Consider the following 144,179-nt stretch of genomic DNA (forward strand, 5'->3'; position numbering starts at 1 on the left):
TGAGGATTATTTATAAACTCCCAGGCCTCAATCATCAGTCCTGACAATGCAGTGGTTGCACTCTCAAGAGCTCTGAGGTCTTTCATTTCCCAGTCCGGGGGCTCTTTCATATGTCTCAGTGGAAGTGAAAAGAGGTGTTCTTTCCCTTTCATCCATCAGATGGGTGGGGTGATACAAGTGCTCCCAGGATCTGTGTATCCCATGATGCTATATTTTCGTAATCCCCAGTGGCACTCCCAAGTCTGAAAGTGCTGGGAAAATGTGTGTCAGTGTAATGTTTGGAATGACTGGATGTATGTGTACACACACACACACACTCACACACACAGAACAGTTTCAAGAGCAACGCTTAAAATGGATAGTCTCAGCATATGGTTAGTGTACGTTGCTGTCCTTAGACTGGTTCGGGTTGGTGAATTTTTACACACTTTTTCTTTTCCCCCGTCCAGTTTGGTCCACAGGAGCTAGATCACCTTCAACGAGATATATGTGCATATATAGATATAGCTAGATAGATATATGTTTTTAAAAAAAATAGCTGCAGCAAGGTTCTCTGGAAATAGATTCTGTCTGATGTTGCTAGTCTGTCTTTTCCGTTTTGCCCTCTTTCACTGCTGCCTCTGACGTTTTCCTCAGTGGGCCTTTCTCCGAGTTGCTGTGTCCTTGGCCAGATTCTGCTGCTCCGCCATTTTTGTGTGCTGTGTGTTTTTCCAAGTAGTTCAGCATTTCACTGAGAACAGTTTGGAAAGTGCTTAGGGCAGCACAAATCGCAGGAGTTCCAAAGCCATGAGTAATCAAACTGTAAAGCAGGCAGAAAAAAGAGAGAAATATTAAAGAGTTTACTGTATGTATGTACGTGTGTGTGTGTGTATTTCATTTTTCTGAAATGGAAGCTTTGCCACCAAAATATTTATTACTTTTGGTGGAAAGAAGATTGCCACCCCACCCCACCCCCAAACAAACAACAAACAAATCCAGGCAGATATGATGTCAAAGATGTATGGAGGTGGTGTGAACTCCAATGGATGCAAGTCTGCATAAATGCATGCTTTCCAAGAAATTTATCCCAAATTGCCCTGCTGTGAGGTGCTGCCATTCAATCCCCAAAAGCAAGACCATGTGACTACCAGTGGACTTGCCTACTGAGATGATGAGGGATACATTTCCATGAAATAAATAATCCCCACCCCCACCCTCAAAGTTGGAACTGGAACACCAGTAGTAGTAACATCAGCCCTTTGCATATTTGTAAGTAGAATTCATGGTCTAGTAACAGTCTTTTCCCCAGGACTCATAATGACCTTAGTGCCAGATTACAGTCTTGCTCCTTAGGCGGTTGTTCTGAGAAGAATATGGCGGTGTATGGAATCTCATACAATATCAAGAATCTTAAAGTAAAGGCAACTAATAAACACCCATAATTCATTTTGTATTTGTTTAATGCATTTATTTTGACTTTATTTTCTGTGTCACTAACAGCTGTACCTACTTTCCACAAACACCACAAGATAGGCCTCTGAGTGCTTCAAAAACAGTTCAGGTTCTTACCCAAGCACAGCCCTTCTCTGCTATTCTTTAAAGAAGCCCATCTTTTTTTTTTCCATGCTTCTGTGCCACCCTGGAAAAAGGATGTTGCTGCTTTAAAGCATCAACTCATGAAGGTTAATGTGCTTCTCAAAGGAATCACATATGTGAGAATGGATTTTATCATTAATTTTTAACCCTACCTGTCAGGATAGGGTTTATTTATTAAACAAATTTATATGGTCACCGATCTACCAGAAGGAACTATGGATGGCAAATGAGTAAAAAATACATTATTGTAATTATGATTACAACTATTTATATGTTGAGGTCCTGAGAGAGCTCACATCCATAAATCCACCATGTCATGCCAGCTCCATCAACATCCTGGCCCCAATGCCTGGGGGAAAGCCAGGTTTTCACTACTTTCCTGAAGGCCAACAGGGTAGGGAAGCTGTTCCATAAGGCAGGTGCCATGAAAAAAAAAGACACATTTGAGATCTTTCTGCTTCAAGTATGACTATAACTGGCACACCAGCTAAAGCTGTCAAAATCCTACTTGGCCATAGCCTCTACCTGTCTATCCAGTAGTAGCTGTGATTCCAAGAGGACCCAAAGTCATTGTCCTAATCCCTCAGTGCTTCCCCCTTGAGAGCTGACTCAGAATCTTGATGAAGTACCTCCATCTTACTTGGGTTCAATTTTAGTCTATTTTGTCCTTACAGCCTCCAGGCAAAATTTCCATAGCATCATCCATAAAGCCCAAGGTGGTGATATACAACTAGCATCAGTACACTGATGATATTGAACTGCTAGGTGACTCCCCCACCCCCAGTGGTTTTATGTAGATGTTAAATAATACCATGAAAAGACTAAATGCTTTGGCACCTATCATTGAGGGGCCACTGACTTTTTCTTCCCTGGAACTATCTGCTAAGGAAAAGAAGACTATAGAACCATGTCTTTAACCCCCAACCTTTGAAGGCAGTCCAGAAGGAGAACCTGGTCAATGGTATTTTCCACTTAAAATTCTAATAGGAGCAGAGAGATGCATTATCCAGATCCAAATCCTGACCAAGGTCATCCAATAGCATGACCATACCATTCCTTTCCCATGCCCAGACCTGAAGCCTGATGGAAAAGGGTCCAGATAATCTTCTCCTAGAGAACTCTGTAATTGGATTCCCAACACCGTCTCAACAACCTTTCCCAAAAGTGGGCAACTGTCATCAAAGATAGGTAGTCCTCGCTTAACAACCATTCATTTACTGACCGTTCGAAGTTACAATGGTGTGGTGGATTTATAGATGTGATTGCAGCAGAGAGCAAGGCTATCGGGAAGGAGAGGATGCATTCCAGGAAGGGAAAGGAGACAAAAGACAACACAGTCTGAAGGTGGAGTGTGGGAAGCATAAGAGGTTCAGGATAGCCACTCCCTAGAATCTCCCAGGCGTATCCACTAGTTGCAGTAGTATAGATTTAGTCTGGCAAGATTCTGTCTATTTGGTGTAAGCAAATAAAGGAACTTAACTCAACTGGACTGTTTTACTGTTGTTCTTGGGCTGGGCCTGACATCAATCCTCTTATGCTTCCCATTCCCAGAAGTCATTCTAGAGAACAATCTTTCTACTTCATCAGAGTTTACAGGCCCAACAGAATCCCAGATGACATAGCAAGATGTTGCCCCAGTCATCACACCACAGCCTGCCCCTGAACATCCAGGACTGTGCCTAATCTGCGCGACAAATGCACAAAATAGCCACAATGGCCAGGTGAGACACCAACCTGTTTACTTCTCCCTTAAAAGGAGCTGATAGCCCTAAGGAAGGCCATTGGCTGGCACCCCAGCCTAGATGTCTGCACTGTCACCTACAGGGAATGGACTGAAGGTATCCCAAATGTTGCGGTTTCCTGAGAGTCTTTTCAATTGTGGTGGACTAGAAATACGTCAAATAAATAAATCCTATCCTGCTTAAATGTGGCTTCATTGTATGATGCATATCTGCAGAATGTATGACACATTTCTGCAGTATCCAAGGGGTATTTCCTTAAAGATTTGTGGCCTCTTTTCCAGGCAACCACATGACAAGCCAGACGAGAAGTACCTGGTGGTCAGCAATACAGACATCTGCACTGCAGCCAGCCTTTCATGGATGAATCTAGGAAAAGCTTCCTAACCTGTCTCTCTTAGGACTACTAGGTTAGGGCTACAAACTGCCAGGTGACCATTCACTGTTAGTAAAGAGTTTGTGTTTTCCATAACTCTAGTGGTCATCCAGATTTGTGCAACCCAAATCTAGGAGCCCCAGGCTTTCTCCATGCAGAATAGTCTTGGAAATTGCTGCCAGCATTTCTTGAAACTGTCTGTGTTGACGGGCCATATTGGCTGGTATAGATTCAAATGAATGAGCCATTCTGGGCCACTATCATTCCTTTTATAGAAATAGCAAACTGATCACCACCTGATTCAGTTCTCCTGGGCAGAGAAGGCCTCGGATCCTCAAACACTGCCATTAGATATTATTTTAAAGAAAGCATTTCAAATGTTTGGTTACACTCAAAGGGTTCAATGAGCCAAGCAAGTTCTCAACCTAGCTTAAACGTCTACTCTTCTTGGATAAAACTATGATTAAATATAGATAAAGGTTTGAATGTAATGAACTCGGTTTGTTCATATTTGCCAAGAGTCTTCAGAGATCTTAAAAGGGAAAGGGAGGGGTGGTCAGGTCTACTGCCAGTCTTTTCTACTCATTATGCAGCTTATCAGACCTTGATGGGAGGGAAGCCTCTGTTATGTTTTAATAATATCCTTTCATTGTATGTCAAAGCAGCCAAACTGGCCTCAAGACTTGGACTCTTCCTTGACAGCATCCGCAAGGTATCTCACATCCTACCCCACCCTTCCACCCCCATCCCTCAAGGCTGGCACAGTTTTGTCTTACTGCAAAGGAAATACTTTCATTCTCCATGGAGAAGGGGGAGAAGAAGAGGAGGATGCCATCTGTCCACCTCCAGCTTCCAACAATGGCTAAGTCTGGATATCGCTAGCAGCAGAAGTTGCTATCAAATATTTACAACATACTGTGGCTGATGGATGATACTCAAAGATAGTCACATTTTTTCTGCTCTGCCCTGCTCATATGAAAAGCATCTGGCCCCAGGGATGGGCCATGTAATTTCCATGGAGTCTACCTGCACACCATAGAATATCTCAAAAGATAATTGCTGTGTTTCATCTCAGTCCTCAACTTTTGAGAAACAACTAGTATTCCATGGAGTTGATAAAATGGTGATCTACACTAAGCCATTCCGTTCTTTACAATAATGCATATGGGGTGACACCTTCGGATTTTTTTTTTTAATTGCAAATGCTTAAACAGCCATGCTTTCCTAACTTATGCATGGCCATTATTGTTTTCACTCATCACAGAGTAGTCCTCAGTTTACTCCTGAGGATTAATTACAATTAAACCAGCACTACATTTACTGTATCCATTGGAGCAGCATAGACACAAGAAAGGCCAACCTAAATGATGAGGAGGCTAGAACAGCTCCTTCTCGCCCTTGTACTTTTTAGCTTAGAGCAATGATGGGCAAAGAGAGAGACGATAAATTACCCAGGGCTAAATAACAAAAATGATGCGACATGGATGGAATTAAGTTTTTCTCCCTCTCTCACAAAATTTAGGATTTTCTACTGAAATTAGAGGCAGGGAATTTAAAGATTGATAAAAGGAAGTAGGAATGTGAACAATATGTATTAGAACTGTGAAATCTACTGCCAATCCCAGGTGATGGCTACTCATTAGGATGGCTTCAGAAGGGGGACTAGAAAAAATAATGGAAGACAGGGATCGCAAAAGCTAGTAGTGTGATGGAATGTATCTACAAAGAGGAGGGTGATGTGGGGGATAGAAGCAGAGAGCAAGGCTATCAGGAAGGAGGGGGTGCATTCCAGGAAGGGAGAGAAGACAAAAGACAACACAGTCCACAGGGGAAGCGTGAGAAGAGTAAGAGGTTCAGGATTGCCACTCCCTAGAATCTCCCAGGTTGTATCCACTAGTTGCAGTAGCATAGATTGGGTCTGGCAAGATTCTGTCTATAAGGTGTAAGCAAATAAAGGAATTTAACTCAACTGGACTGTTTCACAGTTGTTCTTTGGCTGGGCCTGACAAGTAGTCTTCTTTCAGAATCACAGACAGCATTCCTTAAATACTAGCTGCTAGGAAACCAAAATGGAGAAGGACTATCATCCCTCTTGTCCATACTTATCAGCTCCCTGAAAACATCTGATGAGCCATGCTGTGATGCAGCATGCAGACCAGATAGGCCAATGGCTTGATCCAGTAGGGCTCTTCTTTGGTTTTTAGGTTAGATAGTCTCCTGTTCATAGTGGGCAGCATAGACCTTTGCAAATGAGTGTGCAAGAATTTAGTTACTGTGAAAGCCTATGTGTTTAGAGAACAAAGTGTAGGTATCTTTTTTCAGGCATTTATCCTGACATTGGAGATAAAGTCACAGGGAACTGTGCAACCTTTCTTCTTGACATTCTCTTTGACAGAAGTAATACACAATTATTCAGTTAATTGTTTATTTAGCGCCTTTGAGTCAGTCTTGACTCCTGGCAATTACATGGACAAGTCCATGCAGCTTCTTGGCAGCATTTTTGGAAGAGATTTGCCAGTGCCTCTTTCCTAGGCTGAGAGACAGTGACTGGCCCAAAGTCATCCAGCAGACTTAGTACTGAAGGCAGAAATAGAACTCAAATGCCTTAATCACTAGACCAAACTCTGAATACACAATAGAACTAATCCCAAATGCAGTTCTGGGGGTTACATGGATGTTCACATGATACACATAATTTATGAACATTATGTATTTTAATAAGGCCATTATTACAAAGATGATATTAGGAGGATGAAGGGATTACTGGGGAGATTTGGCAACTGGAACCTATAATTATTCTTATAATATTCTACAGGCTCTTTGCTATTAGAGTAAACACATGAAATTCAATTAGATCAAGAAAAATTATATGTGTTCTACCGGTAGTGCTTATATTTCTATTTGTTTTGAAGACAACATTGTATATAATAATTGGGGGGAAACTTACATGCTATTATAAGATAAGGAGACCATATTCTATGTAGACTAAATTCAAAACTCTAGTACTTCTAGACTTTACAAAATAATGGCTAGGAAAATAAAGCCCATCTTTGCACTATAGATACTAGATCATGTTTCCAACCATGGTACTGTTCCACCATATTCATGTCACCGATATCTGGGAAAAGCTAAGCAACTTTCCCCAGGTGGTTCAACTTAGGCAAAACTGGAATGTATTTGACAGAGAATGCTCTTTAGTGACCTGCTTCCATAGGAAGTGACACCAGCTCTACTTCCTTTGTTCAAGAAGCTTTTAGTTCTGTTGAGGACCACTAGAGGGCACCTGACCGCTTATTTGCAGCAAAACTGCAGTCTGGGATTAAATAAATGATTTGGGCAATCTATTCCAATTAGCTTCTATTGCAGCTTTTCTCAGTCGTGTGATCTTCAGATGTGCCAGACTTAAAGTCCCATAATCCTTTTGGATGTTTCATCTCTTGAGTGCACCAACCTGGGGAAAGTTTCTCTACTGAATCCTATCCTATGTGAGTCTCAGGGCAAATTTCCATGCATGTGGGCTTTGTGTTCTCCAATAATCAAAACCCTCTGTATTCAACTAGACAATTTTTCATCAAAGCTCCATGCAAATTATGTAAAGAATACTGATTAATCAACTGATAAGATAAATGAAGAACCGATTTCTTTCACGGAACTTAAAATATAATAAAATTACTTCACACACAAATACAAACTTATTATTAAACCAATAAGGCATCTTCCGGCAGTAGAGGAAGCAGATAAGTAGAGGAACTTGAAAAGCATTCATGGTCCCAACCATTCTAAACAGGAAGACTTTAGTCATTTGGTGGAAGGTCCTGAACAATATTAGCTTCCCCCTGGATTGCTTCTCTCTGAAGTATTCTCTCGTTTTCTCATCTTTGTCTTGGAACAGGAAATGTGCAAGATGTCCCAAAGGTCTCCTTTGTCATATTCCAAAGAGCTATATCTGTTGTCAGCCTCTCAAAAAGGGTCCAGGTTTCCAGGAACCCACTGAACATTAGAAAGCAATGAAGAGTGCACTTCTGCGGTCTTCCATACTTAAACAATGAAAAGCTTACTCAGACAGCTTCATCCATATACCTGATCTAAGACCACCATACATATATTATTGATAATTGCTCAGTCTTATTAGATCTGTGACCTTCCTGGTGGCTTCTGCTGATTGGGGATTACAGATGTGGGCACATGCTGAGAACACAATGAAGATGCTAGAAGTTGGCACAACCTTTTTGCAGCACACCAGCTTACCACTCACTTTTATCAAAGGGCTTTTATAAAGTATAGTGGAAGCTAGTCAGTGATGGGGAAGATCTCCATATATACAACACATTGCATATTTCTGCACAGAGGAAGTACTCTTAACACTTCCAGAACTGATTTTTTTTTTTTAAGTGTCTCCACAAATAGATTTTGGAGGTCATACCTGAAATGTGTTAAATGTCTCTGAATATCCAGGTCTAATATTGGGGTAGGTCTTGAGGAGCCCAAAGGTGACCTGTCTTGGCTTAGCAGATCCTGGAATTCTTTACATATTTGCCTAGAATCAGAATGGATGCATACTCATTAAGGTTGCTTGCCATGTTCATTGAATAAATACTGTAAGTTTCATACTACATATGCTTCCCTCAGCACAATTATTCCACTATAAGGTATAACTAATACCATTTTATGTAAGCTTCTAGTACAAGAATGGATTACACTAGAGGCGGTTGCATGCTATATACTTAGCAGAGCAGCTGATTTCCTTCTTTTGTCAGTGATCAATAGAAAAAAAAACCTTAAATGTTAGGATCACTAACAAGGGTGTATCATTTGAAGCACCACCAAAGTATGCCCCTTCAAAAAATTAGGCAGATCCCCCTGAACCCTTCCAAAAGTGGCCACTGAACTGCCATTTTTTAATGTGCCAGAAGGCAGATTTTATTAAAAGAAGCGGGTAGGAGTCATATCAATCGTGCTGAACTAATCAGATTCAACCTGAAATAAATTTAAAGAAAAAGTTAGTTCTTGTCCTGGCCCTGCTCATTCATTGTCCTGGCTCCACTCACTTTTTGGTATGCATCCATCCGCCCCTGCTCTCCCCCCTCGCCACACCTGCTACTCAAAGGCCAGGTGGGACTTTTGGCTTGAAAAATATCATTCATAAATTGTAAGTCACTGGACGGAATACACCAGAACAGATTAACTGTCACTGTCCACACCCACTTCATGTGGAGGTATCAGAAACCACCAAGACTTCTCCTGCACACATTTGGATGACAATCTATATATTTCTGATGTGGCAAAGAACCTTCCTTGGCTTTTTAATATTTACCTCTTAAAGCTATATATTAAAGTGAAAAAAAAAAGCCTTTCAAATTAAATAGGCCCAGCACTACTTTAAAATGAAAGCAGAATATGCTTAGGTTTTATTATTCCCATTTTCCCTGTGACAAACTGTACATTCTGAAAAGCTGTAATGAACACCACTAGACTGAGTGAGCCTTCCTTCAGAGATAGCAGATTAGGCAAAGCTACCTCTCTCTTGGCAGAAAAGGCTCACTTTGAAATAATACACTGCCTCATATGCAGGTGCACAAATTGGCCAGCTTTGGTCTTAGTAAATGTTTTAAGATTCTGTTTGGTCATGGCAGTTTAATTGTTTTTTATGGCTCCTTTGGGAAGCTACAGAGCCCTTTATCACAAGGCCAGCTTGCCTCGGGTATGTTTATGCATTTTAGAACTTCTGATTGTAATGTCTGCGTGTGGCCTAATGAAAGGGGAGGCTTGTTTTCTGCCCCTTTAAGTCAGTTTGGTGATTTTTGGATCAGGGCATGCTGATATAGCCAAGGGGGATTCTTTGAAGAGGGGTTACACATCAAGTAGGAAAAAGGTTTCCCTTTCGAAGGACATAGAAAGCTTGCTACTTTCATGAAACCCTTTGATGCCATATGCATTCTTTGCAGTAACCTCCTTCTTGTCACTAGGCTTCAAGTCATGGCCATGGAGAAATACAAAGACATGCCTTAGTGGGCACGGCTGTTCTCTGTCCTTGGGTATAAGCACTTGCTTAGAACTGGTGCAATATACTGTAGGCAGCCTGATTCATAAACAAATTGGTCTGGGTATTTGTGTTTAAACCCTATACAGTCCCATAAGAATGCTTAAACCTAGTTTATGTCATATACCTTGAATGGTTTGTGGATCAGATTATACTCCTAACATTAGTTGTAAAGAAACTACTTTAAAGTCCCTGTTGCAAGCAGTGGAACTGCCTGAGTCATTTGTTCACATGCCAACAACATGACTTCAATCAATGCAACCCATATATTTCATCTACTGTACTGTGAAAAGGATGAATTGGAAGATCAAATACACCATACCATGTCCCATGATGTTGTACAAATATGAGAGATAAAATAATGATAAGAAGCCGTCTCGGGCATATTTATTTGAGTAAATTCTCACTGAACAATTTGATAATCTCTAGAACTGGGCTGAGAATTGTTAGTAAAATTTGCTTGTGCATCAGACAAGCTTAAGTTCAAATCCATGATTAATGTGATTTGATTTATTACTACATTATTACAGAAAGTATTATGAATGTTTTTTTTCTGAAGAATACCTTCTTAATTCCAGAATATCTGTGCACAGTTTATCAGTATTTCATAAACTGTTTGTCAAATGCTTAATTTACACAATAAGAATTCCACAGATACTAACCATCGATTTCCATGATAAATTACAAGAGCAAGTTGCTGCAGCAGCAGCTCAGCTCTCTGGTTTGTCCCTTAATGTCCTTGTTAACTGCAGAATCTAGAATTTGTTCACTTAACATGCTGGCATTAATGGTGTATCGTGTATCATTACAATTCAAAATGCTTTGTTCCAAGTTCAAAACAGCTGCTCCAATTTTACTAGAACTGTTTCAAATATTCCAGAGGTATTCCAAACACAAAGGAGGTTCAAACTCAAAACACTTTTGGAATGGTCAGAAGAGCATTGATGAGGGTAGGACAACCCATTCTGAACTTGAAACAACTTTTGTATTGGAAGTCTTTGAATCCCTAATTGACATATCTATGGTGAACTTTCTGAAGGTGTATTCTTACGTCATTCACACAGATTTTCTGGATAAATCTTCCCAAGAAAGAAAAAAATGGCTCTTTCTGATCCAGTTCTAATTAACTGTAACAGGATAATGATGATTTAAGAGCAAAGAGCCATCCATTCATCACTTGACTGTGATCCATCAGATGGTTGATGCTTCTAGGCATGATCTGCAAATATGTGAGGGAAAAAAAAGTCTAACTCTCTCTCAATTCTCCTTTGCCACCCAGTTAGCCTAGTGAAACAATAGAGGTATGACACTGGATGCAATTGTATTTTTTTCCATGAAAAGAAAAGCAAGAGAAAGAAAAGGAAGAGATTGATACATTTTACAGATAAGGAAAAGTACTCTCCCAGGTGATTCGGTATTTGACATTGTTGCATAGGCCTTCAACAAGATGTCTTTTGGCTGCCAATATGTTCTTAGAACTGAGCACAATCTTAGAATTCTTATTCTTGGAACTTAGAATTCTTATTCTTAGAACTTAGCACAGTCCTAGGAATATTTCTTTTTAAATAAATCTCAATCAGTTCAATGTGAATGGACTTATTAGTAACTGTGATCAGAATAGCCACCCCACAGATGCATACTTGCCTATATTAAGATAAATATCAAGCAATAAATGTTACTTTCTGTGTGCATCTATGTGGGCCTCAGGCCTGTACACAACACTTAAAAGAGCCAAAGTATGAATAGATTTTACCTTCTGCACTGCTATTTATTTATTTATTTATTTATTTATTTATTTATTTATTTGGTTTGTTGAGGCCACCCAACTCCATGAAGACTTGCCTTGGAGGCCCAGTATGGGGTTAAAAGGAATAGCTAGCTTTCAGACTAATGTGTGAGCAAAGCAGCATTTAAACAACTTACTTGGTTGCTAGGATCATTTTTTTCCTTGCTGTCTGTTCCTTCTGTTCCATGTGCTGCCTGGCAAGATGCTCCCCAACTGCCTTGGCTGGGAATTCGGTTTCACACGTGTAGCCAAAGTCCCTGGCCAAATGCAAAGCTTCTCCTGCAACCAAACCAAAGTAACTGTGATATATAAGTGGCTTTTTAAAAAGCTTGGTTAGTTAAAAAGGCTCTTGGTATTTGCCCAAGATGAATAATTCAAGAATGTCAGTGCCCATGAGAAGACAACCCACCTCCCCTTTCTAAAATTCATAAACAGAAAGAGGCAAGGAGGAAAACCAGCAGCAGTTCTGAACATTAGGAGGTTTCCCCTGAACAGAAAGAAATGGAGTTGATCTCTCAGCAGAATTATCTCTGCAGTTTCAGCTCTTCCAGTGCTACAGCTGGCTGGATTGAGAGCTGCTAGCCGAAACCTAAGAGAGGACTCTAATGGAAGTTGCCCACAGAGGAGGGTGAACCTCCCTCAATCCCCTCCCAGACAGAATATGATTTCTAATGTTCATTTAGTACCCCCCACCCCCAAGAATTAGCAACAATAATTCCGCCACAGGAGTCAAGCTTACAGTAGAAGTACAGTATTTTCCTATTACTTTCTATTACTTTTAAACACTTGTAAGTGCTTTGTGAGTCTGTGTGTTTTGTCATTGCTTTGTTTCCTTGGATCTTTCATGCATTATTCATGTGAAGGGTTTACACTGACCCAAGGGTCAACGGGACTGAGATGCTGGATGGTTTACTCAAGGTTGCTCCAGTGGCAATACCAAAAATAAATCCTCACCTCTGAAGCCAACTCTGAGCTACATGGCTTTCCTCATCCCATCATCCAAGTGTCAAGCATGCACCTCTATGCCTTGATAGTCTTCATGAAGAGTTGGAATCCTTTTGAAGGATTCTGGTTTTGAAGAAACCAATGCACATAGAGGTATACCAGTGTGAACATCAGGGAGTGGGTAAAGCAAATATATGTCACTGTTAGCTTGTCACCATTTCTTACTTATATAAATCTGATAAATTCAATTTTTCTCAATTTTTCATCTGTGTGATTTAAGTTCAGTTCACCATATTCAAGGTTTGTTTAAACATTTGTATTTGTTTTGGTGCATAGTTCCCCAAACAATGCGGTTTTCTTTGCATGTTTGCCTAATATGCCCAGTTCTTGTAAAATATTTTCTACCACAGTGTATGTGTTGATGTATTTGGACAGATTTCTATCTCACGTACATTTTTAATTGGCAGATTTCATGGGAAAATTCAGAAATGTGTGGATTTTTAAGGCTAGCGTAGCTCAAGAACTGAGTCATCAATGTGAAATTAGAGAAGTCTGTATCTGAATGCAAGACAAACACATTTTGATGTTATCTTGACACAGCAAGAGGTGTGTGGCCTTCTGATCCACTGACATATAAATAACATGTGAAAGAACTTTACTCAAGAAAAAAAAATTGACAGAACACTTAAACAACACACATTTGCTATTTTTAATGCTTGCTGAGATTGGGTTTATTTGATAAAACGGTGGTTATCTTGGGGAACTGCTGGTTCACAACCATCCCTCCTCCTCCTCCTCCTCCTCCTCCTCCTCCTCCTCCTCCTCCTCCTTCTCTTTTGGTTATGGGCCTGTGAGTACATGTGAGCTTTGTATGTACTGTACACATGAGCACATGGGTGAATGTAGTGGGGATATTTCCTTGTTTGATAACTTGACCTGGAACACTTCTGGTGTCTCATGTAACTTATGCCGTCTTCAACAAAGACTGTGATCCTATTTGAGAAAAGGATGATAGAGCATGCATTCCACCCAAAGTGCTAGAAGAATAAAATTTGGCTACAATGACTGGAAAGATGATTTATAATAACAAATAATTACAGTACAAGAACAGGAAAAAGAATGAGAAGCAGAATTGTTTTCTGATGTATTGCCATCCTAGCCAGAACTCATGGTTCCAGGGAAGCAGCCACATAAAGAAAGGACTGAGAGGTGAGCAGAAAAGACACAATGCCAGTCTTTAAAGCACAAATGGGAGGTAGACCTCTCCAAGAAAAAAGACTCTTCTTTGGTAAGGTGCAAGAGGGCAGTGGTTGACAATGGTGATGAGTGAATAGCACATCCTGATTTGTGCAGAAAAATGGCATTCTTTATAGAGTTAGGGGAGACCCCAGCTCTGGGGCAAAAAATAGAACAAATGGAAGTTCCACAGTTTCAGAAACTCTTCCATGAAAGCCCATTTTCAGGCCAGGTGGGGCAAGAAAAAATGCAGTGAGTTCAGAGGTGGATTCTTTTAGCCAGGAATGACAAAAAATGTGGAAACACGTTGTCTATCCTACCCACTGTCAAGTCCACGATGTCCAACTCTCAGTTATGAAGCATTCTCACGCAACCAGGCTTGGGTCAGATAAATACTTCTTTATTAAGAGGTACATGTAGCTTGTAAACAGAACATTGCTAAAACTAACACCTTGGGTAAACCTCCCTCTATTTATCCCCCCTCCCCTTATTGCCTGGTGTCCTGACTCCTCTTCACCTGTTGTTGACCTCTCTCCTTCCTCCCCGAGCTTCTTCCTGGTTCTTTGGGCCCCAGCTGCCTGGCGGCAATCAAGCCAGTCTAAATTACCCATATATGGTTAAGCTGCTTCCCAACTCCCCTTACAACCATTAACAGCCACCCCCCCCCCCCCATTTACAAGTGGCAGAAACAAATCAATCCAACTCCCAACGAATGCAATACAATGGAAAACAACAACAGTTGGGTGATGCAGGTTCTGACACCCACTCTGCCAATAGGTAAAACCCAAGGGGGGACAAACCAAGGCATCCATGGAAAGAATTCCTTTTGTCTCCCTTTCCATTTTCTAGAATTGCTATGGACATTGCCAGTCCCTTGCCAAAGTCAGCAAAAGGAAATCAGTCTAGCCTTGTAATTTCTGATTATGCTACGAGATACCCTGAGGCAATTCCCGTCTGCAGTTACTGCAAAAGTCATTGCCAATGAGTTGCTTAAACTGTTCAGTAGAGTGGGTGTACCTAATGAGATTTTCACAGATCAAGCCCCAAACTTCCAATTTGCTTTGCTAAAGCATTTATATATAGCACTGGGGATATCTGGCAGGAGAACCCACAGACAGATGGATTAACCAAATGATTAAATCAGACTCTGAAGAACATGTTAAAGAAATCTGCTCAGGATGACTCAAGCATTGGAATGTGTGCCTTCCCTGTATATATTTTTGTATATAGAGAAGAGGAAGAAGATTTCCACAGGAATCAGCCCTTTTGAGTTGCTGTATGGAAAACAACCAAGAACAGTCATAGATGTGGTGAAGGACAGTTGGACTAATAAAGTTCCTGGCTGACGATGTTCTCACTCAAAGGGAAAACTGCAGAAACACAGTGAGAAGACACAGAACATCCAAAACTAGGGCCAAATATGTGAAATGTAGGTATGATATAAAAGCCAGAAACAAATCACTAGAGGTGACAGATAAAGTGTTGCTTCTGTTGCCTACCAGGAATGCAAACTGCAATCCATAAAGTAGAACCCATCAACTGCAAAACAGACTTATAGGTGGAGAAACCATGGTCTGTCATGTCAGCCAGTGGGTTGAGAGAAAGCAGCCAAGTCTAGAATTGGGAGCTCACTGATTAGATTATTCAGCAGAGCAAGTATAGAGCTGTTTGTCACACACCCACACATACAGAATGCATTGAGACATATGTATACCTCAGCTTATGTTCACAACAAAAAAACACTTTTAGAAATCTTCAAAGAAATTTTTACAAACAAGCCAGGCACAACTACATTAGTAGAGCACAGAACCAGAGATAAACAGAAACCTTATCACATTCCAGAGACACACTGAAGAAAGAACAAAATATGTTCTTGAACCATCTCATAGTAAAATGGTTTTCACCTGCAGTGTTAGTTCCTAAGAAAAAGGAAGAGATTAGATTTTGGGTAGACCTAAGACTTCTTAATCAAGTAACCAAGATTGATAGTTACCCTGTCCCAAGAGTAGATGACCTACTAGATGAGTTAAGAGTGGAAAAAGACTTATTTACTTTGGATTTAAGTAAAGGAGGAGCTTCTGGTGTAGAAATGGTGAACTGACATCTCATGGACAGTGAGAGACATTATGATTGAAAATGGCAGCTGGATGCTAGATCCGGACTGCCAAAATTTCTCCAGAGAAAGGAGAGAATGAGATTGCCCATACATACTCTGGACAGCTGTTTTTTGTGAGCTGATGGCAGAAATTTGATGTTTTTGCAGTCAGCTTGCAAACAGCTGGGAGCCATGGAATTCCATTGAGCTCACAGCTGTCAGTGTAGCCTCTATGGACTCAAAGTTCGACCAAACCTTACTTCTTAATCACTTTGGATTTTACTTTTTTTCTATTGCTTTTTAAAGATTGAGAACCTTCAAAACTGCATATTGGATCGTATTCACTGGGTGAGTTTTTCTTCAAGCCTCTAAGAAGTTTGAATTACAATTTTAAGGTCTGGCAACACACACACACACACACACACACACACACACACACATACACACATACAGTATGCATGTGTGTGTGTGTGTGTGTGTATATATATATATATGTGTGTGTGTGTGTGTGTGTATATGTATATATATGTGTGTGTGTATGTATATATATATATATATAAAAAAAATATACAGATAAATGGTGATTACAGTGTTGATTTTAGACAGTTTTAAATGGATTAAGGGTCCAGATGGACTTGTATTAATACTTTGAAATTAACTATAAGAATCCTTCCTATAGGAAACTTTCTATGTTTACATCTGGGGGAAAAAACCCTGATCAGATGACTTTGAAGGTTGGTCACTAGAGGGCACCAGAGAGAAATAAATACATTAATGGATCCAATGAGAGAGATCTATGACTATTAGGCTCAGAAAATATTTTTAAAGTTATCCACTATGATACAAAACCTAGATGGTGTCATTGAAGAGGAACAAGTTGCATGGAATAAAACTGAAATCAATCTGAATGTGGATTTAAAAATGACAGCTTATAAGAAAGAGATGGAAAAACATGAAATAATGGATACACAGAAAGATGAAATTTTGGATATATAAATGAAACTGGCTGATGACCTAATAATTAAAAAAGGCATACAAATACTAAACCAGAAGAGTGATGTGGATAACCTCTTTATATTGGATTTACAAAAGAGACTTGTTGAAGTTGTCAACGAATTCTTGAAAAGAGACAGTGAGAATATGAACAGTGACATGGATAACCTTTTTATACTGAATTTACAAAATGAGTTTGTTAAAGGTGCCAACAATTTTGGGAGAAGAGACAAAGAGAGCATCAGCTTTATTAGGTAGACCACATAGGAAACATGAGCAGATAAGCTAATTCTACTTATTGTAAAGCTACATTAGCAGAATCTTGCAAATCTGAAACTACAATTATCCCACTGTCTCCTTTAAAGCCCAAGAAACTAGGGAAGGTCCCTTCTGAGCCTCTTGCCCCACCTACTATCCAGCTGTGGGTTATCCTATCTCTTATCTAACTGTTCCATAGGCAGCAGCATTTCACCCTATCTCCCAAGGCCTTTCCCACATACCATTACAGAGAGCATGGAAAGAAAGCAAATGTTAGGATATTATTTGAGGGGACTAAAGATTGTCAGAAGAAAGGGGAAAGAATGCAAAGCCAGTTTATTTGATCAAGGCTAAAATAAATGGGTTGCTATCTTTGGTAATGTTGAATGAAATTTTCTGACTAGGACTGGATGACGATAACTTTAAAGGTTTTGTTTATTTGAAGAGATGAGATAGGGAGGATTTGTTTAAATAGAAAATGAGATATAAATGTAAAAGGAAGGATTCAAAGTGGGATTATTGGATATAGTTTGTAATAGTTATGTTGTTATTTTTGATAACCCTTAATGGAGTTTTGCTGATTAAGATGGAGTGATGAGTTTTTAAAGATTTATTTATAGACAATGGGGTGAGATATGGGATGAAGAGATGGTTGGTTTTATTCTAAGAGACGGTGATAAGTTGTTAATGTTGATTATACTTGCTGGGGATGAAGGGAGAGGTTTCTTCTATTTTCTTTTTTTCTTTTTCTGCACTTTTTAATTTTCAATTTATTTTTTCTTTATTTTCTTTCTTTTTATATATTTTTATCCCATGTAGATTTTATTAGTTTTATTTGTATAATATAATCTTTAATAAAATTATTATAACAGATTTAAGTAAGGGCTACTGGCAAATTCCTCTCAAGGAAACTCCCAAAGTGAAAACAGCCTTTTCTGTATAGGTAGTCCTTGTTTAAAGATCACAACTGGGGCTCACAACTCGGTCATTAAGCAAAACAGTCACTAAGTGAAATTGCAACTGCACATGTGATCTCACTTCAGTTTCGTTTGCCTTACAGGCCTTCAAAGATCATAAATGCGAGGAATGGTTGCAAAGTTACATTTTCATCACTGTCATAACTGCAAACTGTTGCTGTATGAAGCAGTCACTAAACAAGGACTACCTGTACTTCAAGGACTGTCTGCAATAGAACTCCTACAACTTTCAGAGACCAAATACTTCTGGGCCAGGGAAAATACTATGAACCATATTTGGATGATATTGTTATTTACTGCAAAAGAACATGAGGAACAATTGAAGGATGTTATTTCTAATCTTAAAGCAGCCAATTTAACTATCAACCTAGCTAAATGTCATCTGGGGTTTTCACCATGCGGTCATCTGGTCTTACTTAGGAGTCCTTGGTGCTCTCTGAGTTTGGTTGTTTGCTTGCATACTTCATTACCCAACTCTGTAAGATCATCAATGTGAGTGAGTGTGAGGTTTGCTTCCTGTTTATATACAGTAGCTTGCCCTGCCAGTGTTGGTGGGGGTGTGGTTTTCTCCTTCATAGTTCCTTGATTAGAATACTGTTTTCTGCTTGATTGCTTGTCTAGTGTTAATCTCTGCTTATCTGGGTGTTGGCTGCTGGGGAGGTTGTGTTCTGGTCTTTTTGTTTCCTTCTTAGCTTTTTTATTGTCTCTTTTGAATGATGTGTAGATATCGTTTATTTCTATGTGTCTATTGATGGCTGCTGTCTTTCTTAGGTTACATCACTGGCTTGATATCTTACTTAAGTTATATCATTGATTAGGAAGAAGTTAAGATGGAAGAGCAGAAAGTGCAACCTGTTCAACAGAAATAACCTCCAACCTCTGGATGAGGTATTAATCCATCCAGAGATTTTGGGTTGTCTGGATGATTAATACCTCATTTTTTCTATCAAAGCAGGGATGTTTATGGTGTGTGTATGTAGAGTCAATGGCATCAAAACGGTGGATGCAACTAAGTGATCAAACCCCTGCCTCTTTTATGTTTGTGGGTGATGCATATGGCCCACCTTAAAAGGGGGAGGCTCATCAATTACCCAGTTGCACCCGCTATTTTGACATTGGATACCCTTGCCACAAAGCAAAATCTCTCAAGATTTAATCAGGAGGCAGGTCAATAAAGTTCACTGAACTCCTGATTGTGAAAAGGCATTTCGAGAGTTAAAAAGAATTTTGTGTAGGCATCCTGTGTTAAGAGGGAACCTTTCCTTTGTTTTGCACACTGATGCTTCTGATGTGAGGCTGACAGCAGTGTTAATGCAATAATTTTAAAATGAGGTACATTGAACACTTTATCTTTCAAAAAGCTCTTACCAAGGGAAAAGGGGTGTGTGGGATGAAAAATTCACAGCAGCCACAGACCGCCAACTTCAACTTTGGTTAGAAAGGATGAAATACTCTAACAGAGGAGTGGCAAACTGATATTTGGTACTGCAACCATATAAATTTGTTCTGTTGCATTATCCAGGAAAACAGCACCAAGTTGCTTATTTCCTGTCTAGATAGGGAACTGACCCAGAGATTGCTATCTGTAACACAGGTACAGTGGATGAAGGCCTCAGAAAAATGAATCTTCCCCAGAGCTTTTCTACAAAGGAGGAAGCTATATGATGTGCTTCCATGTGCTAAGGCTGCTTCCTGGCTCATCATGACTCATACTTTCAGGTAACACTTTGTGCTGGAATGGAGATAGTGGTCAGCAACTAGGATGGATTTAGGCATCTCTGACTATTGATTTATAGTTTTAATAAAAAAAATGTGTTGAAGGTTTGTTAAGTCGAGGGAAAATCTGGAGAAGTTTGCTGAAGATAGTTGTTGGGCATGATCTGGAAAAGAGTGCTGAAGTTCTAAAGAGGATGATGACGGCAGGATATGGTCTACTCTGTGCAGATGATCCCTCAGGGATTGTAAAGGAAGAAAATCTAACTATTTTACCACCACAGGAAAAGTCAGCTAATAACCCAACAAATGATTTTGCCTTGAAGGGTAAAATGCAAATGGCAAATCTGTATTATCAAAGGTTGGGAGAAGGGAGGAATTCATAATGGAATCCAGTGTAGTTAGTTAAGCTTACCAAGTGAGGTTAGGGGAACAAGACCGCTTTGTTGCCTATTTAATAACTTCCTTAATGAAACGATACAAAAATCTGAAGTCATGCATTAAATTTTCTATCAAATCCTGAGAGCCCACATCAGCCACAATCTGATTTGTGGAGAAGGCTGAAACATCAAGACACTTTCTCCTAAGCCATGGATTTATTCCATCCCCTTCTGTCCTCTGTTGTAATACCTAACCTCTGAGGTTATTCCTTCATCCTGAAGGAAGATGAAGAAGATGATGGAGAAACACAAGGCTCCCTTCTCTACACTCTATCCATCCTCCTGCACAACTAGAGCTGCAAAAGTGCTGAACACTATGCAAGGAAAATCTAGGAAGATTGGTGTAGGAACACACAAGGGGGCATTCTCTGAGGACCCTTGGCTTTGGTTTTCACTCCAGATTGAAGGAGCCTCCATCTTGAGAGGCCAAGGAGAATTTCCTGTGATTCCTTGGATCTGCCCAGAAGAGTCTCTCAAGGTAGACAACCTAGTGGGATATTATCTGCCTCAATTCATCATAGCAACTGTCATTTTCAATCATGCAAACACTTTCTGGTCAACAGTCAAACAATATGGGAAAGCACATTTATTCAGCCTTGGCTAGAGTTGTAAATAAGACAACTTGTGTCCCAGATTGTAACAAAAGTAAGGAACAAGAGCACTGTAGCTCTTTCAGGAATCTGAAGTATGTGAGAGATACTATGAGCAATTTCAATATGTCTGTTAGCTGAATGGAAGGTTTGTTCATCTACTGCTAGTTCTATTTTTGTCTAATCAGATTCACAAACAGCTGATCAAATCCTGAATCCAAGCATCTTTGGGAAGAATAAGCATGACTCAACATTATTTAAACTATTTTCTAACTGAACATTCAGGCTATTCTGGTGGCACATGGAGTTATGTGTCTGGCCTTACTGCCAGTCTCCCAGTTTGAACCTTGGCACTTTGCAAATCCCTGCTAGTTTTCTGCTTCCACAGATGGAGCCAAACATTAAGCTGGACCAAGTCACCAATGGGACTTTTCCTGCTTGAAGTGGAAAGTCATGCCTCACTGGAAGAATGCAGGCTTGCTAGCAGAAACTTTTCAATTCAGTCCTCAAATGCTGAGTTATATGGATAAATGGAATGATCCATGTGAGGCAGCTTTCTATCTTTCTAGCTTAAAATAGCTTAAAATAGCAGGTTGATGCCTTGGTGAGGGACTGAAAAAAATGCATGCTATCTTACTGAAACAAAAGCTATCCTTACTGCTAGGACGAAATATCATCTTTGAATTTTTCTTCTTCTACTGCTCTTATAAGAATAACACATTGGTATCTAAATAGTCTTTCTCATACATAAGTTAACTGATAACCCCACTAATAAAAAATGGATAATATTGTTTAACTTGCTAAAACATAATCTGATTGAGTGTTAATTTTTGTGTGTGTTTGAAGCCTTATTTTGCAGGCTGATCATTGGTTTATTCCTATTTATTGCTTTTCACTTGATACTGTAAATGTAGAAATGTGTCAACAATGTGTCACAACAACTCATTTTGTTCAATTAACTTTTGCAATTGAGTGCATCCTGCTAAGGATCTATAATGAATGCAGTGCGACTCCATTAGTTTTCAAATTTCTCTTTCTTTCTCCCTCTACTCCATTCTCTCTCCAATCATTTCTCTACCTTACATCAAAATTTAGAGGTGAGTTGCCATGGGAATCTTCAGGAATCATGCCACTTATATTAACATTCCTGTTTTTACAGTCATTGTCTATGTGATTTTTAAGAGCCTTCTCTTTTGTTTCAGGGTACTCAGAAGTATAGCCCAGGTGCAGAATGCAAAAAGTCTATATTTACATCACAGTTATAATAAATCCTACCTTCCACCAAGGATGTCAAGAGGGTGACATTGGCTGCTTTTCTCCTTCCTGCAGGCAGATTGAGGCCCAGTCTGTCCAATTTCTCTCTTAAACACCGCCCTCCATTCTTGGATTTTGCTCTGTCAGGAAAGAAGCGTGGAGGAGGATGAAGACATCACTTCCCTTTATCTTTGCCGGCGTTTGTTTTCAATTATTTGATTATTTACAAATATCCCCAAGCTCTGCTTAACAGCTGCATGTTCCCAGTTTGCAACTAAATAACTTGTCTTATACAAGAATAATTAAAATAAAACAATAGCAAAGGATGTGGATGCTCTTCTTCCCTTCTCTGATATATAGATCTTTATGCTCCCTGATGCACTTTGACTTTGCTTTTTCTTACCTTCTCAAAATCCCTCCCAAAAGAGAGGCATTGAGGCATTCTGGTGGAGACAAACGTCTTTTCACTTCTGCAATGGTCACTTTGTATTTGGAAGTGGAGCTGAGTAAGGATAAGCGACCAGGAACTGAGCAAAAGAGATCTGTGGGATTAACAACACATGTACCACCTGAAATGTAGACATAAAGTACATCAGAAGAGGTTCAGCCCAAGAGTTTGCCAGCTAAAATGTTACTGATCACACTGAAGTCTTTGGCAGTTTTATCCCTTTCAAAAGCACATCTCAAGAGCAGAACATTTGGGACATTTTTAAAGTACAGAAGTAATTCACGATTCATAAATAGACACACAATTTAAGCTTGTGGTGGGGAGCTTTATTTCTTTTATGGTGCGTCCCTACAAAGGGAAACCACACTTGTAGGCTTCTGTCTAGAATAGCTGCTGGTATCAGAGGAAGGGAAGAGGTGCGGGGTGGGAAGAGAGGCCTAGCATATTGCAATGTCCACAGCAAATTGCAATTATGCCCACATGTTGCTATATGCACAGTGATGCCATAATCCAAATGCTGCCATTATAATTCTTCTATCCTAATGGCTGGTGCAAGCCCCTAAACTGTGGGATGATGTCATCACACTGTGTTGTTATTTGCTTACTTCCACATCAGCCATGGAACTAAGTTTCCATATGGCTGTTTCAAGGCTAAGACACACAAATCCATGGTCCTTTAGATTAAAGAGGGCAGTCAGTACCTCAATCCATATATCCATTCCAGTCCTGTCTTAGCCAGCTAGGTGACCTTGACTCAGTCTCTTTCAGCCCTAGGAAGAAGGCAAAGGCAAACCACTTCCAAAAATCTTGTCCAGGCAGCTGCCAGGAGTCAAGACTGATTTAAAGGTCCATCATCTCCATCTCCATCCCTATCTGTGTCTCTGTCCCTATTGTGCATTTGCACTCAGGAATAGCCTCCTTCTGAACATTCAATCCATTTTGCTGACATTCTGTAAGCTCTTAAAAACTGAGCTATTTCAGAGAACCTTTGGGATATGAAGCGTCTCCACTGGGTTATTGGTTTGGATGTGTATGGTGTTGGTTGGATCAGTTTTATCTTGTTTGATTTTGTTTTGATGTATTATACATAGATATCTCATTGCTGCTGAGAGTCTTTTTTTACTGTGGTGGGTATAAATCTAATAAATAAAGAAATAAAACTTGTTATCATTGTTAAAAAAGATTAACTTCAGATAACGTTAGGATCTATAAATGGATCCTATCAATGGCCTAGATGATACCATCCACCCTTCTAGATTGAATACGTTACTTGCCCCAAGTCTTAGCTGTAAAGAACAGTTATATCCTAAAATACCAATATCATGAGAAAGATCACAGAAACACACAACTGATGGCTGCCTCCTCTCTTTGCATGACATCACTGACTTAAGAGAAGATAAGCAATTACATTATTATTTATCTGTTCACTTCATTTTGCATCCCATCCTCCATAAAAAAAGGTGACAAAAAAATTAAAAACTAAAATTAAAATACCATGAAGGATAGTAAAAATTAATAAAATGAACACCAGTGAAACCAAAATCACATTTGCTATCATAGTTTTTAACTAATCATGAAAGCTGAATCAAAGATTGGCTCATTGGATCAATGGAATTGATCACTTGCATATTTCTTCACAGAAAGAATTCCACATTTGGGGCATCACCATAGAAAAAGCCTTGTTATATATCACTCACTTTATGTATTTTGTTTATTTCATTACGTGTCCTTTAAAATATTTTAATATGTATTTTTCTTAATTCTTTTAACCAATTGTTTTAATTGTAGCCTGCTTCGAGATTTCTTTTAATAGGAAGTGGTATAGAACGGCTTCATATAATTCATAATTCCCATCATGCTATTCCCTTTTGGAGTAAGCAATATTATACAAAGCAGAGAAAAAGAATGACAAGTAATACGATAAAGAAGTTAAAGGCAAAAGAGAAGAGAAAATAAAATCTACCTAAATCCAATTTACACCAGCACCACTCATTATACCTCTCCATAGCTTTCTATCCTTGTAAGCCATCCTTGCTTCGCCATCTCCGTAAATCAATTCATACAGTGCCTTTTGTTTTCTAAACTTCTCATCTCTCTCTTTTTAATCCCTTCAACTTCATCTAACCATGGCTTTCTCAGTCTTCCCTTCCTCTTGACCAATTCAACTGGTGCAGCATGCAGCAGCACAGGTAGTAAATGACATTGGTTACTCAGGGCATGTAATGCCACTACTCCATGAGCTGCATTGTTTGCTGGTGTGCTTTCAGGTTCAATTCAAGATCACCCTTAAAGCCCTTCGTGTATTGGGACTGTCTCTCCCTGGTTGTTTCTACCCATCCAGTCCAGTCTGGCAGGATGGGCTTTGGGTCTTGTCAGCTGGCAGGGCCCAGAAGGCGTGCCTTGTCTGCCGTAGCATCTGCGCTATTGAACATTCTCCCTCCAGAGATCAGGATGGCCCCAACCCTACTGGCCTTTTGTAAGGCCCTGAAGATCTGGCCCTGTGTCTGGGCCTGGGGCCCTGAATGTATGCAGGGACCCATTTTTTGGTTGTGCTAGTGATTATGGGAAATGATATTTTCTTGGCTGCTATTTTACTTTTTGTATTGGTATAACTGTTTTTATTATATTTGATTTTATTCGCCACCTAGAGCCACTTGTTGAGATGGGCAGCTATATAAATTGAATACATAAATAAATTCACTCTTCCTTCATTATTTGTCTGTGATACAATCCTCATTTCTTTTTGCTACATGATCAAATCACTTGATCATACTTTATTCAGTTTTGCATCTGGACCACATTCTTTCACATACATTCATTTCTCAGCCTCTCTCTTCTTTTTGTACTATTCATCCTTCTTAAGTAACCCGTTCCCACTGCACTCAATGTACATTTAAGTTTCTCCTGCCATATCTAACTCTTCTGTCTATGTAGAAAAGTGAGCTGTGGAGTCCTTGGTGTTCTCTGAGCTTGGTTGTTTTCTTGCAGATGTTTCATTACCCAGCTAGGTAACATCTTCAGTGCTAGAAGGGAGTGGGGTTTGCTCTCTGTTTATATATAGTAGTTTGCCCTGTCAGTATTGATAAGGGTATTGTTTTCTCCTTGATAGTTCCTTGATTAGGCTATTGTTTGCTGCTTGGTTGTTTGTCTGGTGTTAATCCTGGTGTTAATCCCTGCTAATCTGGGTGTTGATTGCTGGCGAGGAGGTGTTCTGGTCTTTTTGTTTCCTTTTTATTGTCTCTCTTGAATAGTATGTAAATGTCGTTTATCTCTATGTGCTGTTAATGGCTGACTTCTCTGAATACCAAGCTTCCAGGAATTCCCTCACATTGAGGGTACATTGTGTGAGCAGATGCACAATTGTATAAACAACCATTTTTGCTTCTCTTGACAAACACTCATTTCTCACAGTAGGCTATCTACTGTCTGCCAATCACATATTCTTCAAATTTTTCCATCCATTTCCTCATCATCAATAAACCTTTTATCAAGGTATACCAATTTAGTTATTTTATCTATTTTTTACTCATTTTCTATAGCTTGCAATTGTTCACTCTGTTTTCCCTGTCAACACAACTACCTTGGGCTTCAATGTATTATTTTCCAGATCCATACTTCTTATTGCATCATACAATCTGTCTAACATTTGTTGCAAAGGGTTCTCAACCAGTAATAAAGCATCATCTCCATACAAAGTGACATGCACATTCACATCTCCAAACACACTTCTAATGTCACCACAAGCATTCCTTATACATTTATTCATAAATAGATTAAACAACCAAGGGGACATAGTACTTTCTTATCATATTTCTGATAAGATAAGAAAGATAAGATTCTGATAATCATATTTGCTAAGATTCCATTTATTCTCACACATGCTTTATTTCCATTATATACTGCTGTTTTTACATTCTGCAACCAACCTTCAACTCCATATTCAACTGGAATATTTTATAACTCAAGCTACTCATTTTTGTGGTGGGAAAAATGCCCACTTTAAAAAAGGAACCAAAGTGTTTGGAGATACATGGCATGTACAACTATAGTGATCGCTGGGCTCCTGGCCAAAAGAATGCAAACAGCCCCAAACTAAGCAAGGTTATGGGTTATATACCCCGGAACTGTTACATAGGAATGATAAAGAAAGCAATGTAAATCATGCTATGAACTTTATAGCCGGAATGCAACATCTAATAGTACTATGGGATGACCTTATTATGATCTGACCCAGTGCTTCTAAATTCCACACTCCTACAGGGCTCCAAACCCACGCCCTTCTACTGACATTGACACCTTCTAACATAAGCAATGTCCTTTATTGTACCCATATAATGTCTTTTTTCATACCAGGGAAAAGGCAACAATCTGGTTTCTGTTATCAATCTCCTTCCCCTCCAGGGTCATCAGGCTGTTTCAGTTCATCTGCTCTGTCTAATATACACTTCAGAACCCTAAGGAAAGGGTAGAATATTATTCATCCCTCTCCCTACTTTATCTAAAACAACCATAAGATTAACTTTCTCACATTCACACATTGTTCAGTAACTCAGTGAAGAGCAAAAATCTGCTCTGCATACTTAGGTTTGCTCATTGTCACCTTTCATGCCCTGTTAATCAGAATCAGCTCTGGAAACCATCAGCCTCTTGGACTTTTTCTTTTTTTGGTAATGCTTTGTATACTTTTTATGTTTTCTGTAATTTTATATATATTTATTGTTTTAATGGATCATGTGAGCTGCCCAGAGTCCCCCATTAGGGGGAGATGGGCGGAGATAAATCAAATAAATAAATAAATAAATAAATCTGCCAAAGTTTCCAGACACACTTCAGAACAACCAGCCTTAGAATTGACAGTGAAGATACTGAAGTGGTGGATAGCTTTCGCCTTTTAGGATCAGCCATCAACAGTAAAGAAACAAGCAGTCCAGAAATACACCACAGACTAGCACTCAATAGAGCAGCCATTAAAGCCTTGGAAAAGATATTCAGATACTGTGATGTGTCTATACCTACAAAGATCAGAATCATGCAAGGAATGATATTCCCTGTGATACTCTATGGAAGCAAAAGTTGGACTTTGAAGAAGCAGGACAGAAAGAATATTGACATTTTTGAACTTTGGTGTTGGAGAAAGCTCCTGAGAACATGGACAGCCAAGAAAACAAACAAATGGATCATCAAACAAATCAACCCACAGTTCTCAATCAAGGCACAAATGACCAGACTCAAATCATCCCACTTCGTACACATTAGGTGAAGACCCATTTCTCTGGAGAAGGCTGTAATGCTGGGAAAGTTGGAAGGAAAGAGAAGGACAACCAGCTGCAATGAACTCAGTTACAGTGGCAATGAGTGCACCCTTGGAAACCTGAAAGACCAGGTTAGGGACAGATCATCATGGAGAATAACTATGTGGTCACTAATAGGCAACACCAACTTGATAGCGCATAATCAATCAAAAAATCAATTTCTTCTGCCCTTTTAAATGTTAATCATTAATTCTTCTCTTTGAATATATTACTTACACAACTATTTTTTCTGTATGTACACTATGCGACATCTTTCTTTTGTCCTCATTTTTCTCAGGTATCCTTCAAATTATAGACACTTTTTATATTACAGAATGTTTAAAATCGTACAAAACTTAAACAAATCAATGAAATACATATGGGGCAATGAGAGATATTCCCTCCGCCCCAAATCCAAGAGCATAAGCTGAATGGTACAGAAAGAGAAGTGTTTTTCAATATCATAAATCCAAAGAATTAGTACTTTAGAAGGGAATACCAGCATCCTGGATTTGGATCAGAAGCAAGGAGGCAACCAAAACATCCATTTCAGGTTCAGGTGTATGATTCCAGGGAGCTGTGACTTTGTTAAAATTCTCCCATTCATATTTTACACACACTGCAGTTTCTGGGTAATTGAACTTGACCAGTCATCAGTATTTCTATCCCATCTCCCTTATTTTTTTTTATCCTATGCATAATTGTTTTGATCATTTGAAGGAGAGTTCATTGTAAGCATATTCTATGAATACACTCAGCGATCTACATATTTAATTCTGAAACATGGAACTAATATGGAGTAAAGGAACGAAATATGGAAGAAACCTGTAAAGACATGGCTTATTTTTCAGAAAGTAAGTCTCTATAGCAATGTCCTTCCTAAGAACACTCCATTGCTTTCTGCTAAACAACACAGGGGTATTGCTGATGATCATTACTGCTAAGGCAAAAAAGGGAGGGCTGCATTTGGCATCTGTAGAAGCAAAATTTGTCCTTTAGCCATCTAGAGAGTGGCTCAACCCTCTAGATGGCCACTCAGTCCTCCAGAGGGTGGCTCAACCCTCACTAAGAGGAATTCACCAAAGAAACAAGATATTCTTCTGCAAGTCCAGCAGAAAGGTCATTCTGATCATCACATACTTAGGCAAGTCAAGGAGATCCATATGATTTGTTCTTAAACTATCGTTCATTTTATTCTCCTTTCACCTGAATTGCATCTATTCTGTATTTCACCTGTTTATGACTCAACTATTTTCTATTTTTGGCATATGCTATTTTATACTCAGCAATCTCATTAATTTATTAAGGATAGTATTTTAACTACTGGAAGACAGCAACTCTCTGATTTCTCAGCTCTACCTGAAGATGCCCGGGATAGAACCAAGCATAACTTCGTACAGGGCGGGCATTCAAATGTTGCACTATAGCAGGCCAGTGCCATAGGAGTGGGGAATTTGTGGTCTCCAGATGTTGCTGAATCACAAGTCCCAGCACTCCTCACTTCTGGCTATGCTGGATAGGACTGCTCTAACACTTATGTTTAACTTATGTTTATATTTAACTTATGTGAGTTGCCACTGAAAAATTGCATGGACATTATTTGAGGCCAAACAATGGCTGAATGATCTGGGAGGACTGCAGGGTCTTTAGTGTATAGTTCTTGCCTAACTTACCTTATCATAATGATGGGGGTATAATCTCAAATACATTTAATAGTGTGAAGAAACTTAAAGAGCAGACTCCCAAGCACGTGCAATCTTTGGGGGCATCCTGTTCTCTGTGCTGTACTTGCCCATGACAAAGAGATGGGCCTTCCTTGCTCAGGAATGTCCTCCTCTCGGTGATATGCCAGGCCCCAGTATTGACAAGTTTCAGGAGTTTCACCTGAAGACTTCCCTTTTCATATTGGCCTTCCCAGCCTAATTCTCCCTAACATTTCCATTTAAGAGATTGTTTTTATCTTGCTTATTTTATTCCCACATAGTTTCTACTCAGTTTTTACCTTGCTTTATTCTAGAATCACTTGGTCATTCTAAGTGTTTCAGGATTTTCTATAATGAGAAGCAGTATAAGCACACTTCTTATATACATTACTTCCAAGAAACACACAAATGGAATGATCAAAATGATATTTCCTAAAATGTGAGACCTCTTGCATTATATGTTGAACAGAAACAATGGTTTCTGAAATCCAATTTTCTTAATAAATGTGAGAATTTACCAAAGGAAACAAAAAATTACTTCCAAACTAAGATAGTTGAACTTACATCCCATTGAAACCAGCAAGTTAGTAAAACATAAAACTCCAAAGACTTTAAAGCAGTGTAGATTCAACAAATATCTCCCCAATGTGCATTTGATTCATCTACAATAGAAGTTAGCAGTACAGAGAAAACCAGTTATTTAACTGTCATATCATGCACATGTTGACATTAGCCTGCTTATTCAGATTTCATTCAAACCAAAAGCATTTAACAAACTTAGTTGTAGTTGAAGGCACAATATGGTTCATTTGTATACTTGTATGCAAATAGAATATTACCTGCAGCATGGATGTCAGAGACAAATTAAATCCGATTTGACAAACAAGATAGAAATGAAGCAATTAAATATTAATATTTCTTTGCTATAGTCCAACCTTAGGTGCACAATTTGTGCTAATTCATAATTGTACCATTTATTAACAACATTTTGTTCCTACTTTTTTCATTGAAAGCTTCATCACACAACCGATTGCACAAACACTACTGCAAGGTTTTAAAACATTACTGGCTCATAAAGAGGTACCATTTGAAATGGTACAATGAACAAAGATAAAAAGGAAACAATGGTTGAAATCCAAAAAGTTGTATCAGGTACACTGCCAGGATTTAGTGATACCTAATAGACTTTTGGACTGTCCTCTCACAGAATGACCGATTCTGCACCTGTCTCTCTTTCTCTCTCCCCCCAGCTGCATGATCCAAACTACTTTTGAAAGACCTCTCAGCTTCTAAAGGAGGTTCCCTTATGGAATGTGCAACTGCTGTTTGACAAGCTCAAGCCCAGATCTGCCTTGGGCATGCAGAACTAGCTGTGCATTTCCTTGGATCTCAGCCAGCGAGAACAAAAGCGTATCTTCCAATAAAGGGAAATCTTATCAGTTTAGGCAGTTCACCAATTAAGTTGGTAAACTGAAACATGAAGTTCTGAGCAGCCTTTCTGATTGCTGGTACCATGCAGCTGTTACTCGGCAACCAGAGTGCCACCTGCATGGCCCATCCGCTGAATGTAGGGAACACCTGGTCTTGGAAGGAAAAACAAGCAGTTCTGCAGCATCTCCAACACAATGGTCTTCAGAATATTGCTCTGTTTCCCTCAATATATGGTGGCTATATTCCCAGTTCCCAGTTTCCCTTTTGTCATTTTCCTTAACCAGTCATTCTGGTTTGGCTACCATGTGTTCAATAGCAAGATGCAGATTTTGGCATTAACATGTTTTGCAGTTATGAGCAGGGAGCTTCCAAGTGCACTTCTAGCCCTGCAAAATTGGCAGTGCACCATTTCTCAGCATTTTTTTTTTTTAAAGAAAAATTGAAGATGGTACAACAAAATCATAACTGCCCCAAGTGGAAATGTCCTTTTTTTGTCCTATTTTCCTGTCCGACTAAGCAGAGCAAGCAGATTTTATGGTGTTTTGAAATACTACAACAAGGTCCAATTTGTTTGCAACAACTGACAATGGAGTGAAAAATACAACTTTACATCATGATCTTACTAACTTCAGCTGTCTGCAAAACAACTCTAATTCAGCTCCAGTATTTTCTTTAATCTAGTTCAGTGCCATGTCTTAAAATGGCATCTAAAGAAGGTTAGCTGATCAGTTTTCAATCTAATAAGGATTTACTTATCTTACCCAAATAAAATATGAAAAAATGAAAGAAGTTTTGACAGTTGGATTTTATATATTCAAAAAGGGGGAAATCAATTACTTGTTTGTTATTTCTTTCTAGAAAGCTTTGATGACCCTAATAGTACTTTTGGACCTGAAAAGACCCAATTTGCATGTCTGACCCATGGCTTGAACACGACCCATTTTTTTTTCTACCACATTTTTCCCTTCTGCATTTTAATTTTTTAAATATTTTTTAATTAGAATTTTTTAATGTAATGGAATATACGAAAACCAGAACAAAGATAGAAAATAGGAAATAGAGAAACAAGGAAAACATTGAAATAAAAAAGAAAAAACATACAATTGTACCTTCCATCCTTCTTTCTACTGAGTAATTGTCATCTTAAAATTTTCCCCAACCTCTTTGTCTCCTTCTGCATTTTTAATTGTCATAAATACTTTAATTATAATAAATACTTTTTGGAAATTCAAAGGCTTATAGCTATTTTCTAAACTTTCAGTTGTCTAATAAAAAGATTTTGGATTTTTTTTCTGAATGGTCAACACATCTGCTTTTGCTTGTTATGTTGCAATACATTCTTGTTTCATTCCATATCCTTAAATAGCCAGACTCAACTGAAACACATTTTCTAATTCCCACTGATGTTTCTTATAAATTTCACATGGGGTTAATTTAATCCAGTTCAGTAATATTTATTTAACGTTTATTTATTTATCACATTTATGTGGCTGCCCATCTCCCAAAAAGCAACTCTGGGCAGCCATATGAATATCTTTATTCAAATAGTGAGTTAGCTTTTGAATTCCCTAGAAACTTTCATCACACTAGATTGTGCAAAAAGCAATGGAGGAAGACAAAAATAAATACATATTTAATCAAATGATGCTTCTGTACATTCCCAAGATGAATTGTGAAGTGCTGGAAGGAGGGAAAAGGGACAGGGACATAGAGACACACTGTTCTCTAAATCTGTTTAGATTTGTTTAGATTTTTTTTTATCCTGCCTTTATTATTTTTATAAATAACTCAAGGTGGCGAACATACCTAATACTCCTTCCTCCTCCTATTTTCCCCACAACAATAGCAACCCTGTGAGGTGAGTTGGGCTGAGAGAGAGGGACTGGCCCAAAGTCACCCAGCTGGCTTTCATGCCTAAGGCAGGACTAGAACTCACCATCTCCTGGCTCACATAAATTACATAAATTACATACATTTGCATAAATTATGTTTATTTTTTACAATGTTTTTAGATAAATAACTGGTGCTTAATGATGCTAATATATACAGTGGCCTTAGTTTAACAAGCATGCAGATATTTATGTGGGGCTCTTTTTACAGTTTCTTAAGTGGCTCCCTCCCTCCCTCCCTAATTCGCACAGGTGTTCCTTATCACAACTTTGATGTGCTCGCTCCACTAGGCAGCTTCATCACTTTCACTTCTTGGCCTTACCTTTAGCCTAGAGAGAAGAATGGAAAGAGGAAACAAGAATTCTTTCCTGAGTTTCTTTGAATCCCAGCACCTTTGTCAAACTGCCCTTGCTGACATCTGGTCCACCCTTTCTGAAGGCTGCAGTCCAACCCTGCAAAACGCTTTCAAATCCTGCTTGATCCTGCGGCATCCTCAGCTACAGAGTCCTCCACCAGCCGTGACTGGATTCGCACGGCCCCTCCAGCACACATACAACACCAGCAATGTCTAACAGCCAACAACAACCTCTTCCATTGCTTAACGCTTCTGCCTTTTCGCACATTTTCATCAAAAGACCGTTATGTCTGCTCTCGGGTGTCTGAATTAGGCAGGAAGCTTCTAAGGGACTATGTGGCAGTTTGGCTGGAGCTGGCAAGAAGCAAAGAACCGCTTTCACTTTGAGTCCATTTTAGGTCATCTCCTGTCCATCCTGCCACAAGATGGAATTCATCCCTGCTGGATGGTGCTTGGTACCCAGATTTAATGACCGAAAGGCAGTGTCCACGTCCCAGGTTCTGTCAGCTTGTTATCCAGAGTTATCTTGTGTTTTTGTGAAAATGATATGCAGACAGAAGATGTAAATAAAAAGTTAACTTCTTTATGCAAACAAACTCAGATATTACTTTTGGTTAGTGCACTAGCTTAAAAGAGGGAGACAGTTTGCTGTAGTGGAAAAGAGGGAGCCAGTTTAGTGTAGTGGTTAAGGCACCATGCTAGAAACTGGAAGACCGTGAGTTCTAGTCCTACCTTAGGCACAAAGCTAGCTGGGTGACCTCGGACCGGTCTCTCTCTTTCAACCCTAAGAAGGAGGCAAGGGCAAACCACTTCCAAGAAAACTGCAGGGACTTGGCCAGGAGTCAACACTGACTTGAAGACTACACTAGCTTAAAAGATGAATAGAAGTTAAATTGTATAGTATCACCTAGTGATTACTTTTATTTAATATGTTTTATTTAAAAGATTTGCATGGCTGACCATCTTAGAGCACAAATCATTTAAATTATATAAATGTAATTAAGGAACCCTTAAAATAAATTGCTATACATTGAAGTTACTCCAAAGGAAAGTATATTTAGGAGGGCAATACATTTTAAGGAATTAGAAAAGTTTTTTAAAATATTGTAGAATAAATCAATGGGGTGAATTAAAATGTGATTTTAAGGCTGCAAACGTATTTTTACTTGTCTGGGAATAGTCCTCAATTAATGCTTTGAGGTTGTTGTCCCCCCCCCCCCCAGCATAAGCTTTTGTTGCATCAGATTACAATAAAAAGGATGAATGAGGAAAAGGTTGCGCCAGAAACTTCTACAAGCGGCATCGTTGCTTTGTATATTCACCACCATGTGAGCCAGACTTTCTTTTCTGCCAGTATGGATGCCCAGAAGCGCGTTAACACATACTATGAAACTTTATTCATTGCAGGGGAAGCAGCAATATTGCTTTCTCCCCAAGTCTACCTGGCCTTGAAATTTTCTCCAGCACCATCAAAAGTTTATTCTTCTTGAAGGCCGCCAAGAAATGGAAAGATGCCGTTCAATGCCAGATCACCTTGATCAGGCGCAAAGACGCATCCTGCGTTGCTCAAAAAGGTTCCATTACCTTGTCCCAAACTTTTATCCCAGTCTACAGGATTTGCAGGGACAAAAGGTGTTTGCTTCCTCGCTTTGTTATCTTCCTTTGATCCAGGGGACAGATGAATAGCAGAAAGAAAAAGGGCATGGTGGTTATCACTGTAATAACAAACAGTTCAATAAGAGTAAGATAATTCTTTTTCCGGAGGGCGGGGGGGGGCTCTCAGTGTTACTGAACTATAACTTCCATCAGCCTCAACCAACTGTGGCAATACTGAGGGATGTTGGGAACTGTACTTCAACAATATCTGGAAGGCCACCAATGCTCATCCCTATTCTAAGTAAAAAGGACTGACCTCTTGATTTTTCTTTATAAGGGGAAATCATGTTCTGATCAGGTAAAAATTGTCTCCTTTTGACTCTTTCTCTGCCTGTGATATTCCTTTCCCTTTTTTTGAGTAAAGATCACTTTAAATGGACATAGCCTGTGGGGTGTAATATCATATATCCCTTCCAGCTATATACTGGCAAACAGGAATAAAATACTGCCTGGAACAGTCTTGATATGATCCTTTTGTGATGGCACTGAGGCTCTTTTTATGCAGTGACCTGCTGGTACACATCATACATAGCTGAGTGCCATGAATATTATTTCTTGCAGTGCTTCATCAATATGAACATGTGCAATGAAAATGCACACCAGGATAAAGATATATGGGAACTGAAGGATTTGGAACCTGTTGAAAATTATGGAACACTCTTTTGAATAAGCAAAAGCTTCCTCAGATGCTAGCAGTACTCCATCTAATTCAAAATTTTTACATCTGAAAAAAAAAAATCAAATGAGAATTTTGGAAGCATGCCTATTGAGCACAATATGTAAATCTGGGTTTGACATACAAATTTACATATTCTGGTATTTGCTGCTACTTAACATGACCTGATCTACAGAGAGGAGCATCCACCCCCAGTTGCACTTTGGACCAGAACAAGAGTGCATAGACTTAAGTCTTTGACTTAAACCTTAATCTTGTACACTTCTGCTTGAAAGTGAATCCTACTTGCTTCAAATTATATTGAACATGTTGTCAAATACTTTATAACTTGCCTCTTGATAGATTAAGTCTGTCAGCACCAAATCACCCCTCCGTTTTAAATGCAGTCCTTCTGTCAGTTAAATTCTACTGACTTCTAAGACTTTAGGAGGCAAGATCTACAGAAGGTTGCCAGCACCTTCAATCCTATGGAAATCAATCACGTTTAGAACTACAATTTCCTGCACATCGGGGTGCAGTGCTGAGCCCACTGCACATGTTTTTCTCTCTGTGTTGTACTCTATTGATTTTAACAGAAATTTAGCTGGACATTTCCTCTGAATTCCTCCCGTGCATGAGAATGTAGATACAGTAAAAGGCATCCAACTCTAACCATCATTTGGTTCAGTTCAGGTTACAATCCTCCAAAGATGGATTTGCATGCATAAGGTGGTTCTGTGTGTCTCCTTGAAATAAGGGACTACTGGACTGATTTTGGCTGCATTAAAGCAATCCTTGCCTCTTGTGGCCTCTTCAGGTGATTATAGCTGAAGCTGTGGTGGCCTATAGCCTTCAGTATCTAATGAGAAGGACTGTAACCCAGTAAAGCTTTAAAGCATCAAGCATTAATGTTGGGCAGATATGGCTATTCTCTGCATTCTGAGATGCAGCATCCACTGACTCTGGCAGAACCAGCCTCTGAAGAATCCTTCCTGGTTCTGTAAGAACCAAGCTGAGAGACATGAAGGGGAACGGGGCTGAGAGCTATGAATCCTTCGGGCTGGAAAGTGAAAGACCTCTCTGAACATGCTGCTTTACCAAGGGATTCAATGAATCTGCTTGGAAGGTTCACGTGACCCGCCAGCCGGTCCAGCCATTTCTGAACCCTCAGCAGCAACATCGGGCTTGCCAGCCGCTTCTTTTGCACGGGTCTTCCTCGCCCTTCCCCAGGTCGGCCAGCCAGCCAGTCTTTTTCTTCCTCCCCTTCCCCGCCTGGCTTGTTGTGACTCCATTTGAAATCTGCTCAACTGGAGCTATTAATTAACCTAGCGCATTAAGCTTTTTCATGGGACGCAGATTAAATGGCTTCTTGAAAAAGAGGCAGCCGCGTTAAGGACAATACAGTAAGGGCAAATTATAGATATTACGGGATTATCGAGATGTGGGCAGCGAAGAGCTGAAGAGAGGGGAGGGAATTGGGGCGATAGGCACAAAGACTACAGTTCAAGCACTGCGCCAGAGGACGGGTCCTTGTTTTCTCCTGGCCTTGCGCCGGGCTCCGGGCGCGACTCAGCCGTCCAGGCAGCGGCCGAGGCAGCAGGCGCGCGAGATGGAGCGCCCTCCGCCTTCCAGCCCGGCTTCCACGGCGGGGCGAGAAAGGGACTCCGGACTCTGACTCTAAAGGCGGCGGAGGGTTTATCTGTTCAGCCATGTTCGGAGCAAAGTTTCCCGCGTGGCTTTTAGACTGGCCTCAGAGCACCGCGCCGAATGCTGGAGGGGAGCCACAGTTTAGACGCCTTGGAAGGCAAAGGAGAAGGACCGCGAGACGGCTAGGAGAGAAAGCGCGCAGCCCAACGCGATGGCAGGCGGCAAAAGAAGAGAGCCTTCTTTACAAAGCGCGGACGCTAGAAGGCCCGCCCGCGCGGATGTGCGTGGTGTCCAGACGATTAAAGGGTTCCGAGGTCTGGGGAAAGAAGCAAAAGAAGCACAAGGCAATAGAGGCGGCGGGGCGGTGCGTTTGTGTACCTGCGTGAAGTGGCCCTGCCAGCCTTACTCGCGAGGAGTAGGCTTGGACTCTCGAGAAAACAGGCCTAGGATCACTGTCAACCTCAGCTCTGTCATCAGTTGTCCTCCTTCTCTTTCCTCCCCTGATTTGGAGGAACCGCTGCCCCCAAATTCCTTTAATTTTCGTTTCTGTTCTGGTGAAAACCAACGAACGGCTGCTCCTTCCTCCCCCGCTTGCGTCCTGTTCTTAATCCTCTCGTCTGTATTGTACGCCCGGGCTTCGAGAGGACGGCGGGGAGGCGAAGCTGGGTTTTTCCTAATGCGGCACATGCATCCTTGTGTTATATCCTATCAGAATGAATGCATAAGCAAAAATCGTAGGCTTTTTGATAAAAATGCTTGGTCTGAGATATTGCCCCCTGGAGCTTTAGTCCATCCCATGCTAAAAACTCCCTTTCCTCCCCACCTCTCCCCCCCCCCCCATCCCGAATAACTTATTAGGCTGAGGTTTCATAATTAAGTGCCTCAAATTAAAAATGCAGATCAAAGACATACAATCAAATCCGAATAGGCTGTGCCTTAAGTAAACATATCAAAGGCGGGGGTGGGCGGCTGTCCAAAGAGGTGCTTTATTGGGTAGACTGCTTTTTGGTGACTGATGCGCAGGCTTTTTATAAGTCTTTTTTTTTTTTAAGATATTTTTAATCAAATAAGATCTGACAATGTTCCTAGCTCTGCATTAATACCTCAGCCTTTTCATGTCAGTCACCTCTAAGCGATTTGACAAACTCAAGATCTCTTAAAACGGGAAGAGTTCAGATCATATTAATTTCTCCAAAATGTTTTGATTCAAAGTAGTTTGTATTTTACGTTGCCAAGGGCAATCGGGAAAGAGACAGTGTGGATAGCCCGGGTCCCCTTTTTCTTTTTATGGCCCAGAGGCGATAGCAGTATTTAAGCTGCTGAAATTAGCCTGGGGCAGGGGAAGAGAGACGATCACAAAGTGAAGCAAGAGGCAGCTTTCTTTTTTCTTTCTTTTTTGGGGGAGGGGGAGGGGGGGGGGGAGTGCCATTTCATAAAACGACACAGGAGGGCTAAGGATCACCACTGGCCTGTCTTGTCCTCCCCTCCCTCCCGCCCTCCCTCCCTCCCTCCCGCTTGCTTGCTTGCTCCCTCCCTCCCTCCCTCCCTCCCTCCCTTCCTTCCTTCCTTCCTTCCTTCCTTCCTTCCTTCCTTCCTTCCTTCCTTCCTTCCTCTGGTGCATTTGGTTCCTAGACCAGCTTCCAGAGAGGAAGCAAAACCGAACAGATGACAGAGAGAACGAGAGGAAGAAGTTAGGGAAGAAAGGGACTCCCCCCCCCCCCCCCCAACAGCCCTAGACTTATAATTAGGGGATTAAAAAAAAACAACAACTAAATTATAAAGACAGGAAGAGAAAAGAATGGAAAGGGGAGATGGCTGGAGCCGAGAGAGAGAACTCTCTTTCTTTCGCCGCTCCTCTGTGATTAAAAATCTCAGACATCTTCTGTAAATAGGAAGTTCGTATCTTTGCAAGTGATTCCTTTTGAAACAGCCGATCTGAATATTCAACTTTTAAGGCAAAGCTGTGCCTGTCTGTATGTACAACATTAATATGATCTCTGCAGAATTTGGGTCCTCAGAAAGATTACCATATCAAAGCTTGATGCCTGAGGCTAGAGAAGCTATCGATACGCTCGCAGCAGGTAAAGTAAAGATTATTGGTTGCGATGGTGCAAGGAGCGGAGCTCCAGGCGAAATCCTGCACGTCATTAACTGGAAGTGATAGCGGTGGGAGCTGGGCCACCTAATCAGTGGCTACTATTGGCGCTGGCTGGTAATTAGCTCGCCAACACTGAAGTCCTGCCGCCCCAATCGCCCCTCCCCCACTGCAACCTTCAAAAGGAAAACGTCCTACTGGCCGACTCTCATGGAAGCAACAAACTGGCCAGGCCCAAAAGCCCAAGAATTATCAGCTGGGACCAGCCAAGTCAGAGGAAGAGGCAGGCAGGAGGCAGCTTCTTGGGTGGGATGGAGGTGTTGAGGGCACGAAACAGTTTTCCAAAGACACAGGAAGAGCCAAGATAGATCCGGGGTGAAATCGTTCACTTTATCTATAATATCTCACCATTGTATTTAGTATGAATAGCTTACTCTTCACTCTTGTCAGTTCCTCCATCTGTTTAATAATTATTCATTTCTAAAGCCAAGTCTCTAAATGCTTCTTTCCTCTTTTCCCCCTCAATTTGGGAGTTGAAATTACTGGGTTGTTTTTTTTAATGAAACAAGATTTTTCTCCCTCCCTCTTTTCCTCCTGTTGCTTTCTTAAGTGAAATCTTTGTCTTCTTTCGAGACCTACAGTACCCTCCTTCTTTTAAATAATCCTAACCTGCCTCTGAGATTTTTAATAAAATGTTTAAAATATTAGGTGGCCTCCTTGCTATATTTTTTAAAGAGTTAGTGGCCAGGATGGAGACAGTCTAGCTGACTCCATATTGAAAATTCCAGGGCCCAAGTCTGAAATGTTACGATTATTACTATCATATTTTAAAAAGGGATAAAGTATTTATTCTGTATTTTAAGCACACATTTAAAACACACAGAGTTGTCTTCCCTATATTTCCTTGGCTTCACTAGAAGATGGTTGGCTCTTGGAGCCAGACCATGAGCTTTTAAGATTAGGCAAGAAACAGCTTTTCATCTTCAGACAAGATTTCTTTATTATCATTCTTTATATCATTGAATAACTCAGTTGCCATTTAAAAGGAAGAAGGAGTAGGGAGGGAAAGAAAGAGCGTGTACAGTCTTTCTTTCCTACAATCAGTAGCTCCAGTAATTGGAAGCTCCTTACCAGGAAAGAGCTTAGAGAAATTGCACCAATACTATCTGAAGGACTCAATATGAAAACCTCCTTCAGATGGGAGATTAGAGTCCAGTCAAGTGCTACAAACACAGCACCTCAGTTGAAGGCAACGCAGCTTCTTTGTCTTTGGGCAGTAATGATCTAGCCCAAAAGACAAAAACATTTGTCTATCTCTGACATGAACTGAGTTCCAAGACACTCAAAACTCCACCCTCTTGTGATGGGAAATGGAGAGTTATTTCAATGAGAATGAAGAAGTCATTGTTAACTATTTAAAGTGGCTTACACCAGAGAAATGCCCCTTTGTTTCATATCTAGACTGCAACTAGCCCTTGGAAAAAGTATTTTATTCTTCAACCACTCCATCTTCCTATTTATTTTCAAAGTTCATGTTGTTTAACTGCATAATGATACCACATATAAAATTACTTATGGATCCCCAAACACAGAAACGAAAACCTTTTGTGCATGGAGAGAAGGGGTCAAAAGATTCAGTCTGGTGGAAGGAAGGAAGGAAGGAAGGAAGGAAGGAAGGAAGGAAGGAAGGAAGGAAGGAAGGAAGGAAGGAAGGAAGGAAGGAAGGAAGGGAGGGAGGGAGGGAGGGAGGGAGGGAGGGAGGGAGGGAGGGAGGGAGGGAGGAATTTACAACTGAGATATGCTTTAGAATAGATGGCTCCATTGGCCTACAGTTAGGGAAGTACAACAGACAATTCATGCATTTATTTAGAAATAAGCCTTCTAGATTCCCATTGCTCCAAGAAGTAAAGCCGAGAGACCTATAAAACCTCAACTTTGAGAGCCGTAGTTGCAAAAGCGGTCAGCGGAACTGCCTTCAGACGGAGAGAACGCCTTGTCAAGGCGCTGTCCATTTCAGCACCAAAAAAGCTATTCCGGTCGTCTTTCCCCAATTAATGCGATTTTGGAACGCCCGCAGTCTGACCGGCTTTAAAAAACAACATTTCATTGCCAGCCTCACTTTGTGCTTCTTTTAGAATGCTATAATTCATATTATTCGTTATGACCAATTATGATTTTATACATCTAAATCTAGACTTTAAAATTAATATTCTGCTTGTTCATTGTGGCCCACTCTTCCCTGAAATTAAAATTCAATCCACTCATTCCTTCCACAATGACATTAAACTGGTAGAAAAGCTAAATGCATAACATATATAGTACAAATAGCAAATCTGAAATTCGCCTATATGTATTCACAAGCCAAATGGAGGAGGACATGGGTAAAGCAACTAATGTGTTTCTTTTCAGTTACTTCCAGTTTAGCCTGTTTATTAATTTATAAATGGCCTTATTTGTTTTGCCTGAATTTATTACCAAGTTATTGAGTGTACATTCCAGTCGATCCAATGAATGAAGATACAACAAATTCAACTACTGCACCATTATTCTGTCTGCTATCAGGGATTGGATCAGGAGTAATTAAAAGCCTAACATAAACCCAGCATGAATTGCAACCCCCAACCCAACAATTAAAGGCTGCATATCTCAATTTCTAGTGGTGAATCCCAAGCCTTGTGGAGTGGGTTGGTGTTGGAAGGGGATCACCTCATTCTCTACAATTCTTGAAAGTTAAAGGTTCCTCCTTTCCTCCAAATACATTTCACATCAGGATATAAATCTTGAGTAAGGTTCTGCTCTGATATTTTCCTTAACCTGCATTATAATCCTTCTGACAAGGTAGTACATGTGTCTATTAAAATAATGGTCACAAAAGAACTTAAACTGACACCCCCTGTACACACATATACATCTCTGTACACCTAAATCATTAGGATAGGAATATAGAATTTGGGCTGGGAAAATTCCCCAACTCGTTACTGTTGCTGAACTTTTCCTGCACCTACCAGCATTTTTATTTGCAAACACTGCCTTCTCTTTTAAACTTGGATTGCTAACAGTCACCAAGTTCCTTCCCCCAGCGTTCTGCTTTTCCGGGTGCAAACTGTTCCAGCCACAAGCATGACTGGAAGGCTGCAAGACGCTTACCGAACAGTGAAACAGAGCCAGCAGGGTGGGGGTGGGGGTGGGGGGAGAAGGTCCACGCAACATCACCATTAACTCGCAAAGACTTTCCTTCTTGAACCTTCCACTTCAGTATGGCCATGTCTGAATTCAAAAGCCACCTAAAGGCCCTCCAAGCAAAACTAATCATTTAAACCCACTTCTTCTCCCAGTATGATTTCTGAGATTTCTTACAAGATTTCACTGATGGGGAGTGGAAGGGGAGAGAGAGTTACAGGAATTAAAAAAAAAAAAAACAGCCAAGAGCCCCAAATGCTTTTCAAAACTAAATTTCAGACCCATAGCTTGTCCCACAAAAACTGTTTCAGGTGACAGGGAAAAGACTTGATTTTTGATGAAGGAGGGGGGAGGGATAAGAATATAATTTTTTAAAAAGTGCTTACCTCTCCTTATCACCCCACCTTGTCCATTCAACACTAGCCCACACTGGGCCTCCACCGAACCCTTGAATAAAGAAAATAAAATCAGATTCAGAAATCCAAGCAGGCAAAATGCATGGCTCCAAGGATGAAATGGTTGGGATTTTAGAACAGGCTGAAGTCGTTGCAATGGATATAATATCTCTCCTTTGGAATTGCCAGATGGGAAGGGGAAACCTTAGAAAAGCACAGCTCTTGCTCAAAACAAATAAGCCTTCTCTTTTTCTTCTTCTTTTTTCTGTTCTCAAATATGACAGTTCTTTGACAGACTGATTGATTGGCAGGCAGGCAGGCAGGCAAAGAGGAAACGAGTAGTATGGACACAGACAGAAGTTGCCAAAGGGATATTTGGCACAGGAAAAAAGAAAGAAGCAATAAAAATGAAAGTGACTCTCTGCTTATTTGTGTGGTATAAAATATGCACAACCTCTGGAAATGTAGCATCTCTGTGTCACAAAATTGCCACCAGTGAATCAAATTAGAGGGAGACAATGGACAGATCTGAGGATGAGTGTTGGGGTGGGAGAATGTGTTGGTATAAAAGTGGGTACTTCTTAACAATATAGTTCTAGACTAAGCTGAACAGGAAAATGACCAAGACAGGTTACGTACTTCCCATGGAAGTATATAAAGTGAGCATCATTGCCTGTTTTAAGATACAAGGGAGAACTTTGAAAATAATAATAAAAAAAGCCCTTTCTTCATGTGCATGTAGCGTGTACTGTGTGTGCTTATGTGCTCTGTCAAACTGCATCCTCTAATTCTTTTTAGTTAGTGCAAGTTTCAACAAAGACACACGCTTTCCTCTACAAACAAATGAGGTTTTAAGTATGAAATAAGCTTTTAAAGGTGTTTCACCTACTCAGCAGCCTGTGAAGAATTACGTTTATGTGGAGAAAGAGTTGGGGCATGATAATCATAATACCCCCCAAAACCCTTTTACAAAAACAACCTTTACAGTCCTTCTTCACCCCCACCCCCTTTTTCGCCATCTTGATGCTGGCCTAAAAACCCCTCCTTTTCAGGGCCTCTTTTGAGTTTAAATGTTCTGCCTTAAAGTGATTATGAAATCAATATGGACAAAAACTGGGCGACTGAGCATAAATTAAAGCGATGATGGGAAAAGGTGTGACAGTTTCCTTTGTTGCCCATGGAAAATCTTTTTAGGGGACTGAAAGATGTCCACTGCGGCTCCAAGAATCCCTGCATCTGTTAGGCTGACTTAAACAGCCTTCCAAACTATTGGACTTTCACTTAACATTCTGAGCAGGGGAAAGTATATTTACATTTGTTGCATTAGAAATGAGACATATGTTGATGAGGAAAGTGGAAAAGAGGGGGAAGGGAGATGAAAAAGAAAAGAAAGAGACTGAAAGACTGGAGAATAACCCTCTTCTAGAATGGTCCTTTCACTTTGGGCCATAAATCTAATAATTTGCTCCTATAAAACCTGGAAGTGAAATGAACAAAGCATCGATAAGGTAGAGCTATAGAAATCAGTTACAGGGGTTCCCTTCTCTCTTTTTACAGTCCTATTCCTGGTTTGCAGCTAAGGAAGTACCCAATGATGGCATGATCCAAACAAACCAGCATTTCTGTATCCTGATTTGAAAGCCAGCTGGGCTGCAAGTACAACTGAAGAATCAGAGAAGTGTTTTGTTGAATAGGCTTTTTAATAATCTTGCACAAGCCAAATACCTAATGAGCATGTGCACACACACACACACACACCCAGAGGCATACCTACATAAAGGAGGGAAGATATGATCTTATTTTCTCCTCTCTTAGCTAGGAACAATAATAAATCTTTAAAAAATGGAAATGATTCTTCCAAATGAATCTGCTGTCTCCTGCCTGGTGAGGGGAAAGGGAGGGTCAAAGGGGGGAAACGTTGTTTGGTCGGATGACATTGCACAAGTGACCAGTTGAATGGCACTAAGTCGAAAATTGGATAAACTATGGTGCTTTTTCGCACAGGATTTATGCATTGTGGGTTTCCTTGCAAACGACGCTAATCCCTTCTTTTGAAAAAAGATACAAGGCTTTGTGCTTGGCATAGAAAAAAAAATGTACAGCTAAAAAAATCAGCAGCAGACGTGGTTATAAAAAAGAGGAGTAAATAGGTCTTAGTGAAGCTAAACAGTGAATGGCAGATTTGGGAGAAGGAGGAACATAAGGGAAGCTCTTGTTGAAAACGGAACGGGGGTGGGTGGGAAGGAGGCAACAGACGCGTAGAAAATTACTGAGTGAGTTTCAGCGCAGAAAGTCAGGTTTTAAGGAGTTTATGGCCCCTGAGGATTTTATTCTTGTGTAGATTCCACCGTGTATGAGTGTGAGAGGCTTTCATTTAGTTAGCATATTACCCCTCAGCTTTCACTTTCGGCTTAAAAGAGTAAAACATTTCTGTTTTTCTCTGAAAATAGAACCACTTTTAACATTTTTTTTAAAAAAGGAATAATTCTAATTTAAATAGTTCGAGGGAGGAAATAGTGATAAGAAAACCAGAATATTAAATAATCACCGTGTCAAGCACGGTAACCAGAAACCACTTTATCAGATGTATCCGGGAAAATTGCTTTCTTGACTAACCTGTTGGGGTGATTTTCTTGTTCTTGGCGTGTTTGTGTGTGTGTGTGTGTGTGTGTGTGTGTATAAACATATAATTTTTTCCCTTATATTGAAATAACATTTTACAACGGGAAAAGTGTGTTTGTGTAAGCAAAAATGAACCGCTGTATGCTTCGGGAAAGGCAGAGTTGAGAGGTAAGCCGATAGGTAGTGAAGTCTTTATTGTTTAGATTTCTAAGGCGCCCATAGAAACAAATTCCATCGTGGGAAGGCCAGGAAGAGATTAAGCAAAAGAAATTGGCTGGACTCGTGGGTAGATGGAGGTTCAGATATATTCACACCCGGTACTACTTTCAGGGCTTGTTTCTTGCTATGGCTAACTCTGATCTTATTCCGTAATCTTTGCCGGTTTCCTCGCTTCGGGACCTAGTAGGGAGTCTACCTTCGTGTGTTTAAGGTTTTCTGGAGGAGAGCGGATTTTTCCTGGGAAACGCTGACTTTCGGTCGCGCTGCGTCCTGCCTGACTCGAGTGCTGGGTCCTCCACCCTCGTAGGACAGGGCTGGCAGGCGAAGGAGCAGCTAACCTGGCAGGGCAGGGCAGGCAGGGCAGGGCAGGGCTCGGAGATCCTGATCCGGGGCAGGAGAGGCGACGCGGCAGGGAAAGGAGGCAGAGAGGGGTCGGGGCGATTCCGCGCGCTCCGGAAGCGCATGTCATTTACCTGCAAATCGTCCGCTCCCGTGGCGGCCAGCCCAAGGCTTGGTCCCGGCAGGAGCCTTTGATCTGGATGCATCCCATATTGGGAGCCATGGCTCATAAGAGAGAGGTCGTGTCGACGGTAGGCGTCTAAGCACCCCAGTTCTCGCCTCTGCTCGTCCAGGCAGGAAGACTTGAGCGCCCGGGCGTTGTGCAAGTTGATGAAGTCGGCGGGTTCTCCATGGTGGATCTGCTGGTAGTACTGCTGAGAGTGGTGGAGCGAATTCAGGGAGTAGGCGTCGGGGTTAACCGCCGGGTGGCTGTGTTGGAACTCGTAGTGGAAGGACTGGTGGTGCAGGGGAGTGTACTGGTGGTTGGCAGAGAAATAGGGGGTGGCGAACTCAGTGCCGGTGGTGGAGTAGGTGAGCGGCGACGAGGAAGAGTAGGCGACGGTGGAGTTGGCCACAGACTCCAAGCATCCCAGCTGCATCAGACGGTAACTGTTTGATCCATCGTGACGTATCTGAAAGGCAGAAGGGAAAAGGTAACCCAGGGACGGCAGGCCTGGCATGGGGAAAGCGGGCGGCCCGAAGCACCCCGTTCTGCCTAGCGCTCTCCCCGCCCCCAGCCCGGCTTCCTTAGCCTTGGCCCTCGCCTACAGCTTGGGCTGATGCCGGGCAGCTCTGAGCTCTGGTTTCTTTTTTAAAGGAGAGAGACAAAATCAAAGTGTGCATGTACGTCTGAAAGCGAGGAATCCACACCGACGGGCCATTAAGTCGCTCTTTCCCCGCGTTGGCTGCTGGTCGTAGCCGCTTGGCGAAGTCACTCAACGCAAGAGCCGCTCCGTTCCCTGCTGGCCTCAGCCGCAGACCGGCGCCTTTTCGGATCCTGACTCTCTGGCTAAAGACGCAGGGCCCCTACTTGGGAGAGCAGGTTCGGCTCCTCTGTACCGAGGCTCTCGACACGTCTTTCCCCCTCCTGGTTAAAAAGGTCTCCGTCCCGTCCCAAAACAAGCCTATACCCAAACCTCCCCTTCCAAGAATCTGAAGGGGGGTCGCGCGTTGCTGGGCCCCCAGTTTCCCGGCTGTCTCTCAGGCTACTTTTCCAGGCGTCGTCAACATTTCAGCACATTCTCGCGCCGCTCAGCCTGTTTCAGTCCGGGCGACCGTTTGAATGCGGCAGTGGTTTGCCCCTCGCCTGTTCCTGGCGACAGATGTCCTAACGAATTTTCGCCCTTCACTTCCCCAAGTTCTTTCTGAAGCCGGATTATAATTCAATGTAACGGTCCAACGTGGATTAACATACATACACAAACATAAAAAAAGGAAGCGCGCGCGAGAGAAAGAGAAGAAAACCCACCCGCACACACGCGCACCCATCGAAGGCTCACTCGCACACACACATGCATAAGCATACACGCACACACACATACACTCACACGCGCACACACCCGCGCGCCCACACACACCAAATACCTCCGCATCGTGGACGAGTCCTGGAAAAGTAGTTGACATTTTGCGTTCTTCGAACGAGGCGCGAAATTAAATTCCTTCTCCAAATTTAAAAGGAAAGGAAAGAACCAAAGCCACCATCAAACCAACAACAATTTCTTTAGAAAAAATTAGAAAAATTGCCGTCGTCTCGCGTTTCCCCCAAATGTGGAAAAAATAGAGACGCCTCTATATTCGGTCTCAAGGCAAAGGTGTCCCCCGATCTGCTTGTCGGGATCGCCAGCCGTTTTTCCGCCATGCAAGCCTTTTAAAAACCTGTAGGAACAATTTTCCCCTCTGCACAAAAGCGGCTCCCCGGATCAGATTTTGTACTTGCTGGGTATTTCTTTGGCTGATGTCGTAGGTCCCTTGGTAATATAGAAGTTTTGAAAATTAAGCATCAGCACTGAGAACTGGGAGGACAATAGATAGAGCAGCTTCATCCCAGGAGACAAGGAATAAATATTGTATCTTCGCCTAATAAGGAACTGGAGGTTCTTTCAACGTTTTTATACATTTTCCCCTTCGCTCTTTCAGAACGCTTTTTTCTCACCCGTACTTAGGCTAATGTGGGATCCCCACATTCAGCGCTACGATACCGGCCTTTTAAAATTCTTATTATTGGGAAGAACTAGATCTATTATATAAAACAACATAGATGAATTTAAACTAAGCCATCCTTTTCAACTGGTAAGTTGTTTCTTTTAGCTCACTGTATTTGCGGTCTCTGTGTGGTTTTTTCCCCCCACACTTTTGACCAGAGCAGAAATTTGCGTTGTATGTAACTGAATTTCTCCCCCACCCCAAATTACAGAAAACCAATTAGCCGGGTTGTGTTTTTTTTTCCCAGAGAACAGAATCGAAATTAAGCCCCCACCACAGCCTAACCTTTTAATGTGGGGCATCCTAGATGAAATCACATTGGTTTTCTTAAAAAAGCGTTTCAAAGGAAGCACTTATTTGAAACCCGAGTGTTGTTGCGAGGCATTTTATATAGGTACTACACATGCACTCTCTCACACACGTTGACATATAGTGGAAATAATACTGAACGTGGAACTTCTGTAAGAGAAAAGATGAGCATTTTCCATTGGACAAAAGTATTTGCAGTGCCACAGACTTTATTTTGTTTAGTGGAAGGCTAATCGAGGCGGGTTTTTGTTTTTTTAAAATCCCCCTATTGATTCACCATAATCGGCCAGGTTCCCTTCGGGAGGTGGGCCGGCAGAGCCACCCCAGCCCCGCTGCCTGCGTCGAGGCGTTTGCCACCCTGGTCTTGCGCCGAGCGCTGCCGCGCCTGGTGAAGGCAGGCGGGTGAGCACCTGGCATCTCCCCTCTGCTGCCGGCGAGCTGAAACCGTCAGCAGTGGCGATAAGGAGCGGGTGGAGCTGGTTTTTAATTGCCATTTAATTTGCTTGGCTTTTAAGTATTTAAACCGCGAAGGGTTTTTCGGAAGAAGCCGCGGGCGAAGAGACAGGTGGGCTCTGTTTGAAGGTCCGAGGTAGGGGAGGATTTCTTGCTATCTGTTTGCGCCGGTTAACAGGAGCTGTCAGTCAAGCCGCTTTTCTTTCTACAAATGGACCCGGGCACACGACCGGAATGGCAATGCATTGTCGGAAATGGGCAAGGCGAGTTTCCAGACGGGCCCTTTCCAGGGGTCAGTAGCAAACCCTTTCGGCCTCGCCGGACTTCTCCGAAGAAAGATCCTGGGGGCAGGAATTCTTACTTAACTAGTTCATAAGAAAGAGAGAGGGAGAATGAGAATGAGACTGCCTCACATTTGGATCTCGAAAGGCTATTTATTAATAGGACTCCCGAGGGTCTTCTTTTCTCGGCGCTGGGGCGCATTTCGAATTGCGCCTAATAGAGATGAGCAGAGAAACAGGTGCATCGACCAGGGGTCCCTGCAATTACTTTAGGAAGCTTCTAGCCGTGTGTCCTGCAAGCAGAGCCATCCTCTGCATATTTCCCCGGCGGACAATCCCTCTGTCCGCTTGCTCCCGAGTAACGGTCCTTGGCTCTCTCCCTCCCGGTCCCAGACTGCAGCCGCCTTCCCGACCTGGCGCTGACTCGTCTCGAATTACCTCTCTTTTAAATATCTGACTGGCCCACCCAGCCCAGGACAGCCACCCGCCTCTTAGGATAATGAAGACGATTCAAACATTCCAAGTCGGAAACCTGATGGGGACCCCACTCAAACCGCAGCCGCCTGTGGCTTCTCTCCTCCTCAACCCCGTCCCCCGTGTAGTCTGGATTTTCAATTATTTTCTCTTATTAAGAATTCTTAGAAACTCGGAACTTGGCATACAGTTTTGTAAACCCTTCTTTGGCCCAATAGAGGCGCTGTCTTATATGGATTTAAATCCCAGATGCCTTGCCGTTCACCTTTGGGAAGAAGCCCCATCCATTTCAATGGTTCCTTCTTCCTTTCAGTGGAAGTGAGGAAATATGCTTAGGATCTGGCCGTCCAACTCGCTTTCCTCCTCAATTAGATTGAAAAGGAAATCCTGCTGTATCTACCCAGACATGGTCTTAAGAACAGGGACTTGGGAAATCACAGAGATGGCAGTTCTAAATCAGATGCCCCAGAGACTTCAGTGCCCTGCAGATCTAGAAGGCTCTGCTCCCTGAATCTGCTTTTGAGATTTCTCTCAGTCTACTATCTGATTCCCATAATAATCATTCTGTCACAGAAAGTTTTCATTCGTCCCCAGAAAAGTGAGGGTGGGGGAGCTGGGAAAAGAAAGGGCCAACTGGAAAGGAAGTAAGAAAGTGTTATGTTTTAATCTTCCTTGTTTTCGTTTAGGCTGGTTTGCGGTTTTCACTTCCCTGCAGCCAAAACAAGGCAGAGAAAGTGCACAGACCTTGCCAATCTCCTCCTCAGCTTCCTTGGCAAAATAGTGATTCCTCCAGAGGAGAATTTAACTCCTCTGGTCCTGCAGAGCAACCACAAAGCTGCTTTCCATAATCAGGGAAATCAGGAGTTGAAACAAATAACCTGGGCTCTGGAGGTAGATAGGAAAACTCAGTCAGGTCAGCTGCATTTGCCATGCTTTGAATGGGTTTGGTTATACCCTTTCAAGGAAATCATCCAGAATCACCCCTATGCTCCCCCCATGCAGAAATGGTCCACATCCAAATGTATTTACTTAGTAAAAGCTGTAGAATGGCTTCTCATTTGCTAGCCCAAAGCTATCCTTCTAAAGAAATGAATCACATTTTTCACTTAGTTAATTGATTCCCTTCTGTGCTGTCCTGGCTACAAGAGCAGTTTTGCAGAGCTGAGACATGATCAGGGGTAATAAATGAATGGCCTACTTTAGTTTTCCAGAGCAAATTCTCCCCATGTTTTTAAGCTTTCATCTGGGTAGCCTCTGGGAAAGGATTTTGAAGGAATGAAGAGGGAAACAGCATGGTCCAGTGTGAGAGAGTCTTGTGCTTCAGTGGCAAGTTGTTGTTGTTCTTGAGTTACAAGAAGAAATGGAAAACAGATTCCGAGGTGTGCTTTCTCTTATCAGAACAACAATAACATACAGTCAAAGGCAGGAAGGTCTAAATAGTCTTACTACCTGGGAAAAAAATTACTGTTCCCTTTCTCCTTATTAATGTATTTCTTTATCAAATTTATAACTCACTGACTCCTTGAGAAGATTAACAACATAAATCAAAAACATTAATAAAACTTCAAAAATTACAAAGATGTATTACTACCACAAACTATAATATAAAATCCATGAATAATGGCAGTACCCAAACAATACATTGCAAACTGAAATACGTCAGAAGGATATTCTTAAAAATGAAATCCTAAGGGAAGAAAGCTAGAATTTAAAAATGAGTACTAAATATTCTTAAAGAAAAGCAGGGAGGGGACAAGCCAAACTCTGAGAGGAAGGGAGTTCTGCAAAGCTGGGGCCACCACAGAGAAGGCCCTTAGCCTAGCAGATCAGAGCCAGCCACTTGCAATAAGCCTTCAAAGACTATTGGGGCACCTGGTTTGTAACATATGAAGGAAACCCAGCTTCACCAACTACCAAACCCTCTGTCTTGCCTGGAATCTGTTTTAGTCTATTACACTCCATTCAGTCCACAAAGGGACTCAAGCAGGAGCCACCAAAGAGCCTAATACAGCTTATTCACATGGAATACAGAAGTATACCTAAGAGTCATTTGCATATGTAGATGGCACACAACTTCATACCCACAATAGTAATTCCCAGTAGCTTCACAGAGATATTAAAGAGCATGGGGGAGAGAATAACACCTTGTGGCCCTCTGTAGCTCAAGGGCTGTGGAGCAGTGATCCTCTAAGAAAACCATCAGGAGCCTCCCCTCATGGAAGAAGCTGAACCATTACAAAGTCATACCTTCAACCTCCAATTCCCCAAGGACGTTCAGGAGAATATTATACTCAACGGTATCAAAGCCGCGTAAGCTAGAAAACACTACCATTGTCATGTTCCCTGAACAAAAATGTCCATCTGATCAATGCTGCCTCCATACCATATCCTGGCCAGAAACTGGAAAAAAAATAGCTCCAGAAAATACACTTCATCCAGAAGTACCTGGAGAAGCACAGCCACCACCCGCTTGACCACCTTGGCCAAGAATGATAAATCTGAAACCACTTTGTAATTGTCAGGAGGGGAAGGATCCAGTGATGATCTCTTCAACAAAGGGCTTAGCACCATCCCTTGACTGAAGGAGGCATTAAAAACCAAATACAATACTTCCCTCAAGGGGCCCTCCTGACCAAAATCTACCTAAAGAAAAGCTAGGTCTCAAGGTGGTGGCCTAAACATATCCAAGCACGCTGCCCAAGAGAAAATTAATCCAATAAAAGAGGGCAAACAGGTGCACTGGTTTATTCCTATTATCTTTTTTAACGGTGATATCAACCTGCCGGTAAATATGAATGCTTTGATCTGTGAAAAATTAAAAGAAAAAAGTAAAACTGGCCATTTAAAAATAGGAATTATAAATTTGTGTAAAGATCTTTGGTAATTATATGGAAGATCTAAAATGTTGTCTGTATATGGCAGCAACTTATATTGAAATTCAGCTACCTATATTCCCCAGATATTACCAATTGGTCTTATTAGGCATGCCAAAGGTTTGAAAACCACACTGAAAATTAAGGGAGATAAAGGGCATCCTTGATTTATTAAATAATGCATTTTGATTACTAATGAGATATTCTTCTTAGGAAATCCTCAAGCAGAGGGATTGGAATAGCAGTTATTATCCAAGAAATAAATTCTATAGGAAATCTAAACTTCATCATCACTTCATCCAAAAAGTTAATTGACACCGCATCAAAGGCTTTTTCTGTTTTCAGTGGTGCTAGAACTGCTGATTCATGTTTAGCAGCATACAAAGGTATTATAAAACCCAAGAGCCTAATATTATCTGAGGCTTGATGCCCTTTCATACATCCAGATTATGCTGGATAAATTATTTGGGTAACACTTTCTGTAATTTTCTTACCAAGGTAGCTGTTAAACAATCCATTTCAAAATTACACGTATATGAGCTTCATAATACGAAGCTGGCAGGGCCTCATTTTGAAAAGATACTTGATGTATCTCCAGCACTAGAGGAGATATATTCTCTCCTTGAATTTTCTGCACTCCTCTATACTTATTCCATCTGGCCCTGAGGCCCTTCTAGATTTCACCATTTCAATAATGTTGTCACATATGAGCACTCTCTTTAAGCAAATGTCTTCGGTGAAATATGTGTCCCATTAAATGTATTTGTGGATATATTAAAAATCATGGGATTAGTAGAGAAAAAATTAGAAATAAAATTAATTGTAAATCTAGCAAAATTACATTTTACAACTGGATCATTCTTCTTCACCAGCTGACTGTCCCCCTCCCTTTTTCCAAGGAGGCAAAGGAGGCTTTCTCTCCTAATTCTTATCATTTCTACTTGTATACCAGTGATATCTTATTTAGGAGTAATAGTTGTTACTTGTGCTACATATATCCATGCCATAATATTTGTCTTTCTTTGGATAGGAGTGTTGAAAATCAGTATTTTTCTTCAGCTTCATCTATTGCCATCTATACCCTACGTCATGCATTTCACAGATTGTTCACAAAGGGATGTCACATCATATGCTGGATGATAAACAAATGGAATAATGTATGAACTTACAGTACTTCACTGAAAGACATGCGTGACTTTATGATGTGCAGTGAAATTAAAATTCTGTTGTGAGGTTAAGATTGATGGTTGTTCACATCTGTAATTTACCTATAGGTTTTGCAGTGAGTAAACCCGTAGAACCTACTCTATGCAGATCTTGCTTCAGTTAAATAAAATGCACAGAGCCCATGAGCACCATATGTGAAAAAAGTAACACACATCACCAATTGAGGCAGTACTGATTATCTATTTGTGGCATATTTACTCTACTCAAGTAACTGGAGAAAATATTTTTTAAAGGGATGAGAATAGTGCACAATAAAACCAAGGTAAGACCACAAAAAGAGCAAAAACAATGCAACAGATAAAATCCAACTAAAGCCATCATCAAAATGAAAATGTTCATGGTCAGGTGAGCCTAACCATGCATGGTGTACAGAGAAGGTACATGCAATGTCTTTCATAGAACAAGGAAAATTCATCTGAGCCATGGAACGGTGATGAGTCAGTCAAAGAAGATACATTTTAAGCTGCTAAAAGACTGAATATATCAGTGAAAAAACAAACAGTTAACCTGTGTCTTTCCAACTCTTTCTCTGCTGGTTATAGCTTTTCTTCTTTGGAAATTTCAGGAGTGCTACTCAGCAGAGTTGTTCTTAGGAGCATTGACAGATCCAGAAGGTAAGGCCTGATATTGGCTGGGGTTCACATATTCCGTACCTTGTGGGTTCGATGTAACTGCTGTCTATTGATAGCACTGAAAATAAAACTCTATTCCTGAATATGAATTAACATAAAGCAATGGCAGATTGGATTGACAGAAATAGCTTTTAAGGTATTTTTTTATATATTAATTTTAGGAAAGTAAAGAAGGATCGTTCCTGTATGCATTTGCTCAGCCTTCCCAACGCTAATGCCCTCTCAGTGTGTTAGGATTGTTACCCTGTTTTTACAGCAGTTACACAGATGTTGGATACCCTTACATTTATGTAACAATTTACATCCAAAAGGAGCAGAACCATATAAAACTCCAATCTGCCTAAGTATTCCAGCAGTATAGGGCTAATGTATTTAAATTCAAGTTGTTATAACAAGGGCAATATAATAAGAGATGTTTTATTGTTTCAATTTTCAGGCAGCCTTTCTTATCCAGGGGAGTTTTAGAACATTTACCTTTTAACAACCCAGATGGAAAAACATCATACCTAGCACTCTCTTGACAACTGTGGAAAAGTAAGTGTGCTAAATAATTTTCTGCTCCCCAGAGGACTTCAGCTCCCAGAATTCCTAGTAGCATTGGTCATACCAGCTGGAATTCTGGGAAGGAATTCTGGGAGTGGTAGCTGCTGGGGGATGGCTGCATTTGTTCATTTTTCCATCTATACCAGTTGTTTGTTTAACATGCTTGCTTGTGTCCCTGGCTTCTCTTAACCTGTATTATTTAAGGTCCCTCCTTCAGCTGATTAGAATCAGTGACAGGTCTACATGTTACTTCACTTTTAATGGTCCTGAACTGTTTTCTTCTGCAGTAAATATTGGAGTGCAGATTTGTGTTCGTGGTTCATCTTGTATGTGATGGCATCTTTTATCTAGGTGGTCTGGGGAGTCCATCCTTTCAGCACAAGCTTTTCCCAATATTAAATTAGTCCACATTCTCTTGCCCTTGGGAATCTTTCTCAAGATTTTCAATTGCCAAAAGCTGAGAAACTACATTTAATCTATTCACAGAACCTAAATCGTACTCTTTTGGATTCGTAATGTAACCTCTTCTATGGTAATGCTGAATCCAGGTTAGTCCAACATTTGCAAGTTGGGACTTAAATAGTGAAGAATGGCAAAGGACCTGTTCAAGATAGGCTTGTGGAGGTTCCTATGTAACAAATGTGGAGGAATTATTTTTCAGAATTATCGCATAGGCATGCTCTAAGAAGCCCGCTAATGGATGGCTGTTGCATCCACTGTGCCAAGCCATAAGCAATTGGAGAAGAGAAAGTGTCACCCAAGATTGTCAACTGATGAAAGAGTTTGACATTATCCATACTTACCTAGAAAGGAAGAGCACAGGAAACTGATCTGAGGGTGCTGATGTGCTGACTCATTGCCCTTAAATTCTCAAAGTCCTTCATCTAGAAAGGCCTTCAATTCTTTTGGGAGCGGCTGCTCTTATCTTGACTTATTTAATATTCACTATGAAAGAAAGGATGGCCCAATTACTCAAAGATGAAAAACTGACTTGAGGTCATAATGAAAGATTCCACACAGTCTCTTCCAAGATCTCAATTAGATCCTGGTCATACTTCCCATAATTACTCTGTAAGAAAATATCAGGCCAGATCACAAGTTGTTCTTCCATTAAAAACATTAGACTGATGATATTTTCCAGATGCATTTTAAGAATCCATGGTTTACATTTCTCTGTGGTAGTCAAGAAGGAAAACATCTGTAGACTGTGATTAACATCAGACCCTTTAGATTATTGAGAATAATCTATGGTACTCATTTATTTATGCTTACCAATAATAGAAAGCCTTATTCCCTAATTAAATTCTTAGCACTATGGTATGTCTATATACCATCAAACCTATAGCATCCATTTAAAATAATTCATCTGAAGATAAAGCTGAGCGCTGGCATTCACATATGGTTGTTGGCAATTGCAGACGAATGTAGTAGGGGGTCAAAGAAATCCCAGTGAATATTGAGGGACACCTAAATTTAAATCTACCAGCCAAGATCCAGCTAGTAGGGAAATATACAGGTGAAAGAATGCTATGATTTCCATAATTTGTCTGGGATTAACAGTCACTCTTGAACATGGGGAATTTCAATATTGTCATATTAACCTGATATAAAGATTTCCCCCCCTCCCAAATAATTACTTGTGAATTGGATTGGGGTGGGGGCAGTCAATTTACATTACCTGATAAGAATAAATAAGCATTTAAAACAAAGGATTGGGCTGTAAGTGCAAAGATGATGAAAAGCATAGATGCCTTTGAAGATTAGCTTGAAGATTAGCCCTTGCTTGGGAAGGCTTGCTTTCCTAGTGAATTTTAACCCTTTTCATAGTCCCTAAAGAGAGGGCTTCTCTTCTCTTCTCTTCTCTTCTCTTCTCTTCTCTTCTCTTCTCTTCTCTTCTCTTCTCTTCTCTTCTCTTCTCTTCTCTTCTCTTCTCTTCTCTTCCCTTTCCCATCTAGCTACCTTTTCCCCTTGCCTCATTTCCATCCAGTTTTGCTTCCCGCTTTCTCTTTATTTCCCTTCTCATTGATGCTGCTCCTTCCCTCCCTCCATCTCCTTCCAGGCTCCCCCACCCCACCCCACCCCGCTTTCTTCTTTTTTGCTGTTTCTCTTGGAAGAAGGGAATGCAGCATGCATGGCTTCGTGTATTTCTGTATGTAAGCGAAGTTTGGGATTGTAAAAGAGACTGATTGGTATATGCAGATGGGGATCAATTAATTTTATCAATTAGGTACCTTATTTTAAAGACAGTTTTAATCTTCCTTCCTTCCTTCCTTCCTTCCTTCCTTCCTTCCTTCCTTCCTTCCTTCCTTCCTTCCTTCCTTCCCTCCTTCTCTCCCCCTCCCCCTCCCCCTCTCCCCTCCCCTCCTCCTTTCCCCTTTGGACTGTGGCTTCTAACAAGTACATAGATAGGACCAATAGCCACATGACCACACAAGTGTGACATACATTTATAAATACTTATTGGGGAAAGGAAAATCTTCAGCTGAAGTTGGTCAAGCTAGGTTGGTAAAGTAGAGAAACAAAACATTGCATAGGATTTTTGGCTGTATTTATGTTTTCTGTCTAATCTTTTATTGGAGGATCATCTTAAATTTAGGGCTGTCTTCCTTTCAGATAAATAGTTGCATTTTGCATATGACTTTTAATTACACATTTGCAATATTTCATACAAAGATGTATATTTTGCTAGATTTTTGTGGCTTCACTCTAGATCTAGGGTTTGTCAGCAAATACTCACTACATGAAGGGTAATGCTATTAATATTTTTAAGCCATTATTCTCCCAAGGGTATGAGCAGCTTGAATAAATCTATGATTAAGGTGGTGTTTTTGTCAAAATTTGAACACATATTTATTCATGGTTTGAAACATGAGGCTTTTATTGACTCAAGAATCCAAGATATATTGCACATATTTTCCTTGACTTTTTGCTATTAAAATGCATATGTTGCATTCCCCAGACTGAAACCAGCTACTTCAGAGATAGTAGAATCCATCAGGGGATATGTATTTATGTTTTTAAAACATATTTTAATTTCCCCATTGATCATAACAACTCATGAATAAAATCAAGATATTCCCTGAGAATTACCACTTAAAAATTAAGAATTAAATATGATACAGGAAAGAAAAACACATCTTAAGCAACCCAGCAATAAAATGGGTAGGGAAGTTTCATTTTTAATCAGCAAGTGTGAATTACTGATGTGAGGTTGTTGTTTTTTTAATAGAAAGAAAGGAGGGACTTCAAAATAACTTTTTGATAATAACTAATATCTCACTGTGTGGTCACAGTACAAACTATGGACTTAGTTCTGTAATATCAGTAGATCCACCTTAAACTAATTGTTTTGCTGACACCCTGGTAGACTCTGGTTGAATGAAGGCTGCTTGATCAAAGCCTTAGAGCTTTAGAAAACTTGAAGGGTTTGGCCAAAGCTCATATCAAATTAGAGTTCTTTCCATTGTTTTGAGATGGGGTCAAGATGTGGTCCAAAGCATGTATTTGAGATTCTGTGCTAGAATGAAGGAAGGAATAGAAAATAAATGTCTGAGAATAGATTTTTTAAGGAGATCAGGTCCATTATTTGGAAGTAATTTTACATGACAGTTAAACTTGGACATGCCATCTGGTGAGACCAGGCTACATCTTACACACAGACAGAAATATTTGACCTCTAATTCCTTTACTTTATGTATATTTTAAAGAGTACCTCTTGAGATGGCAACTGAGATTGCAAATGCATTCTCCTTTTTTAGAAATGTACATGTTTGCCTTGAATATAGTATAATATTTACATAGGAGGGAAAAATATATTTGCAATGCTGGTAGAGATGAAACTTCATGGAGAATCATATGACGTTAAGAAAGGCAAATGTCAAAGGATAACATATGCCTCTTTTCTGCTTTTCTTGTAATTAAAAAGAAGAGGGGGAAATGGAAAAAAAGGTACCTATTTTGTATGTATTACAATCCTGAGCTATAAACTGGAGCCAGCTACAATTCCTGGCAAAATAATCAGCATTAAAGTTTTACCAGCCTCCTATATAGAATTCTGCAAAACTGGAAGAGAAAATATTTTACAGTATTGTTTACATAAACCAATTACTTTACTGCTTGAAGTGACCACTGGGGAAAAAAAGAATCACTTTGGGACAGTATTTTGAAAGATTTTATAATTTTAAGGGTGTGTGGATTGACTCCATTTTTGCCTGAACTGTTGACTTGATTTGGATTGATTCAGAAATTAAGTCAATCTGAAGCAGTGATTTGATTTTCCAAATCAATTTTAAAAAGGATCTTTTGCATAAGCACAAAGCCATTCTGAATAATTATATTGATTTGAGGGCATTCAATTTGATTCATTGATCTGATTTGGAAAGTCAATCTGATTCTAAAGTTCAACAGAATCACCTTCAGAGCAGAACTTAAAAACGAAGTAACACGCAGCCCTAATAATGTCCATGTCTAATATAGGTTTTGGGAATTTGTAGCTTATCACTGAAGTGGTGATAACATCCAGCTTTTTAATAAAGCTTGGCAATTTGGATAAACATGTGCAATCCTAGACATATCAAGAGCATGGGCTATCTATACAGAGAACTATGTATTATTGACAAACACATGTGCATGGAAATGTGGTCTTACAGCTCAGAATTAGAGTGAAGGAAATATTTAAAAATTTAGATGTATGCTAACTAATGAAAATCAAAGAAAACTCCATGATCATTTGCAAGATGAGAATACCATTAGTGATCATCATTTCAATCCATATTTCAAGTAACCACAATTGCTTTCTCATGCAAACTGTCCATAGTTTCTCACTGTTAAAAAAAAAAAAAAAAGCAAAGCACTTGGAATCCAGTGTTATTTTTGTCTACATTCATTTCATGGAAATGTTGTGACACTTTCATCAAGAGTGAGTCATTGTGAATGATTCAGAACAAGTATGAACTTGCTCATAGGTTTATGTATTTGCAAGTATAAAGTTTGGCATACTTAATGAATTGGGAGATAAGTGATGAAATTACATGCGTCTCTTAAGAAGATATATATATATATATATATATATATATATATATGTATATGTATATGTATATGTATATATGTATATATGTATATGTATATATATATGCATATATTTATCTTGTCCCTGGTTTAATCTCTTCATCTTCATCCACATCTTCTTTCACAATATAAAAATCAAGTTCATACAATTTAAAGTTGTCCATATTTCCTTTATTTATTTATTTAATTCATATATCACAATTCTATTCAAGTAACTACTCAAGGCAACTAACACACACACACACACACACGTACATATACATACAGTGTACAGGGGTCTACCACACTAGACAGGACCCAAGGTGTAGACTGTGCAGAGAGGCCTCAGAGACAGTTCAACACATAGTGGCAGGGTGTAAGATGCAGGCAGAAACAGCATACACTGAACGGCACAACCAACGAGTGGGCATTGTGTACAGGAACATCTGCACAGTGTATGGGCTAGACCCTCCCAGGTCCATATGGGAGATTCCACAGAAGGTCATGGAGAATAACAGGGCTAAGATCCTGTGGGACTTCCATATCCAGATGGACAGGCAGGTGCTGGCCAATCAACCAGACATCGTGGTAGTAGACAAGGACCACAAGACAGAGGTAGTGATAGATGTAGCAGTACCAAGTGACAGCAACATCAAGAAGAAGGAGCATGAGAAGCTGGAGAAGTACCAGGGCCTGAAGGAGGAACTAGAGAGGATGTGGAAAGTAGAGGCCAAAGTGGTCCCAGTGGTGGTAGGAGCAATTGGGGTTGTGACTCCTAAGCTAGGAGAGTGGCTCCAACAGATCCCAGGAACAACATCAGAGCTCTCTGTCCAGAAGAATGCAGTGCTAGGAACAGCTCAGGTACTGTGCAGAACCCTCAACCTTCCAAGCCTCTGGTACTTCATACTTTTTAAATGCGCTTTGTAGTTTTTAAATGTTTTTATGTTTTTTACCTGTGAGCCACCTAGAGTCAGTGATAGTGAGATGGCTGGGATATAAATTTGACTTATAAACAAATAAATAAAAGAGACATTCCACCCATAGGGGTGAGAGGGGATTTTTTAATATATATACACGCAGACACACACACTAAAATTAACACCAAACTGAATAGAAAGCTTGAGAAAAGAATTGCAGCTCTACTGATTTTCTAAGCTCTGAGAGGAGGGGAGGAAGGAAAAGATAGCTCCGAAGAGAATACATTGTTGTTATTATTATGATTTGGATTTCTATCCCACCTTTCAAGTCAATATCAAAACCTTAAATTGTGCTTGACCAACCTTTGATAACTGCTGCATATCTTTCAAAACAGACTTCATGAGACCATTTACCTTGCAGAATTTAGCAGCCAAACTGCCATACAGGACTTTCCGCCAATTGCAACATTCGGGCACTTTTCAAGAAAAGCTCCAGACAGAGCATGCTGCAACAGTCAAGCTGTGAATCATTCAGTTTCACAACCAGCTTCCTCCAACCCCATCTGCTTTCTCCTGCTTTCTTGATTAGAGACGATTAGGGAAAAATAACTTTACTTCTAATTCTCTAGTGCAAAAGAAAAACCCAGTTTGCAAAAGCCTCTGTACTGTAATCTGCTCATTCTGGAACATCCTGTCTGCCTTCCAGACATTGTCAAGCCACATCATTGCTGGCAGGATATTTCCTGGAATGTGGAAAGTTGCCCCTTTTTATAGTCTTCAAGCAACACCAAACCTAGCTGAGGATTATGGACAGGTAAATTGGTAGGTAGTTAGATAGATGGAAGTCTGCTTGCTATGTGTGCCTTTTGAATTGTGTGGTTGGGGCCTGCTTCTTGGAGACTCCTGGGCCCTCTCCACTTCCCCACTGGCCTTCTGCAAGAGCAATTCCTTTATTGAACCGCCTAGCCCTGCAGCACACGGCCTCTTGTTTGTCAGCAGGGCTTCAGCAGGGAACTGTCCATTCAGAACCAGACAACCACGTGGTGCTTGCCCGCCAAAAAACAAAAGCAGTGAAATATTAATTAAGAGAGCTAAAGAAAGAGAGGAGCAATCTGTTCAATCCTACGCCCGGAGGCAAGCTCTAACGGAAACCACATATGCTTTCCCTCTCGCCCCCCAAGAAATCTTCATTTGGGCATTAAAATACTTAAAAGGATTAGTCATTAAATACTGGTACATTTAGTTTAATTTGCTCGAAACTCTGTGTCACAGGGGTTGATCAGAAAGCTAAGGGTTATAATCTCATTTGCCGTATTTACCTAGATGTTTTATTTCTTCTGCTGCTTGTTACAAGGATCATATTAATATCCCATGTATCCAGAGGGAAGAGGCTTTAAAAGAAAAGGAGCCGGATGCTCACCGATGGCATAGAAATATCAAAGGGCCTTTTCAAGTAAAACAAAAGATGTGGGTGGGAATCCTCTGTTCCCTACAGCAGACTGACTCTGATTATAGGGATCTGTAAGAGTTGCCCACTGAATGGCTAGAACAAGTTTTGGAACGTTAGGAGATCTGGCTGGTGCTCCACCATCTTACCACTTCAGAGTAAGTCACCCCGCCCCTCTTTGCCTTTCCTTCCCAAATTTCAAATAAAGGACATCCAGTTGTTTAATGCGCTGGAGCTTAGCAAGGTGCTGAGCATTAAGTGCAATCTCATCTGTAATCACTAAACATGATTTATCTCATGTTTGCAATAGTTGTGTTTAATTAGAATCAGCATGCCAGGATGGCGGATGCCCAATGCCATTTAAGACAGTCCTCTAAAAATAATCCGCTCACTAAGGATCTTTAGTAGCAGGAAGAACCATGATGTAGTGGGAAAGCACAGGCCTTGCATAAAAGTTGCACGCTTCAGTTTTTTGTATCTCTGGGTGGAGCTTGGGAGATGTCAGCCCTTTGAGGTAGGCTGGGCCAGGAAACAGACGCTGCAAAGATATCGGAAGTCTACTATTATAAGGTATAATAACAGAATCTTGAAAGCCCGACAGAGTTTCTCTCTGTTTTCTCTTACTGTATACAGTGTTCCTCAACCTCAGCCAGTTTAAGATGTGTAGACTTTAACTCCCAGAATTCCCCAGCCAGCATGCTGAGTACATTGAGGTCCACACATCTTAAAATTTTTGAGGTTGAAAAACACTGCCAAACAGAATCAAGACAGGCTTGTTTTGAATCTCTGTCTTACCCTAACTTCTTTTCCAGGGCTGAAATTTCATTTAGTATCTCCTTTATTTGCTAACAGCATTTGCATTTCTTTGCGACACCTACCTCCCTTTGCAGAAAACCCCATGTCTGAAATCCAGAAAAAGTTATCCATTTAATGTAGACAGCTTCTGTTTTTCTCTGAGAATATGCTCTATTTGGACAACAGCTATTTGTTTCCAATGCTGAGTGCATCTAGGTTGAAGATTTTAAGACCACTGGCTTCATTATTGTTATACTGTAGACCTTCTCTGAAGCAGCAGCAGAAGGAACACCAGATGGGCCAGAGAGAACATCTGGGAGACTTTTCCTATCCCAAGCATCCTACTTTGGTACCATCTCATCTTTAAGCGAAGAACAGCGAGGTGTGGAAAAATAGAATTGACAAGCAGCTCAGAGGAAAATCATCTGTCTATAAATCTGATTTTATTACTGTGGATCTTTAAGGTAGAAAGCAGACACCACTGTAGAAGGGGTGTTAGGGTTCCCATGGTGCCATTTCATTCCTCTCTATTTACGTTCATTGTGGGACAAATGAAAACAGAAATGAACAGTACCCAGATAGACCCAAGTCTTTCGTTTCCTCAGATCAATGCACGATCCTACCAGTCACCTTTCGGATACTGTGCAAGGCTGCTAGAGATGATCCTGCATGCTTTGAGACCCATTTTTCATCCATGTAGGTCAGTATTAAGGCCCTGCAAGAAATTGAGACCTTAGAATAAGCCATCACTGAAAGGGGCTCCTCTGAAAACTGCCAAGCTGAAAGCTGCTGGATGAGATAGCCCATGAGGACTCTTCCCGTTAGAAAAAAGGGAGCAGGAGAATACTGCCCTTAGATGAAATGGTGAGACTGCCTCACGGGTCAAGCTCTCTTCCTTGCCTTTCAGCTTCTTTAAGCAGTTTATGTCATAGGGGGTTATATAAATGACAATTTGCTGGCATTTAAAGGTGCCTCAAAAGCTACCACCTCAGGCAGGTCCACTCACCCTCTGTAATGGCTGGGACAGCTCTGGGGCTTTGCCCCTTTAGCAAGGCTCATTCATCTGTTGCCCAGTTATGCTGCCACAAGCACTGGCTTGGGGTAGCAGAGTTTGATGGAGGTGAAAAGTTCTTGATTTACTGGAATGCATGTCTTTCTTGAGAAATCTTAGCTTCTGGATATAATGTACTAGATTTGTTTCCAAATATCTGGGAGAGAGCAAGAAAGGAGTTGAACTTCATTTGGGTATACCGGAATAAACTCTGCACCAGCCCTGAAGCTTTTTCAGTCCTACTGTTGTGCTTTTCTTTCCCTCTCAAAATCAGAAACTTTTCTCATATTCAGAGTGCTAAGCCTGTTGCCCATGGGAACAGTTACAGACTAGATAAGAGAGTTACATTAGGGCAGAAAGGTGGGCCACATCATATCAAAATGAAAGCATCAGGCCAAAGATGGGTTTGCTAATAAGATTTGTATATGCTCTTTCTGCATGTTAAGATTTGCCTTGAAATGTATAGGGAAACAAAACTAAAGCACAAAGAATGGGTACAGTTTTTAAAAGCATGTTTTAATTTCTGTGCCATAGTTTAGAAATTGATCATTTGATTATTTTCAACTATCTTCAGTATACTGTAAAAGAATAGTCTGTTACTTTCTGATAGTAACACAGGAAAATTCCATATAATCATATATAGAAAGCTGGCTTGCAAAAGAGAAACAATCATCTAGACCAAATCCACAATGAACCATATTGGTGGAGATATATTCTATTTGTTTGGAGGAACATTCCTTCAAGTGAATATCCAGGTGCAGTTTTAATTCTCATGAGATGATTAGGTCTCCACACAGCTATGCTTCATCAGCTACCACAAGAGGGACATCCTCAACTAAAAAAAGGAAAAAGAAAAGCCCAAGGGTCTTGAAATATATCCTAAACTTACAGTACATTCCCCAGCTTGATATCTTCCAGATATGTTGGGATGAAATTCTGGGCTAGGACTTTTAAGAACTGTTATCCCTACCATCTGGAAGATACTAAGCTGGAGAAAGCTATGCTATACCATGAGTTATCAATCTCAGTATAGATACTAAAAAAATGTATTAATGTTGTTCAGTTCTAGTTCTATGGAAATCACTGGTTACAGAATCTGGTTATTTGACTCCGACGTGCTTGACGTCTGATCAAGAAAAGAGACTTAAAAGAAGTAATCAAATATGAGTTGATCCAAAGTGTCTAAAATGCTAATAGAACATTTCCCCATAATCTCTTTTAACCTGTCTAATCCTTGGCTATTCCAGATCTAATTTATTCCTAAAACTGACCAATGGAAGAAAAATGAAGCAGAAAAAAATATTGTTAAGGACAATACATCTGCATCTTCTGTACAGCAAGAACCTGTTGAATGATGTTTAAAGAGAATTAAAGCTGATTTTGTACAAGCAGCAGAATAATCATATCTTCCAGCTAACACAGAATTTCAGTTCATCTGCAAAACCTGACTGAAGTTAAATAATCAATTCAGTAATTTACATGTCATTTACAGGGACACACATTGTGCCTTTAGCACTGTAAATATGATCTGAAGAGCTTTTGATCTTTTGCAGCATCTCCAGGAGCACATTATTGTTTCAGAAGTGGGGTGGAAAAAAGACAGAGTTCTAGGAAGGAGAGGAAAAATGCAGGAAGTGCAGTAATATTGTCAAAATAAATGTGTCAGCCAAATGGTAACATAAATGCAAGCTTCATTTATATGAGCTTAGTGGATATAAAGATGGTTTAATAATTGTCAAGAAAGTACTATAGTAAGAGCAGCAAGTATATTTGTTGAGCAGCCAATGTGTGATTGAACATACAACATTATAAACATCCTCTTGTGTTCCAAGAGTGTTGAAAATCTCTTTTCAGGGAAATGGAAACAAGGAAGAAAATGCAGCCACTAAAGGTAAAGCTCCCTATTTTTAAAGTTTTAAATGATTCTAATGTCTTTGACATTCTAATGTCTTTTGCCTGCCACTCATTAACTTCACCCTCTGAGATTCTTCTCTGATTTTTCTCAGATTTGGAAGTTGGTTGATTGGTACTCGAGGAAGGATTTTTTGTTGTGTTGTTTTCTTAAGGGTGGGGTTTTGCAATGATTTGTTTGTTTGTTTGTTTATTAAATGTATGTATTTATTAAGCTTATATGATACCCCACCATTGGAAATCTTATTGGTTGTGTATTACCTTTAAGGCCAAATCTTAAAGGTCAAGTCTAGGCTGTTGCCTGAGTTCTTAAAAGCAACCAAGTGCTATTAGTCTGACAGTTAATTGGTTCATAAAACAGAAATATTCTGGCTCCTGGACATGTGAAATTCAGATGCAACATGAAGGGGAACAGGGAGAAGAAGCCTGATCAATGGGGCTCAGATTCTGCATCTTCTTAGGTTTCAGTCTGTTTTCTTGGACATGTCATTACCATCACAGGTTGCCTGTCAAATAGTTGTTACAGCAGCAAATATGAGATAAAGACTAGCTTAGTATTCCTTGCCAAGACCACAAATCACCTGCCTTCTAGGTGGTTTGTGGCCTTGGCAAGCAAGTTGACTTTTAATAGTGCGCTGTTTCTAATCTTGTCAAACTGAAGCTTTTGGAAAGCTTGTGTGCAAGGCAGGGAGCAACAAGCATTCAACATTGTTCCCAACAGTCAATATTCTGTCCATGAACATGTTCCAGATGGCTGTTTTGGCCAACAGGAGGTTGTTGCATGGGTGAGAGCAGGGATAAATGGGCAGGAATGAATTAAGATATAATTGAATGAATTGGTAGAGTGAATGACCATTGTAGTATTCTCACTTTCTGTAGGCCACCTCCCTGTGGCAGCTTTGAAAGCACTTAGTGGCGTAATATTCTAATAAGCTCAGTAGGATTTGCTTACTTCCCAGTTTGCATTAGATTGCAACCCAACTCTATTACAATTATTTCCAGTTCTTTAAGTTTTAATCAGAATAACATAAACCTGCATTTTGATGGGGGACAGTGGGATTAGTAGAGAAAAGCTGTTGATTTCTACTGGAATCTTGGGCAGTAATGAAACTAGCCAATTATTTTCCAGTTATTAGGCTGTATAAGTTAACAACTGAGTATCAGAGAAGGGTTCGGTATGTATGTATACATGTGTATGTATATATGTGTATGTATGTATTTATGTATGTATGTGTATATATATATTTTTTTCCAAGGAATTATCTACACTAATTAAATTTTAACTTATTAATTAATTATATATTAATTCCATATTAAGAGGGAAGTGAATAAAATTACAAATAATTTTGTTAACAAAGTATTGCTACTGATAATGGGGGTTGGGGATTGGGGTGGATCTTCATTATACAGAACAATCCTAAGTGGAGATGAGTAAAGGGACAGATGATGATCTGTCCCTATTCAAATCCCTGTCTTCAGTTCCTTAACGCTGGAAAAAAAAATAGGTACACCAGTTCCAGGCTGACAAAAGCAATGGGCCTAATCCTGCAACTTCCTGGGTTTGGGGGCCTGGGTATCTAAGGTGAACTCTTATGTGCCCCTAGAACAACCTGTTTCCGGGCATACAAATAGCAAAACAATTATTAGTAAGATCTTATAAACAAACAAGCCAACAGTAGACCGATGTCTCTGGAGCTTTCTATGGATACAATAGAAGACCATAACAGGTCTACTCTTGTTCAGTAGGAAGATTCCCAATCCCAGTCTATCCCAGTTATCAGAGATTAGGATTAGTATTTTGATTCCTAAAATCTGCTATCTGGGATAGATGAGCCTCTTTGAATATCTTGAAAATCAATACTCTGGAATAGAGTATTGAGCAAAAATCAGATGAAAACTATCAAGTAGTTCAGTCTAAAATGGATAGCTTTGCCCAGTATGATAAGGATACTGAATCAAAAACTAAACATGATAGCATATTTTACTTAAGTGTTGTGATGGGAGGTTAATCAAATAATTGTTTGGTTGAAATGAAACTTTATGATTTGAGATTCATCAGAGTGTTGTTACATTTATCATCAAAATCCTAAGGAAATGTAGAGCTTTGGCTTCTTATTTCAGGAAAGAAATATTCATTTCCAGGCAGGAACTTCTATTGAATTAGTTATTTGTGTTTTTGTTTTTAATTATATATACCCCTAAAGCAGAATGTATCTGTTTATAATATACTTCTGGAAGTGCCTGACTGATTTTTTAAATCAGGTTTCCTGAAGCTTTAATTTTGTGTTTTAGGGATTAAATATTTTATTTAGGGCTTCCTAAATACATACAAGGGCTTATTTTTAATGTTTGTTCCTAAATACATACAAGGGCTTATTTTTAATGTTTGCATTTTGTTTTTGCACCCAATGAATCACATGTCATTTCTTATCAAATCCATAAAACATCATTTTTTCAGTTTTGGTGTCAGCAGAAAGTCCATAAAGGGTTGCCAGGAGTAACAACATATCTTGTTTTAACCTTGATCAAATAAATCAACTTTACATTCCTTCCTTTTACTTCTAACAGTCTTAATGTTTAGTTCATTCAAATATTGTAGCAGGATTTGATTTCTCTTCATTTCTTCTTTGTCCCATTGCACAAGGTTCTTCAAGGCTTTACCAAGCCTCTTTTGTAAATCCTATAGGAAAAAATTATTCAGGTCACTGTCTTGGTTTGTGATTTGTATTTCCCTTTAAATTTAAAACCTCAGCCAGTTTCTTCTGTATATCCAGTGATACATCCTTTTCCAAGTCATTCTCTTGGCCTGTCAGTTGTAAATCTACTTTTGGTACCATCTCTGTCTTGTCAGATAAAGTTTGTTCTACATCTATCATTTCTTCAGTAACATCTTTTGGACATCGTCTATCCATTGAGGCAGACATCATTACTGACATTGTTGATATTGTGACTACTATTTTCTGATTCCATTATTCAAAAGTCTCCTTCAGTATTTTTATTGTCATAATGTTTTGCACCATCTTGCAGGCCTGTATGTCTTTCCTCTACCTACAATCTTTAGTCCCCTCTAGTGTCCAGTCTTTGAAATCATGAAATTGCTTATCTTTGTTATGTCTTGTAAAAACCAAAACAGAACCTATTTCCCATGAGAAGCTGTTTGTACTTTATAATTAATTCCAAAATCTTATTGTAAAAGTTTCAATATTTCAATTTTATCTGGACCCTTAGTCCATTTATAACTTTCTAAGATCAAAATCTTATTTAGCTTTTTGCTGTTTATTTCAGATTCTTTAAAAACTTAAACTTATGATTAAAGTTTTCTTTCGTTCAGGATTGAAGGCAGACTCACCCGGCATTTTCAAACTTGTTGTTCTGAAGGTCTCTAACAGCTTAGAAGTAGCTAATGAGTAATTTCCGAAAGTGATTAGAAAGTGAGGTTTGTGAACTTAATGCCCTTTAAAAGTCTCCATACAGTTGTGAGCAAGATGGCTGATCTCGTTGTCTCACGGCACTGGAACCCACAGAAAACTGCTGTCCTGCAGTCTCCTCACAAGGAGCAGCTGTCCAGAGCACATCTGGGTGATCTCTTGTCCTTTGACTTTGGTTGTTGGAAGCTGGAGGAAGTTGCGAGGAGGTGCTCACTTAATGACCCATGATCCTTGCTTAACTACGGCAGTGGAGACTGCAAGGATTGCCAGTGCTAAGTGAAGCAATCATGTGGTATTGCAGTTTATGACCGCATCACTTAGCGATGGAAATTTCGGTCTCAATTGCTGTTGTAACTCAAGGACTATCTGCATAGAATGTTTTTGCAACATGTGTTTTCAGTCTCCCTGTATGTACCTTTAATGTAAAGAATATATGGAACAGTGAAAAAAAAACCTTATAACTTTACAAAGCAATCAATCTAATATTAAAACAACAATGGCTTCGTAGTGCAGCACGTCAATTTCAGAAATAAGACTGATTCAGAATTTCAAAATCTGGAAAGAAATTCAAATGAGATTTTCAGCATTGATCCTATTCAGAGGAAATCCACTTGAACTGGTAATTTAAGGTGTCTGGAGGAAGGAAAAGAAAGGATGAAGTAATTACAGAATCCCATGGAAGGGGCAAAGAATAAGTGGCTGTTTTCACAGGATATCCTATATCTGGCAATAACCATGTTTATTTAGGTTTATTTATTAAATAGCACCTATCTTAAATACATAACCCTGGGTGGTGAATAATCCATACAAAAACCATCCATCCATCCATCCATCCATCCATCCATCCATCCATCCATCCATCCCACAACCAATTAAAACCATCCAATGCTAAAGACAAAACCAAGGCAGTACATAACAATTCCACAAAAACAGACAGATGTACAGTATATTGGGGTCGCCTAATGCCTAGAGAAAAAGCCAGTTTTCAACAGTCTTCCAGAAGGCCAAGACTGTTGGTGGCCTCTTTAAAAGGATCTTAACAGAGTTCAGACCTGGCAGTTTGAGGAACAAAAGATCCCTGTTCATTTCCTATTGTCTATCTGGTATAACATCAGCCCTCGCACCAGAAGGCTTCATTACCCTGGTGTTCCCTTCCCCTTTGGCTAAGCGGGAAGCAGTGGGGGTGCCCTTCTAAGCGTGTTCTGTGGCTGCCAGGCCTTAAAAGAAGTCTTGTAAGGGTGTGATGTAATGGTATGTGGGAATGACCTTGGGAGTCAGGGAGAACAGCCACAGCCAGGGGAATGGTTGGATAAGAGGCAGCTTAGCCGGCAAAAGGAATGTGGGCATGGCAAATGTCTCAGAAGGGACCCTCCCCAGATTCTTGGGCTGTAAAAGAGACAAGGGGAGAATTGTACTTTCAGACTTGCAAGATTCTGTTAATGTAACCTTACAATAAAGTAGAATTAGTCCACCTGGTGGACGACCTCGCTAGGCAGACACATGCCCTGTGGCTGCTGTGTACTTCTGTCTCATTTTCTTGGCAGAATGATTGGGTGAATCTTGGACACTCCCCACAGTTGACTGGGTTTTGAATTAGCACAACAAGGAAGGGAGCATAATTTGATCCCTAATTGATCTGATACAGTTTTGGGTTGAAATTGATCCTGTCTTGCCCCAGTACTAATTGGGTACATGGGTTTATGGAACCCCTGAGATCATTAATGGACCCAGGTTCATTCTGTGAACCCAGACATGATATAAGAATTCTAGCCTGCACAGGCATCAGGTCTGGGATACAGCTTGAATCATAATTCCTCCTATTTCTCACATTTTTGTATTTTAACTCCTGTCTTTTCCCAACTGATTTGTGCAACATAACAGATGGCTCCAGCCTACACTCATTGGCACACTTAAGGGAAGAAGAGGATCAGAAGTTAATGGCTTGTGTGCAAGGAAGACACTCAAAGGATTAAAGAAACCAAATCCAGAAACTGGAGATTTGGTAACTTCTAATTTGAGGTAAATAGTTAAGCAGAAAGCCTTTCTTAGCTAAAGTGAGAACATCAGTAAAGGACATATGCGAAACCATTCCTGGCATTGAGACAAAGAAGCCACTAAACTGCATCAAGGAAAAGTTGGGATCAAAATGTGCATAAACAATTGGATGAACACAGAACAACAGAATGCTCATTTTGTACAAAATTATCTTCTATCAGATTTTACCACAACGTTCTTTCATTCATTGAGTTGCATTTGGAGGGACCTGCAATGTGTCAGACAATGTAATTAATTAGTGTTTGTAAGGAGTTCTAAGACCTTCAGCTAGAGAAAAATGCTACAACAGCACTTAAAAATTTAAAAAGAGAAAGCAGTCAACACAAGCACCTCTGACTGAAGCTGCCATGATTTCAGCAGTGATTAAAGGCTACAAGCGGTAAGAAACTGGAGTGATGAACTTCCTTTGTGGCAGGGTACTACTGATTTGTGATACACAGTGAGACCTCGGAGTTCATTAGCAATAGAGGCCTTTGTGTGTGTGTGTGTGTGTCTGTGCGTGAGAGCGCGAGAGAGCAAGAGAGGGAGGAAAACTGAATGATCATGACTGCCTATTCACCCATTCTTTAAATAATGAAAGTGGTCTTTACAAATGCTCCAAGGGTCTTTTGTTATCTCTCATTTGGCATCCATTACTTTTCTTCTTTCTGTATCTCGAACTAATAAGTAAACCACAAACCTAGTTACTCCTCAGCATTCTTCCCTTGCCGTCCCCGACTGGCATCCCATCCACCAGAATTTTCTTCCATTCCCATTAATTGGTCCTTAGAGAGTCTCCCTCTCCTACCTTTGCTGTGACAGCCAGTGAACGTTTCTTCGCCATCCTGAGTCAGAGGCCCTGTGATAGCTCACAAGTCATAGATTGAACTGGAGCTGTTCTACTCCCTTCCATAATGTTTAATGCATAAGGCTTTTAAAATGGCACCATTAAGGGGATCGCACATACTTTATTTTGAAAGGATAATGGATTCCTTCGGTTATCGTGTGACTGTGTTTATTAAAAAATATGAAATAGATTTTTGTATGTCTTATGCACGCACGCACACACACACACACAAACCTAATGGGAAATCCGAACAGGCAGTTGTCTGTCATATGGCTTCTTGGTAGCTGAACCTGAAAGGTGAGAAAGCTCTAAGGGAGAACTTCTCTCTACCTCTATCTCCCAAGTTAATGTAGTGACTTGAAAGGAATGCTACTTTTTCCCCAAATAATTTACCTTTAAAATGGGAGGAACGTTATAGATTCTCTGAGAATGTGAAAATGGAGAGAGATAAAGTTTTTTCCCCCCTGTCTAATCTTCCTTTTGCCAAGCAGGATTGTCTTAAATTCAAGGTCATCTTCCTTCCAGGTAAATACATTTTTTATTAGATGCTTGCAATTTGGGGGATTAAATTAATTCTTAGACTAATATTACTTTCATCTTTATTGGAAGCCACTACTTATTTTTATGGTTCAAATTTTCCAGATTTATTGATGCTTTACTTAAAAAAAATCTGGTTTTACAATTAAATATAGATATTGCCATTTTACATCCATTTATTATCAATTCCATTTTTAGATTAATTTTTCTAATAAGGAGTAAGATTTGTGGAGATTTCATGAAAATTCCACACCCATGAATTATAAAAACTCTCTAAACTATGGAACAGCAGCATATTATTGTTTAAGGATGCGAGTTTTGATTGTTGGCTATCATAAATTGATGATGCTGAAACCCTCATCTTTCATCTGAATCCCCAAATTTGTGTTTGCTTTGATATTCACCAGCATTTATGAACTGGATATAGCTGAGTCAATTAAACTTGAACTTAGTCAAGACTGGATCTGTAACTAAGTACAAAAACAGAAGTATAAATAATATATCTAAATTCTCTTGAGAGAGCCAGTTGGTGTAGTGGTTAAAGTACCAGGTTAGAAACCAGGAGAACATGAGTTCTAGTCCTGCCTTAGGCATGAAGCCAATTGGGTGACCATGGGCCAGGTCAAAGCATAAAATATATCACCTCTTATCGCTATCTCAAAATCTTAACTAAGCAATAAGCATAACTAGTTAAGTAATTGATTAATAACATAGATTTAGTTATTTAAACAATTAATAATAAATAATAGAAAGCAAAGACCTATGATCAAGACAAACTACAATTGTAAACTCAGTAGAGTTTGGTGATGATATAACCTCAGAGACCACATAAAAAGCAATAATAATATTATTTTTAAAATTTTAATAAAAGCTTGTGTAATAATGCCTGTCAAATCAAGATATTGAGGATAAGATGATAAACACATAGAATTCTTTCAACAGGTGATCAGCCAAGGACGGAGGAAATAAAGTAGACGAAGGTCAATCTGAGAATTTTTGTATGATATGAGCATCCATTCCAGGGTTTAATATCATGCAGTTGTCTTACCCATGTCCCACTCAGTCTTTTTGGAATTGTTTAAGGCTTACATAAGATTTAGTATATTGTATGAACATGGAATGGCTTGCATTTATGTTTAACCTATGGTTTTTCATTTCAATTTCTGATCAATCAACAAGAAATTCTCACAGTGTTGGGTGAACCATGTCCCTCTCCATCTAATTTCCTTCTTTTCTCTCTCTTTCTCTCTCTTACTGTTAGCAATGGGATTTTAAAAAATCCATCAAAAATTATTATAGCATATGTGGGAATAGGAATTGCATATGAGCCTTGCTAAATCAATTCTTCTTAAATGTATTAATTGTAATATATATAGTATTTCGATAATATCTCATTCTACTAGCTGCAGTCTTCAACACCTTGTCAACAACTTACAGTGGCTTACAGAGGGTTAAAACAATAAAAACCAAGCTTTAACAACCAAGCTAGGAGGAACAAATCAGATGTACTATACTATTGCTAGTGCTTAGTAGGATCACACTTAAGAGCTGTGAGAAGAGCCAGGTCTTGAGTTCCTTCCTGAAAGTCCACCTGGTTGGGGACCTCCATAGGGCAGGCACAGCAACAGAAAAGACATGACTCTTGGGTCATGTAAAGAGTCATGGATAATTGATGGGACCCACAGCATACCAACCTTGCAGGAACTTATTGAACAGGTGGAAAAAAATTGGAGAAGCAGTCCCATAACTACCCAGCTTTGGTGCCATGGAGGGCTTTATATATGACCACCAGCACTTTGAATTGCATCTGGAAGCCTACCAGTAACCAGTGTCATTTGTGAAGTAGCGGTATTATATTGGCATATTGAAGTGTACTTATAACTAGTCATACTGCCTGCTGCATTCTGGGCCAGTAGTCTTCAAGAGCAGCCCCATGTAGAGCATGCTGCACTAATGCAGCTGTGAGGTAACTAAGATATTCATATGTGAGTATCTGTGAGAAGGGCCTCCTACTCCAGGAATGGGTGCGCTTGGTGCACCAGACAAATCTGTTCAAAGGCCCTCCGCTCTACTGCTGCAACCTGCTCTTCAAGCAGGAATGGTGAGTCCAGGAGACCCCCCAAATTGCATGCCAGCTCTGTCTGGGGAAATGCTGTCTCATCCAGAGCTAAGGTGTGAAGATCCCTGTGAAGAAATGGCCTGTGCATTCATAGCCATGGTCTTGCTAGGGTTCAGCCTAACCTGTTTCTTCGCATCCAAACCTCAACAGTTTCCAAGCACTGTGGCAGGACCGTCACAACATTACTTGGTTGACCAGAGGGTGGGGTTGTACAACCAGGTAACATCAGCATATCGATGATAACTGACCCCATGCCATCGAGTGACCTCACCCAATGGCTTCATGTAGTTATTAAATAGGAGTGGTAAAAACATCAAGCTATGAGGGATCCTACATAGCAGGATCTGATCTGATTCAGCCTCTTGCTGCTTATCGTTACTGACTGGACCTGACCTCAGAGAAAGGAAGAGAACCACTGCAACTCCCTGACACCCATTTCTAATCTGCATAGATTAGAAGGTTAAGAAGGATAACATGATTGATGATATTGAAAGTTACCAAAATATTAAGAAGGGTCAAGATAGTTGCACCATCCCAATCCCAGCTCTGTTACAGGTCATCTAGAAGGGTAATCAATGCCATCTCAGTACTGTGCCTAGACCTGATAATCCACTTTTTTCAGAGCCCTCTTGGAGCTGACAGTCTTCCCTAAATAGAGAAGTTGGAGACTGGTTGGAAATTAGTGATAGTTTCTTGAGGAGGAGATGTAACTGTATTTTATCCAAGGCAGGTAGGATCACTTCCTCACCCAATGATGAGTTAACTACTGCTTGGACCCAACCACAGGTCTTCTCCCAGAGGGCCTTGACCAGCAGGAAGGTCATGTACCTAACATATACAGTAGATTCACAACCCCAGGGACACTGCATTAGAGATTCTCAGGCTCAAATTCTCCCCAGATAACAGGGCAAAACTCTGCCCCAATAAACTCAGAAAGATCTGCCCAGTTGGAGTCCAACTCAGAGCAGGTTCAGTCAATTGTATCCATCAGTTGTCTAGAGTAGTCCTCATAGTGGCCCACACTGGTTCATTAATTATTCCCCATTTCTGATGTAATCTCCTTCTGTCATAGTTAATCTTTTGCACTAAGCATATGATATATCTAAACTGAATTAGAACACAACAAATGTATCTTGAATTTAAGATGATCTATCTCCAAAATGGAAAATTAGGCAGAAAATCAGAAAATTAGAAGGAAGAAAAAGAAAAAAAAACTTGTGTACCTGTTTTATTGTGACATCTTATTAAAAGATAAATTATTTGCGGGGGGGGGGGGCAGGGACCCAGCTACCAGCAGTCCCAGGCTGATCTTGCTAGAACTTGGGAGTAAGTTCCATGTTGCCTTGGCAACTTTTAAGAGCATACCAAAAATATGTCCTTTCCATTGCTATTGAGGATTATATAAATTTCTGCAAGAATAATCAGCAGTCATTCACCATTACTGTCTCCAAAAGCCCTCCTTCCTCAAGATTTTTGTCCTTGTCTCTCATTATTTCCTCTGGCTTCCTTGTTCTTTCATGATGTTGCTTCTAATGTTTTATTTCTTTAAGATTTATCCTTAATCAGGGTCTGCTCAGTGAATGTGCACTCAGTAGAACTCTGGAAGAGGAAAGGAGAAGGTAGACCATCAGCTTTCTGGAAGCCTTGTTCTTGTTATCAGCGATGGAAGGATCCCTGAAGGAGGAGAAGGAGGGTGTAGCAAAGACCAGCCCAGAAACCTGTTCACCTGAAACCTCCCCTCCCCACCCCACCCATAGGTAACTAACAGTCCTCCTTCCACCGTGCCTCTATTACAAATGTGTTCTACTTCACAGGTTCCAAACTTCATCTAGTATGCAAGGTAATGTTGTCATAACAAGGCCAGCCATTCCATGAAGGGATGGAAGTTACATTAGAATGCTGCTTTCTTTCCATTGTACACCCCTGAGAAACATGAGTTTTGGTACTCTCCAACACAATATTAGTCTTTAGAAACCTACATTCATTTAAGAGCTCATGGCTAGGACAATACACCACATCTGCAATTTGGAATCATCTACTGTGTACAGAACATTCAAGCTACCTGAGAAACCATGGTACTGTGCCACTTCATTATTCTCTGCTATGATTGACATGAAGTGATTGGAAGACACATACAACAGCTTTCCTCTGCCAATAGTTTGGACACCAACTTCTGTCAGCCTCAGCCAGCTAGGTTGATGGGAGTTATAGACCAAAGTGCCTGGAGGACCTCAGTAGCTTTTCATGATTTGGGGCTGAGGTATGGGCAGTGCTTGAAGAACTTCCTTAAACTATGAGTTTCTCCTGTGTGGAAGCTTTGTGGAAACTTTTTGTACAGCAACACCAAATGTGATAGTGTGACGCAGCTGAAAGCATGTTAGCAATGATTCCGCTTCATTGTGAGTACAGCATTTTGTGTGAAGTTCCTTTTCTCTAATGTATCCATCAACAAAGACTTACTTGTATTTAGTGGGTTAGAAATAAGGGCACAGCGATGAGCTTAGTATTTTAGCTGAAGATCAAAAATAAGACTGTCCATTATTTCCAGTGGGAGAATATGAATATGCCCCCTCTTTTACATGTATCATTTAATCCCATTACAGGGATAGCAGTGAGCCCTAAGCAAGCATAGACATTTTTCTGTGCTTCAATCCACCCCTTTCTTAAAATTCTTGCTCCTTGGCTATCCATTTCTGGCACTTGGACTGGTAATGTTTCACTACCATAAAGTTCAAGTAGGATCAATTGGATGTATTTTCCTCCTATATCATGATACAGACTCTTTTTATGTATATGTCTGTGAGTATGTGTGTGTGTGTGTGTGTGTGTGTGTGGTATGAGGTAGTGTTTTAGTTGTGCTGGTCATTTCAGAGCAATTCTTTCACAGATACTATCTCTTCAGAGATTAATCCCCCCATGTTTACTAAAACTCAGCCTCTTATGAGTCCTCTTAATCCTTAAGGTAAAATCATAACAATAAGCCTGATGTTTGAATAACAAAGATTTACAGTGAACGAAACTTGAATCTTATACATACAGAGCTGTGTTTTAAAACAAAACATCTGTCAAGCATTCATACCTATAACAAACATCTGATCCTGTCTGATCCTGCAAAATTCAGATTAAATGAGGAGGGAATGCCTAATCTCATAAGGACTTTCTGTTATCTGTCTTCAATAACACTCTTTGGTATATACATACTCATGTTGTAGCAGCTCTCCCTTAATCCCAGTTCCAAGTGCTGTAAAAAAACTGTCAGACTGTAAATGGCATTTGTTACTGTGCAGAATTCTCTTACAGATGGTGTTTTGCAGTGGCTCAGTCATTCACGGATCACTGTCCCCACTTGGCTCCACACAGAAGTGTGAATATTTCAGTGCGGTGATGTGCAATCATTTTCACCTTTATTTCAGAGTGTCTTCATGCTGGGAGAGGTGTCTTTAAAAATATCACAGGAAGATGAATAGTGGCTTTTATTTCCTGCATATTAAAATCAGCCACATGCATGCGGACATAGGCACACACATAGTCTATGCTTTTACCTGTAGCTTTATTTGGAATCTTTAGAACCAGCCCAGCTTTGAACATGATTCTATTTAGAATAAATAAGATCTTAGACATTGGTTTGTAAATTGGGTGGTGCCTAAATTTAAATAAATAAATAAATAAATAAATAAATAAATAAATAAATAAATGTAGTGTTTTAAATCTAATCATGCGGTATTGTACTCATCTATCAGAATGAAGACCATAGAACTAACGAAAGGATACTTTTTATTGAATATACCTGTACTTAATTTTTGACATGTATTATTTATTCTGTGGTGGTTTGGCCTATTTATACTTATGTCAATTGTATTCATTTCCTCAGGGACTGGTTTTCACATGCATATACGTATATATCACTGAATTGCTATATGCTCAATGATTGCCAGTGCGGTATGTGGATTGATTCCACTGAAAAACTGGCTTCCTGAAAGGAAGATGATGCAGATATTCTGGACAACCAGTGCAGGCTGGAATATCATTGAGCTGGTTGCATATAATAAGCCACAAATAAAAATACTTATATTCACCAAAAGATGCATACGAAGTGCATTTATTAAGAAATGTTATATGCAGATTCAATTAAGGCTATCTTGCTTTAAAAGAATGAAGAATGATGTAGAAAAAAAACGATAGAATGGATTGGTGATTTAGTGTATGCAAACCGAAAAGGACCAGATGTAGATTGGGCTGTACATCCATGTGAACATCATACAACTCTGAAATGTTCATAGGACACAACTATAACACAAGGTTTAACTGGCCTTTTAGGGTTTTTTGCTTCTCCCAAGAACATTGCAATCTGTGATTTTCTGAGAATACTTTGAATTCTTTGTTTTCACAATATTACAAATCCCAGGTCCCCTTTAAGAGAAACAGTGATACTTATATTCAGTTAATTGTATATAATATACACATTTTCATTTCTTCTGCTGGAAACTCAAGCTGGAATTTTTGACAATTTAGAAAACTTCTCACTCATAATTGGCTGACATTGTCCTTTATTTTCTATTTGTCTTTATCCAAATTTAAAGGCAACACCTAGCCTTATAAATTCTTTAGAAAGTGACACTGCATTCTTCATTCATTCTTAATAAACAAAATGTGCTCTCTCCCCCACCCCTCAACATTCCACTTTTAAAACTTTACAAGCTGTTAAATTTCACATCCCTTCTGCTCCATTTCCCTACCAAACTTCTAGCACATGCCATGTAAATTGTTAAGTCAAGCACCTGGCATGCAAACAACCTTGTTAAAGTTGGGAAAGAAATGCAAAGACAAAGGAGTAGCGGAATATATACCTAGATATTTAACTCATGATGAGTAAATTTCCCCAGAACTATGGATGGAGTTCCATTCCAGTTGAGAACAGAACTCTTCCAGATCCTCACTGAAAATCCCATCATCATCATCATCAGCAGCAGCAGCAGCAGCAGCATCATCTCATCATTTTAACACTTATGTAGCATCTTAGGCAATTAGAAGTGCTACAGATACATGACTTCAGCATTCCTTCGTATGGTTTTTGCTTAGTTTATTTAGAACAATGGTAAGCAAGCTTTTGCCCCTTAGAGCCATGATCTGAATGTCTGTGAATCATGTATGTAAATGCCATGATTATGTACTTGCATCCCAACATCTGGCACAATTATGCACATCACACCATTGTGTGTTCCATCATTTGCCTCCTTCCCTCCCCAAATACTCACACCCTCAGAGCCCTCTGCTACCCTCAGTCTTACCCTTTGTTAGGAGCTTCCAAGCCAAAAAGCCATAAGACTAACCTTGGGAGACAGGAGGAAGAGCTGCAGCCTAGACAGTGGTCTGATAAGAGATCTGAATCCAAAGGAGGGATGGGGATGGAGAAAGTGACTCAGAATTGACCCTCCCTTAGTTCTCTGGAACATAAAGCCAAGGGAGGGGGAAGTGCTTTCAAGCTTGCAAGAACCTTTACTCCTGTAACTACAATAAAGGTAGTATTAGTACTTATGATTTTGGTTTCCTGTCTGGACTACCTCAAAGGGCTGACAAAAAGTGCCATGATCAGGAGAGTGCATCAGTCTTTTTTCAGTGATCTCCAGGATCCTGTTGGAATAGCAACCCTTTTTTCCAGTGACTGGAAGGCCAGGGCTATAAAAGATGCTGCTTAGTACTCTGAAGGGAATGGCTATGAATAGCACAGTTGCAGGGTGATGTGGGATTCCTTGTGGTTCTGGGGTAGTTAAGATTCTCCTGCATTGAGACTAGACTTTCCTGCCAGCCATCCCAAAGGTCGTCTTCAGTACTGGTGTATATCCCTGGATGGATGCCATACATGGGCTAAAGCTTTAAAGAATTAATTTTTAGAGGGAATATATTGGCTCACTGCCCAGAAGACTACAGAGGACTTAGTACAAACCACATTTCTATTTGTTGTTATGGAATTCTAGCCTTCAAGTCTGCTATTATGGGGAATTCCAGGGTTTATTTTATCCCATTCAGAGAAATTTACAGGATGGTGGTCCAAATATCCTTATCTTCCCATTTATGATCCTCTTGGGTTTTCCTACCATTTCTTCCCTCTTTTTTCTGTCTACAAACAAAAAGTCCAGCTAGATGGGAGAAACTGAGTGATGTACTTTGATTGAGGAGCCTTATATGTGGAAACACTCTGAGTGTTGTATTCTGATAAGTGTGTGAGCATCTATGGAGTTGGAGCATAGATGGAGTCATGAGCAGATCTAATTAGTCCCAACCAGTGAAACATAAATATTTCTTCAGAATGGATATAGGGGCTGAAGTAGATACTATAAAGAAGCAAAATGGAAAGGAAGAATCACAGTTTATCCTATGATGCCTTTCCTCCTGGAAAAAAAAAACAATTGGAAAAGTCTTGATTTATTTGTTTATAAGTGAATTAATCCCATGTATCCAGGTTGAGCAAGCTAGAATGTGAGACCTTGAATCTGGGAAATGTTTTGTTGTGCACTAATTAATTATATTCCATTCTTGTTTTCTTCTGGTAATTTATTTATTTATTGACAGTGCTTGTAACTGCCTCAATCTTGAAGGACTCTGAATGGAATACAACACAACAAACAAAACCCTCCATAACAATGGAACCAATAAAAAAAATAATAAAGTAATATCCTCAATCACCCAGCTGGGTTCATTGAAGCAATACAGATTTAACTTCTGTGTGGAATGTCAACAATGGGGGTTGCCTATACTTCTGGTGGGGGGGAGGGGGCAGTGTTCCAGCAAGTGGCAGCTATCACAGAAAAGACCTGTGGTCTTGCCTATACCCATGTACGTAGACAGAAGGGGGACTCTCAACTGACTTTTCTGGACAATTGAATTGGATAGCTATATTCAATTTTGTCAAGGCATTGCCTGATATATCTAGTGCCACCCCATGTAAGGCTTTAAAGGTAATGACCAACAATTTCAACTGGGCCTGCAACCATTTCAATGACCTGAAAACATATGTCATTTTATGGGTTGTTCTATCAGCTATCTAGCCACAGTATTTTATACCAGGTACAACTTCCTGGTCATCTCAAAAGGCTGCCCCATGTACAGTCCATTGCAGTAGTCTAGTTGAGTGGATGTGATGTCAGGGCATCCTAGTCCAGGTAGGATTGCAGAGGGCAACCAGTAGGAGCTTAGAGTTCAGGAGGACCCTCAAGTCATGAATTATTGCCTTTAAGGGGAGCACAATCCCATCTTAAATAACTATTGGAGCCAAATGTTATTGGAGTTACTGGAGTTACTACTCTATCAACTAGTAACTCCATCTTGGAGGAGAACTTTGAGCCCTGTGGAACGCCACATTGTAGCTCCCATTAAGTGCTTCCCTCCCTCCCCTCCCTGACCATGGACTGGAACCATCCCTTTAGGTAGGAACGAAGCGTCCCTCAAGTCTAATGGATTTTTGAGAATGAAACATAAAACAAATAAGCAAACATAAAGAACTAGGTTCAAACCCAATGTTTTGCTCCATTCTGTATTATTTCTCAATGATTTGCTTTGGCTTCAAACAACAAAAAGTACTGTTTTCAAATTAATAGCTACTATGAATCAAATCCTGATTAATCACTAATTTAAATTGTGTATTTTTAAGGACTACTTTTTATTTCTTAATGCACAGATGTGTTTATTCTTATCATGTAGTACTCAGCCTACACATGGCCCCTTGTAGCAACTTTTCAAATCAAAATTCAACAGTCAAAGTAGGATCATGATATTGAAATATACATACATATGTTTTAGTTAACACTTGGGAAGAATCTCATAGCTCTTCTACTGTAATTGCAAATTATACAGAAATTTGCCTCAAAAGAAGTCTCACTTTCCCAATATCCTGGGCTAATATCAAAATCAGTCATCTTGAATAAAATTACCATTCCCACAGGATAACCACAGATTATCCTTTATTTTATTTATTTATTTATTTATTTATTTTATTTATTGAAACAAAAGTCAATACTCACTGTCTGATAGTGCAATTCTATATATGCCTTGCCAGCGATGGCCCCAAATCATTGGATTTCCTTCCAATGCAGCTTAGCCCTTGACTCTTCAACTCATAGTTCAAGCTGAGATTTGAAGCAACTCTTCTTGAAGACTGCTATTGATCGATGTCTTGTACAGGAAAAATTACTTAAAAGCAGTTGATGGACAACTGTTCTGATGAGATCATCCTGTAATTTCTGCCATGTTTCTCATATCTGCATTGCTTTGAAAGGATATAGTTTAGAAAAAAAGATTAAACATACTTAGATCAACAAATAATAATTACAAAAGCTTTCCTTAGTTGTTCTTGCCTTCTTGGAAGATTAAAAAGAAAAAAACCTCAATCCATAGTAAAACAAAAACTGATCATCACTCAAATGTAAAATTCTTAGAATATTAATACATTGAGTTTAGCTTTTCCCTATTTGCATCTATTAGAAATTTAAATTTAACTGAAGTAATAGATAAGGCTATTTTTCTCAATACAAAACATAAAATAACATCAGATTTGGGAATCAAATTCCAAGAGGATGGTTACCTCTCTGGGTTCCAATAAGAACAGAATAAACATTTCAACTCCAGAATGGAAAATAATTTATTAAAAAACATAATTTTCTATGAAGGACTTCTGACAAATATATTGATGAGAAGACTAATATTTTCAAATATATCATAGATATCTAAATTTGATAGGGCTTCCTATAAATTGGAAAGCCTTTGCCTATTATTTTAAAAATGTCACTTTATTTTTTTCCTGAGACAGGCTCCTAATATAGTATAGGCTATTTAATTGAGTAAATAAATTGTTTAATTATTTTACTAGAAAAGTAACTCTGAACACACTGATTTTTTATTTATTTGGTAGGCTTCACTGAAAAATTAGGTATGTTAATTACCTAATTATTGAGCTACTAAATGACACTGCTACATATGGCAATGATTTGATAACTATCCACACTTAGAAGGGGCTTTCAAATTAGATTTTTTTAAAAAACTAAATCTGGAAATACAAGAGTTGCATTTAGTATAGAATGGAAAGGGAACAATATTTTGAAGAGTGAAGACTATTCCTTTTCTGGCACAGCGATAACTGTAAAATCATGGTATGTTTTATTTCTTTTCTTCAGCCTTGTCTCTAAGTGTGGAAGGTTACCAAGCAACTTCTCGTTAGTATCTGGGGTTCCTGTGGTATCTTCACTCCAAGACAGACATGTCATAGCACTATGTGTTAAGGTACATTGACTTGCCACAATCCTTCTCAGTAACTTTTTTTAAAAACTTCTTGACACCACAAGACTAAAAGAACATGATAACTGGGCATTAAACAAGAAGAAAAAAAATGGCTGATAGCCTCATTTTGAGAGATGAATAGCACAGATATTGATAAAGTAGTCACAAGCTTCCAAAAACAATATGCTCAGTGCTATTAGCTCTTCAGTTAAATCTATTCCTTGTGGTGAACTTCGATTCTGAGGGCTAATATTTCAAAGGAATGGAAGTATAAATCAGGGCACTGATGTCTCCCAGAGTCCAAAGAGCGCCAAACTTTTCCACAGGAAGTATAGTCTGTACATAATGTATACCAATGAGATGCTCTTCTGTTGTCTTTGTGGAGGCTGAGTGGATTTTTTAGCTTACTGTGTGTTTGATTTTAAGTTTACACATGTACACAATGCTATGAACATTTTTCTGTTATATACAAGTGAACGTCTGACAGATTTTTTTTCTCCTTTTTACTCTCAAAACAACTTTGATGGCCCATAAACATAGAAAATTCTGCGGCTTCCTTCCTATTTTCATGACAATTGTCCACTAAACTATTCATTAACAAACTTCAACCAATCCAAGTCTGTAGAGACTCCACCTCTACAAAGTTATTATATCTATCTTTTCACAGTGTAAAGACTGTAAAATGTAGGCACTCTAGATTATATACAGCCAGTTCCCTACAGTTAGGGAGTTAGTGATCCTCTTATATACTAGCACTCATAAAAACAGAAATAAAAATCACAAAGCATATTGAAAAAAGCAATGGTGGAATGAAAAAGATCACTCACTATGTTGGAGGCAAAGTTATTATTACAGTGGCAAAGGCTCCATATATTTGCAGGAATATGCAATGTGATGATGATGGTGGTGGTGGTGATGGTAGTGGGAAAGACAAGAGCAATCTGTGGGAGACCATTCAGAAACTTACACACTAAACCAGTTCCATCAATGGAGTCTCAGGACAGCACTTGAAAAGAAATTTTCAGTATCAATATGCTCATTCTAACATACGCTTTTACAGCCTCACCTTATAATTTGAATGAGAAAGCTGATTTTGTGTACTTTTTAGGGGTTAAATGCAGGCATGGAGGCCTTGGCACTATAAGAAGCGTGTTCATTTCTCCCCCTGCACCATTTTTTTATTCAAAATGTCATCCCATTAAACCAAACTCCTCCCTCCCTCCCTCCCTTCCTTCTGTCCTTCCGTCCTTCCCACCTGCCAGTTAATGCCAGTATACCTCAAAAAGTAGCTGATATATTAAAAAAACAAAGCATAACATAACACACTCCCTCCACAGCTAGCAACGCCAAATCTCATTATAGCCAAGCTGAGAATTCTCCAACCTCTTTGAACCCAGATGTACAGCGGGATGGCCAGGAGAGAAGAGGCAGATGTACTTTTCTAGGAGGAATTTCCAAAGCTTCAGAACAAGGCTGGGGAAATTCCAGTCCATGAGTCTGATCCAACCCACCAGCTTGGACTACACTCTGCAGAGTGTTGAGTAGGGTCCCTTTTCTTTCCATGAGCCTCACTCCTGTCGTTTCTTTAGGCTGAGTTCCTACAAGGGCAACTTGAGCTTGGCCACACTCCTTCTTTCCCAGTGGGATGAGGCAGTGGAGATGAGAACTGTCCTTGCAGTTATTTCCCTCAGAAACTTTAAAAGGTAGCTGAAGTTGTCTGTGCAGGTGGGGGTGATGCCTTCCAATTTAATCCTAAACAATCACTTTTTTTTGGTTAGATATGACAAGGACCAGCATCACTGCTTCTTTCTGCAGGGACAAAAGCACGCTGTGCAAAGCAATAAGTGGACACTGGTTCTTCCCTTTATTATTTGCAGGTAATGCAGGGTTTCAGGGTGTGAACCTTTTGCTGCAGGATGAGGCCTCAGCATCAGGGTTCCAGCCAGATTGATGCAGCTCCAAAGAAGCCCATTGCTACAGGGAGAACAGCAGGTTCCTCCTAGCACCACCTTTTCAGATCTGTCTGTGGTAGGAAGCAGTTCTGTCAGTAAAACTACACTATACTAAATGCCATTTTGAACCCTCCCCTTCCCTTCCCTTCCCTTCCCTTCCCTTCCCTTCCCTTCCCTTCCCTTCCCTTCCCTTCCCTTCCCTTCCCTTCCCTTCCCTTCCCTTCTCCTGTCTGGTTTGCTTTGGGCTTTAATACATATGCAGAATGGCTGTTTTCACTTAGACTTGTGAATTGAATGGTCCCTTCCATGAACTGAAGTGGGTCTTTCCTAGTCCTGCTGATATTCATGTGTTGAGCGTGTGGAAAGCTATGCACCTAGACCTCCAGATGCAAATGTTTTCCCAAAAGCTGGAGTCCAAATTGTGCAGCATTACAGCTGCCTTTGCAACCTATATGCACTCAAGCCTGTGCAGGCTTACCTTGCTGAGATGGCAGTGCGCAAGCAGCAAGGAAAGATTGAGTGTTGCTATTCCACTGCTTCCATACTTGGACTACTTCCACGTATTTAGTATGTATAAGGGGCTCTAGTTAATTGGCAAATGTGGTGGCAGTGTAGAAGAGAAAGGATTTTGTTACATTTTGTAAGATATAGAAGGGAGAGACGCTTACATTGCAACTGAATGTTGAACAGAACAACTTTGCTTTTATCTTACTCAGAAGCATGCCACCGAGTATTTTTCATCTCTCTACTGGCAGAAGTTGGAATTGCACTCACTTTGTACATATTACAGATTTAGCATCTTTCTGAAAACAACTCCTGCGGTTCACTGAATTCCACTTTTTACCATCACTCCTTCCAGACAGGAAATAATACAGCCGAGTCTCATTCCAACCACATACTGTAGCTCAGACAAGTATAATGGCGAAGAGTAAAGGAACAGGGAGAACCTGTGAGGACACATCCCTGTCTCCATGTTCTGGAAAAGAGCGTGTGCTAGCCTAACCATGAAAACCTCTACCATTACAACTAGTTGCAAAATACTTTGTCCAATCCAAGAAAATGTCAAGCTAAGATTAGCTGTAGTGCAGAAAAGAAAAACACAATATTGGTACATTTTTAACATAATCTTTTCTAAATACAGAAAATTGGAGTCTAGCCTAAAGTTGTTTAAATCAGCCAGGTACCATCCATTTGTTTTCCTCAAATTTCACGAAAGGCTTCTGTCAAGGGCCTGGGAACTGCTTGCTCCTTCAAAGAATCACTTATTACCTCCACAATATAGAAAGCAAAGTTGTAGCTTTCGCATTATGGCTTTTACTCTCTTGGGTAGCGCCAACTGAAAAGCACGCCCAACAGACAAACAGACAACCCAAAGAAGCAGAAGACTTTTGCCCACTCTGTGTTGTTTATTTGACCTCTATATGGTCAGACTTTGACATAGATGTGACTAAGGTTTAGGGAGTTGTGTGCAGAAGGCAAATGCAACTTGAGTGTAGTAGGACTTCTGGGGTGACACCACTTCTTGCTACAGGCCAGAATGATATGCCCCTAATTGTTGGGAATACTGACTGTTGTTGCACCAAAATGGTGGAGGGAGGGCAAAATGCACTCACTGTTACAGAGTAAATATGAAGATGAGCTATTATGCATCCCTGATGGGGTCTGCTGAGATTCTTCTATTATTATTGCTCAAGTTGTCATCCATGCCATTTTGTCTCCCAAAACTTCTCAGAAAATAGGCTTTTAACAGAAGACTGTGCTGTGAATAATTATCTCAGTCAACTCCCAATGTAGAAATTGATAAGAGGTTTGACTAGGGTGCCATTCAACTGCAATTAGCTGTAGTGCAGAAAAGAAAAACACAATATTGGAACTTTTTTTTTTTTTGCACCACTACAATTAATAGGAGTGTGTGGGCCTGCAGGGGTAAAAAGTCAAATGTGACCCCCACACTTGTATAATGTGATCCAATTCCTCTTTGCACTAGTAATTGATACTTAATAAATAATATATGGTTTAGTCCTAAATGTCCCTTATGTACACATTTATTAAATTAGGCATGTAAAATTAAATATATCTTGGAATGTGTATTTAAGCTGAAAGTTGCATTTGCCCTTAGAACAAAATGTGTACTTTTGTTGAATTTCACTCATCTACTACTGCTGAATATTGAACATTATCTTCTGTTGAATACAAACATTCCACAGGAACCTTCTTCAATGGCCAGTTAAGTTTTAGTGTCGTACTAGCATTCACTAGACATGTGTACCCCATGCATGCATTAACTGACGTCAGAAGTTGAAAAATTTGTATAACTGTGATTTCACAATCAAGAAGTGCTTGTCTGAAGCTAATTAAGGAATAATAACAGTCTTAAGATCTCTTCACAACAGGAAATCTTTAAAAGTCTACTAAGTTCTTTCAGATGGGCAGTCAAACATAAAAAGTACAGATGTGACAGATATTAATAACATAAATTTGCATAAATATGGTACTTAGATTCTATGAGTGGCTGCAGCTCCTCTTATATGTATGTTCAGTGGTGAATCTACGTTTGTATCTGTGCAAATGGACAAAGAGTTAAGAGTCAAAATTTTTAGTTTTTTGTGGAAGACTATAATTTGAGATCTTGTCATAATTTAGATTTCCACAGGTGTTTAGTTTCTGTTCCATGCCTTTAATCATTAAACTTATGTAAATCTCTGCAGCATATTATCTTGTAGCACAGCATGCATTTCTATGTGTATTGTCTCGTTTTTATCATAATGATATTATTTTGTGAATACGCTGCACGATTTAAGTAGCAGTAAGGCTTCCAGATGTGAATTTAGGATAGATAGATAGTAAAAATTATAAAAATTCAGCAAGTTTAGTTTTCACATTTTCTAATTGATGTTTCAGTCCTTCTCACTGAAATGAATAAACGTACAAATGATGTAATTAGACTGGCAGCACCCCATTTATAACCTATAAACTGAAAACTGTTATTTAAGTAACATTTTGGTACACTGTTAAGTTTCTGAATAGCACAGTCCTTCTGTATTCTCATCAGAACACAATCCTAGGAATGTACTTGGAAAAAAGTCCAAATGAAAGCACTGGAATATTAAGGCTGCATAGCTCTCTCACTGAATTTAATTAGACTTGAAAATGCTCGACTTTGCTTGGTGCAAACATATTTCCACCCTATCTTGATCAGATTGTTTCTTAAATGCTGGTTATTTCTTCAGTCTGGACTGCTACTGTTTTCCTAAGGACAAACTCCAAGACAAAAAGCCATTTTCTGGTTTTCCCTTCCACCTATATACCGAATGCATAAAAAGGGAATCTTTCCTTCTGGGAAGGGCTTCTGAATGTGTATACACAAAGAGGCTCTTTCCAGACCTTTTGCTGAACACCTCTTCCCCTTTTACACATTCAAGGACATGTGAGAAGCTGTTTTTAAAAACACAAGTATTTTCTAATTACACCATCTAGTTTCATAATTGGAAGGGAAAACTTGTTTGCGAGCATGTGCTGCCTTTAAAGCATTTGCTAAAGCTTCTTTCTAAGATTTCTTAAGATTAAGGGATATTTTTGCTCCTTAGGTATACATATTATCAAAGACACTGAAGAAGAAAACTTGGGAGGACCTCTACTGAACTGTGTCTTAGAGTTAAGCTGTTTCCCTAATTCCCTTTGCGAAGAAAGAGTGGAATTTGTGTAGGAAGTTCAACATATTGCATACATAAGATGTTTAAATATGATTACTTTCTCTTCATTTGTGAACAAATGCTACATTTTTTAAAAAGTGCAAATTAGCATAAATACACCCATACAGATAACAAAAACAAACCAGTTATGAAAAAGACAAAGGTTAAGATCTTAAACGCTCTTATTTAAGCATAATTCCATTTAAATAAATAGGCATCATTTATGAGTAAACAAAATTAGGAGTGACTTGAAAATAATATGTAGGAACAGTATTCCAACTGAAAAAAAATGACATTTTGTAAAGAGCATGATGCAACTACATGGGAATATTTCTGGTACCTAATTATTTAGTTTCATGATTAAATAATCCTATAAACAAACTAATAAATAAATAAACCAATAAATAAATAAATAAATAAATAAAGTCACACTCCAAGGGTACTGTCAAAAGCAATCAAGTTAAGGAAACAAACATAAGACTGTCAGTTAAAGACGGTGTCTTTATGTGAACACAGGGAAGGTTGGAATAATGTGATTTATGGCCACTAAATTATTAACATTATGCCTATTGTAAAGATAAAACAGAGAACCATGGAATGCAACAGAAAAGGATAGAACGCGAAAAAGAAACAAAAAGAGAGAACTATTGAACCTGGTATCAAGAAAACAGACAGCAACACTTTCAAAATGATAAGTGCTCAGAGTTATAGAACAATGGCAAAAATGGCAAGAAACAAAAGCTTTATTGCTTTACTTTTTCATGAGCCTTTGCATTCAATTGCTTTCGTTCCCATTGCTTGGAGACAATTTCATATGTTAATATCATTTAGTATTAACCTCATACAAATATCAGTAGCAGTTCTACAGTTTTCTTTGCTAGTGACTTTCATACCAAATGTGACAATAGACTTTATTCTTTCTAACTGAGCAGAATGTGTACATTTTATTATGGAAGTGGTTAGTATTTTGACATGGATTGATTTTTTTTTTTTTGCCCCTTCTTTAATTCCACTTCATTCTATAATATTATGTTGGAAGAGGTGAAGATGATGATGATACGATAAAACAATTCAACTTTCAATAACCCCACTGTAACCATTGTCAAAAGATCATATTATACAATTCAGTGGAAGTGAACTTATTGCTAACCCATTAGATTCCCAAGAGATGCCTTACATTAATTGTTTAGCAAAAGTACCCTTAGGCTATAACTAGGGAAGAGCATTAAATGCATAAAAAGAGAAGTTGACAGAGATCCCTGTAGAACAAGCTCCATCTACTCAAATAAAACTTCTCTAAAAAGTGAGGCGGGGGGAATGCTAGAATCCTGAATGGCTATTCTGGAGTTAAGTTTCCCCCCCTTCTGTTCTCTGCAAGCACAAACACAATTAAGCCAAACAAAAGAGGAAAAGAAATCAATGATGTGCCAGCACAGAACCCTTTTGGAAACAGCCTGGAAATGGTAAGTGAGGAACAATAAATTAAAATTTAAAAGAAAAGATGTGCTAGAGTCGTTTGTGTGGCTGGCAAGGACAGAGCAAGAGGAAAAGTTGGAGGATCCAGTAAAACCAGCACTACAGATTAGGGAAATGGACTAGAAGAGAGTGTTCAGGGGGAAGAGACCATGGAACATTTCCAGCCGTAGAAATAAATTCTCTAGAAATGTTCTGTTGGGAATCTTCTGTTGAAAATCTTCTGTTGTGAGCAAATATAAAATCTGCAAATACAAAGTTATGAATTTAAAGTACATTTCCCACTTGCCATTTTTGCCATTGTTCTATAACACTTATAATTTTGAAAGTGTTGCTGTCTGTTTTCTTGATACTAGGTTCAATGTATTTTAAAGAAGAAATTTTGCTATGCAAAATATTGTGAAGATTAGAATTAGAGGAAAGCGTGGTCAGAATTCAAGTTTTTTTTTTTAAAGAGGGGGTTTTTTTTGCCAGTATTGCTGCTAAAATACCACTAGAGGGACCACTGGTTAAACAAGAGGCAAAAATTGAGCCTTTTCATTCTATTTTTAAAAATGCGGTTTCCATGGAAAAACTCATTTCTGTGGAATAGTCCCATCCATAATTATAGTATGGTTTTATTGCTGTTTGTTACTACAGTAAAGTTTGCATTACTATTGCTACATTGAAGATATAGTTTAAATAGAAGAAAGAAAGAAAGAAAGAAAGAAAGAAAGAAAGAAAGAAAGAAAGAAAGAAAGAAAGAAAGAAAGAAAGAAAACAATAGAATGCTTTGATTATACAAAATTAAACAAAGAAAATAAGTATTCACATATACATTTAAAATATGGCCACATACTTTAAAATGTACTATTATCTGATAGTTGTCCTGAAATATTGTAGCTTTTCACATTCTTTTTAACATATTTATTTTAATGTTGTGCACCAAATATTAAACACCAGTCATGTTTATCTTAAAGCACAACTATTAACTGTAAAAGTAACGTATTATTATTACTAATAAAAGTTTGGTTTAAAGATTCTCATAGAATATCCTCATTTTTGCTACCCCAGATCTATGTTACTCCATACATATAATACAGGGATTTCAAGTGACTTTAAAAAAGCGGTTTAAGCCATCTCATTCATCAGTTAAGCAGCCATACCTACCTAATTTTGCATATTATAAAAGCCTCAGCAATAGTATATGTGGTTTTGTTGTTGACACTCTTAAAGGAATGTGATATCCTAAAACATAATAAACATTAAAATAACTAAACTCATTGAGGGAAGGAAAAACTAAATTTAATCTATTCTTCTTCTCATGTCCTGTTAAAATAGCACATCACAATAAATATTTCATTACAAAATAAAATGTGCCTCTAATTCACAGCCCCACTGATTAACTGTTGCTTTACTTGATGGAAGAGTATTTGGAAATCCTCCTAGTTATTTGGAAGGTTACTTAGCAGCACCCAGCCAGTGCAAATTCCATTGGAAACACTCCTACGCACTTGAATCACTTAAATGTGTTTCCATATTTATTTATTTATAAATCAAATTTATATCACCGCCCAACTCCCCCATGGATGCTGTTCATAGTTAAGTTTCTCCTATAGGATTGGGAGAATATCACAAAGGCACCTCAAGCTCTGAACCTAAGTAACTTGTATTCTATTGACTAGAAGGACAGAATACCCAAGAAATAAATTAAAGACATAAGAATAGCCCTGTTGGATCAGGCCAGAGGCTCAGTTAGTTCCACACTGCATGTTATAGAAATGGCCAATTGGATATATTCTTGAAGCAGACTTGCCAGGCATGAGGGTGATAGTCCTTTCCCACTGTTAACTCTCTAACACTTGCTAGTTAGGGAATCCTGCCTTGGATTCTAGAGTTGATACAGGTAACCTACTGTTCCTGATGATGGCTTAGTAAATCATGTTATGTGTTTGCCAGTGAGGAGAAGGTATGTTAATTTTTGGTGCACTGATGACTATATCTGCATAGATACTGATCATGCCCTTAAGTGATCCCTATCAAAAAATGATAAGTTGAATACAGACTTAGCAAAGCATAGAACAGCGCAATTAATTTAGTGAGACATAAGTTAGTTATAACTTACTTGTCCCATGGATTTCAATGGATCTCCTCCATGTATGTCTGGATCCAACCCTGTGTATCCAGCTCAGTGTACCAGCGTATGGATCCAGCAATATTACCAAATTCAGCAACAATGCCTTTTATTAAGAACAACCAAATCTCAATGTCAGGAGCAAGTTTTCAAATTCACCACGCCTGTTCATTTGGTAAGATATAAAATAAAAAACATGGAAAAAGGAAATGTGGGAGAGAAGAAAAATGATCTGTTGCTGGGTAGGATGGAAAAGGCTGACAATCTGCAGCTTCTAAGGGTCTTACAGAGGCGAACAAGAAGTATTAGTGAGTTATACTTAGCATACAGAAAACTGAAAGCTGCAGCTGGAGCAATTAGGATGGACACATGTGGAATACTCTCCCCTTGAAAATAAACAAGCAGACCTTCAGTTTTACTTAGAAATGCACTGTTCACTTGTAAGGTGTAAAAAGAAATAAAGAAAAGTATGGCAATTTGTGCAGTAGCAATTATTTAGTACAGTAGTAAGATCATTACTAGCTTTGCTAATATAAGGACTAGGTTTTTCTTCTTTTCTGCTCTCTGCTTCATTAGGGACCAGATGCCGTCAGAGGGTACAGCTTGGAAAACAGCTGCTTGGAAAGTCATCACAGCAAATGCTGTAATCTGACCAGAGGTCTCAGCAACCCTGCAGCCCCAGAAAGTCTTAGCCACAGCCCCTCAAACAGGCCAACAAATTGTGAAGGAGGGATGTTATTAAGCACACAAGAAGTAACCGTATTAATTGTATGGAAATGATTTCCCTTTCGATTCAGTTTAACTGGAAGCTAAATTAAATTGCATTCCATTTTTGTCCTGGCCCTGCCTATCTGTTGTCCTGGTTCAATCTGTGCTGCTTCTCCTCTCTCTTGGTCCCATATTGATTAGGTAGGGCTGCCTTTGCAAGCAGGGACACTTTTATTCTGTATTACTAGTGAGCTTAGCAATTGCCTCAATTTCCATGAAGGGTCTATGGGCCACATGGTAGTCCTTGCATTACAACTGAAGAGCCAGAGTCCCACCCATTGCCTGCACTGCAACTAGAAGTAGTTCAAGACAATTAGCTGCTGGAAGCAAAAGGCAAGAGGGTGAATGGACTGGCAGGGACTCTGACTTCAACACTGGCAATAGCACGCTGCCCATCCCAGGGGCCAACAGACAAGTCAATAAGGTACGGGACAGGCTACAGGCTACCTTCAGCTTGGTTTCCCCAAATCTTATGTATTTTAGTTGGTTTGATACTAGGGCTGTACAAGGACTGCCTAACCATGTTGCACCAAAATTCCCAACTAGATAAGTAGCCCAACCCACTTGGTGTTGGTTCTGAGGGTATCAGTGCCCTCACATTTCTATTTATCCTAGAACATGCCCTCTCATGTATCCAGCAGGGGAAATAAATGGCTATATTTATGCATTTTTATCAGAATGGAATGAAATTTGCTGGGAAGTTAGAACATTACATGTGGAAGATACATAGCGAATTTCACAGAAATTGGTGCAATCTCTTGAGCTACACAGCTTCTCTCCCCCCCCCCATATATATACATATATATAAATTATATGTATAATTTTTGCTTTTCACTGTAAGAGAAATTTCCAGGAGAATCAGACTGCTACTAATGGATGAAGTAATCCTAGGGTGTAGGACTGATTAGAAAGCTAAAAAAAAATTCCAAAAGGAGGCAATGGTAAACAATTCCTGTACTAGTGCCAGGAAAACTACATGGACATGTCTGTGAAGTAACTGGGAGCTGAACTTGATTGAAGGGAGAATTCACATTACATGCCTAATTTAACTGAAATTGATACAAGGATTTTTCAAAGTTTGCTCCTTTTAAATTCTGATTTTTTTATTTTTAATTGTAAATGACTGTGATATTTTTGTATGAAAATAGTATCCTTTTCAGACATTGCATTGTCAAAAGATCTGTTTCTATTATTTTGTAAGCCACTTAGAGCTTTGTTTGGATTAGGATGGCATACAAATTGTAATAAATAAATAAATAAATAAATAAATAAATAAATAAATCCTGTTTAAAAGTCTAGTTCAGTATGGTTTGCATTCCAAAGCAGATGATAATATAACATATAATAGATATACACATCTGTATACACAAAGGACAGTTCCTGGGCTGCAAATGGCCATGTGGAGCCTACCAAAGGACATCGCTCATTGTCAATATTGTTCAAATAGTTTGCCTAAACCTTATCTCCATGCAGAAACGAAGCAAACAGATTTTCTGAAGTCACTCAGAGGAATTCTATATGAAGGGGAGCTCATTCAGAAGCCGATTCTTTCTGGCAGCTGTGGGCTTTGATAAAACAGCAATATGGTCCTCAGGGGGTTCATAGCATATCATAGATCCTGCTTTGTCCGCGGTGAGTCTCCTTCATGTCTTGCCACTGAGCACAAAGTCCTCAAGATGAGCCATCACAGGGATGGAATCCACATCCCAGCTCAACTTAAATAAAAAGCTCACACAATCAAGTTTTGCTATCTTGGGTTATGTTTGAAACAAATCTCAGCTTGTAGAGGTGTATGTGTATTTGCCTGAAATAAGTTACTGAGAGAGGAATTATACTGGAACTTATTGCCCCTCAAAAAGTATATTCAATTTTCAAAACACATCCTCCAAATGTGTGTGCGTCTCTTTCTGGAAAGAAGATGTTCTTCCTTTCAATATGCTTTATTTGACTCATGGAAATGTCTCTCTCACACACCAGGTTTCTTCCCACCCCAGAAAGACTGACTATGGGCATGGCCTATTCAGCACCTCTTCTGAGCATAAAACTACTGAATGCCAAGTTGTGTCCATCAAGTTTTCTCAACCCCAGGAAGGGGAGAAGATGGCATCAGGAGGCAGAACTTTCTGTTTCTTTAGGAGAGCTCTCTTGACTAAGAACAGCTCCCTCCCTCCATTGTATGCACCTAAGATTCTATCACTGAGGAGCAAAGGCAGCTTTCAGGCAGATTTAACACAGGTCATTGAACAGCCATCTTTCAGCTGCTACAGCCCTAGGACAGATACAAGCCAATCCAGGCTTTTTTGCACCAAAAGCCTGTGTCCTGTTACTAAGCCCCCAGGGTTGTCATCTAGCCTCAACCCCAAAGGATATACAGCCAAGACAGAGTGGAATTCATACCAAATCACATCATCCCTGCCATCATCCTCAATCTGAGATACCTCCAGGGCTTAACTATCTTTGAAAATGTTCACTGTAACTATCTTGGGAAAACAATCCATGAAGGTAATGCTGCACCACCATCAGTTTCAGTTTCATACATGTAGAGCATAGATAGCTGCATGTAAAATCCTCTCCCAAAAAGCCTGGTGAGGAACATCTATACAACTACTGAAAAAGAAAGGTCCACCTAGACCAGTTTGGTCTAGTAGTTAAGGCACCAGGCTAGAAAGCAGGAGACTATGAGTTCTAGTGCCATCTTAGGCATGAAAGCCGGATGGGTGACTTTGGGCCAGTCATTCTCTCTCAGCCCAACTCTCCTCACAGGGTTGTTGTTGTGGGGAAAATGGGAGGAGGAAGGAGCATTAGGTATGCTGAAAAAAAAATCTAAAATCTAAATCTAAATCTAATCTTCCCATATCTTCCTTTTCTTGACGTTACCTTAACTGAAAGACCCATATGAGGATCCATTACCTTTTCTAAAATCTGCCTCAGTTCATTGAACTGTTTTACCTTTTAATATTTCCCCTCCACAGACCCAACAGCAGGTGAAGAAGCTGAGGCCTGGTGGTTGCTGTTTTGTGATATTGCTTCCCCTGTTTCCCATAACTGCAAGCAAGAACTGCCAAGATTTCAGGATCCTCTTCATGCTATCACTTCACAGGCTGGAAGGTGACAGCTTCACCAGGGAATAATGCAGTCCAACATAATTGAATGTGGCCTGCAGCAAAGCAGCAGCCTGGAGCCACTCGTGATTGTAGCTGTCATCAGGTGGAGCCTGCTGCAAGAAGACATGTTCCACTGGAATGCCAGCCTGCCATGCAGCTCTACGTTGATAGCTTATTTACTCCTCATCAGCCCACAACAGTTTGTAGTAAAGAGTTGTCAACCACGTCACCACTATTAAATGAGTGTGGATATTCCAAAACACCAGACACTACATTCCCAGGACCAAATAAGATATTTGCACTTTTTATGCCCTTTTCCAATTATTCCATGCTTTTTCCCCCAATTCTCGTCTCCCTGTCACTGTAAGTATGCTGGATGCATGTTTTTGACCATTACAATATAATGCTAAAAAATAATCAACTAAATTAGGCATGAAAAAAATACATTTGAGAGAAGAACAAGACTAAACCTTTCTGATTTCTGCCCTAGTCATAAGCAATGTCACATTAATTACAACTTCAGATGAAAGAGCAATCAAGTTGTGCAGTTCATTTCTTCTATCCAACACCTCCTTGTTAGATAACTGTTTTTGCTCTTATTCATTTGCTATAGATTCCATAGAACCAATATAAGAAAATAAATGTTTTTGTCAAAGTGGATTGTACCTCCTGAAGAAAGCATAGTATGGCTCTTGACCATTCTGATTACATTTCTGATACAGGACAGTGGCAGCATTCTTACATTAACAAACATTTGGCATCACATAGATTGACATGAGGATGAAGGTTCTTCCAAAGCTGAATTTGAAGGTTCAAAGGGCATTCTGTATTGAATGTGGCCTGAATATTTACAGTTACAGCTGCCAGCCACCAATAAACAGGTCCACAGCGATTAGATAACTTGGATTCCACCCATGGTTAGATAGGGGACTGTAAACACTTTAAGTTGGAGGGAAATGAAAATAATAGAGAGAACTTATGAGCAAAGAACCTTTACAAAACTATTGTTCTGTGAGAACACAGCAGGCTGATTAATGTATTTCATGTGATTAAAAACCAAAACCAATGTTCCTATTCAATTCTAGAAGACATTGTTGAATGACTGTGACTAGTTCAACTCTCTCATGTTGGAAGCTGTCTTTGAGGTTCCTTTCTTTAAGATTATTCTTGAACATTTTCCTGCTTGTTTTTGAATATTGTGATTTCTTATGCTGAATGTACGTCTATTACTTCTTTCCATAAATATTGGCTTGTTAGTGGAATGCATCATGAATGATAAAATAATGGCAGTGGGGCACAGTCCAAACTTTACTTAGTCTCAGTAAACTTTAGTTGAATTGCTAAAGAAAGTTTAGTCAGTAGGGAAGTTTCATTAACCACTTGAATCAATATATTGACATCTTGTTTATATTATACATGCATACTATTTCCAATCTTCATTTCAGAGGAATCAAAACATTTCATTTGAATATTAGAGTCTGCAAAATTGTACCAACTTTAAGAATTCAGTTTTGTTTTTGGGTTTTTTTGGTCATTTTAAAGAGCCAATTCACACATGGGTATTCACATTTGACAACTTGTTAACTCATACAAGTACTTGATGCTCCAGTTTTCTCAGTTATATCCACCATAATTGGAATTTTGATTATCACCTTGAATTTTCTTGCACACAATTCCCTTCCATGGAATATTCACAATTACAGCTGCCAGCCATCAATAAACAGGTCCAGAGTAATTAGTAAGGTACCCATATGTGTGAAATTTCAAAGTACTATATTTTTATCTACAATAGGAGTTGAAGTTCCTTAATGCTGACAAATATAAACCTGTTCATAACTGAGTTAGAAACTAAGTAGTAGTAGCAGTGTACTTATTCACAATAGAAATAACAACTTAAATATCAACATTTTACTTTTAATATTACTTACATTTTTGGTTTAAAAACTACCACCATATCAATATCTTCTAGACATTAATAGCTTATACATCAATCAACAACCAGGCAGGCATAAAGCTATACACACATCAAAGAGCTCAAAATTGAATGATTAAAAAAAGTAAGGGATATTTCTAAGAAGAAATGCATCTTTTGAATCTGTAACAAGAAACATTGTTCATTGTTGCCTGCTGAAATGAGAATTTCAATTATTTTGCCTTGGCTGATTGGTCAGCTAACATTGTCTTTGGGAACTCTTTAAGTTAAAAAAATATTAAGCAGTCCAAAATAATTGGAGAGACTGACTTTTTTCTAATTTAGAAAAAATATATAGGCAGGGTAGACATTGATAAGAATGATTAATGCTTTGTAAACTCTGGAAAATTGTTGAGGCATGGCAGAATAATATAACACATGCTGAGGTGTGAAGGTGGTTCCAATAATTTTGGGCGATGGTATATCCATATACCCATAATCCTTTGTTACTTCCAGCTGATAGTTACTGAATTCTTGTCTACAATGCAGCCCAACGTAACCTGATAGCTTTCAGATGTGCTGGACTACTGATCCCAGAAATCCCTAAGTGGATTTCTAGGACCTGTAGCCTGGCACATTTGGAGTATACCAGGTCTGGATAAGCTGTCATTGGGGTCAACCTCCACATTATTTACTGATTTTGTAGAAACAAATTTCTGATGATAATAAAAGCAGTAAGACCAAATTAGACTTCCTATCTTTAATTCATTTAGCAGAAAGATTCACAGAAGCACTTGTTTCTGAGTACTTTAAAATTGCAATTATAAAAGGGTGTGAGCTTGAGCCAGTGTCTTATGTTCTTGACACAGAAATGGAGAAGAAAAAGAAAAAAGTTACGAGTTGCTAACTTCCTTTTGGGAGTAATTCAGGTGTTCCATAAATTCATGTAGATCTGAATCACACATATTGATAGATTCACTGGTAATTACTTTTATTAGAATAAATGTTCATTTAAAATAAGACATTTCAAGAGAAACACAATCTCGTATTATTTAGCCTTTAAGTGAAAAATGAAAACATTGCAAACTATTAAAAAAATTAGTATGTCAAAAGAGCTGTTTGAATACATATTCTTCAGCAGGATAAATGAATGAAAGAATAGAATAGAATAGAATAGAATAGAATAGAATAGAATAGAATAGAATAGAATAGAATAGAATAGAATAGAATAGAATAGAATAGAATGCAGAACAATGTCTATTCCAGTAACCTTTTAGAACTTGTACTGGGTTCCTGTTTGTTATGTTCCCCCACAAAAGTAATTGTTGCTGCAATCTTATACAGTATGCAATTACTTGTGACTAAATCTTACTGAATGCAATAGGTTTTACTTCTGAGTAGGCACATACCTATTCATACAGTAATTCATTTAGTGAACAATATGTTTGTAGTAGTGATCCCCCCCCCCCGCCTGATCCCTGACCCCAAGAAATTCATGCCGTGGCGTAAGCATACATTTCATGCCATGATATATATCTCTATCTCTATTTACAGTAATACTTCTTGACTTTTCCCTGCTGTTCTTGTAAATTATATGACCCTACCCTCACTCATAAATGAGAATCTATGTTGTTTCTGCACCTGTGTTGAGAGTTTGATCTATGTATTTACAAAACACACACACAATGTGGTTCTCCTGAGACTGCACCATAAATGCACATGTGAAATATCAAATTTGTGTGCTCTCATGTATATTTCTTCTCTCAAACTCACCTTACGGTTAGGGTTTTATTTGAAAGTAAATAAAGTCCAAGAATTTCTTTGGACTGCTCATGATAAACAGACAGGAATAGACAATGGGATTAGGGCCCAGTGAAGAGATAAATTCTGGCCACTATCAAAGAACCCCAAAACAAAATTTTCCTGATTACTGCTTTTTCTCTTTCTCCTAAACTGCTATGACCCTCTTCTGTGCACACGTGTTCACATGTGATGTGTTTTTCCTCCCTCTTTCTTTTCCGTTAATGGCTTTAGGCAGAAACAGGAACATACAACAATCGACTATATAAAACATATGTTGGGACTGGCTTTTCAATAAACATAATAAAACATCTGGAGCCTGCACCAAATGTGCCTGAGGAAGCGAAGGGAAGGCATGGGGGCTGGAACTGTAAAACAAGCACAGATGTCTCCTCCGCTTTCTCCCAAACACCGCCAACAATGTTTTCCTAAAATACCCAAAGTGCATCTTTAGAAGGAGATCCCGGGTGTCTCTGCAGCTTTCTCGACGTGTTCAGGTAGGGCGGCTGCGGGAGGCTTGCGCACCACTTGTTTTCCTCCTTCCTCTTCGTTCTCTCTTTCCACCCCCAACTTGTTACAGCCATAAAGTTGGTGCTGACCCTGGGGAATCCTCTGAAAAGCACCTGCCCTGGGCTACGCGAGATGCAGCCCGCACGAACCGATATGAAAGGGCCGTAATTAAGCTCTTAGCATTTCAAGGCGGTTCTCACGGCTGGCCCGCAGACCGAGCTGGCAGTCCGTCACCTCCGATAGCCCACCGAGCCCCTAACAGGAGTTGAGTGGAGTCTTTTGTACCGGAGGCGAGGCGCCCCGAGGCACAACCTGCTCCGCTGACCCTCCCGGAGACACTTCCCCTGCCGGAAGGGACGGATATCGGATGTGACAACACTGAGGACGGGAGAGCAGGAGACAACTTCTTTTTTTAAATAGCCTCCCCCGTCTCCCATCGCCCGTCTCACGCGCGCACGGAGGGAAGAGGCGATGCTAGCGTGGCGCTCAGCGGCGTCCGTCTGAACGGGATCAAGCCGAGCGGAGGAAGGCAGAAAGGGGACGGTGTCGGGGCAGGTTGCTCCCTGGCCGGAAGGCGCGCAGGATCTCCTCTTTGGCCGAAGCCTGCACACGAGGAGGAGGGGAGGGGTGGCAGAGAGAGAAAAAGTTAGCTGGAGAGAAAGAAACTCATCCTTGTTCTTCATCATCATAATCCTCTGGGCATAGGAGCATAAAACCTTGGGTGGCGGAGATGTTTATCTTTGCATTAAGGAGGCGGCAAGGCTCTGGCAATATTAAAATGGAAAGGGTTAATGGAATGAACTATAGATTAAATTGTAAAGCAATCAAAGGGGAGGGAGAGAAAAGACGCGCGCGTGCGCACACCAGGCTGTTTATAGCAGACAACCATCTTCTGATGTTTGGGTCTATGTCAAGCCATGGATGTGGAAAATTAAAGCCATACTGAGGGAGGAAATGAACCATGTCTAATACATCCACAGCAATAAAATGTTTTCACTAGGACTGTAAAACTGTGGCTTACATTAGGAAGGAGAAAATCAAACTATATGTCAATTCCACATCATGGGACATGAAGTGTCCACAAAAATTTATATTACTATTTAGAAGTGTTTCATTCTGGTGTTTTATTGTGATTGGATGCGCCCTTCTCGGTATCTTTTGACTGGTATGAAAATGATTTGAACTACTTTTTTAGCATTTATTTTACATCTATTACCTGTTCTATTACTTTTTATTATTTTATTGTGCTTGTGTAGAGGGTTTTGCACAGTTTCCATTATAATGTAGCATTAAGTCAATTTATTTGTGTATTACACGCTGTATAATTGCACCTTTTTCTGGAACAATTTGGATTTCATTATACAACAAATCAGCTGTGTTACATTTCATAAGGCTCCTGTTAGAAACCAAGTACATTTTTAAACTATGAAAGCAGAGGTTAAGTTTGCATTAAAAACAAAACAAACTGTGGAAAACGAAATTGGCCAAACCAGTCATTCAGCTGTGGAAGGTCAGGCTGGAGACAACTAGAGACATCAAGAAGAGGAGGAGGAAGAGGAGGAGGAAGGTTAGCCTTCATATCAATGGCTGGCAGCCTGTCTAGAAAAGGAATAATGAAAAAGTGCATTTGACATGGAGCAGAAGAAAGTGCACAGAAAAAGAAGAAAAAAAAACCTCCAAACCAAATAAAAGAAAGATATCAAATATGATTTGGTTTATTATCCTGACTTGAAGAAATAATTTTGCTCTTTAATTTGGAATCAGCATAAAATGCATAACTGACAACAGGCAGAACTAAAACTAAGCAACAATCCATCTGCTAGACACACACACACACACACACAGAGAGAGAGAGAGAGCGAGCGAGAGAGAAAGACTGCTTTGCTATCAGTTAACAGGTTTGAGCCTCTCCCAGGATTTGGCAGAATGGCTTGTAAAGGTAAAACTGACAGCAATTTAAAATTAGTATGTAAAATATTCTTTGATATATACCAAATTGTCTGTAGATGGCATGTTTTATGTGCTTTTGCTCCTTGAGTTGATGGATATGAAACTTTACAGGAAAATGTTATTTCCAGTTCTTTCAGTCCTCTTCTAGTTCTTTGGAAGTCAGCCTCTTTATAGCATCAAGGACTACAAGGAACAACAAACCACAGCTGGGTTGTAATTACAACTTCACTATAGGAACCCTATATATAATTATGTGGACAAATTATCTTGGAAGGCCTGGGAAGTCATTGTTTTTCTAGAGCAGAGGTGGAAGACTAATTCTGTAGGCTGGATGAATTCAGAGGCAAGGCTTTGGTGTAGGGAAGCTCCTCCCCTTCTCAAGTCCCACCCACGTCATCCCCCAGTCACTCTCTTGATCGCTCACCCAACATCTCCTAAATTCTGTTGGCATGGAAGAAATGGCAGCTAGCACTTGCAAACAGTCCCAGCTGGGAATGCCTATAAGCATTGTTGTCCCAGCACATTGAGTTAGCTTCCCCAAGTCCCCATCTGTACTCCATGCCAGAGTGCTGCAGCTCAAGAGTAGTAGCATCAAATGAAAGATTTAGGCCACAGTCCAAATCCGTGACAGCTATGCCTGCAGTAGAATCATACCATAGATGTGTGGGTACACACACACACACACACACACACCTGTCTATTCTTTTTTTTTTTTTAAGTAGCAGATAAACACCAAAGGCTCCTATTATCCAGCAGTATCCTGTTTTCCACAGTGAACCATGGGAACTAGGTCAGGGCAAACCACCAACATAGCCGGGGCAGTTGTCTACAGGGCACAAAACCAACTCTTTTCTGACTCTGTCCTTTGAACAGCTTGGCAAGGAGGAAGTTTTTATTTATTAAAATAAAATAAATCTATTTATTTAAAACTGTTATATGCCACTTCTTTTTTTTAAAACTCAGTTTAGAATAAGAATCCATAATTCAAACAATAAAGTATAACAATTGAAACATGCATTAAAACATATGGAATAAAATAAGGAGCAAAATAGCAAAACAATATCCAAGAAAAAAACACAACTGAAATCACAGCAGTATTTTTGTTAGAGGGCCACAAGAATAGAAGTTGACTACCTGTCACAAAATATAATGAAGGTGGTGCCGGTGGGTAGCCACCTGCCCAGGAAGCCGTCGGATGATGGTTTTAGGATACAGGTAGGAACACGTGGCTAGAGGAGTTCTATCAGGTACTATGTTCCCAAGCTTTATAGATTAAAACCTTGAATTCAAATCAGAACTGGAAGCCAGTGAAGATCTTAAAGAATTGAGATGCCAGTCCCAGTCAGTACTTTTGCTATTTTGAACTAAGTTTCCAAACTTTGTTCAAGGGCAGCTCCCCATATCACGTATTGCAGTAATCTAAGCAAGAAGTTATCAAAGTATGAATTACTGTTGTTCTGTCCAAGTAGGACCATAGCTGGTACGTTAGCCTAAGTGGTGAAAGATGCTTCATCCTATAGAGGCCATTTGTGCATCTAATGTCAAAGATGTCTCCAAAAACAGCCCTAAGCCACAAATCTGATTCTTTAGGGACAGTGTAACCCCATCCAGAATAGGTTGAACTCTATTCCTCTGGTCAGATAACCCACCCACTAGCAGCATTTCTGTTTGGACTTTAGTTTGCTTTCCTCATCAAGTTCATTACAATGCCCAGGCATTGATTCAGCATTTTAGTGACATCTCAATCTGATAACAAAGAGAGTTGGGTGTCATCAACATACTGATGATGCTTTGCATCTCCAGATGTTCTCATCCAGTAGTTTTATGTAGATGTTAAATAGCATAAGGATAAAATAGAACCTTGCAGAAGAACATAGTATAAACTTCGTGGGTTTGAACAGAAATCCTCCAGCACCACTTTCTGGAGATGGCCATCCACATACAAGCAGAACACCTCAAGGATGCTCCATCCATATCTAACAGGAATGGCTTCCCATGGTTGATGGTATCAGAAGCCACTAAGAGTTCTAGGAGAATCAACAAGTTTGTGGGATCATCCAACAGGTCAACGAAAGCAGTTTTGGTGTCAAAACCATGCCAAAAGCCCATCTGAAATGGATCTAAAAATCCATTTAATCCAACAGGCTCTTCATCTGGTTAGCTATCACATGATCAAGCACCTTGCCCAGCAAGGGGATGTTGACTAGTGGTCTATAACTATTTAGATCTTCTGTGCCTAACAGTGTATTCCATTGATGGAATACATGCCCTTAATTAGATATCTGTAAATTTTGAGCCTCATACTTTCCCTTCATACAACTGTGAGATTATGACAACATCAACCAATAAATCTGGAATCTTCATTGAAGAGATTTTCTTTTAAAAAGAAGTTCCTCGCTTAGATTTGCCTTGATGAAGAGTTTCACATTGTGGATGCCCTGCAATTCTCTTCATCCAGACAAAGAGGTGACATGATTTTCTTCAAGGGACACTTTGCATTGCATCATCTGCCTTAACCAACTGTGAGATGTGCAGTCAAGCCTGGCAAGGTGAAGCAACGTGGCCACTTCAATTTTAGAAGATTGGCTTTGTGTTTCTTCACAAAATAGGTTCAATGGGGTGTTTTGCTTGGCCGATTGCCAAAGTCTCCCCTTGAAGATCTCCATAGTCTTACCTTAGTCCCTTAGCTCATTGTATGTGAACAGCATAGTCCTTACCAAATTTTTGAGACTATACAATAGCTTTCTCTAGCCTGACAAATCTCAGAATTCCTATCCACTTTTGTCCACAGTGGTTGAGAATGTTGGAAGTTAGAGTCCTAATACCATCCAAATGGTCTTATTTTCCTTTCATTTTTCTAAAATAGATATATGATTTCTAAGGGTTCTTTTTCCAATTGCACAATTTATACAGAGAAATCAATACAGTTGAAGAGTGTTGTGTACATGTACATAACTATCACACTATTACCATGTGAAATAAGCAACATTATGCAAAGTGCAGAAAAAGGATGAGAAGTAGTAACGTGAAGAAATTAAAGGTAAAGGAAATAGAGCTAAATCTAGGTTACAGCAATACCATTCACTATACCTTTCTATACCTTTTAATCTGTGTAAACCATCATTGCTTCCAGCACATCCAAACATTGCTTCATTCATTGCCTTTTGGTCTTTGAACTCCTTACTTCTCTCTTTTTGAGGATCTCATCAATTCCATCCAGCTATGACTTCTCAGTCTTCCCCCTTCTCTCAACCCCTTCACTTTTCCATCATCTATTTGTTCTGCAATTCAATTTTTATTCATTCTCTCTCTCCAGTCAAACTACCTCAGTGTGCTTCTTTCATATTGGTCACCTACTTTTGTATTCATGTTCAGTCATCCCCCCTTCATTCTTGATCCAATCCTTCTTCTTCTATGGCAACAACAACAATAACAATAATAATGATAATGTTTTCCCAAGACTTCCCACGATGAAAAGAAAATCATAAAGTTAAAAAGCTCCATCCAATAAAATTAATGTATATGTTAAAAACCAACTTTTAAAGCCAGTATTTAAAACGAAAACAAATCAAACCCAAGAACCATGCACATTTAAAGGAACACCCTACAAAGCACACATGTACCCATAATTAATATTAAACTAATGTGTGCGTGTGTGTGCACACTTTCAAATCTTTCTTGACTGCTGGCAACTGCCTGGACAAGCCCACATAGTTTTTTTGGCAATAAATTCAGAAATCTTTTGCCACCTCTTTCTTCCAAAGGTTGAGAGAGAGTAAGTGGCCCAAAGGGTTGTAGAGGAAAATAAGAGCAAATAGTGGGAAGTTCGTGGATGGAGGGCTCAAAACACAAGCACCAGTAGTTTGATGTGAGCTGTGGTTGACTTGGGGGTCAGAGAAGAGCTTCTTGTTATAAAACAGCATAGGAATAGTGTGGAAAATCCAGAAGAACTCAAATGACACTGATCTAGACCAGGATCAAAGGGCAGAGAGGAATCGGGCAAACTTGCTGGGAGACTATTACAATATTTTAAATATGAAACGATCAAAGTACATACCAGTGAACTCGGTAGTCTCCTCCATCACCCCTGCCCCACCCTACTAATACTTATCAAATGAAAATTGGTGGCCCTCACTGTAAGTTTAATAAACAAGTGCAGAGTCAATTGACCTGGGACTGTTGGCAAAGGAAACCACATGTATTAGTTAAGTTCCTCATTCCTACTACATTCAACTTACTTTTGTTTCTTCTGACATACCCACCTCTCAATGCCATATAATAAGGTAGGCAGAATCATGGTCTTACACACAGCCAGTTTCACTTCTTTCAATAAATATCCATTCCTCACAACCAGCCAACACATCTCAAAATTTCCCCCTCAGTTTCACCTTTGCGGTAAAATTCTACTGAGGTACACAAAGTACACACTTACCCTATTTTTTCTCCACTGTGAAACGCAACTACCTTGGCTTTTGATACAGTCATCTTAAGATCCATACTACTCTATCAAGGATTTTAAACAATCGGTTTTGTTGTTAGCCATCAGGAGCTGATCATAAATAGATATTACTGTTTGTCCAGTCAGAAGGCAGTTCTTAGCCACCAGTTCCCTGAAATCTTGACTCATTTTCTGGCTCTAGCTGGACTTATCTTCCAAAGTTGTCAACTTCTCACTCTCCCAATCAAGCAAGGTGTTGTTTTTTGAGGAGCAAACTGAAAGCTTGCCTGGTGGGTTGTTAATTGTAATAGACTTTGATTGCTGGCTCCATACCTTTTGTTGCATCATATAAACTATTTAACATTCATTACAAATTATTCATGTTTTCAGCCAACAACTTGGATCATCTGTACACAAAAGTACATACATGCATGTCCACATCCCTGACTGACACACCTCTAACATCATCATAAATATTTCTTATATATTTATCAATAAACAACAACTAAGGGGATATCACATATCACTGTTGTATTCCCTGTTCAGCAATGAATCATTCTCTAGGGATTTCATTTAGTCTCATGCATGCTTTATTTACACCTTATAATAACAACCTAACTCCATATTTGCACAAAACATTTCACAATTCAACATTATCAAACACTTTCTCTAAATCAACAAATATATAATAAATTTTCTTTCTCACATTCATACATTTCTCAGTGACCTGCTGTACAGCAAATATCTAGTCTACACACCTCCTTCCTGGCATAATGCAATTCTGAAATTTTGTTCATTGGCGTGTATTGTACCCTTTCAATCAGAATTCTTCCAGACATCTTCCTAGGCACATTCAACAAGCTAACTGACCTGTAATGTTTGCATGCATTCTTGCTACTTTTCCTTTTTATAGAGGAAAAATAGCAGCATTCCACACACATGTTAAGTTGCATATATAAGCAAACCACAATAATATTTTAACATTTTTGTAGATTCACCATCTATACCTGCAGTCTTGCCATTTTTCAACATTCTTACGTTTATGATTTCCTTTCCATCAATTTTTTTATTCAGAGTTTATGGCATTTGTTTCAATTCTATTCTTGGATATATCACTATCATCTCCATACAATTCTGTAAAATCTCTTTTAGAATTCCCTCACTTCATCCCAAATAATTTTGTCATATTGGTTCTTAATTCCACTCATTCTGCTAGAGCCTCCTTGTTTAGTCATCTTCATGAAATATCCTATTTGGGCAGGGAAGCAGTTTTGTGGGAACAAGGAAGGGGTACATTTTTTATCTATCTATCTATCTATCTATCTATCTATCTATCTATCTATCTATCTATCTATCTAATGTGACCATAATTTATGATATAGGCAATGGATGATCTCTGCAAAGGCTCATTCATTGCAGTCAGTTTCACCATTTGTGTGATTTTTCTCCAACCCACCCCTTCCCAAAAGGAGGGAGAAGACTATATGAATCAAGCATTTGCAAATACCGGCAAGACACTACATTCAACGTCTGCATTTCATGTAATATGCTTGATGAAAAATGCATGTGTATGTACATGTATGTTCCTATTGCTCCATCAAGCCCTTTGCTCCTTTGTTAAATGTTTAAATTGGACCTCTGGCTATTTTTGGACAGCTTGCAAATAGAGGACTCTGCAGGGGAGACTTTGGGAGAGTAAATGATGGAATGAGCACTGTATCATTGTGGCACAAGCTCTGCCCCTGTTGCATGTGCATTATGAGATCTCACTCACACAGGAAAGGTGCAAAGTTGGCATTGCAATGCTTGTTTCATCATTTCAAATTCTGTGGTTATCTTTACTAATAACAAAGTCAGGATTAGAAAAGATGCCATACACACCATTAGCAGTTATGTAAATGGTTTTAATTCTTCCCTCTCCAGCAAAGTCTAATTATATAGTTTTACATATATCTCGTAAATTGAAATATTTTAGAGCTAGTTCTCAGTACGAAGGACAGGGAAATTCCTCCACTGCCGATACTTTTCTCACCTAGCATAAAATCAGATAAGTCTCTTATTACTTATTGCTCTTCGGGGAGTTTTGTTTTATTTGTTCTTTTCGTTCTTTAAATAAATAAAACTTTAAAACCATGTGAGACACACAACGTTATCCCTCCTTCTGTCACATTAAAAATTACAGTTGGACAGAAACAAATTGTATGCATTAAGGAAGTCACAGGTTGCTTTAGCTGGGCAAGTTAAAATCATTCTTGGTAAGGAAAAGATTAGAAGCAGCTTTTAAAATGTAAATAGAAGGTACACAGAGCCTAGCCTGGATTGGGACCTTTGGTATGTGATGGGGAGTGACCTTTAAAAGCATTAAATAAAGAGAAAAGTTAGGACTGGGCTTCTTTGTCATTGGAGATCCCACTCACCCCAAAGAAGGGTTTTCTTTCAGTGTGAATAGGTTTTTGGCCTGGGAAATTGGGATTAGAACCATGGTGTTCATTTGTCAGAAAACTAAGGTCCTTCTACTTCTCCCTTCAGAGTCTTGATCTGTTTGGCTCTTTACTTTTTAAAAAGCTATTCACACAATTGCCAACCACATGAACCAGTTTGGACCTCTTTAACTGCAATGCCTACCATTGTTGAGAAGCTTTCTTTTCCAGTGGCCTGAGTGCAGACCCATCTCTAGGCTGTAACCTGATTCCACCTAAACTAGGACAGTGCTGAAGTCTCTTCCCAATTTGATCTTTGCAGTCTGTTCCCTGAGGTCCTCCCCCAATTCCCTATCAGAACTTTGGGATCTGAAATCAGCTCAGCTGGGAGAAAAAAACCCTTCTAACCACACTGCCAGAGTTTGGCAGTACACTTGCTAAAGATCCTCAACATATTCCAACCATTTTGGGACAGGGGAGCACAAAAGACTGAGGTGTGGCCTTAAACGTAGCTTTAAAAAATGAAGAAACAAACCAGCTCTTCTCACCAGTCCTACCCATATACAGTTTTCATCCCATCCAGTTTGCATCATTGCACATCTATTGTGGCTCCTGGTTTCCAGAAAGGCTTTATGTGAGACTCCCAGCCACCAAATGGTTACCTATCCCTGCCACCGAGTAAGCTGAAACATAGGATATTTCTTTCCAGGAGAAGGCGAGACAAAACAGGGGAGGAAAAGTTCCAATTACATGAGGGAAGAAGCAAAGGCAACTCATTGTCTTTGGAGTTCCATGTGCCTCAGTAATGTATCATTAAAATAACAATAACAATAACAATAATATCATCATCATCATCATCATCATCATCATCATCTTCTGGCCTTGCATCCCATGATCTCTCATTAGTTGGTTTGGAGTGCCAGTGAAGGTTAAGGGAGAACTAAGCAAACCACAATCACATGTAGCAGCATTAGTTTAACTAAGGCTCAGCCATGCTATTTTGTGTGTGTGCGTGTGTGTGTGTGTTGGTATTCTGTTCTCCTCCTGCCAGGGAGGTTCAGAATCCAAGTTTCCAGCATTACTTGCACGTAGATGTTTCCTCTCTTGTGAGAAAGATGGAAGCTGACATGTCAGTACAATTCTTTGTCAGAAATATACATCTGCATGAAGAGGGTAGAGTTAAAAATTTAATCTGCAAAGCTATTTGGAGAGTGGATAGGCCTTGACAGGCCTCCCAAATGTATTAAAAGAACAAGAACAGCAGAATTATGGGAGGAGGGGAAAGCTGTTGCAAGCAAACAGAATGAACCTAAGCTTTCTTGACAGAATCAGTTTGCCAAATGACTTTAAAATATCTTGTAGGGGTTTCCTTCCCCACCCCCACTTAAACAGACTTTAATTTAAATTATAAACCAAAAGAAACTTCCTTAAACTTCAGAGGTCAATGTTCTGTCCAGAGGCAAAAAATGAAAGTGAGAGAGACAAATGACAGAGACAAAGAGAAAAGGGCAGACAATAGCTGAGTCAGAAAATAGAGGGTGTGGGATTTAGGAGAGGTTGTTCAGAAGTTTTTTGTCTTTAACAGATTTTCCAAATGATTGTATTTTCTTTTTTTTTTTAATGCATGTTGTATGGACATAATCTAAGTAAGCTATTTGAATTCCTGTCTATCTTATCTTTACTCAAAACTATGTGCATAGAAAACATAACAGACCTGAAGATCTCTATTGGTCATTAGCAAACATCATTGTCCTCCTCCAAATTATTAAACTCATCCAGAAGGGCTAACAGCGGGGCTGCACAAAGCATTTGAAGAGGGCACTTCATGAAACCCATTAATGTGAGTGGCTAGTCCTTCTCAGACAACTGTTTGAGCGGGCTGTTCCTGGTTGTTTGTGCACAGGATAAATGTGAACAACTTGGAATAGCCCTTGAAGCTGGATCACCAAGTCTTCTATAAGCACCTCTTCGAATGTTTTTGTAGAGTCCTAGTTAACAAAAGTGAGAGGGTAGGCACAATTAGACTTCTTTGGCTGAGGAAACTGAATACTCTGAAGATTTCTTCTGTATATCTTCACCCATTTTTGTTTAATTGAATGGAAAGACAACTGCTTTTTTGCACCAGTGAACATTTTGGTGAAATATTCATGGGCAGGACAGTTCTGAGGTGTCTGAGGTGTCTGGATGAGTGCCTGTTTTTCACTGAATAATCATCTCTTCAGTGGTCTATAGCCTCCCTGGCTTCCCACACTCTAAAATTCAATAAATTTCATGGCCAGCCTGACAGAGATGTTTTGTTATACTGAATGTTAAAAGTTTTATTATATGTTTTTAATACACCATATGCTATTTACATAATTAAAGAAAAGGATTTTGATCTTCAGAATATGATATGGAATTTTTACAAAATCAACATTTTTAGATCCTTCCTTGTTCTGAAGAAGAAGAACAATTCTTATTCAACAAAGAGCAAACTTTTTTAAAATTAAGGTTTTAGGTAACTTACGTTCTGTTTCTCAGAAAAATACAGGATGATCTGGGAAATAAGAAGAGACTTTGCTTCTGTCTTTAAGGATATTCAAAGAGCATCAATGGGTTAGGCTGATTATATGTCATCAAGTATTGGCTTTTAGCAACTACATAGATAGAGCTTCTCTAAGATGTCCTATCCCCAACCTGGCCCTTCAGGTCTTCTAATGATGCATCTGTTGCCTCTATAATTGAGTTCATCCACATTGCACCCTGTTGTTGTCCATCATCTTCTCTTTCCTTTTACCTTTCCCACCATTATGGAATTCTCAAGGGAGCTGGTATCCAAAATATGATAAATTGAGCCTGGTTATTCGTGCCTTGAGTGAAAATTCTGGATTGATTTGTTCTGTGATCCATTTGTTCATTTTCTTGGTTATCAGTTGGTATTCTCAAGAGTCTTCTCCAACACCAAAGTTTAAAAACATCAATACTCTTTCTATCCCACTTCTTCAAAGTCCAACTTTTGCTTCCATAGAATGTCATAGGGAAAAAAACGATTGCCCGCACTATTCTGATCTTTGTAAATACAGACATGGCCTGGCATCTGAATAACTTTTCCAAGGCCTTCATTGCTGCCCTACCGTAGAGGAGGAACAAAATTAGCAAGATGGCAGCTGCAGCATTACGATGCAAGCCCCGCCCATTTTGGAGTGTGTGCAACATTCATGCATGTAGAAAAGGGACCGGCTTGCAACATAATGTTGTGTTTGCTATCTTATCTGCTTAGACACCCCCCTCTTCTCCCTGGCATACTGCTAATAGGTAAGAGAAAATGCAATTAGGGAGGAAAATAATTAGGGAAAGTAAGGGTAGAAGAAAAGGGGTGGTTATGGGGTAAAGTTACAGGAAAGCAGCCAATCCTTTGCAAACAGACAGCTGTGCTTTCAAATAAAGGAGTAAGTGAAATCTGGAGAGAGGAAAACAAGTGGTATGTCCTGCATATATATGGGGCTGTGCAGTCTATTAAGTGGAAAACAAAACAAAGTAATGCATCAGAATCTATGGGTCAGGCATGAGGTATTGAATCAAGGCAAGGGGCTCAGTCTTCACAAATTAGCAAATGTGTGGTCAGCTGCATTTGTTATCATGTGCCAATGGGGCAGCAATAGCATTTGATACAAAGATTATCATAGTGGTACCTCATAAATAAAGAGACTCCAGAGTAGATCCTACCTTAGTACACATTCCTAGGATTTTTATTTTTATATGTTTATTAAAATATTTTTATTTATTTAAATTGATTATTTCTTTAAAATATTCCTATTCATTTATTTAAAACAAATATTTGTTTAAGATATGTAAATATTTATTTACATCTTGTCCACCATCCAAAGTAGTTTACAATAATGTAACGACAATGAATACAGTAATACAAACATGAGAAAACTATGTGAAACTATATATTAAATAATATTCAGTCAGTATAAAACTATTTCTGGAACTGCAACAATAAAAAGTGATAAAAAGAGAGATGGGCTTTTAAAATATTTTTGAACATTGGGATTGAGGGGGGAATCTTTGGGGAGAAAGCTCTATAAAAGATGCTCCAGGAAGATCTTGCCCCTCATGCAGCCCCACTGACAGCAGTCTTGTCCAGATGGTTAGGGATCATCCTTTGAACAATCTGGCCCCAAACCTTTGAGGACCTAAAGATTAAAGAAGCAGAAACACACATCAGAGCAACTGATACAGAATCAGTGTGTTATGAGCATGACCCAGCCCCTTTCTGTACCAGCTGTCTTTTCAGAAACAATACCACTGATAGTAAATGGCAATAGCCTAGTTCAGATGTAATCTGCATTTATGGACCAAAGGAAATCTTAGCTATGGCTCACGTCCTGTTTCATTGGAAATCCCTCTTCAAAGTGTTCTGCATTTTCTCCTTGTTCCTTCCCCAAAGTGTGATCCACTGTTAAGTCATTCCTTTGAGGAGTGACTCTGAAACTGCACTGACCTTGGTGAAGAAGCTCCCATCCCAGAAGCCCTTATTGTGGGCAGCCCACATCCCCCTCTGTTTGAGGCAGGAGGCATCATGGTGGTACAAGACAGTTGCTAGACTGCTGGCAGCTCTAACACACAGGAAAACATTCCCTCCTTTGGTGTCCTAATCTTCTGGCTCATGAGAACACATATGTTGTTCCTCCTTTCTTAATTTGGAGCCAGGCTTAATAAAAAGTCAAATTATTTTTCTGACTGCCCAGATAAATATGATTGCCCAGGTTTAATGTTAATCATGATGTGAGCCTAAATGGGTTTATTTCAGGGATTTAGTCATTTTTTGGACCTCAGGATGAGCTACAAGATTTGGTTGGAATCCTATCTTTCCTGTGTCAGTGGAGGCAGAGAGAAGAAAAGGCACTGATTTGATACTCCAAGTGAGAGAATTTTAATTTTCCTTTCTTCTCTGGCAAGGATCATTTGATTAATCCTGCAGTTAATAATCTGAGTGAACATAACATTCCAACTCCTTGCCTATCACTTTTGACACTGCACATCTTTAGCCCTTTCTGTTAATGAACAATATTATGCTAAAATGTAACATAGTACCAGCATAGAATGGAATGGAATTAGAACAACAATCTAATCATCTATCTATCTATCTATCTATCTATCTATCTATCTATCTATCTATCTATCTATCTATCTATCTATCTATCTATCTATCTGACCACCCATCTCACAGAATGTGACACTGGGTGGTGTACAATAAAACCATAAAATAACAAACCAATGAATGTAAATCAGAGCTTAGAATTCATGTTTAGCTTTTCAATTTTGCATTTTTAAAGTTACCTGTAAGGGAAACTTGGCTCTTGGTGATTCACAGGGACACATCCATGCAGTTTTATTGCATGTGGATTGCCTTTGCTTTCTTTTGGGATGTTTTTTTCACCTCCCAATGTAGTCTACAGCTCTGTCACTTCCTGATGAACTCCCATCTCAACTCACCAGGACTGATCCTGCTTAGCTTTCTAAATCAGCCAAGGTTGGAATTAGAAAGTAGCAATCAAGATGAGAAAACAAACTACAGTTAGCAAAAATATTTATTAGGAAGATACTCTTTTAGATGTGTTAGGCTTCCTAGGCAATGAATTGGACAGCTGTTCATTTGCACCAGGAGGCTCTTAATCATGCAAAATATCCCACCAGCTTCAGGAGGTTTTTTTGTCCTCAAGGTCACTCTGTAGGCTGCTATTCATTGACCAGCAAGTGTAATCCGGTTTGACAGCTTGATGAACCCTCATGCTGACCAAGAATATGCTTCAAGCACATGCTTGCAATGCATTCATGTCTAAAGCAGCAGATTTGCTAAGGTCTCTGTATGAAATTCTTTATCAGCTGCAGATTCATGCAACAAATTTTGAAAGTTTATATTGTAATGTGCACCACTGTAACTCTTCTAGCTTTTAGAAGAGAAACAATTTAGACAAAAAACCTGTCTCTTCATCTAAAGAATACAAAGCATGTTCCAAACATGTCTTTATTGATAGCTTGTGAATGTTGTCTCCTTCTATCATTTCAAAATTAGAAGATTGATGAATATTATAGTTATGGATTGTAAATGTTAACTTTCAGTTTGTTTGGAGATGTCAAAAGTCACAGAATTGACTGAAGCCTGAAAGACAAGGCAGAGCGGGATAACAGGGGAAATTGTGATCAACCAGCCTGCTCTCAAGTCAGCGTGAGCCTTTCGATTAGGCCATCATCAGATGGCCAAAGTACAGCGTTTTTTAAGCGGGAAAGATATGAGGAATGATGGTGGTAGATGAGAACTTTCTTCTTATCATGGGTTGCCCAGTCTTATCCTAAGATATTATGTGATTTTTTTTTTTCCAATCTCATTAGCCAACAGACCTGGCCCGGTAACTGAATTGTATGGAATAGGCCAGGGAATTCATCCCTGATAGGTCCACCACAACTAAATCTCAACAAGAAGTTCAGGGAGGGCCACAATCCGTCTTTCCTTTGGAAAGAAACCCCCCAATCTTTCTGCTTTGTCTGTTTTGTCCCCAAATAACAGTATTAGCTTTGCAAAGCAATCCAGCTTCTCTGTGGTGCTTCTGAGAAGGAAATGATAGCTTTGTTTCATTTTGCATTGTGCTGAGTCTTCTAGCAGTTCCATTTCTGGCCACTGGAATTGCCCGATGGAGTGACACAAAGTGCCCCAAAGAGTTGCAGTGCCTCCTTGCCACGTTGAGGTGAACTCTTTCTTCTACGGCACAAAGCTTCTGAGATACCGCCCTTCCTATACCCCTCTGATTTGCACACGATACATTTAGATATCATGTTGTTCTTCTGTTCTTCTTAGCATCTGTTCTGATTAGTTGCAGGGTCCACTTGCTTTTGCATTGTGTTCACCTAATTCCTGCAGTGACGCTATCAGTGCATGTTGCGATGTGGGGGGGGGGGGGCGTTATTTATCAGCTGGCTTGTCACAGAGCCCAACAATGATTTGAACTGAGAAGAAGTGATTGAGCCAGCATCACCCAGCTGGCTTCCATGCCTAAGAAAGGACTAGAATCTGGGTCTTCCCGCTCCTAGTCCAGCAGCTTTACCACTATACCACATTGGCTCTCTATTCATTTAGATATAATAATATATTTAAATACATTACTGTTATTTACTCATTACCTGAAAGTTTGTTAGTTAGCAAAGAGTATTGGCAAAGGCACTTTGCTTTTTCCCCATGTAAATGATAGCGTGGAGGGGGGCACTTTCTGCTTTTTAAAATTTGTTCATCCTATGAATATAACTTGAATAAAAGACCTCTGTTCCCCCCCCCCCCACACACACACACTTTCTTTCTGTATCTCTTTTTCTTTCTCTCTATAAAAAGAAAAGCGAGCTCACAGGATCAGTTAGACAGCAAAAGCACAATATGTTTCTCCTCTTCCAGCATTCATCTTGTCATTAGGCAGCTGCTGGGGTGATGAGAGAGCTGATCCATGATAGCAGTTTCACACATTTCAGGAATAAAGTAATAGCTGCAATTATCACAAAATAAACATAAGCAAGCTCATTTTAAATGTCAGTAACAAGGGTCAGCTTTGCAATTGCTCTTTGCTGCAGTGCAGATGCTAACTGATAAACTGCTTCAAATGTGGCATAATTGTTGGACAAATTGTGATCACTAAAAAAAAAAAAGAGAGGCATAAATGCAAACCCAAACATTCACTCTTCTCAAAATTGTATTTGTGTCAGGCTTGACTAACAAACTTAGGCCAGAAAAGAGTTTTAGAGATTGTCATGGGCCTCTGATGAGGCAGCCACCCTGCATGAATGTTGCCATGGAAACAGTTAAGGCCCTGGAATGTTATTAGGAAGACTCAGGTACTGTCCCTGCTCAACTGTACGGCTGAATGGGTGCCTCTGTGTCAGCTCACCCTTTTCCAGGCATGGCTCCATAGCAGGATGTTTTGTTCCTAGAGGGACACAAAGCAGAATATAAGTTGAAAGGAAGGAAAGAAGGAAGATGCTAAAATCATTCCCCAGTTGTGGCTGGAAAGGTATTCTGTACGAGATGTGTGGGAACTAGATCCTTCTTTTGGCTGCTGCTTTGTGAAGGAAGAAGGGCATGAATTTGCCCCATTTGGCCTAGTGAAATTAATCATAAAAATGTAATAGTTTTGGTTGCAAAAATGTTATTTGGGGTATAAAGAGCCACAAGAGATGCCAGTTATTTTTAATGGGTCAATAAAAGTTATTCATTCAGTATTTATGTTATTGTAGGAGGTACTTGTTCTTTTATTTTTTCCCCAACTATAAGTCATATTCTAATATCATGAAATCATAGCAGGAGGACCATGCAAAATGAGGGGGGAAACTTGGATAAACTAAATAAATTAACAGCTTGAAAATACAACAAAAGGATATCATTTTTTTAAAAAAAAACCTCTTAATCATTTAAGGCACTTCCATGTTGGTTCTAAGGATGTTTTGGTCACTTTATGAGGACTTTTAAGGGGAAAGGTGGCTTGATGCCTGTGCTTCTTCTCTCATAGGAACTACTCAGATTTTATCTTATTCAACCGAGAAGTGGACAGAACATGAAATAAGAACATAGATGAAGCATTAAAGCAAATTTAAATTTTCTCTTTTCCTTGGAATGGAAATGGAGTTTTGTTATTTCAGGTTCTGTGGCAGAGTAGTGATTAAATGATATTCTTGGTTCCTTTTTTCAGTGTTTTGAGATTAGCAGAAGTGAAGATAACCACAGATAATCTGCAATTGCTTTTGAGGGATTCGGGAATAATAGAAATGGCAGGGATATAATACTGCCCTCAGAATCTCAACACACACACACACACAATCTAAAGAGAGCAACAAATTGATTTCCTAGAATTCAGAGGCAAATTTAAATTTGCAATATTTTGTAACATGTAGAACTTTGTGCACATTTTCTCCTAATTTATGTAACTGTTAAATGCCCCAAAGCCTTAAATGTGATATCAACTCTGAATATAAAATACCTTTTAAACATAAATACCAATGTTTGCATGCAACTTTCAGTAGAATTCTTTATTTTTTAGGGGATGGGATAATTAGAGAAAATGACTTCTAGTGGAATTTACATATTACTAAGATAAAGTTTGTTCCTGTGGTGGATTGCAGGAGAGAGCAAGGTTCTCAGGAAGGAGGGGGCACATTCCAGGAAGGGCAGAGAGACAAGAGACAGCACAGTCCAGAGCAGGAGTACAGGAAGCATAAGAGGTTCAGGATAGCCACTCCCTAGAATCTCTCAGGGTATATCCACTAGTTGTAGTAGTATAGATTTAGTCTGGCAAGATTCTGTCTATATGGTGTAAGCAATAAAAGACCTTAACTCAGTTGGACTGTTTCCCTGTCATTCTTGGGCTGGGCCTGACAGTTCTACTGCAAAATGTGATGAGAGTTAAAAGCCAAGACTTACTTCCACTGGAAGTTGTGGCAAAATTCCTTTTATATTCTTAATGTTAATATCTCACTGCTTTAGACAAAACTATGGTATGAATAGATTTAGCATGCAGTAAGTACTTCTGGCTACCCAAATATCAAGAAGGATATTGTGAAGCTGGAAGAGGTGCAGAAAAGGATAACCAAAATTATCTATGGAGCTGGAACAATTTCTCTAGAGAGATTAGTTATAATACTGCATTTGGAACTCTTTAACAAAGAAAAAAGAAGAGCAGAGGGGTATAACACATAAAATACCATCATTTAGGATATCCAGTGAAGGATATTCTAAATATTCTAAGTGATTGTAAACAAATTAAACGTCTGTCTTCAGACAACACTGGAATTTGAAGCAGTTATGTCCCAATTTGAAAGGTTTTAAGGAGGGGATTAACAGATACAGGACATGGAGTTAAAGAGTGTTTGTCATGTGGTCCCTATACTGTATTCAATATCAGAAGTAATGTGTTTTCCAATAACAGTTGCTAGGGAACATGAATGGAAGAATAATGTTGAGCTTTTATCCTGTTTTTTGGCTTCCATTGGGCATCTGATTGGCTACTGTGGGAACAATATATTGGACCAGAAAGGTATTCTTGTATAACATGATAGGAACTGGAGCTCAGCAATACCTAAGTTGTTCATAAGGGATGAAGCTGTACCAGGATAAGCAAGGCAACAAGATAATGCAAACAAAGAAGAAAGCTTTGGGTCTAGAGATATGGTTTTGGCTACAGAGTGAGGCATAGTGCCAGGAATGAATCAGAAGGAATAGATAATTTGACACCTGAATGGGGTCATCATAGATCAAGGCAACACAGTATATATACACACTGGTTCCTGCTACCTTAGCACAGGCAGAGAACCATAACTATAGATATCTTCATGTTAGGTTTAAACAAAAGATACAGGAGCTTGATTGGTTTTTGGAGTGAACAGAGGTCCATGTTTCATGGTTATATGACTTCTTTTGCAGTCTTCATCAGGACATTTATGGATTAGAAGATATTATCAGGGAAGGCCTGGCGCAATATGGTTCATGGGGTCACGAAGAGTCGGACACGACTTAACGACTAAACAACAACAACAATATTATCAGGGTTTGAATAGGCCAATTCAAACAATATGCACATTACTTGGAGTTTCTGGAAATGGAGTGGCTTATACACTAAATAAATTAATCAGTAAATACTGATTTATAGGCAGGTGCTCAAACATATATGGAGTTGCCATGCTTTGCATTCTTGTTTGAGGTCAACTCCTATTGTTTGAGGGCTAAGCCTGGCTTCTCCTGCGTATATGTATATGTCATGGACCTCGAATATTTGTTGTTGTTCAGTCGTTAAGTCGTGTCCGACTCTTCGTGACCCCATGAATCATATTGTGCCAGGCCTTCCTGTCCTTCACTGCCTCCCTGAGTTTGCTCAGTTTCATGCTCATTGCTTCAGTGATGCTATCTAACCATCTCATCCTCTGCCGTCCTCTTCTCCTTTTGCCTTCAATCTTTCCCAGCATCAAGGTCTTTTCCAAAGAGTCCTCTCTTCGCATTAGGTGACCAAAGTATCTGAGCTTGAGCTTCATTATCAATCCTCCCAATGAGCAATCAGGGTTGATTTCCTTTAAGATTGACTGGTTTGACCTCCTAGCAGTCCAGGGGACTCTTAAGAGTCTTCTCCAGCACCACAGTTCAAAGGCAACAATTCTTCGGCGCTCAGCCTTCTTTATGGTCCAGCTCTCACAGCCATACATTACTACTGGAAAAACCATAGCTTTGACTATGCGGATCTTTGTCAGCAAGGTGACGTCTCTGCTTTTTAATATGCTATCTAGGTTTGCCATAGCTTTCCTCCCAAGGAGCAAGCGTCTTTTAATTTCATGGCTGCAGTCTCCGTCTGCGGTGATCTTGGAGCCCAAATAAATGAAGTCTGTTACTGCTTCCATTTCTACCCCTTCTACCTCAAATATATCCAGTACTAATAACTTGCATCCCACTGTCTGGAATGAAATCCTGAGTCTTTTGCTTAAACAGCCTTGCATTACTAGAGTGATATCTCAAAACAATGTGTAAATGCTATCATGGAAGGCTCTGGATTACTAGTGATGGCTAATAACTTGGATGGCTTTAAAAGGAAGTTGGATAAATTCATGGGGGTCAAGGGCAGATGACTAGTCTTGATTCTCACTGATACCTCCAAATAACAATTGCAGGTAGGAGAGAGAGGCAAACCACAGCATCTAGTAGGCCACTATGAAAAGCAAAATATTTGACCAGAGTGTGCCTCCAGCTGGGCTATTCTTATGTTCTTAGAAAGGAAATAATAAACAGTTGTTCAGTCCACTTTTTCATGTCTTCCTGCTGAGAATAAATGCAGTCAGCTAAGTGTAAGCATACAGTTAATCAGTATGTATTACTGACACCTCATGGTCTTCCTGATGAAGATCAGTGGGAATGACCTCTCAGAGGAAGTGAGCTGCTTGTGCAGGTTTTCTCCACTGTGTGGGTAACAGTGACTAGGTCTCTGCTCTTTGTGTCGGGGCATCTGCAGTTATAGTCACAGGCTTCAGAACGGGGTGTGTCTGTGTGTGTGTGTGGAGGGGGGGGGTGAGACCAGGTGATTGAAACCTGACCTCTTTTTGTGTGCAATGCACATAATGTATCTGAAAAAGATCTGGGGTTTTCATCATTGGGTTGAACCACCACAGATGTCCCCATTTGCAGTGTTTTGCTCACTTATCTGAAAGCAAGCCTTGCAGAACTGGTTTGCATCTCACTTCTGCTTTCAAGAGCAAGACCGTGTACAAATAAAATAAATATACATATGCTTCAGGGGTAAATGAAGGTTAACAGTCTGGAGGAGAGTTTATAACACTGAAAATATATTGAAAATAGCCAACTTAAAAGGACCACAAGAAATTCTAAAGCACAGTGACCATAAGAGGGAGTTTAGAAATAATAATTATTCACCATTCCAGTTTTTCATAGTACCTTATTTAATGGAAGGGAAATATATGTGTATGTGTGGAAAAGGGAGAACATTGCATAACAAAATCAGAAAAAAATCCTAATTTATTATCTTAATGTTCACCATAAATGCTGTTGATCTACTGAACAGCATTATTTTACTAAAGTGCTGGAGCTTTTCTTTTAGAACTGGTCCAGCAGTCATAATTTACTGTATGTACAGCATGCCAATCTGATCAATAGGCCACTCAAGCATGTGTGTCCGCCTTTGCTCATCCCCACCATTTGCAACCTAATTAGCAGCTGCTCAGAGATGGGAAACAGGTGCAGATCCAGGCCCAGGCTGGAGAAGCTTGCCTGTAATTAACAAGAAAAAAGGGTCAAATATTGGGAAGAATATCAAATCTGGGTCCACAGGGGATGCCACGCCAGCCTCAAAGGCATAGTCACCTGAGATCTTAGGCATGCTAATGTACATTATGCAAGCTTTCAAACAACATGACTGCATAATCAGCTGGCAAAGGCAATGGCTGATGGTTTCTTTCCTACCATCCAACTGTGGAAAATGAAGCTACTTTCAGTATTCTCCCCAAGTTGCCCTTTGCTTGGTAAATACTAAGATCCAGCAATTGGGAGGTAGAGCTTAGGGGCAGCATGAGAAAAGGGGAAACATTACTAATATTTTTTTGTTTTCTTCCTCAAAGAACATGTGCCTCTCTGGGAGAGTTGCCCAACAGTGGTCTTTTTTAAACGACAACTTTCATTATTATTAGTCTTTCTGAAGATGTTCTGCAAGGTTAAAGTCAGAAGCACAAGGAAAATCATTCAAGTGGGCTGCAGGCATGGAGGAAGCTTAATAATTTCTGTGTCCAAGAGAGAATAAGGAAGAAAATGGGTGGGGATGATGTTCTTATACCATCCTCTTGATCATAAACCTTCCAGGTCTGGATTTGCAAAAAAAAAAAAAAAAAAGTGTCTATATAAGATTATAAGTCTCCAGGAATTCAGCAAGATCTAGTACTAGATCTTGGTTGTAAGGGTTGCCATAGTGAAAAAAACCAACAACAAGCCTGCTTTGGCACAACTTTGCCTATGACAAGGTTATGATGCTTAGAGTTAATGCCATGGAAAATGAAGATTATCTTGTTTCCTTTTTTTTTCACTTATAATACAGTTATATCCTGTTAGATTTGCAAAGGAATGCCAACCCTTTGTGAGATCTGCATCATTCAATTTCTCTGGTTATCAGTTGCATGAAGGCACACTATTTCATATATCCCCTACCTCAAAGATGATGTGAGGATCTTTTTAAGGTTTCTGCAATTTTGCCTTAGCTGTTTCTACTATTTCTGTTGACTTTTGCTACTTTCCATTTTCATAAATTCTGGTATGGTGGGTTGGGTGCCAATGAACCAATGTAAAATTTCTTGGATTTTTTTTTTTTTTTTTGGCAACAAAGAAGGAAGAAGTCAAGTCAGAATGATAGCTCTGATTCCTTTCTGGTAGAAAACACCTTTTACGAAAATCTGTGAATTATGAAAATGCCTTTGAACATATAGCTTTAAAAATAGAAAACGGGGAAAGTACAAACAGTGAATTCCTATTTTTTTTACTGTTTTTTTTTTGTTTTAAATTTTCCATTCTAGCAATTGATTAGCAATTTTCTGGCCATGTGGCAACCTCAGCTTTGACTCATAATTCAAGACATGCAGCTAAACCAGTAAATTATTCCTGGGCCATTTGCACCATCTGTTGTGTTAAGGGTTGTCTGATGGGTGGATGGAAAGACACCTGCTGACAGCAAAGTGGATCTCTGATCATGAGAGAGATAAGCAGATGATGGCTGGCAAAGGGACAAGGAAATAAAGATTTCAACAGACTTGTAATGAGAAGAATTGAAAATCTAAGTAATATTCCTATGTGTTAAACTTCCAACCAATCAGTCAGCCACCTTAAATACTAATCACAAAGGTAAACTCTCCTTTCAATGGTATCTCCATGGGCATGTCCATGAAATTTTCTTGACAACAACGTGGAAGTGGTTTGCCATTGCCTTATTCCAGGATGTTTTTCAACTTCCCAGTCTAACCAAGAACCCTGGAATTCTCAGCCAGTCCCCAGGCTCTTCCATGCTTAACTTTCAAGCCCTGAAAAGGTTAACCAGCACCTCCTATGGAAAATGACTGATAGAGGGTATCATGGTAGACTTCTAGGGGCATGTGTAGTACAGTGAATCCATCAGCAACAGTGGGGGATTTATTGAGGAATTCCATTGTAGACAGTTTATAGAACAGTCCGTACTGGTCCCAAGATTTAGAAAATGAGTAAGGTAAGATCACGGATGGAGTCTGTTCAAATCCAGAAGCCAAAGAACAAGAAAATCAAGAAGGCAAGAGAGGCAAGAACAACAACAATAGGTGTGGGAATGCTGAAATGTCCAAGCGCAATGCAGAGGTGAAAACAGAAGAGGATTTATAAAGTTTATAAAATGGAAGGTAAGAGTGAGCTATAAGAATGGGATATAAACAGAAACCAAGAAATGCAAACAGAAGTGGAGTCTCACAAAATTAACTTGGAATGTAGACAAACAATGGGATGAAAGTTGGAGGCACTTTTAGAGGAAACAAGAGAATCAGGAAAGAGATGAAATTCAACAAGAGAACTAATACTTTAATGCCCCCACACAGCTAATATAGATCTCTCAATCCCTCCTCTCTCTATTTATTGACCTTCATGTTATAGACTCAAGAATTTCATAAGTTCATACAAAAATATTTACAATAAAATCTGTTAGTATCACAGAAAGCAATGGCTAATATCTCTTCTGTCTGAGGATACCATTTGTCTAGAATATTTCCTACTCCCTTCCTTCCGGCTCAGACATTTTTAATGGTACAAAAACCACATTATGACAATGTTCTTGCAGCAAATCAACCCCTTAGATAGCACAGCCAGATTTCCTTCCCCATGCCTCCATGAAGCTCAAGAAAATGGAATCTTAACTGCACCCTGGGGCAATATTTGCAAAATACTGGTGGGGAACATACAAACAACCTGATGCTAAAAAATCAGGTGAGAAATATCAGGCTTTCTTAAATTGCGCCAACAATAAAGCTAGCATGAGAGCTCATGTAAAGAGGGAGGTGACTAAAGAATCATTTCCATGGTTTTAAAATGTTCTGATGCTTAAACCAAGCTTTGGGGTTTCATGTCCAAAAAAAGACAAGAGATAATTTGCCCAAACCTGGCTCTCATAAAATAATACTTGAGCATCTGGGATGGTTCTGTCATTTCAGGGTCCCTCTATGCTGACTCCTATTTGCCTTATTTTTGTAATAGCAGAATTTGCCTCAGGGTGTTCTTCTCTTAATTAACCATGTCCAAATATTAACCGAATCAGTTCTTGGGTGTGAATCAAATTTCCCGCCCCAGGGCACTTCTTCTTTGGAAATTGGAAGCATTTCCATGTTGAAAGCCAATTTTTTGAAAGGCCAGGATGTTGCTGTTGCAAATAAGAGACAGGAATGTTTTGGTCACTGAAAGCAGAAAGAAAGAGAGGAAGAATTGCTCCCAGGAACATCTTGAATAGGAACTTGGGTTTTGCCCACTGTGACAGCAATCGGCTCAAAAGGCAGCTACCAGATACATTTGGCCTAACAATGCTTTTTTCAGGGATTGCAAAGTAAAACTAACATCATTTGGAGAATATTGGTAGTCACCTTGCATAATATTCAAACTATTAGCATGCAGTTTAAGAATTACACCTTGCAAGATAGAAAGAATTATTTAATTCTTGCTAAAGTTAACTTAACCGTTGTATAAGGAAAGGATTTGGTCAAAGACATATGGAAAGTACGTGGCCAGTCTGTTCTCCCCCTCTCCTCCTTCTCTACATTTTTCATTTGGTAATAGTCCTGCAGTTGAAATGAACAGGGACAATGGTCTAGCTCTCTGTTTCTGGAAAATAAAAGAGTCCATTGCACAGTCTTTTCATTTATTTGAAGAATTCCTCACAGGGCAGCTATGTTGTACATATTTCGGCTGTGTTTTATACCAGATTTACAAAAGGTGTTAGATTGTTATGATTTGAATAGAATGAAAATATTGTATCTACCCCCAAAGTGGCTGTTTTGGCACTGCTATTACTATAATCAAGAACATCATGAAAGCTTCAATCACAGATACATCCTTTTATATGATATGTCTTGTTTTGCTTGGCAGTAGCTCCATCCTCCTGCTTACAAGTCAAACTATGTCTTAGGAAACTAATAAATACAACCCAGACATTCATATGTTAAAATCTAGAAACCTATACATGTTTTTAGAGCATTTTCACCTTAAGATTGCTATTTCATGAGAATATTGGATATTTTCCACCAGTGGTGCTGCCAGTGAGTAAAGATCTGACAGGACTCATTTACTATATTTTGAAGTCAGTGAAGCAATATATAATGGGATAAAGAGGCATAAAATAATTCAACCCAGAGCCTAAAATTATCTAAACCTGCCTTTATTTACCTCTGAATTTAAAAAGGACTATGGGTGATTATGATATTTCAAAAGTAATTGTTTATCATGCAGGATTATATTTTCTTATCTAGTTTATATAACCTAATCAATAAATTGACTTGGGTTGGGCTCTGGATAACAGCTTCCTGGAGCCCACCTATGATCATAATTGCTGAAATTTTTGAGGCAGGAAATAAACACTGTGTGATTTGTATGCTCTAAAATGTTCTTATAATTCAAAAAATCCCAGCCAAACCAGAACATTTGGCCCTGCACACCTGAGTGACACAGCCCTGTCCATTTTGCAACATAATGTCAACCAGTCCCTCCTTAGAACGCAGCCCTTGACCACCAAAGCTTGCCCACCCATGTTGTAGCCATTTATGCTCCTTTCATATTTACAAAGAAAATTAATTACACATGGCAACTTTTCATGGTGCTCCAGAAAGATTGTGCAATGAGTAATTACATGGGTAAGGTATTCTGTGATCCCTCCCCAACCAACTGTTGCCTTCCTTTCTGTTAGGACATTAGTCCTGCACACAGAAACCACATAATTGTATAACTGTGTCTTTTTATTTGCATTGCTAAATGTGCATATAATCTGGAGTAAAACTTCAGAGTAACGTTAAGAGTCATTTTGCAAAATAGAGGAATGAGCAATGGAGATAAGGAAGTGAGTTTTATATACAACAGATCATATAATCAGATTTATTTGGGCTGATAACTCCTGGTTGGTATACCACCTATGCAGAAAGTCTGCTGTGTGAAGGGGAATAGAATGCATGGTTGGAATATATGTTAGTAGAGATATGTGAATGTGCAAAGTCTGCCCATAAACAAAGAATAAATAAGTTATAAACAAAATGGAACTGACTTTTATATCCAACAGCCATACAGTTGATAATGAGGGCATTGTGTGAAGCTAACCCTCCTGCAAGACATTACATTCTACCTATAACAATATGCAAATAAAGATTTTGCCAAGAGTGCTAGCTTAAAAATGACATTCACAATCAAATTCATATATATGACCAGGTAGCCAAACCCATAAGCTTCTGTTGTAATTACAACGTGTAATATATTAATTGCTCAGAACTTTGAATAACTTCAAGGAAATATACAAGGGATCACATATGCAACAAATGAATAAGAAATCCACATTTATAATATAAAATCTGAGCAGAAATTTAGTGTTGTGATCAGCTGAATTGTATTTTTTAAAACAGTTGACCTTTAAGAGAAGGGCTTCAATCCATCAGTGTGTCTCATGGGTAGGAAGAGTATCTCCACAGGTTGTTACCCATGAGTCCATTATTAGTGGTATAATCTTTTTGGTGAAGCTTCTATCTGAGATACTTTCTCTCCCCAAAGCCATTGTTGGAGAAGCCAGGCAAGGAGTTCAGGCCCATTCAATGGCTTTATAACCACTGGTACTAAGACACAATCCTTTCAAGTTCTTGAAGACTAACTTGATATAGAATCAAGCTTGCTTGCAGAGGTTAAAGACAGAACTGGGCTTAATATTTTGCTGGATCTTCCTTTTGCTATCCTTGGGAATGTCAGTTATACCCTAATCATCACTTTATTAATGTGGACTATTTTATTGATTCTATAACCCCTCCACCCATTACTACAGAATTGCCTTCCTTTGCAAATTTCACTATATTTTGACCAACTTGCTATAGATTTTCAGCCTGGGAGAGAGCAGGACCCATCTCATTTCCTCAAGTTAGGGGGAAAAAAATGATGTGAATATATATATGAACTTATGGGATGGAGGAAGAGGAAAAGGAGAAGGAGAAGAAGGATGAGAAGAAATTATTAGTAATATAAAGGTGAAATGTCATATTTACATACACTGGAAATTACTGTGAAAGGCCAGAAGGTTTGGGGCCAATCTAACCTCTGGGGAGATTATGTTCCAGACGGCAGGCATGATGACAGAAAAAGCTCTCTTCCTGGGTCCCAGCAGTTGACATTTTTTAATAGACAGCACCATAATGTACATCGCCTGCCAGACTCCTGTCCTAGAACATCCCAAGCAATATCCATAATTCTCTCCTATATTTTTTGTAGCTTCTTTTTACTGTCTAAACTCTTATTATGGCACTTCATATTCTGAGAACAAATGCCATACAATATTCCACAGTGGAATTGACTCAGTTTCCCATTCTTGGTGAAGCTCTTTTTTAAGTTGATAAAATTCTGGCATGACTCACAGAAGGACTGCAAGATTTCATTAGCTTATATTTTTAATGTTTACATGAAAGCCACGATGAAGCTACAAAAAATTATTGTGTCTAGCAGCATCGTTGTCCTATTCTTGAAACGAATCCTTCTAATAATTATCACCACAACCAAAGATATAAATTAATTGACACTTGTGACCATCCTGCATTTCAAAGGCTCCTAGAAGAAAAAGAATTCATACCCATGATATCTATGAGACTGTTAATTTCTATTCATGTCCTGCTTGAATTCTTTAAAAGTGGTGAAACAAAATAATTTATTAGCTTGAGTTTATTTGCAAAGAAGTTTCAACTGCCCTTTATATTATTATTATATCTCAAGACAGTGTTTCTTCACTTATGAGCAGATGTCTGAAATCCTCCAGGAGATTTTTTTTCCTTCGGTATAAGACTATGGAAATGAACTTGGCATGGGTACTGGTCTCCCAGGTGGAGAGGGTGCACACAAGCCTCCTTAGAAGTCTCAGATCAAGGCTAGTCGGAAAGAGCAACAGAGCCCAGCCACCAAAAGCTAGTGCTTTGGTGACTGACAGGTACAGACTCTTTCAGAAGCATAAAAAGGAATGCTAAATGATCTCACTGACAGAATAAATCTTCTATTTGTTTGGTCTGGACCAGATGTGCTACAGGCTGATGCAGAAATGTCTGCTGATGCCAATCTCAGTTTAAATCACAATTTGGCAGCAAGTTTAGATTTATTACTACTACAACTACTTCAAATCATCATCATCATCATCATCTTGTAGGCTGTTTAATGTTTTTAAAATAACATTAGTGATTGCAATTTATTGGGAAAGATCCACTTGTCTTAACTAGAGATGTAATGAGCTTTACAACAGGAGACGTAGATTGGATGCCAGCAATATCTAGATAGGCTTCGATGGAGAAACAGAACTCGGCCTTTAGGGAGGCTGTAGATCCAGCTCAAGGGGGTTACCCAACTGTTAATTGACTAACTCCAGCTGCCTTTTTGAAGGTGGATACAGCCCAGATTTCAAAGGATCTGTTACATTCCCCAAATCTGGGCACTGAGGCACAATAACAGGAGGTACTGCTACACAGATCTAATTGCTGTCATATGGAATTCATCACTTCAAAAATACATAGTCTCTAACTTAAAAATATCTTTTAGACAGGACCATACAAACCCATGGAGGATATATTTAACATACCAGCAAAATAACCATAACAGAGTCACTAGTTATTGGGGAACTGCATGATCACCCAATAACACAATTCTCCCTCTCCCTCTCTCCCTCCCCCCCCCAAACAGAGTTTGGGGCTAACATGCTAAAGGGTAGTTCTGAATAGTTATATTTAGCCACCATTTTAATTTCCCATTTTGAGGAACTAGAGGCTATCGTATGATTTTGAATCATTTTAAACATTAAGAATGGCTGAAATTTCCTGAGAATCCATATTTTCTTGCTTGAATTTTCACAACATTCTGGCACTGTCATCCAAAACCCTGTAACATTTTCTGTGGGAACCTCTCCTGATTTCAAGCATTTATGTTTGGTGTCCCGTAGAAGCGTTTTGAGGGAGATATTGGTGAAATGGCCCCTGAAGTTGCTGAACTGCCAGTCTTTGTTTTAGGGATCATAGCTTTAGGAGAAACTTAAAGAGACCCATCTGGAGGGAAAAACTCCTCTCACCTTCAATTTGGAAAAAGCTTTCCACTACAATCACCACTCAGAATGCAAGCATGCATTCATTTTGTAACAAATAAAATGTTGAAATAAGTAGGGTTCATTTGTTATCATTGCTGTCAAGTAGACAAATGCCATTCAGAATGTCATGTTTTCCTTTTCTTGTATTTGTTCCTCATTCAATATACATTTGTTTTGTTTTTCCCTTGCAACCAGAACACATCAGATAGCTACTGGGGATGAGAAGGAAGGAGGAACAGAAGGGAGTAGTTTAAAAATCTACCTGTAATGCAAGTTCAGGATACAAAGTACTGCTCGCAAAGTAAAGAAGATAACCAATGGGGATTTTGAAGAAAGGCTGCAGGGATGAGTGGGCAAACCTGGTTATACAGGGGAGGAAGCATAGGGAGAAAGTTGCTCTGTATGTATCCCCTGAACTTGCCTTATCAAGCTCTGGGGAAGCTTTCAATCTGCCACACATGATCTTGTAGAACATGTTAGCTATATTATAGCACTGTTTCCTTGATGTCAACTCAGGATGAGATTTTTGAGACAAAGCATACAGACATCAAGCCACCTGGAATTAAATCTTTTTTTTTTTTCCTTCTCTCTATGTGTCTGTGTGTTATTAATTAATTAATTAATTAGTTAGTTAATAGTAACAGAATTAATGAAATAACACTTTTTTATTGTAAACCACCTGGCAGTAGTGATGATTGAAACCTCTCAGGCTTTAGTTTGTGTTATGTATTTATTCATAGGTTCACTGTGTCCAATTTCTAACTTGGTTTGCAAATGATGAAAAATGTGTTTATGTTCACATGCAGCTTTTTGAGAGAAATATACTTTGTATGCACAAAGTATATTTCTCTAATGTGTGCATTTTGTTCTGCTATATTACATCAATCTAATGGTACATCTTTGAGATTTTATTTGCAAGGCAAACCTATATTGTAAGCAAGTTGAGCCCCCAATGGTCTGCTGTGAGGTGTGAGTGTGCATGCACAAGCATGCATAGCTTTACACCCTATCTTGCCACACAGGGAATTTTTATTTATCTTTTATTTATCTATTTCTTATTACATTTATGACCTGTCTTTCCTTGAAGATTTCTGCTTATGTTACCTTCACATACTTCACAGATGGGCTGAATGATAGTCTGTGGCCTGAAGTCACAAAGTGAGCTCAGTGGCTGAGTGGGGATTTGGCATATATTTATTTCAGGCATAGTTTTTATATGATTTCTGATTATGTGAAAGTCCTGTTGCAAAACCTGGCAAAAATACCTAAATTTGCTCCCAATGGAACATTTTAAAACCTTCTGCAGCACTAAAAATCCTTCCTTTTGATTGCTCGGGCAAGGAAGACACAAAGATCTAGGTGACCACAGCATATCCACTGGGATCCAGGCTTATATTTCAGAGGTAGCTTTGACTGGACTCAGTGAACCACCAATTTTTTAACTTTGGAGAACCATTATTTTTGGAAGTTTGTTTTCTTAGGGAATTTGTCAAGTTCACTTTGATTTTTTTTTTCTCCTCCTGCCCAACATTTCAAAAAGTCACTCCTTTAACTATACTGAGCATAAAATTTCATTTCTATTCTGATTCAACATTATATAATCCATACTCAAGAGATGTCCTAAGGAGTTTCAGTTGCAATCATGGATATGGACAGAATGCTTGAGGCAAATCATGTATAGTTCAGTCACTGTCTGGTTTAAGACTTCTAGGAGTGGATAGATAATTTGGTCCAGGATGTGGCCAATGCCTTCTCTAATCAGGGAATCATAGCCACTTGACTTGAACAAGCCAACTATAAGGCTTCTCTTAGACCTAAATAACTACTTATTGACTATTATTCACTTCTGAATACTGCTGGATGAAAAAGGGAAATTAACTTGCTCCTGAGATTTTTATGAACTGTTCAACTCTGTTGACTTCCTCTTTCAATTCTCAGAGCTTTAAGGCAAAACTACTTTGATATCTACACCTTTGAAGTAGTATTAAAAGTAGTATCAAGAAGATAACTCAATATTCCAGTTGCCTCCAGATAGGAATGCCATGGGAGGAACTGAAGTTGGTTCTGCTGAGTCAGATGACTGGTTCATCTCTCTCAATGAACCAGTGAAAAACAACAGATGCTGAAAGGTTAGCATCTTCACTGCAGCTGTCAGAAACAGGTCCATGGAATTTATAAAAAGGATAATACCCTTCATACCAGTGAGATTAGTGACAACTGTGTTTTCAACCACTGATATTTCTAAAGGTTGCTACAAAGAATCATAACAATTCTGCCTGCCCATTGAAAGAGATTTTTTTCCTGAGTTATTGTGACCTATAGCAGTAAATTTGTATTCCATTTTATTTTACCACATACTTACTTATTTCAGTTTTATTCTGCTTTTTCTTTGAGGAGTTGATCGAGGGTACATTGTATCTCCCTTGCTTTCTCCAATTTCATCTTCATAATGACCTTATGAGCTTAATTAGAATATGAAATCGCAATTGGCCCAAATTGCCCAGGGAGATTCATAGCTAAATGGGTATTTAGCCATTTAGGCATGAATGGGAAACCCAAGTCTTTCAAAGCCTAGTACCTATACATACCTTTATTGTCATTCTACCTCCAACAGTGGTGAAAACCACCAGACAACGATAAAGCAGGCATTGTATAGGGAATTGTTTGGCATGTCTTGGCATTTTAACCCCATTGCTCAATAGGAGAATGAAACTTTCTCCCAATCTCCTCTCATTCCTGAGTGATCATTGCCTAACCAGCTAACTTTAACTTAAATAATAATATCCCTTTTCTTTAAATTATTCTACCTGAGTTTGAATCTAGGACAGGAAGAGGAATAAAATAAATAAATCAATAAAGCTCAAAATCCCCAGGCTGAAAATGCCAGGAAAGCTCATAGCACAGGTGGAGGTAGTATCTCTGATAAATTATGAAACCCCATAAACAAAAATGGATTATTTTTTAGAGACTTGTAACCAGGCAGATCAGCTCATCCTATGTGATTTGCCTGGGTGTTGCAGATCCCCAGGCAGCTGAAGAAAAAGCATTTTAATTCATAGCAGAAGTATCTCCTCTTAGTGGGTGTCATAACAACAGGAAAGTAAAACTGGGGCAGCTAATTTGAGGTTGAAGAACAAAACAGCAACATCATTGTGTCAACTCTGTAAGGAAGGCCAGCATTCTTATTTCCATATTATAGGTGTAAGGAGACAATGCTGAAAGAGGGGTGGTTTAGTTAAGGTCACCTTGTGAGTACATAACTCAGTTTGGATTTCAGATGGAAATGTCCTATTTCCCACTAAGGGAAGTACTTAAGAAACTTTGTTACTTCCTGAGTGAAGTGAGTGCTTAGCTTGAAATATGCTAGTTTCCTTAAAGTACCCTGCCTCCTTCATTGAAAAGGCAAATACAGGCATTAGAAAATAATGTTTTGGTCCTCGGACCATGTTTCTTGAAGGGACTCTTCAGCATAGGTTGCCCAGGTCTTTCAGCTCTTGCAGCTTTCTCTTCACAGCCAACAGCATGGCAACTTCAAAGAAGACTATTTTTTTTTTCTTTCCTAATATGAATATGCATCCAGGACTTCTCACATTCCTCAGACAAAAACATTCAGAGCAAACATATATCAAGTCTGGGCAGCACAGAATTATTAGTAAACAAAGAATTTTCCAGACTTTCTTTGGAGGCCTTCCTAAAGCTTGGAATTCCACCTGTAATTCAGTTGTCGTTGACTTCCAGCTGTTCCACAGACATTTCATTTGTCTCTTGTCTTCTGGACTTAACATAGGAGAAAAGCAGGAGCTATTGCTGCTAATGCAACAGAGCAAATGGAATTGAGGCCAAAGGCTCTACAGAGTAAATGTTTCTGTGGTGAGTAAGGTTTTCAGCAGGATAATACCAAGCCCCGTAGCACTTCAATCTCTTCATTAGGTTCACACATTAGGGTTTTTTTTAGAGTAACTTGACATTTTGCTAGTGTGAAGTGACATAGGATAGAATGACTATGATGTAAGGTCTTATAGAACAATGTGCTGTGCTGTGTCATATCTATAGATCAGTGGCCCACAATCTGCTTCTAAGAATGTCTCCATCAGTAGCTTCTAAGGTAAACAAAACATACAGTATTAAGTGTTGGAAGTGCCATGAAACAGAAGGGAAGTTTTATGTCTATATGTAGTAGACATGTAAAAAAACCCAAAAGTACTGGAAAGATATACATAGTATAATGCAGAAAAGTTAGGAATTTAAATCTGAAATGAAACCACAACTTTTCTTATTTGATATAATCTCAGATATATGCTTACAGCAGCAAGAATAAATTTTGCTCAACACTTATATCCATATCAAGTCCTTGTGATTATCTGGCTGAGGGGGTTCAAATCTCTGCAGAACAACAGTGGGGACAGTGCATCACCTTGGTAAGTGCCACACTTGACAGCCACTTGTGCGAGCTGTCTTGAGTGTACTTCCAGTGTTGTCTTCCACGATCCCATTGAGTTCTTGAGGAAGTTGTGTTGACTTTGTATAGCAATAGGCTTTCAGAGATCCATGCATGTGGCATTGAGTCATAGGCTTTCCTGTAGTCAATCCAGGCTGTGCTCAGATTGGTCTGTCTAGACCTTGAGTCCCGGATGACTGCTCTATGAGCAACTGGTGTTTTGAGCCTCTGGTGTTGTTCCCAAATGCCCTTCTGAGCTGTGCTCATGTACTGGCCCATATGGTCTTGTAGCTTGGCAGCTATGATGCCTGATAAGACTTTCCGCATTGTGGGGAGGCAGGTTATTGGCCGGTAGTTGGACAGTGCTGTTCCCTTGCGGGAGTCTCTCAGCACTGTCCTTCCTTGTGTTAGCCAGTCTGGGTGGGAGCCTGCTGCTAGCAGCTGGTTCATCTGTGTTGCTAGGCGTTCATGCACTGCTGTCAGTTTCTTTAGCCAGTAGGTGTGGATCATGTCTGGGCCAGGTGCTATCCAGCTGTTTATATTCTTGACCCACTGTTGGATCTCTGCTACTGTGATGGTGAGTGGTTCTTGTTCTGGGAGATTGCTGTGGTCTGCTCTCAGGTCCTGCAGCCACTTTGTATTGGTGTTATGTATCTTCTCTTTCTGCCATATGTTCTTCCAGTACTGTTCAGTTTCTGCTGTTGGTGGCTCTGCTGTTACTGTGTTGTTGCAATGCAATTGGGAGTACACCTTGGGTGGTTCTTTGGAGAACAGGGCATTTATCTTCTTGGCCTCTGCTTCTCTAGTGTATCCCCTTAGCCTGGTAGCCAGTGCTGTGAGCCTTTGTTTAGCAGTCTCTAGGGCTTCAGATGGAGTCAGGCCCTTGTATTTTTTCAGTAGCCAAGTCTTATCCTTAATCTCCACACCCTTCTGTAGTTCCACCAGTGACTAACTTCTCTCTGAGTTGCCTTGATCTTAGCCTCCAACCTCATTTTCCGGGGGGGGGGGTATTACTGCTGTTCTTGATCATATAGCCAAGCTTCTCCAGAATTACAGTGGCTGTAGTGCATACCAGTTCATTGGTTTGAGTTATGGTGGTAGTAGGGATTATCATGAGGGCTCTATTGGCATCTCCTAGCATACTATCTGATAATACTTCTCCACTGAGCCTTGGTAATTGGTCTTGAGGGGTGACTATAGCTAGTTTATCTGTGAACTTATGCCTCATATCAGCTGCTGTGCTCTGTAATGGAGGGGGTGGCAATGACAATCCAGCTTCAGGTGTTGGCTGCACAACCAGTTGTACTTCTGGGTCTTCTTGAATTCAGGAGGTAATGTGTAATTGGTCTATACCAAGTTGTGAGAGCAGCTTCCTCTTCACTATGTTGAAGCATTTGGTAACTAGCTGTTTCTCAGTTAGTGTGAATGGAGGTCTTCTGTCCATCCATAGTTCCCTCATTCGTTTCATACTGTATATCCTCTTTCATTAGGTCTACTGTTGGGACCTTGTTAATCTGGGTGACGTCCAAGCTGGCATGACTCTCTTAGTTCATGCCACTCTCATATTTGAGATAGGCAGGTGAAGCATTAGGGGGTCTTTGCCCAAGGACCCCTACTGGTAAGGTAGGTACCAGCCAGGATTCGAATCCCGGTCTCCCATGTCAAAGGGCAGTGCTCTAACCACTACGCTGTCCAGCCATATATATATCCCAGTTTTGACTTAGATGAACAACCTTCCTGAAATGGTCATTGGGGCTTTAATAGTCACATATCTTAATAAGCAAGTGGCTGTGTATGTAATGTAATATCATTATTGCATACTGTTTGGTATATTATTTATGAAAAGAATCTTTTCTCCCAAAGCCTTAGCCACATCTTTCACTGTTAACCATCTATGTAGCTTCCAACAGTAACTTTTAATTGGAGAGTTGTATCATTGAGGAAAATGTTTAGTTAAATACAGTTATCAGAGTGCCTTTGATTCCCTCTTTACTCGGGATTTCCAAAACAAGCATTTCAGCTTAAAATGGAAGAACCTGAATATTCATTCAAACTACCATTGCAATGCTAAGGCTCTAACCTTAAATCCAATTATCTGACAATCCCTCTGAATTATCGCATAAATACAGGTAGGAGTGAGGTGTCAGTGCTCCATTTCTAGCTCCATGCTAACTTGTACTGCAGGGGAATGGCAATGCTGGCAAGAAGGACAGGCTGGGCCTAGCAGCACCCAAAAGTTCCCTATGTGCCCTCCCCCAAGCCATGCAAAGCTCTTGTCAGCAGAACCTGTATCGCACTTACTGAAGAAAGAAAACCCAACACCTAGCTGACAGAACCCTTCTCTCTTTCCTGGTTTAAACTGGTCTTCTCTGCAGCACAGGATTAGTGATTTCTGGAAAGAGCGCTAGTCTTATTTTGATTGAAAATAGCTCTAGAGCTCTTTCATAGGAACTCTAGAGTTGTGCATGCAAGAAGCTCACATAAGACCACAAGCACCTTGGAACACACTGGTGGTTAAAGATTAAGTGGGCGATCTCTGCAGGCTGAGCCAAAATGGCCATGGAGGGCAATGTCCTGGAACCAGGGCATACCTGCAGCAGCCTCAAGTGACCCATCGACGTTGAGAAGATCCCAGCCCTTGACTGAATTATCAGCTACTTGATTTTTGAAGCACTGTACATCATGTCCACAGCAAGAACTGTGTCAGGAGAAGAAAACACCACATTTGAAATAGCTAAAAATGACTTGAAGCTGCCTTTGCTGTGGGCTAGGGATGAAACAAAAATAAAGTACTGAAGACATGTTATCTAGAAACAGTTATTGGAACATGTTCACGCTGCAGTTAGAAGTGAGGAGGAACTCAAAGTTCTTCACAAAATCCCATTATTCAGCTGCTCACAGGAATCTAGACAACTTCACTCTACACACAGCTTGTCATAATAACAGGCATTCCTTGCGTAGACAACTATCCCAGTAATGTAAATCGAGTGTCATTATAATATAGGTTACGGCATTTTATGTAATAGACCTGGCCATCAGCCATGTACATAGCTCTGCAAAACTGGGCAAAAAGAAAATATTAAATAAACAAAAGTTTTAACGCAAATGCTACACTTAAAATGATTGCCTCAGATGCTGATAAACTGTGATGTGAAAGGAATGTGAAAGCTTCCTTCCCTGAGCATTGAGAATGAAAGGTAATGCTGAGCTGTCACTCCTCTACTTTGTGGTTTGGCATGTGCCTTGTGTAGAAAGAAGAAGAGTGCAATATTTTAGCTCACAAAAGAAGTATTCAGAAAACAGAAACCATACATATTCAGAAGCCTGTTCAATGCAAAAACATGTAAGCCTGATGTGATAGGGTACTAATCTCAGTTTAGCTTCTCCTTGCTGTTCTACCAAGTACTACCCAGACATTACTCCCTTGAAATGCATCACTTTTTGCTCTACTGGTTGGGGAAAAAAAGGAAACCTGCAAGATCACTTTGTGGGTTTTTTATGGGGAAGCTCAAATTTTCTCTGCAGATTGAGGTATGTTCACATCTGACAAAGTGGAGTTGCCACCAACTCTTTTTTAAAACTCAAAGTGAATTTGGAGAGAGAACAGAGGAGCTAAGCCTTATCTTATCTCTTTCTTTACATGCGAAGGAAATAGTGATTTGAGTAGCACAGACTGGGAACAAACACAACAGAAGAGAATGCAGGTCAATAAGAATGTTGCAAAGGAACTTCTAACTAATTTGAATGCCTACATGTCTCCAAACCCTGATGAAATACAGCCTAGAATACTGAAGGAACTAGCTGAAGAGCTGTCAGGAACTCTGTCAATTATCTTTTTGTAGTCCGGGAGAATTGAGGAGGTATCAGAGGACTGGAGAAGAGCAGATGTGCTCTCCATCTTCAAGAAACAACACAACAACAACAACAACAACAAATAAATCCCAGCAATTATCGACCAGTGTGCCCAACATTAATACCTAGGAAGATAATAAAACATGCCATTTGTAAGCACCTTGAAGACAATGTTGTCCATAACAGCTAGGTCAGCATTGTTTTGTCAAAAACAGATCTTACGAGACAGATATCATCTCCTTTTGTGACAAGGTAACTACTTTAGTGGACAAGAAGAAAGCTGTGGATTCATCCTACCTCAATTTCAGTGAAGCTTTTAACAAAGTTCTACATGACATTATCAGTGACAAACTCTTAAAGTGTGGTTTGGATGGCACTACAGCAAATGTGGGTTCCCCCCAGTTGACTGGCTAATACTATAAACTACCCAGGGTGGTTTTGGAGCTGGGCAGCCTCAAAATACATTAAATTAAAGTAATAATACTCAGTCACCATTGGGGGCTATGCATTGAGTTAGAGATAGCAGTGGGTTCCTGCAGAGATTTGTCTTAGGGCTAATATTATTCAACTTTTTATTGATGACCTGGATAGCAGGATGACAGAATGAGATTACAGTCTAATATTGGAAGGTTGGGAAAAATATGTCATTCAACAGGGAGAAATATAAAATATTACATTTGGAGAGGAAAAATATAGAACATATATACAAAATCTACCAGGTTGGATAGAGTCATCATGCTCCAGGTCCCTCCCCTGAAATATTGCCATCTAGTGGGTCCTAGAAAGCACGCCTTTTCTATGGTGGCCCCTACTCTTCCCATGGCAATCCAACAGTACCCACCTTTTTAGCCTTCCAGAAGGTCATAAAGACCTGGCTCTTTCCCCAGGCAGTGGGGTAGAGTGATAAGAGCCTATACATGGTTGTTGGGGCATCCCAGGAGGATGTCTGAGGTGCCATGTTTTTAACCTTTTACAGTTTTGTAGTTTTATTGTTGTTGTGAGTCACCCAGAGTTGTGTTCTAAGATGGGTCACCATACAAATCTTTTAAATAAATAATTAAAAATGAAAGTGGGGTATTTATAGAAGCACTGTATTTAAGAACTTGAGTGTGGTCATTGATGGCAAGCTAAATATGAGCCAGCAATGTGAGAAGGCCTAATGCAGAGTTAATAACAAAGATGTAAGTTCTAATTCCCCTCTTCTCTGTACTGGTGAGACCGTACATGGAGTATTATGTTCAGTTGTGGGCATAACATTTACATAGGGACATTGACAGGTTACTATAGATTCAGATGGGATAACAAAGATGATAAAAGACTTGATAATCATGCTCTATGAGGCTAGACTGGAGATCTTTCAATCTGGAGAAAAGAAGACTGAGGAAAGATATGGTATTAGTGTTCAGGTATATAAAGGAGTGCCATAGGGAAGATGATAATTGCCACAGAAACTAGGACTAGAAAGTATGAACACATGTTGCAGCTACCTAGATTTCATTCAAATATAAGGAAAAACTTTCTGACAGTAAGACATGTATAACAGTGGAACAGTCTACCTGTGGAGGTTGTAGGTTCTCCATCTCTGGAGGTTTTTAAGGAGAAGCTGGACAGTTACCTCTCGAGGTTGGTTTAATTGGATTCCCTGCACACTGCAGTGGGTTGGATCTGATGATTCTTCTTGTTCATCCAATTCCACAATTCTATGATTCTATGAAATTGATTTTTTTTTCCAGAGGAAAAAATGTAAGGTGATTTTAAAATGATAGGCAATGTTTTCTTATATTATATATAGTAGTCCAGCTGCTTTGCTCTTTAACTTCAAATTGTGCCCCATGATTCATTTCTTTAGCAAACTATCCTTTTTCCCATTTTATCTGCTATTTGATTCCTCCCCTGTATGAGCCACATGTGCCATTTGTATCATTACCCAACTCCTTCCTTTCTCCCTGTCTTTTCCACTCTTGTAAAGTCCCCTTAAGATGAATCTTTCATCTGCAACATCTGGCCAAGGCCTAATCTTCAAGTGTCTTCATTGATGGAGAAGTATGGTAGGCACTACATGTGGTTTTCTGGATGGATGCTCAGTTTCTGTAAAAGAGAGAGAGAGAGATCAAGGCCAATATATTTAAGGAAAACTCAACCTCAGGAGAATTAGCCCAAATTAAAGTGAGATTTAAGATTTACACTTTCGACTTCCGGGGAACAAGGCATGCTTGCAGCTCTTAGAGAACCAGGAAAGGCTCTCTGGGAGTGAAATTTCTATCAAGCAAAAGCAATGTGGGGCCAGCTCCCTTAGGCTATTTAGCTGGCAACTACCCTATGCCAAATGACTGCTGTTTGGGTAAACATTGGAACATACTACTTGACATAGTGCAGTTGGGCTAGGCTGGAGCTCTTCCTTTCTGTAGCCTGGAAAAACCCCATTTGTGGCCGATGATAAGGGACTCAGTAATTTACAGAAGGATTTCCAGCTAATACTGGAATGACATCTATACCAAAATCTTTGTGGAGAGCAGTACAGTAAGAGCAGCATTTTTTTTTTGTTTTCAAATTTAGATTTTTTTTTCTCTTTTCCAAATGTTATTTTATTCTATAACAAAATTACAAAAGGTACAGAAGCAGCCACACATTTTTTTAACCACATCAATGCAAATATATCACTGTGATGTGTAAGAAATTCTTGTTGAGAAATTGTTAATGCAATGTTTAGTTATGAACTTTTATGTGGCTCAATTTTCTGGAATAGTAAAAAGGAAGATTATCATTGTAATGATAGAAAGGTGCAAAGAGACACAGGCAGTTCTGTAGAGAATCTTAGTAAGTCAAGGGAGAATTCAGAGATGAGAATTGTGAGACGTTTAAAGAACCATACATTTAGGATGTGTTTCTTAGATAACAGACTTCTGGAAAATGACAGAAGTATAAGGAGAATTTAAGGTACAAGGACAATAAAACAGAGCACAAAGAACTTATCAGTAGAAGTGACCATAATTTGGCTTACATTAATCTGCCTTAAAATGCATACATTAATTTAAAAATTACAAAATGGATAAATTATAATCCTATGAATGTTTGTAAAAAAGATAGTTCATATCTTATTTCATTGTCCATGAATCATTAGGTAATTAGCAGGTTAGAAGTCTGTTAAGTGGAGTCTTTAGAGACATTTAACTCTTCAGTGGAGCAGTTCATTTCTTCTTGCTTGCTTTTCTCAGAGTTTGGTGTTCTTTTAAGTTACTTGTATGAGACCCTAGTGTAGAAATCTGCCAGAGATTTAGTTAAGACATGAATCTTGTATTATACAAATTATTGTGATAAAATTATAATCTGCTTTAGCTTGTAATAGAACCGTGTTTTAATAAAAAGGGGGAAATAGATTAGTACTAATAGAATCATTTTTTTAAAAAAAACATAGAGCAATAGCTCTTATCATAAATAAATTATTTTATTTTATTTTATTTTATTTTATTTTATTTTATTTTATTTTATTTTATTTTATTTTATTTTATTTTATTTTATTTTATTTTACTGGCTGAGAAAGCCAAAAGGAGAAAGCAATTAATTATCTTAACATTAGAATCTTTGTTGATTCCAGGGATATATCTACTGGTTAACTCTAACCTTGTGTTGTTTTTCAGAAGAGGAGTTATAATGTTATTACAATTAGTGCCTGCCAAAATAACACAGAGATGTCAGTCTAAAGCATTCAAATATCATATTGTGAGATGTACTTTTGTATCTGAACTTAATGACAACATAGAAATTTGAATGACAAAACTCTAAAGGTAGCAAACTGAATGCTCATTCAATATGTACTCAGAATTTAATGGAATTGTTCAATCCATAAAACTCTGTAATGAAAACCCAGTGTGCTATACTCCACAGTACAATGATCTTAGTCATTCCAAATGAGAGCTATACAGGCCTCAATTTTGTAGAGATCAAGCAGTAACTTTAGATATCAGAGTCCTAGCAGGGTTCTAGAGATCAGATTTTTTTTTATTTTTTACCAACTGCATTAGCTACAAATACGTTTCCATTCTCCATCCTTAGTGATGGCTTTGATTGTCAGAGCTTTAAATGGCTTGAAGCCAAAATACCTTCAGAACTGTTCCCTGCCATCTCAGCCTGTCTGGGAATTAGGCACTACTCTGGAGTACCTATTTTGTTTTTAACTTCCATCTGAAAGAAGTTGAGTGGGCATAAGACAACAAACTGTCTCAATTGTTCCAGAAGGATACCATGATTGATGGCATCAAAAGCTGCTGCAAGATCAAGGAAAGCCAGGAAGGACCCACTACCCACATCCCAACTCTACCAGAGGTCAGCAGCAAGTGCAATCAATGCTGTCTCCATACCATATTCTGTCAGGCCCAGCCGAAGAACAACTGTGAAACAGTCCAGTTGAGTTAAGTTCCTTTATTTGCTTACACCATATAGACAGAATCTTGACAGACTTAATCTATACTACTGCAAAAAGTGGATATACCCTGAGAGATTCTAGGGAGTGGCTATCCTGAGCCTCTTATGCTTCCTGTGCTCCACCTCCGTATGGTCTTT

General features: G+C 39.4%; 1 protein-coding gene across 1 annotated transcript; it reads right to left on the reverse strand.

The window, feature by feature from the left end:
- Positions 1 to 579: 579 nt before the first annotated feature.
- TFAP2D (transcription factor AP-2 delta) lies at positions 580 to 47,566 on the reverse strand. The gene is made up of 8 exons (XM_007435380.1): positions 47,528 to 47,566; positions 46,078 to 46,575; positions 42,755 to 42,815; positions 22,421 to 22,586; positions 22,039 to 22,157; positions 11,654 to 11,795; positions 8,114 to 8,227; positions 580 to 799 (listed from the first exon to the last, which is right to left on the reverse strand). Exons 1-8 carry the CDS (start codon positions 47,564 to 47,566, stop codon positions 580 to 582), a joined length of 1,359 nt encoding a protein of 452 aa, XP_007435442.1.
- Between the last annotated feature and the right edge of the window lie 96,613 nt (positions 47,567 to 144,179).

The sequence above is a fragment of the Python bivittatus genome, unplaced genomic scaffold (genome assembly GCF_059951505.1).
Source record: "Python bivittatus isolate LINGU-HERP-01145 unplaced genomic scaffold, Pbiv_v1 ctg000020_np1212, whole genome shotgun sequence".
NCBI classification, from domain to species: Eukaryota; Metazoa; Chordata; class Lepidosauria; order Squamata; family Pythonidae; genus Python; species Python bivittatus.

Excerpts from the sequence above, each read along its gene's own strand:
- TFAP2D (XM_007435380.1), bottom strand. The coding sequence starts at position 47,566 with ATGTCAACTACTTTTCCAGGACTCGTCCACGATGCGGAG. Across the intron at positions 46,576-47,527 it reads GACTCGTCCACGATGCGGAG|ATACGTCACGATGGATCAAA; the intron begins GTATTTGGTGTG and ends TCTGCCTTTCAG. Across the intron at positions 22,587-42,754 it reads AGGTGGGGTGATAAGGAGAG|GTGGTACATGTGTTGTTAAT; the intron begins GTAAGCACTTTT and ends TCTACATTTCAG.